This window comes from Mustela lutreola, chromosome 8, assembly GCF_030435805.1.
Source record: "Mustela lutreola isolate mMusLut2 chromosome 8, mMusLut2.pri, whole genome shotgun sequence".
Taxonomy (NCBI): Eukaryota; Metazoa; Chordata; class Mammalia; order Carnivora; family Mustelidae; genus Mustela; species Mustela lutreola.
Genome location: NC_081297.1, coordinates 97,656,974 through 97,780,246, shown reverse-complemented (window position 1 = coordinate 97,780,246; position 123,273 = coordinate 97,656,974). Strand labels below are relative to the sequence as shown.

Genomic DNA, 123,273 nt, shown 5'->3' with positions numbered 1-123,273 from the left:
AGTAGTATCTAACTAGTGTCCTTCCAGGGCCATAGGAGATAAGAAAATTAATTAATTAAAAGTCATGATTTAAGACGTGAGTTTAGACATGTGCTCAGACACAACAATCATGTTTAGAAAGACAATCTTTTTTTTTTTTAAAGATTTTATTTATTTATTTTGACAGATAGAGATCACAAGTAAGCAGAGAGGCAGGCAGAGAGAGAGAGAGAGAGAGAGAGAGAGGAGGAAGCAGGCTCCCTGCTGAGCAGAGAGCCCTATGCGGGGCTCGATCCCAGGCAGAGGCTTTAACCCACTGAGCCACCCAGGCACCCCTAGAAAGATAATCTTAAAGGTGATGAAATCAATAATGAGAAAGCTATGTTTCAAACTGGCTACTGAAACAAGAATATAAACAATTTTCTCTCTTTCTCAGATGTATCACAGCAATGTGCACACCCTCACACTCCTACACAAACAGAAAGCAGAAAGAGAAAAAGGAATGCTATCACAGGGGCACACACACCCACACAGTCCTACACAAAAAGAAAACAAAGAGAAAAAGGAAACTAAAGTTAAAAGATACTCAAAATATTATCAATATTCAAGATACTAGATTATCAGGAAAAAAAAATTCCTTCTCAAATTTCTCCTCATCAGAATTTTCAAATGATTTCATATTCTCTTTCAGTAAATATATTCAAATTCCACAGAGATGCAGCTGATGTCCTACAAGTTCCTTCAGGATTAACACCATATCTGTTCTAACTGGGATTCTGTAAAGGGAAAAGGAAATGAGAATGGAGAGGAAAGTAGAAGGCAAAGAATTGAAAAGAAAAAAAATAGAGACTATAAAAATAAAAGAGAATAATCCCACTTAATACAGGATTAATCTCTTCCAGACGGCCTTGAATATACAGCTCTGGTTACTTCTATCATCACGCAAAACAAAATTACGTGAGATAAAATGCCAATAACAAAATTGTTCCATTTTGGAATATAAAGAAGACTAAAAGTTTGGGCAGAAATGAACCTTTCCTTCTATGTCATCAGCAAAATATTCTAGGGATTCCACTATTATAGTTGAATGAAATTTAATTTTGTTTCTAAGGAGAAGCAATTAAGATATGAAATTTCATGCAAAATATAAAACATTTCTATCAACTCAAAGTGTTTTCTGATGAACTTTTGCAGTTCATCCCAGGAACCAGGCAGCCACTCATCTAATATCAATAGAGATGAGTTTTGCTGGGTTTATAATTTTATTTAAATGGAGTCATGCACCCTTGTGGATCTGGTATCTTTTGCACAGTAAAATGTTTTGGAGTTTCATCCAGATTGTGACATAGACCAGTAGTTCATTCCTTTTCATTGTTGAGTAGAATCTCTTTGTGTAACTATATAATAATTTGCTTATCCATTATGGCATTTGGTTGTTTCCACTTTTTGACTATCATAAAATCAGCATCAATATTTCTGTTAGTCTTTCTGTGGACATTTATTTTCTAATCTTTTGAGAAAATACATAGTAGGGGAATTTCTAGGTCAAATAGAAAATATGTTTGTATTTTTTGTGATAAGAAACTCAACATGTGATCTGGGAGATGATGACTGTCTATTATCTCAATTGTGGTAATGGTATCGTAGGTGTTTGCATATGTCGAAACACATCAAATTGTACACATTAAGTATGTGCAGTTTTTTTGTATATCAATTATAACTCAATAAAGCTGTTTTTTAAAAAAATAGATGTTTAATTTTATAAACATAATATATCTTCCAAGGAGGTTGTTCTTCCAAGTAGAACAGTTGCATTTCCTTCATATCAATAACAGCATCTGATAGGGTCAATCTTTTTTATTTTCACCATTCTAGTAGGTATGTGGAGGTATCTAAATGTAATTTTAATCTCTGAGAATCTGTTGAGCCTTTTCTCATATGCTGATGGCAATTAATATATCTTTTTCTCTAAAGATTCTATTTATTTGTTAGGGGAGAGCACATTAGCAGTGGGAACAGCAGGCAGAGGGAGAAGCAGGCTCCCTGCTGAGCAGAGAGCCCAATGTGGGGTTAGATCCCAGGATCCTGGGATCATGACCTGAGGTGAAGGCATATGCTTAACAGACTGAGCCACCCAGGCATCCCAATATATCCTTCTTGGTGAACTCTCTATTCAGATATTTTGCCAATTTTTATAGGATGATTGGTTTTCTTTTTAATGGGTTGTAAGATATGTATCTTATATTTGTTATATGTGGTTATGTTTATGTATATGTCTTATAACTCATTGAAAAGAAGGAAAATCATCCTATAAAATATATATAATGAGCTGTAAACTAATATATAAACAATATGGAAACAATTCCTTTGTCAGATATATGTATTATAAATATTTTCCACCATTTGTAGAGTGTCCTTTCCTAAAAGCTTTCTCAAAACTCTCAGAAATCTAGAATCCTCTAAATGTCGAGCTCTCTAGACTTTTGAAAGTGGCATATTCTCCATTGTTAAAGTCTAACATTTACCCCTGCTTAAAGATGATGCTGAATCCTCTGCCATCAAAGAAACTACACACCCTCCTTATGATTATCCCTTCCTTCCCCTCCTGATCATAAAGCCAGTAACTAAGATTAGCTATTAATCTTAATACTCAGGAGCAATTCTGATCTGACCAACATGTAATGCCAACCTACAGAGTATACAGTGTGATCAGATTCCAGGGGCATTAGATCAAGAGAGAAACACAGAGCTGGATAAGAGAGATTTTATCAACATTGGAGTATTCTCTTAAGGCATAAGAATTGATAACTTGGGAAAATGTTGTGAGCGGTGCTGATAAACTGTTAAAATAACTCCCAGAAGATTGAAGAATGTAATAGCCTATGCTAAGCAGAGTAAAATACCAGAATTGCTGTGGAAGATAAAGAGAAGATAAAAATAGAAAAGTACTCACAGCACTTGGCATTCTGTAGTGGGTATACTCTTATGGACAGGAGCATGATATGGTAGTGGGATGGTATGATGGTCACCCTATGAAGAAAGAAATAAAGTATGCAGTGACAGGAGAACATAAGCATCACTGAGAAGCTTACAGCAGATTTACTCTCTAGACCAAGGTTTACAAAAGGAGATGCCTTCACAGAATTGGATTTACAGATAGCATTGAAGCTGATAGGATCTTGGATTAGCAGAGGTTAAACCGCAGCACCACTCAACTCGAAACAGGTTAATAAATCCTGTAATGAGGGTTGAATTTGGAGTAGCATCTAGATTCCTGACCATTAGAAGGTTACAGAGATGTTAATGTCTCTGAGGTAAGACAGATAGATAGCTGAAAAGGATATTTTTACTTACGTGCTAGTCTTTAACCTCGTGCAACAGAGAAAAAGAGAACAACCACCAAAATCCTAGTTTATATAATTGCTGATTCCTGTGATGTAATCACTTTCACCATAGATGATTTCAAGTTACCAATGTGACATCACTAAATGCCAGAGTTGAAAAGAGATGAGCAATAGTGGATGATTATATAGTATTTCTATCATATGGATATAGTAGATATAAAAAAATTCACGTGTAGATAATGGTAAATTATAGTAAAAAATAACCACAAACTGAGTTATGCCAAGTATTTATTACCTTTGTTTTTAATATAATTTATTTAATTTTAGGTTTAGATAATGTAACTTTAAACAATAACTGTGTTCAATGATTGGCTCACAAAGTCCTGAAAATTTAATAGTCAAATCTTGCAAACATGCCACCGGGTTCTGCTCAACACCTACAATAAAAATAAACCAAAAATGGATGATCAGCAGACTATGGGAAACCACTCCCCCAAAGTTATAAATTATTACCTCATCCTACTTCTGCTTGAGCCTGTTTTTTGACCCAATTATTAAAGGAAAAGGCAAGTCTTCAGAAAGAAGATCACACGGCTAGCATAAGTCAAAATGATTCCCTCAATCCAATCCCAAAGAGACTTCCATTAGTTGTCTCAGGGTACTGTTTCAAAATACCACTGGCTGGGTGATTTAAATAAGAGAAATCAATTTTCTTACAGTTTTAGAGTCTGGAGGTCTAAGATCAAAGCACCAGAGAATTGATAATTTGATGAAATCACTCTTCCTTGCTTGCTGATGGCTATCTTTTCACTGTTTCCTCATATTATTTTTTTGTTGGCATGCATGGACTGACAGCACATTGCCGTCTCATCCTTTCGTATGAGGACACCAGTCGTATCAGATTCAGCCTCAACCCTTATGTCCTTGTTATCTCCTTAAAGATCCTAACTCTAAATATAGTACAATGGGGGTTAGAGCTTCAATATATGAATCTAGAGAGACAAAATTTAATTCATAATATGCCATCCTCTGGCCCTTCAAATAGCATATCCTTCTTGCATGTTAAATATATTCAACCCACCCCACCCAGTAGCCTAAGTCTTACCTAACCAGCATTAATTCCAAGTCCAAATTCTTATTTAATTATGTCTGATGAACCAGACAAGTATGATTCAAATATTATTCAAGCATGATTCACCTTGAGGCAAAATTCCTCTCTAGCTGTGAAACTGAATCAGACAAGTTATGTCCTTACAAGTTACAATGGTGAGATCAGCTCAGGTAGACATTCTTATTCCAAAAGGGAGAAATCAGAAAGAATAAAGGGATGGGTGACAGCCTCCAAGCCGGTCCAAAACTTAAGAAAATTTCACTACTCTTAGGGCTCAAGAGTAATCCCCTTTGGCAGAATGCTCTGCTCTGTGGGCCAACTGATGAATAATGTTACCACAGGACCCTAGGTTTCTCAGCTCTGAGTGGCAGCCTTGCCCTTGAGACCCTAAGTAAAGACTCTCTGAAACTGAGGAAGTTGTCCCACACTCTGAAATTGAGGAGAAAATAACTTCATCCCTCCCCATTCCCTACTTCCTCCTCTTGCCCTATGTTCTGGGCTTGTAGTGGGAGTGGCAGACCAGATGATCCCTAACAGTCTTTAGGGTTTTCTTTCCCTTTTCTTGAAGGATAACCCGGACAATCTGAAAACCTTTTATTTCATCCTGCCTCATCCATCTTTAGTTCAAATTTGCATCTTTTCTGGTTCATTCCTATCTCTACGGCTTCTGATGATATGGCTGATGAAAATTATGGGTAATTTCTCTATGGACTGATTGTCCAGTCACACATTTAGTGTTTTTTCCAGAAAACACATTCTCATTTTTCTTCTATATTTATAGACTGAGAACTACTCAAATCTTCAAGTTCTAGATCCTTTTTGCTTAATAATTTCTTCCTTAGTGACCAAACACTTCTCCTTCAAAGTACTTAATCATATTTTAGTTTTATATTTATGCGCTCACTGATTCTACTATTCTACTTTTACTCATTCTACACCAGTCACAGTGGCTTCATGGCCTCATGAACTTTGAGCTTCCTGCTCCTTCTGCCTAGAAATGTCTTTCCTCAAATACCCAAAAGATTTATTACATCATTTTTTTCAAGTTTTCTTACTGTCATCTTCTCAGTGAAGTTCATGATAGATCTATTTAAGTTGAAAACCACCCCCACCTGCTACTCACAAAACCTTAATTCCAAGAACATATACACATATATATGGTGTGAATATATATTTACTTATTTTGCTGATTGTGCATCTCCTACACTAAAATGGAAGTTCCATGAAACCATGAAATCAAAAGTTTGTATCTGTTTTATTTACTACTCTATCCTCAGTGCCTAACAATCTGTGTGTGTTTGCATGTATGTGTATTCAAAAAGTCTTATTGAGTGAATTAATATATGATGAACATATATAGCAAAATGATCATTAAGAAGTTAGTAAAAAATGAACAACAACAACAACAACAACAACAAAAATAGAGCAGCCTCTCAGGTCCCCTCCCTCTTTGGGGCTTTTACTATTGCTCAATAAACTTTACTATCACTCAATAAACTTTGGGAAAAAAAAATAAAGGAATCAATAGTTTACCCAAATAATGAAAGAAATATAGTCAATAAACGTATCCAAAGATGTCAAAGGAAATCCAAGAAATGTAAAGTGTATAATAAAACAGCTTATCAATAAGACTGAAAATGGGCCTCTAAAATTAAAGTGATAATTTGGCATGGATGTGAGTAAAACTTCAATTTCAGTGGGAGTATATTTATAACATTTCTTGAGAGAATAAAGGCTTTCTTCTATTGATTTATTTATAGGTGATGATATGAATTTTGTAAAAGGTGTAAATTTTTAATAATTTATTTTTTATTCTCTTTTCTTTGTCATCACATTGATTTCACATAACATTTAGTAGAAAGTTACTGTCTTTTGTCTTGCATGGGTCAGCTAGAGGACAGGGCAAAAGTAGACCAAATGCCATGATGAAATAAATTATACATTGACCAAAATGGAGGTTGCACTAAAATGAGGTCTCTCAAGATGGGCAGTTGTGAATTGACTAGGGAAATGTGCAAGGGGCTAAATTGACAGGATGTTATGATTAATTGAGTAGAAAACACTGGATACAGCTTAAATTTGGGGGTAAAAACTAAGGTATAAGTTGTAGACATGTTCAAGTTATCTCTCAACTGGATATCTCTGAGCTATCTCAACATTCAAATCCATCAACTCCTACTACAATCAGACTCATAGTTAGTGTCAAATAAATAAATAAAATCTTTAAAATAATAATTTTCAATGTTTAAGCATCATTAACTATATCCAGGTTTTTGGTAGCCAAGCTAGATAATCATTAACTCACCTCCTAGATGAAGAAGCAGACATTAGTTCTAATTCAATGTCAAAAAATTAATCTTTTTCAATTCACCTATTTTATCCCATTGCAATGGCATTCTTGGAACTCACCCTAATATATGGTCTATTGTTCTTACCAATACAGATTAGCTAATCATGTGATCCTATTTCTTAAACAAATAATTCTTTTATCCTCTCTATCCAGGCTATGTTGATATCTAATTCACTGGATATAGTTAATGATGCTTAAACATTGAAAATTCTTTTTTTTTTTAAGATTTTATTTATTTGACAGACAGAGATCACAAGTAGGCAGAGAGACAGGCAGAGAGAGGAAGGGAAGCAGGCTCCCTGCTGAGCAAAGAGCCCGATGTGGGTCTCAATCCCAGGACCCTGGGATCATGACCTGAGCCAAAGGCAGAGGCTTTAACCCACTGAGCCACACAGATTCCCCTAAACATTGAAAATTCTATAGTACAAGGTATGGATAGACTCTTACGGCTCAGAGAAATGGTTATGCTGAAATGATCTAATCTGTGGGAACTACTCAACCACATTTGAACCATATTTCCCCAGAGAGCCCAGAGGGCATGCTTTACAATAAAACCTTAAGAATGCAACATCAAAATCAATTGGTGATGGCTTATTTTGACGACTGTTCTCTGTAGAGATGTAGTGGAAGTTGCTACAGTGGAATCAGATTTCTGATATCGCTGGTAATTATCTGGTTTTAAAGGTCAAGTGAATTCAATTTCTGTGATAAGTCAAAGGAACTTACTGGTAATCAGAGTTTTGATTCACAGCAATCTGTGACAATGGGTACTTGATTTTGGACTTGATTCCTAGAAATGGGGTGGAGAAGACTAAGTAGTTGCTTGATATGCTGGTTCTACTATTCAAGGATAAATGGAATTAATGAATGCCTAGCCTGCCAAATACAGAGGCTGAATATAAGTCTCAGAAAAAACAACAAATCAGGGAGGGACAGCTGACTAGCCTGGTGGGAGATTAATTACATTGACTCTTTATCATACTGAATGAGGCAATACTATGTTTTATAAGGTAGACTCATACTCCAATACAATGAATTTGCCTTGGTACCCACAGCTTCTGCAGTGCCATCATCTAGAGATGCAAAGAATTATAGTACATTCACTGTACCATTGTTTTGTTAATGATCATCTCTTGAGAACCACCTCAGACCACTGTGGCTATACCTCTTTAAAGGATTTTGGACAATTATTTAAGCTAATTGTTAAGACAACCAATTCAAAGGAAGGCTGATATAACCTTTTCTCATGACTTTATTATGTGCTTCTCACCTTACAGCCTATCACTTACCAGTTGCCACTTGAAGAGTCATTTTCATGTGTATACACTTGTGCACAATGCACAAATGTGAAAGTAGTGCCATGTAGAGTAAGCTTTTTACCAATGTAAGGACTAGAGCAATGGATAAGTTTTTCTCCCTTGTTCTGCTCTTTGCTCCTGAGACAAAGTAATCTAAATGACTTTTCTAAAGATGATTCTGTGAGATAAAAAATCATCCTTGATATTGAGTAATGCTCAACTTACATTTACTCTTTCTTTTTTCCTATCTCATTTCTCTTTCACTCATTCCTGTTTCCCTGTGTTGCACTTCTGCAAAAAGCATTCAACGCCTTTCACCCAGGCTTTATTTTCTAAGAACCACACTTCCTAGAAAAACTGGTAACTGAGTGGCTTCAAGAAGTAGATTTTCTGAATGGGATTTTGTCAGTTAAGCTGAGGACAGTGGGCACTCCATCACTAGAAGCAGATAAAACAGTAATGACCCTTGGTACATGGATTAACAAAATATTAGAATACTTACTTGTGATCAATATCTCTGAGTGTAGGGAAGGTAAAGAATATATGATGGTGTGGTCCTTTGTTGGTATGGAGGTAATCATAGGCATTGTGGTAAGGGCTGGCTAATAAAAAAAAATTAGTTGGGATGCCTGGGTGGCTCAGTTGATTAAGCAGCTGCCTTCGGCTCAGGTCATGATCCCAGCGTCCTGGGATCGAGTCCCGCATTGGGCTCCTTGCTCGGCAGGGAGCCTGCTTCTCCCTCTGCCTCTGCCTGACATTCTGTCTGCCTGTGCTTGCTCTCCCCACCCCCCCGATAAATAAATAAAATCATTAAAAAAAAAAAAAAAACTTAGTAAAAAAATGAAAGTTTGCTCACTGGCTGAAAATTGAATGAATTACATGAAATTTGGAATGTTTCTAAGGCAGCTTGTGAAAATTTGCATATTCTGGATCTTCAGGGTAGACTGTGATAAGAATCTGTCCCAAAATCCAATTATAAAAGTCATGTGCATCTGAAAGTAAAAATCAACCTTTACTAAAAACAAATAAATATGTTCCAGAGACCTGACATAGGAATATTTGGTCAGATGAGTCTGCAAATCTTAGATTCCAAAATTCCTCTCTGCCCTCAGAACGATAATGGTTCTTTATCCTTTGCCAGAGAATAATAATCTTCCTACAACTAAAAACCATTTAATGATCTTACCTTCAGCAGGTACCTCACAGAACGAATCTTCCCCTTACTGTCTTTGTGTCCAGATGATGACTTCCACATGACAAAAGCATAATCTAAATAGAGAAGAATAGCATTTGTTTTGAGAGGTAATAGCTTACGTGGTAAAACAAAACAAAACTATGGGGCTTAGCAGTAACTGGAATATCATCGATGGAGTTATGTGGTATAAGGATAGATGGAACATAAGACTGACAAGAGATATGTAATTTATAATGATATGGGGGCCTTACTCATAACTTAAAATTTATGTTCTCATAGGGATAATTTTACCAAGCATACAAGAATTTAATAAACTTCCTATCTATTTCATTTCTAGGAAAACCATAATGAACTAGTCATCACCATGGGTCTGTGAGGGTCAGACTATTCTGGTTGCTGTTTTGACTCCACTGTCTGTTACAGTAACCACACCCACCTTGCCTTTTGTGATTGCTGCTACTTGGCCCTTGACACCCAGGGATCAGAGTATTCTCTTTGCATTTAAGTTTCTCAATTCAGAGACATCAGTTGTCTTGCCTACAGAAAAGGTCAATTACAGATCTCTTTACAATTGATGAGGATTGTTCACCAATTTCATTTTGTGAACTTTTTCACAGTGTTGCTGAAAGGTATTTCTTCTGGACCTTCCCAGAGAAGGTAGTAGATCTTAAAAGACAAAGCCAATGGCCAAAATTAACAAAACAGGAAACAACATGTGTTGGAGAGGATGTGGAGAAAGGGGAACCATCTTACACTGTTGGTGGGAATGCAAGTTGGTGCAGCCTCTTTGGAGAACAATGTGGAGATTCCTCAAGAAATTAAAAATAGAGCTTCCCTATGACCCTGCCATTGCACTCCTGGGTATTTACCCCAAAGATACAGATGTCGTGAAAAGAAGGGCCATCTGTACCCCAATGTTTATAGCAGCAATGGCCACGGTCACCAAACTATGGAAAGAACCAAGATGCCCTTCAATGGACTAATGGATAAGGAAGATGTGGTCCATATACACTATGGGGTATTATGCCTCCATCAGAAAGGATGAATACCCAACTTTTGTAGCAACATGGATGGTACTGGAAGAGATTATGCTGAGTGAAATAAGTCAAGCAGAGAGAGTCAATTATCATATGGTTTCACTTATTTGTGGAGCATAACAAATATGGAGGACAAGGAGTGTTAGAGAGGAGAAGGGAGTTGCGGTGAATTGGAAGGGGAGGTGAATCATGAGAGACTATGGACTCTGAAAAACAATCTGAGGGGTTTGAAGTGGCGAGGGGGGTGGGAGGTTGGGGTACCAGGTGGTGGGTATTATAGAGGGCATGGATTGCATGGGGCACTGGGTGTGGTGAAAATATAATGAATACTGTTTTTCTAAAAATAAATAAATTAATTTAATTTAAAAAAAAAGAAATAGAGACTCTGGAAAAAATGAGCAGCTAATAAAATATACATCTCCACTCAAAAAAAAAAAAAAAAAAAAAAGACAAAGCCAAGTTGACATTCCAGTCTCCCTAAGTCTTTGCATCCCTCTTTCTACATAATCCAAGGCAGGTTCATCATTTCCACTGAACACCAAGGCCCACCTTTTGGTCCATGTTTTAGTCAACCTACCAAATTGTTAAAGGGTCTTTTCTAACTACTCAAGCTGAAGCATTTAACGAATAACCTCTGCTTAATACCCCTTTGGCCTGATCTAATTTTGTGTTCCTTTTACCATTACCCTGTATCCTTATTTTCCCACACATGTTCCCAAGATTTCTGCTGTGTAAATTAGAAAACTCAAGTAATTCTTTTGGAGTGAAATGCATCTCCTCATGGGCTATCAGCTTTAGGACACTGCTGTGACTTGTGTCTAGTTAGAGGTCTAGAAACAAAAAAAGGTGATGGGGGTGGGTCTTCAGGATAATCATCATCATTGTTGTGCATGCTGGTTCCCCATAAAAGGATATTACCACTTCCTCAGGTAATGCAAGTTTAATCCCCTCAGACAGGGGTAGAAAGGCCTACATCTTTGTTAGTGGTAAGGCTCATACCCTGGTGAGTAAGGAAACTACTTCCTCTGTGCCATAGAGGCCACTTTAATGGGGGGTAGGGAAAACTCAACTGGCAAGGAAGACTCAACAGAATTTAGGGGCTCTATGTGCCTAGATTTGACAAGGTCTTCCCACATGTCCCCATTTCAGCTGATAGGATCTCATTTTTTCCCTGTCAATGCCCTTATTTTAGCAGTAGACACTGCAAGTCTGGAAGATCAGCTAATGCTGTAACTCAGCCAGTCACAGCAGTAGATTTTGCATTTGATTTTCAGCAATTTCAGCTCTGGGGCTCCAGAAGATGTGGGTCATTCATGTGGAATTTGAGCTGAGAACTTGAATCCCTGAGCTCATCTTTTTCTTTCACCACTTTGTCTAGCAACATTAGTAGCAACCAGGAAATCTCATTATATGTGTGACTTTTCTGAAAATGTTTATATCATAGCATCAATGTTTGTATCATATATACAAACACTGAATTCCTTCTTTCTTGTGTACAGTTGAGTAGGAGTATCCATGGGGATATTTTGCATATGTCTATTGACAGATTACTCCCTAGATTATCAGTACTCTGCTCTGTTTACCACTACAGGAAATAGAGTCATCAGTGTCTCATTCTAATCATATAAAAGAACGGATTCCAGAAACTCCATTGGCTCACGAAATTATGGAAGCTGAGAAGTCCCACAATCTGCAGTTGGCAACCTGAAGACTCAAGGGAGGTGAGGGTGTGGCTCCAGTCCAAGAACCAGGAGAGCTGTTGATAAAAGTTCTGGCCCAAGAGAAGGAGAAAACTGATATCACAGTGATGTGGGACACAGAGGCAGAAGAAAATTAAATTTCCTTACCCACTGATAAGTCCTGAAAACAGGCAAAGTGACATTCCTCTAGGGACTCAACTACCCCCACCTTAAGCTTTACTAAGGGCAAAGGGCAATCCTAGTTTGACCACCCTACCTCTAACCAGGATCCTGTAAGTCTACTTTAACAATTCCTTCAGAAACTTTATCTGTAAACCCTCCAAGATAGTGTCAACAATCATTCCCTTGCATATGGCCCACTGATATACATTTAAAGGGTCTCAAGAAAAGGTTTTATTACTGGTAATGAATAACCTTTTCCCCAAAAATAGCTAGCTCCTCAAGGTCCTGGAAACTTTGCTTCCAAAATTCTTTAGAGACTTATGCCATCCCTGACCCCCTCCCAACTTACAAGCATATAATGGACCACTTCTCACAACCCCAGGGCAGCAGCACGGGCCCTGTCCCTGTGCTTTAATAAACCACGATTTTCCACCAAAGACATCTTAAGAATTTCTTGTCCATCTGCTTGGAACTCTACATCATTAAACCTTATCCATATTCTAAGACTTCATCAACAGCTCGAAAACAAATGTGGAGAGAGTAAGTTCCAACATCCTCAGACTTTTTAAACTTTTTAATCCGTCAACAGATTTGATTAAGCTCATCTATTTTGGGGGTTCATTTCAATTCAAATGCTAATTTCTTACAGAAACACCCTCAAAGATACACCCAGAAATAAAATTTAACCAAATATCTGGGCATCCCATGGTCCAGTAGTTATTAAGCCTGGGACTATGCATCTTTTCTTAACACACCATATTTTCTCAAAGAAATAAGATCTACTTATTCTATAACTCACTAGCCAAACGTCCTCATATATATATATTTTTTAATTTTAAGCTAATTTTTCTGTTTTTGTGGGTGTGTTCATGGAGGATGAGCACAAAGGATCTGGGTAGACTTTGACTCCACCAAGTTACCACTAGAAAAGTCCAGGCCATAAATGATGCAGTCTTGAGATAGCTAACATCTGTTGTAACTCAGAGTGGCGTTAATGGAAACAAGAGAGGCTTGGGTCTGGATCTTGGTTCTGTTTTCTCAAGGGAGATTTGTATAACTTCTATAAGTGGCAACTTTTGATTTTGTTGCTAGTAATTAATAGCACTGTCAAAAATTACTGATTTGGAGAGATAAAGGAAAAAAGATACAGTAAGAAAAGACAGGTAATTGGGATTGATGGCAAACATTTCTAATTTAATAATATTTGGGAAAAATCATGGTTAAAAGTAATATAAAATAGGTGAAGTTTTCATTAGAGGAAAAAATTGGAAAAATTGCTAGTGAAGGTAAAACTATGTTATAGTTTAACAGCATTTTAAGAATATAGTAGTGTGGGTCAACCTGGGTGGTAGAGTTGGTTAAGCCTCTAACTCTTGGTTTCAGCTCCAGTTTGATCTCAGTGTTATGAGATCGAGCCCCACATCTGGTTCCATACTCAGTGCAGAGTTTGCTTAGGTTTCATTATCCCTCTCTCTCTGCCTCCCCCATGCCCGCCCCCCACCCCACACCCTGTGCTTCCTTGCTCTTGGTTTCTAAAATAAATAAATAAACCTTTTAAAAAATAATATTAAAATAAAAATATAGTAGTGAATAAATATTAAGTTTGTCTGCATTTTTCAGACCTTCATGAATTTAATGAAAAGTCTGGTGTCAAAAATCTGAAAACAATGGACATAATTACTTGCATGTTTAGTATTAAATGTCTTGAAATGGCTGTCCTTGGATCTGATCGGGGCAGCCAATCTTAGAAGGTGAATCACATGAATAGGATAGAGGATGGTCCTTATAAAGTGGAGGAGAGAGCAGGATCTTAACAAGAAAACACAGATGAAGACTAGTGCTTATAAGTCATGCTATGCAGTTTGTATTCATTAAAAGAACTGATAAAAGGCCATAAGAAGCTGAATAAGTTTACCAAAGATTTGTCTGGATGAAGAAAGGAAAATAGATAAGGGGTACCCCTGAAGACTCATATGGAGGTCATTGAAATATTAGAAGCTTGAGATGTGAGTACCTTGTTAATTGATAATTAATGGATAAGGCTACTGAGGTGGAGAGAAGTAAATGGATTGGACAGACATTTCAGGAGCAAAATCTATGGGACTTGGTGCTTACTTGAAGAAGGGGCAAAGGACAGGAACAAAACTGTTTTCACAATTGGTTGGATAGTGGAAATACAGTGCAGTAGGAAACACTGAATAGGAAGAAAATCATGCATTCAATTTTAGAATACTTTGTTTGAGCCATTGTGATACTATGAAATCAGTTGGGTGTATTGTTTGGAGCTCAAATGACATTTCAGTGACGAGCTTTAGAGGTAGTTGAAAAATAGATACTAATTTAGGTCATGGTTATGAATAAGAGTTTTACTGAGAAGAAAGTGAAATGAAGAGAGGAAATTATTTAGGATTATAGGAAATCTAACATTAAATAGGTAGTGAAAGGAAGATAAATCTGCTTTAAAAAAGCTATCAGAGAAGATAAAGAAATATCAGAGGAATGTGGTATTACAAAATTGAGGTGAAGACTTTCAAAAAGAAGGGAAATTTTTTCTCAAAAGTTTAATAATTCTGAGTATCTTATAAGCTACAGGCTGAAATATATGTACTGCAATTAACATCTGGGAAGTCAAGGATGATTTAAATGAGTAATTTTTCTTCAAAATGACCCTAGCAGATTAGTGCAGGCTAAGACTGGAGGAAGATGAAATTTGCTTTATTATAAGGCCCCTGAAACAAGGGTGACTACATGTCAAACTTGTACAGAGGAAAAACAGGAGAGTAAATCAGCAGATCAGATGATCTTAGGCAAGATTAGAGGAAGTCAAAATATAGGCTATTAATTTTGGCCACAACTCTATAAAAGATTTTAATTTAATGTGGGATTCATTGTTAAAACACATTAATTGAGCATACATCAAGTATATTTAAAACTATTCACTAAACTCTGTTTTTTAAGTGTATGGTGCAAGTATTTGTATATTTATCATTTGGTAATGATTCTTAAAGTGAAGATTACTGGACCATACTCCAAACCTGACTATGTATGTCAGAGTTCTCTAGAAAAACAGAACTAGTAAGATGATGATAAATAGGTAGATAGATGATAGATTCATTATAAGGAATTGGCTTATGCGATTATAGAGTCTAGCAAATCAAAAATCTGCAGGATGGACTGGCACTTTTGATACCCTGGAAAGCTGATATTTCAGTTTGAGTTTATTTTATTTTAATTTTATTTATTTGAGGGAAAGAGTGAGCGAGAGAGAGAAAGCACAAGTGGGGTGGAGAGAGAGAGAAGCAGAGTCCCTGCTGAGCAGGACCCTGGGATCATGAACTGACCTGAAGGAAGACGCTTAACAGACTGAGCCACCCAGGTGCCCCCAACAGTTTTTTAAGCCATCTGCTGTAGAACCAGGAAAAGCCAATATTGCAGATGAAGCAGGGAAAACACAATGGACTAATGGAGAATTTCTTGCTCAGAGGAGGCCAGTTTTTTTTTTTTAATTCAATTAATTAACATGTAATGTGTTATTCATTTCAGAGACAGAGTTCAGTGCTTCATCAGTTAGTTGCATACAACACCCAGTGCTCGTTATGTCATGTGCCTCGTTATGTCATGTGCCCTCCTTAATGTCCATCACCCAGTTACCCCATCCCCCATCCTCCTTCCTCTTCAGCAACCCTCAGTTTGTTTCCTAGAGTTAAGAGTCTCTTAGGAGGCCAGTCTTTGTTCTAGTCAGGGCTTCGACTGATTGCGTGAGTTCCACTAATATCATGGAGTGATTTGTTTTCCTCAAAGTCTACTGGTTTAAATATGAACTTCATCCAAAACCATCATCACAAAAATGGTCAAAATATTTGACCAAATATTTGGGCACCCTGTAACTCAGGCAAGTCAATACATAAAAGTAACTACCACACTTACAGAAGGAAAAAAATCTCTCTGCCAGGAATTTTTCTGAAAAAAAATTCTTGAAAAGTTACTATGTTCATAGTGACTCTTGCTCTCACCAATTTGAGACTTACTATTATTTTCTTGTTTTGCCTCATACAAGCATTTTTCTCTAGACTCTATTAGTCAGACATGCCCCCAAATAGCAAAATGGGTATTTAAATTTTTTTAGTTTAAAATTTTTATTCTTAGCTAGCTAGACACTGTTCTCTCATTTGTTTGGCATGTATTTGGCTTATTTCATTTTCTTCTTTTAATAGAATATAAAGGACATGAGCGTAGAAAGTATTTTTATCTTTTTCACTATTATGTTCTTAAATACACTGCAGGTAGCTGACTGGTACATGATAAATGCATAATAAATATCTGTTGAAGAAATAGAATAATATGGCCACCTTTACCTTGAGGATACAGAAGTTTAGCCAGAAATTAACATGGCTATATATTTGTATTTTACCAATGCATCCTGTGTGGTTTTAACTGCCCACATCTGAGTAAATTTTGAGTATTTTTGGACTTCCTTTCAGCTTTTGGTACATTATGCCTTGGAGAAATACCTAAGGCTAACACTATTCTCCATTTTCTTTATACTGTTTTCTGGGTAATATCACATAGATGGAAAATGAAGATGGCTATATGGTATTGGATTACAGGAATATTTTAAAATCCAGACAGAGGCCTAAAGGTAGGAATATTATCTTCCTTCATTCTGACTCCAGCTTGAAATTGCATTACTCTCTTAAGAAGATTATTATCTTTGAATATTTAAAAGAGTTAAAATTAACTACATTCTGGGACTTTAAAAAATTCATACATTGTCTAAGATAGGTTATTTAGACTCACAAAAACTTGAAAAATGCAGTATTTTTGCAGCCACGTGAAATGCTAATACAATGATGTGTAATCCCCTCAATATTATAGCATAAGAAAAAAAGTGTAACTTTCAAGTAAAAGGTCAAAAATAGTATTTTAAAAGAGATTATTCATCTTATAAAATACAAGATTTTTAGGAGCGATTATTTGGGAATGATATTGACATGAAGATACCTGCCACACAGGGAAGGTAAAAATATGCTAATGGTGGGAGTAGCAGTGGTTCTAGAGTATTCTACAGCATAAAAATCATTTTCATGTATACAGATTGTACTTTTTATTCTTCACAAAAGATCCATATGATTGGCAGAATAGTCTATTGGAAATGAGAGAAGGACAAACTAAAACTAATCTTCACTACTTAGAGCTGCTGCTATATTTGTGTTTATACACAAATATAGACACTGCTATATTTTATCTGTGTTTGTGTGTTTTCAGATCTGTCCCAGGTTCTGTAGAAATGTTTAATCAACAATAATATACTGATGTCTAAATTCACTCTGTCTGCAATAAATTTGTAAAGCAATCCTGTTGAAATAGCCATGATCTGAGCTGGGATGACATGGGCCAGGAATCTGAAATTGCTGATCACAGATTGCAGCTCTGCCATCTGGACTCTTGCTGAACCTCTTCATGTACTATTTGTTTCCAAATATCAAGAAGCAAACACACCTTTTTTAATTAGTAACTTAGACTGATGTAGTAAAAAGCTGACCATTGGAGTCGAAGTGGCTAAATTGTATTTTAAGCCCTGCAGATGAAATGGGTGGCCTTGAGGAAATCTTTTTTTCTTCTTAAATCTCATAATTTTTACTTATAATAAAGCCAACCTCACTTGTGGTTGTTTATGTAGATGTTAAACTAAATTATTAATGACTTTTTCTGTGATTTCTAAACCACCTTATAATAAAGTGAATAAAAATATATAAAGTCTGAGTATATGTACATAAAATATGAAGTAAACATCCATTTAAATTATGAGAGAAAGAAGGACAGGACTAGAAACATGAATTAGGCCTGCAACTAAGCAAAAGTATGTAATTCAGCATGTTCGTGCTTGTTATAAATTTGTTTCTAAGCTTCTCTGTTTTGATGAGTAAGGGAAACATTGCCAGTTTTTCAGCTGCGTCGAAGTTGCATCCATGCTTAAGACAAATATGAATTAATCTTGACACTGAATCCAAAAAGAAAATCTTCCCATTAGAAAGCAGATATAGATAATCCAATGGTGATCTTGCAGGAGTTATAACAGGTTTCACAGAGTGACTTCTTAATATTACTTCATTTAGGCCAATAGCAATTTCAGAATTGCCCAGGGCAATGCACTCCACGTACACAGCTCTCTGTTCACTTGACTTTATATATATATGCATATTTTGGTTTATATTAAAAATTACTGATTTTTAATTTATAGCTATAATATTATTTTGGAATGAGTTTAACATTTCCCTTTCTAGCAAATATGGAATCAGCAAACTGCAGATCTGTATGCCTAGGTTTGGTGTCTCTCATAAAACTGCAGAAATGTATTTTGAGGATTATCAGCTAAAGTGGAGTTCTTTTCACTTCTGCTTAAGCAGAAGGAATACCTATAGGCAAGGCAAAAAAAAAAAAAAAGCAAAACTTATTTTGGATTTATTCTGTAATACAGACAATTGGTTGGTAAATTTCAAAGGCTTTACTACATACAGGACATTCTATGAGTGTATACTATACATAAAATCAGATGCATTAAGACCATAAAATGAGGGACGCCTGGGTGGCTCAGTTGGTTAAGCAGCTGCCTTTGGCTCAGGTCATGATCCCAGTGTCCTGGGATCGAGTCCCACATCGTGTTCCTTGCTCAGCTGGGAGCCTGCTTCTCCCTCTGCCTCTGCCTGCCACTCTGCCTGTGCTCACTTTCTCTGACAAAAACAAAACAAAACAAAACAAAAAACAAAAAACAAAACAAAAAAACAAACAAAAAAAAACAAAAACAAAAATAAACTATAAAATGAAAGTAAAACATACACATGAAAACAGCACTTCTTATTATGACTTAGAAGATAAATTATTTGTGAAATGCATAACCAAGGTTTGATATTAAGAGCTTGTTTATTTATAAGCTAATAAAAACTAGGGAATAATTATCTGAATATCAGATTATTTGACTTTCTCTTTGGCCACCAGGATGACAAATTGGCTGGAATGGCTGGATTGTATCCAACTTATTAAAAAATGCTCAGATGTAGAAGCAAATACATACAATCGAAAGAGAAAAATAATATATTTATAGACCTGTTCAATGTCTTTGGATGCTTCCTGTTTCCTCCTCTGTGAGATCATTCCTGCCAACTCTGATCCAAGAAGAGTACTATGGCATAAATTCTATATAATTCTATATGAGCACCATTAATCAGAGATCTATGATACTTAGATTGACACTGATTCCTGTCCAAAAACTCAAGCCAGGAAAATACAATATATCATATATAAAAGTGAAATAACATGATGACTATTACCAGTTTAGTGATTGGTACATAATAGAACTTCGATAAATGTATTTTTCCTTCTTTAATTTCTAACAGTGGATCATTAAAATAAGTAACACATATAACATATATGCACTTGGCAATGAACAATTCAAAAATAATGTTAGGTAAAACAATTCCATTTATCTAGAATTATTGTATGTAGAATTATTCTATATATTATACATTTATATAATATGTTTATATTATATAATATATAGTATTGTATAAAGACAATATAACATATATATTTCTATTATATTTTATATATTAATGTAAATACATATAATATATAACACTCTACATTATTCATAAAGTATTTACACTATATATAATACATATATAATTTAATATCATTTTTAAGTCATCAAAAACATCACCAAATAATTAACAAAGCAAGGCAATGACAATCCAACCCAACATATTAAATAACAGTAGCATCTCTTTGATTTTGGACTGTAACTGCATTGCATTTTCAAATTTTCAATTAGTCAAATTTTAGTGTCATATGAACATGATTATCTTTGTAATAAAAATAAACAGGGGAAATGTTTACGAAGTGAATACTCAAGTGAGCTCTAAAAGTCACCAAAAAATTCTCAATATTTCAGATTTCTCCCTGTATCCACGATATCATTGTCTTATGCTAGTATTTGGCTGTATTGGGTTCCTTATTTTCATGATCACACTGATTTGCCTGAACTTTTGGGGTAAGTATGGAGTTTTTATTTACTTTTGCGCTTTTAGGACATAAATATTGATTTTTACTTCTTCTTTTTAAAAAAAGATTTGTTTATTTCGGAGAGAGATAGAGAAAGAGAGCCGACGCACAAGTGGAGAGAGGGGCAAAGGGCTAGGAAGAAAGAGAATCTCAAGCAGACTGCCCACTTAGTGGGAGCTTAAAGGGGACTTGATCTTGCCATTCTGAGATCACAACCTGAGCCAAAAGCAAGAGTTGGACTCCTAACCAACTGACCACCCAGGCTCCCTGATTTTTAATTCTTCTTAATATTAAGATCAACTCCACATTGTGGTCCCAAATTGATAAATTAAACTGATCAGCTGTATATGTTATATTTAAAATTATTTGAAATTTAAGAAAAATTAAGAAACAATCAAATATAAAATTAACATTTATTCAACATCTTTTCTTAGGAAGAGGCTCCACTGAAAATTTGACTTATTTTATGAAACATTGGTGATACAGTTTTAGAAAAAGAGTATGTGTTCATTGGTACTATTTTCAGAGATAATGATTTAAATGTAACAATGTAGTGGTTAAAAAATACAAAGGACCTGTTGAAAACCATTTTAAATGTACTTCTGCACCTTTCCCCCTCCCCCTGAAGTGATATTTATTGTACATAATCTATAGTTGTTCTTTTGGAAACAACTAGACCATTTCATGGATTTCTGTAATTTTCTGCTTTTCTCTTGAAAGAGTCATTCTTTAAAATGTAGGGCTAACATGGGTTCTGTTTTATATATAATACTGTCATGGAAACATAAACTCTGGTGGTCTTTGATGAGATCTAAAATAAATGAGTCCCAAGGCACTCTCTCTGAGGGAGACAAAGACCTAAAGGGTTTATTTTTGTATTGGGCAAGAAAAGTTTGTTTTTGTCTTTTTCCAATACACCAGGGGAAAATATCAGGTATTTCTAAGACTAAATAAATACTCTATTCAATGTAATTTTTCTGTACTTGGCACAGCATTTTGGCTGGGAAGTTGTCAACCAATCATATCCTTCGAATATGTTCAGCTTTTACTTGAAATCAAACTCTAATAATATGAAATTCTCCACCTATTTAACAATCAATATTAGGTGACTAATATTAGTTTTCATGAATCCATCTAAGTAAGCATTATTGTCTGTTAACCAGAGATTCTGGGAAGTTGAACATATCTAATAATTATTATGTATTTTTAAAGCCCTTAAATTTCAGGACAAATGGCTTCTTGTTAGTCATTAAATATGGTATGTACAAGTTACCATTGACCTCTTGTGACTCAGTTCTCTTTTCTGTAATACATAAGTGATAAAATAAATAATTGGTGCAATAATCATTGCTTTAGAGAAAGATGCTATTGAGAAGAAATCAATAAAATTTGACACATTGATGAAATATTAATAGAGACAATATTTTTTCCTAGTGATATTATTTTAACAAATTAGTAACAATTTCAATATTTGTGTTTCTATTAAGTTTGTGCTTACACTTTGACCAGTTTGAAAATATTTTCCATGGCTTCCAGTTCCAAACAAAATATTGACTATAAATGTTTACATTTGTTCTCTCCTAAGATTCTGGATTAGACCAGTAAAAGGTATCAAAATTAGAATAAGTTAATAAGAGCACAGAACATGGAAAGGCTAGAAAATTGGAAAGGAAATGAGAAGCAGAGGGGATAATGCTCTCAATCAATGAAGAGAATGGCACTGTAGAGAAAGTACAGCAACAGCACAATGCGAATGAAACTACTTCTCATGACAAAACCAGGAAGGAGTCTTTTGTCAGGGAGGAGAGTATAGATTATAAGGAAAAATCTAAAGAAAAGTAATTAGCTGGAAGACCTTCTAAGGAATGCTCTTTTAGATTGTTGTCTTGACAACCGCTTACTCCACTCACATAGTAGCATTTGCCACTATATCGTGCCAAAATAAAAAACAAAAACAAAAACAAATTCTTGTAAAACAATGACATACACAACTAGAACAAGCTAGGGCTCTTCACTTAGAGAGTGGTGGTTGGTGCAATAGGCATGTGCCCCCTTATTTTGGTTCTGGAGTGGGAGGGGGAAGTAATGTAGTGGTTTACTGTATAGCTTAGCTATTTCCTGTGGGTTTTTTTTTTTTTTCTGTCTAAAAATTCACAGTAGCTAATAACATATCCTAGAGTGAGGAGAAAATTATCAAGAAAAAAAATCAATAAATATAAGAAATCTGAGACAAGACCACAAAATATTGTCCATCCCGAAAGATAATGTCTAATAAATTCCCAGAAGAATAGAATAGGAGGAAAAAGTAGATTTGAAATAATAATAATAATTTTCAAGGAGGAAAAAACAAACCCCAAACCATGAGTTTCCAGCTTAAACGAGCCTACCAAATTTAGAATAGGATATGTAAATAGATATAGATAGAAGACAGATAGATGGATAGCTATAAATAGTAGATGATAGATAGATAGATGATAGATAGATAATGAGGTTGAGAGAGAAATCCTTATCATATTTCAGGACACCAAGGGTAAAGATATGATCTTAAAAGTTTACATAAAGAATTAGTTTTCTCCCCAAAGAGAAACAAATTGGCATCTTTTTTTTTTTTTTTTGGCATCAAATTTTTAAATGTACATACAAGGACACAACTGTAGTAATGCCTTTAAACTTATAAGCAAATCTGAACTTAAGTTTAAGACAAGAGTAATCAAGTAATAAAAAATTTCCAAGCAATAAAACAGGCTTGTATGTGAGTGTGTGTGCTGATTTTAGATAGAATGAAGCTAGCACAAGAATGTAATAAAAAGACATTTCAGGTTATCAGCTCTTCTACGTTCCTGGAAAGCAATGATTTCAGTCTATATGAAAAACAATCTATAAGTAATGCTGTAAGATGCTAAAGGAACTTGATATAGTAAAAAGGAGTTTGGGGTGGCAGGTCTCGACCAAGAAGAAATAACAATAATTTAAAAGTTCAGCTGGAAAAAGAAAATAGTATATAAAAAAGTTATACACATGAAGTTCAAGAATGCACACAGTAGTTAGATTGTGATCAGTGACTAAAAGAGTAAAAAGTAGATATGATAAAAGTGGCTAATTCTGGGGAAAGAGAAGAGTAGAAGCTGAGTATAAGAGAGAGACTTCAAATTTTTATTTGACTTTGTTTTGTGCTAGCATTTTTATCCTCGCATACCTAGATTGCTATACATTTTCAAATGTTTCTCATTATATTTTTTTCTTTACACTAGGTACAGATAAAAGAATGGATTTCTCCCAGAAAGTAAATATCAGCCGTCTAGCAGGTAAGGTTTGTTTTTGTTTGTAACATGCTGCCCTATGTTTGAATGAAGAGATTCCAAGTCATTAAACATGACTTTTCTAAACTTTCAAATAGGGATATAATACCCCAACTACAGAATATTTAATATAGATTAAATCAATGGTGGTGGGGGCGCCTGGGTGGCTCAGTGGGTTAAAGCCTCTGCCTTCGGCTCAGGTCGTGATCCTGGGGTCGTGGGACCGAGCCCCGCATCAGGCTCTCTGCTCATCAGGGAGCCTGCTTCCTTTCCTCTCTCTCTGCCTGCCTCTCTGCCTGCCTGTGATTTCTGTCAAAATAAATAAAATCTTTAAAAAAAAAATTGATGGTGGTGGTTAATTTTAATTTCAACTCAGCTAGGCCACACCCAGTACTCAGATATTTGAACAAATACTGGTCTAGATTTTGCTGTAAAATTAGGTTTTAGATGACATTTACATCAGTGGATTCTGAGTTGAGCAGACTACCTTCCATACTGTGGGTGGGCCTTGCCTGATCAACTGAAGGCCTTTAGAGAAAAATATACTAAGGTTCCCAAAGGAAGAGGGAATTGGGCCTTATACTGTATATAAGACTGCTCTTATACCCAAACTGCAATATCACCTCTTCCCTGGGTCTCCAGCTTACCAGCCTGAAATGCACATTAGATAATAAAATAAAGTAAGTAGAGACTTATGTAAGTCTCTACATAAGTAGAGACTTATGTAATAAATCTCCATGTACCTTTCAAATCTCATCAGAATTTGTCAGTATATAATCAGTATTAATTATATCTCCCCCACATTACTCTCCCAAACCAGATTACATTAGCAATGATCAGATATCATGCCATTTAACATCTAAATATATCTGCATGTAATTCTTACAGTTAAGGGCTCCTTTTGCTTAACACAAACACAACACCATTATATATCCTGTACTGGTTTTCTCTGAATGTGTAACAAATTACCACACACTTAGCAGTTTAAGATAATTATTTATTACCTCAAGTTTTCCATGGGTTGGGAGTTTGGGCACAGCTGAACTCGGTCTTCTATTCAGGGTATCATAGGCTATAATTTAGATGTTGACAAGATCACACATGTTTCTGAACCTGACATTCCTCTTGCAAGCTCATGTGGTGGTTGGTACAATTCAGCTACTTATAGTTGTAGGACTGAAGTCATTGATTCTTGCCGCCTGTTATCCAGGGCAACTCTAGTCTTACATAGGACCCCTGCATTTCCTTGCCATGTGTCACTCTTGTATATCCTCTCAAGACATGAAAGCCCAATTCTTAAAAGAAAATGGGAACTTTCTTTCTCTTTAAAAATGGCCTAGGCCCATTCTTAACATCTTGTATCTCATTAAATCAGGCCCACCAGGGGAATCTCTTCATTTATTCAAAATTGACTGACTTCACACCCTTCCCTAGTCTTCAAAATCTTATCTTGCCATCATGTATAATTTAATCATGGGAGTGATAGTCCATCATATTCGCAGGTCTGACTCACACCAAAAGAAAGGGGATTTCACACACTTTCCGGATTTTTCTGCTCAGATGTCCATGGTGTCATTTAACATGTTCTTCTATCTTATAAAGTAGTTTTAAGGGGCGCCTGGGTGGCTCAGTTGGTTAAAGCCTCTGCTTTCGGCTTTGGTCATGATCCCAGTGTCCTGGGATCGAGTCCCACATCGGGCTCTCTGCTCAGCAGGGAGCTTGCTTCCCCCTCTCTCTCTCTGCCTCTCTGCCTACTTGTGATCTCTGTCAAATAAATAAATAAAATCTTAAAAAAAAAATAAAGTAGTTTTAAAAACTAAATATGTTAGGTGCTTAGAAAATCACCCACTGTAGTGGGTGTGTGTTTGTTGTTGTTATTATATAAAGTATCTGAGACAGGAATGGGTACAAAGTGTTGCTTAATATATGTGTGTGTGTTTTAAGATTTTATTTATTTATTTGTCACAGAGAGAGAGAGAGAGAGGGAAAGAGAACACAAGCAGGGGGAGCAGCAGGCAGAGGGAGAGCCAGGCTTTTTGCTTGGCAAGGAGCCCAATATGGGACTTGATTCTAGGACCTTGGGATCATGACCTGAGCCAAATGCAAATCCTTAACTGACTGAGCCATCCAGGCATCCCCCTTGATAAATGTTTTATTCCATTTTCATCCCCCAGGATATTTCTTCTTATTTTTAAAAATGGCACTTGAACCTGAGTTCATAGTAGTAAATCCTTTGGGCAATTAGTATCCACATTTTGCATCTTTTTTTTTTTTTTTGGTATTACACTAATCATTTAGGGAATTTTTAGTGTGTTTTGCAACTTTACAACTATACTTCATTGACCACTCTATCAATAGCCACAGAAGGAGTCCGAATGACTCCTTCTCAAAAATAATACACAGCTCCTTTCAAATCATAAATTGAGAGGTATTATTTGAGGTTATCTTATACTTTTTAACACACAACTATGTACTGGTAGAACTGAGATTAGGCTTATCCTGAGTCTACAAGTATTTTGCAAAATTACCGTTATTCAGGATTGGCAATGTTTGCCCAGCACAGAATGTATTAATGAGTTAAGAATATATATGAAGTTTTATATATTGAAAATTATTCCTTGATAGTCTTCTTCAGGTCATATGTACTGATGTTACTTTTATTTTCCATCTTACCTGGACATATTAATTCAATTTCCTAAAATAGATTTTTACAAATATTTAGGCTCATAAATAACAGACTAAAATATTAGCAATAAAAATATGGCATGCTTTAACTTATGGATATTTAATTCAATCATTCAACAATTAAAAACCATAATCAAAGTGCTATATGATTGGAAACTCAAAGATGAATATGACAGTCTCCTAACAACCTTCCAGTCTGGTAAAAGATAAGGAGATGTTCACATATGACCAGGACATGGGCAATATACACTTGTTGCTAAAGGACACTGAACTGTTATGAGTCTAGAGGCAACAGAAATTATGACCAGTTAAAGACTTTGTTTTTGAGATGGAAGTACAATTGAGCAGTAAAATTTAAGTTTAATTTAGATGAAGAAGAAGAAGGAAGGGAAGGCTATTCAAGTCTAAGACCATGTGAACGAAAAGCATAGGAGGATCAAAGTATCCAACACAATAATGTAAGTAATGCTAATGGTAAGTAATCTCACAGAAATGAAATAGAGGTTGTAAGGACAACCCCAAGAAAAGGAATTAGGCCAGGCAGTAGAGAGATTTAAGCAGTAGGTTCTTACTTGTGTTAATTATAAATGATCAAAAATATTAAATATCTGTTTCCTTTAATTATGGGACTCAGAATTCACATGTTTTTTTCTCCCCAACTCCTCACCCAAAATCCTACCTCCATGCCAGAAATATACATATTAATGAGTTAATATCATTCCTGTTCTGCCAGTGGAGCAGCCTTTTCATCACATATGGTATTATTCACACTTTATTGATTGTAAAATCTAATTTTTTTTCCTACATTTTCCTTCAGGAAATAATTATTTGTGCCCAAAAGACTGGCTACTGAACCAAGAGAAATGCTACAAGTTTTCAATTTCTTCTAAAACTTGGAATGAGAGTCAACACGATTGTGCAAATCTACAGGCACATTTACCAGTGATCCAAACTCTGAATGAGCTGGTGAGGAATCAAATACAGGATCTAAGTACCAAGGAAGAATTGCTGGGTGCAATTCTAAGAAGTGTGGGTGGCTTAAGTATTGTTTTTGAACATTCATTAATCATAATGTAATTACCATTTTTTTTAAAACCTATTCATTATGAAAGAAATGGTTGTTTACCATTCTATCAATGCCTGTCATACTGTCTTATTCTATAGAGGGCATGGAATTTTTAAAAAATAAATTAATAAATGAATATACCAATTCCTTGATAGGAGTTCATACAGGAGACTTTAAAACCTGGAAATCCTGGTTGGATTGGACTACATAGTACATCCCCAGGAAAACAATGGATGTGGATAAACAAACAACTTTTTGTGGAACAAAATGAGTAAGTAGTTATTTGAGGGGGAAGAATGGCAGCTGTGATGTTGTTTTACTGAAAGAAAGATATTTTTAATAAGCTTCCATGCTTTCTAGTCTTGTTATCTTTCTTCCTCCTTTCTTTTCTTTCTATCTGCTCCTCCTTTTCCTTCCCTATTTCTCTTTTTCAGAATTTTCTCTTTCTTTGTTTTCCTTCCTTATTCACTAATGATGAGAAGGAGGGCGAGAAAGTGCTCATATCTGGAGATTTTAATGGACGAGAAATGGTAACATCTTTATAATTTTTAAGTACACTCAGATCTCATTAAAATAATTTTCAGCAACTATATTCTATATAGGAAATGCAAAGATAAAATTCCCCTATAAATAAAAGCATCTGGAATGTGTAAAAACATCTCTTGAGCTAAACTCAGAAAGCACGAGTTTGAAATTTTGCCCTTAGAATATTCTCCTAAACTTGGGGCCCTGGGTCGCTCAGTCAGTTAAGCAGCCAACTCTTGATTCACCTCAGGTCATGATCTTGAAGTTGTGAGATTGAGCCCGTGTTGGGCTTGGTGCTCAGTGGGAAGTCTGCTTGGGATTCCCTTCCACCCACTCCCTCTACCCCTCCTACCTCTCTCTTTCTCTGAAATTTATAAATATTTTTAAAAAGAATATTCTCCTAAATTTGTTGATATCAATTTCTTTATCTATGTGATAAATAATAATGAAGCTTTCCTCACAATGTTCTTGTGTAAACAACATAAGGTAATACATGTAAGAGTGTTTTAAAATTCTTAGGGGTCACATACATTTACAGGTTCTCCTCTGTGTCCGTGTTTTCTTTAAACATCACTGGAGCACCTGACCTGTGGCAGGTTTAAAGCAAAGGCCATGGAATGATAGTCCATCTCAGTCTCGATATTTATCTGCTTCTAGATACTTCCATTCTCCAGATTTTATCATCTTTCATGCACATAAAACTAAAGTGTGAAGTGGTATTCATTCTTTGGCCCTACTTTGATAGCAATCTTGGGCAAAAATTAGTAAGGAACACCTAGGCTCCCCCCAACCTTTGGATATCCAACATATTGTTAAGGTAGATTATCTCTTTGAAAAAGCTTTCATTTGATTATTTTAGGAAAAAATGATATTGCAGCTGGTTGTAATAGTGTTTGGTTTTTATATTTAAATAGTAGTCAGCCTTCAGCTCAGGTCATGATCCCAGGGTCGTGGGATCAAGCCATGCATTGGGCTCCCTGCCTGCTTGGTGGGGATCCTGCTTCTCCCTCTCCTTCTACTGCTCCCCCTGCTGTGCTCTCTTGCTCTGTCAAATAAATAAATAAAATACTAAAAAAAAAAAAAAAATAGTAGTCAGCAACTGGAAAGAATAGTTAAAGGATAGCTCTCTCCAAAAATATTCTCTTCACATATTTCCCTCATCATATTATTGAAGTTAATGAAGAATTTAAGTCATCTATATAGTTTTTTACTTTAACTTAAAAAAAAAATTGTCTCCCTGGGTTATTGCTTTGCAACTCTCATTAGTATATCTATTACTATGCAGTATTTACCAAAAACTTATATTTTAGAGGTGCCTGGGTGGTTTAGGAGATTGAGTATCTGACTCTTGGTTTCAGTTTAGGTCATAATCTCAGGGTCATGAGATGGATGTGTCCCCACCCTCCATCAGGCTCTGCGCTGGGTATGGAGTCTGCTTAAGATTGCCCCCCTCTCTCTCTGCTCTCCTCTCTCTCCCTCTCTAAAAAAATTTAAACAGAGAGAAAACTTTAATTTTAATATCTAATCAACTTTTATAGAAAATTATTTTGCTGTGTGAAGAATGAATAGATGGGAAAAATAAAAACTGATACTGAAGTTCAGTCAGAAGTATGTGACCAAAGATAAGGGAGAGGCAGTAGCAGCCTGGGCCAATAGTGAATGGATATAAGGACCAGTCTAGTATTCTAGGTAGAATACTAGAACTTGCTGATACATGCAATTCAAGGGTTGAGAGGGAAGGAAGAGACAGGGATGCTTCTAGTCTTCAGGCTGGAGCTTCTGTGGCAATCAATGTTCCTCAGATAAGAGAGACATTATGGGGGGAGGGTACGGAGGGCAAGCAAATCAAGTGTGCCCAAATGCAGTCATTTACAACAAAAGAAGAGTCTGTTCTGGAACCTATGCAACATTTTGGTTGCTGAACAATTACCTGCACAAGTTTGGCTGGAAACTTTAAGAAACATAAAATAAATGCTCTAATGTCTATACTTTATCTCCTAGTTTTCTCATGATTGGACCAACGGATCACGAGAGCTGTGCTGTCGTAACAGGAAAGCAGGTATATTCTGAAGACTGTAACTCCAAATTTAATGGCATTTGCCAAAGAGATGCTGTCTGAACAACGAAAACAAATCTGTGCATTTAAATAAAGATTTGGATTAAATTTATGTGGTTGTTAAAATTTTAACACAAAATATTTTAACCATGAAATATTGCCTTTATTTTTAAGTGGAATGTAAATTTATTTCTTTTCTTTATTATTAAAAACCAAAAATCGACCAAGTAAATCTGAAGATCTAGTTGGCTTTATTCAATGACTGATGAACTGGTAGCACCCCCATCTAGCAAGTAAAAAGGAGCTTCAGTGAGCTACAGGGAAAAAAAAAAAGGTTTTTAAAGGCAGACAGGCTAAAACAAGGAAGTCATAAACAACAACAAAGCAAACAAAACAAGACAAAGTAGCAACAAAAGATTATTTGGGGCTATCAGGTGGATTACCTCACTAGTGTTGACCAGAAAATTCTCAACCAGTTAAAATTATATTCCTGAGGAGTTTAAAACTGCAATTAGATTAGGTATTAAATTTTGGTTTGGTGATACAGGCTCACTCTTCTGGGCCTGTTGGCTCTTTTTTAACAATACAAATATAATGCTTTCAAATATTCCGTATAGAAATAATCTTTCAAAATGAGGAAATAAAACTAATTTTTAAACACCCCCCCATTTTTCCATTATTTTAATATCTAAAAAATAATTTTCAATATCTAAAAAATAATTAAATTTAATCTTCTTGTCCTGTTTCTTGGGTTCTAACTCCTGAGCATCTAGTGAAGTAAGAGACTACACACATAGATATAACATTTTTTTTTTCTTCATGGTGGGCTTTTCCGCCAAAGTAACTGTCTTCAATTTTTATCAGAAAGAAATCAAACTTTCAGCTGGTACTAAGTACTCAGATGTTGTCAGCATGAGATGTCTATTTGAGGTAATATAGAATCTTCTTTTTAATGTGATTCCATAATTCATTTCCCTTTAATCAAATTTATATATCATTTATATTTAAAATTATATTACAAATGATTTCACCCCTTAGTTTATAACTGAAATTCTATACAATGTGAAGTTTCTTAATTTCCTTTCATGTATTCAAAGAAAAAGAAAAAGGGAGTGTATTACTCTAAATTACTAAACAAATTACAAAATTAGTTTGTAGCCATGGACCAACACTAAAAATAAAACCTGTATTATGAATCAAATAAAACTTGAACTGAACCAGAATTTAATACATACAACTGTAATATACAGTGGCATCCTAAAATACATTATTTTCATGTTTTCTTGATAACATCATGCACAGATATAATGGCCCATACGTGATTACATGCCAACATTTGCTAAGTTATTTTTGTTCCCATATAATACCAGGGTGAACATCAACTAGTCAGCTTGCAAGAGTCTCTTTTTATTTATCAGAAAGTTTCAACTGTATCTAATTAAGGAAGTAAGCCTCAGTTAAAAATATGCAAGGACATGTCCCCATGTGTTTGTAATATAGATACTCTTTTCCTCCCAGCTTCTCCACCCTACTTTTTCTCATCCACCTACACTCACATTCTCTCCTACATTCATAGATTATGAGTAATTTATAGTTACCTAGTTACTAATAATAATTCGTAGTTACCTAGGCAAGAATTTAAACTCAACTAATCTAATATAGGTGATTTTGGTGTTTTTTGAATGCCCTGCAGAATTTGAATTTTATAACCGCACCCAGATATATGTGATAAGCCTATCCTATTTTCTTGTCCTTACTTGGGAAATAGATTTTTTTTTCCCCAATAATCTATTGTTTGATCGCCTTTGATATTATTACTATAGTTTATATTCAACTGTCTAAGCTTTGTAATATTTTAAATTGAAGTATAATTGACATGTATCCCATTTATTTCAGGTGTATATCATAGTTATGTCATATTTTTGTTTTATTTTTTTCTTTGATTCACAGTTATTAGGGTATAAATTCCTGATGGTTTATAATTTACTATGGTCAACTTGGAGGAGTTAAATAATGACCTTACGTATATAGTGGACACAAACTGTTACATTTATTTTGAAATACAAATGTGCTTTAAATACATGAAATTAATTATTATTTGACCATAGAGTTGAGGGTCCATATCTGGGCTCTCTACTCTGTTCCACTGGTCTATGTGTCTGTTTTTATGTGAGTACCGTGATGTCTTGGTGATCACAGCTTTGTAGTAAAGCTTGAAATCAGATAACATGATGCCCCCAGTTTTGTTTTTCTTTTTCAAAATTCCTTAGCAATTCGGGATCTCTTCTGATTCCATATGAATTTTAGGATTATTTGCTCCAGCTCTTTGAAAAATACTGGTTTTTGAGGAGTTCATTATAGATCCTGGATATCAACCTTTTCTCTGTACTATCATTTGCAAATATCTTCTCCCATTCCGTGGGTTGCCTCTTTGTTTTCTTGACTGTTTCCTTTGCTGTGCAGAAGCTTTTGAATTTGATGAAGTCCCAAAAGTTCATTTTCGCTTTTGTTCCCTTTGCCTTTGGAGACATATCTTGAAAGAAGTTGCTGTGGCTGATATCGAAGAGATTACTGCCTATGTTCTCCTCTAGGATTCTGATGGATTCCCGTCTCACATTGAGGTCTTTTATCCATTTTGAGTTTATCTTTGTGTACGGTGTAAAAGAATGGTCGAGTTTCATTCTTCTACATATAGCTGCCCAGTTTTCCCAGCACCATTTATTGAAGAGACTGTCTTTTTTCCAAACTCAACACACACAAAACAGACAATCATATCAAAAAATGGGCAGAAGATATGGACAGACACTTCTCCAATGAAGACATACAAATGGTTATCCGACACATGAAAAAAAATGTTCATCATCACTAGCCATCAGGGAGATTCAAATTAAAACTACATTGAGATATCACCTTACACCAGTTAGAATGGCCAAATTTAGCAAGACAGGAAACAACATGTGTTGGAGGGGATGTGGAGAAAGGGGAACCCTCTTACACTGTTGGTGGGAATGCAAGTTGGTGCAGCCTCTTTGGAGAACAATGTGGAGATTCCTCAAGAAATTAAAAATAGAACTTCCCTATGACCCTGCCATTGCACTCCTGGGTATTTACCCCAAAGATACAGATGTCGTGAAAAGAAGGGCCATCTGTACCCCAATGTTTATAGCAGCAATGGCCACGGTCACCGAACTGTGGAAAGAACCAAGATGCCCTTCAACGGATGATTGGATAAGGAAGATGTGGTCCATATACACTATGGAGTAGTATGCCTCCATCAGAAAGGATGAATGCCCAACTTTTGTAGCAACATGGACAGTACTGGAAGAGATTATGCTGAGTGAAATATGTCAAGCAGAGAGAGTCAATTATCATATGGTTTCACTTATTTTTGGAGTATAACAAATAGCATTGAGGAAATGGGGAGATAGAGAGGAGAAGGAAGTTGGGGTAAATTGGAAGGGGAGGTGCACCATGAGAGACTCTGAAAAACAATCTGAGGGTTTTGAAAGAGCAGGGGATGGGAGGTCGGGGTACCAGGTGGTGGGTATTATAGAGGGCACGGATAGCATGGAGCACTGGGTGTGGTGCAAAAATAATGAATACTGAAAATAAAAAATAAATTAAATAAAAGAGAAAAATACTGGTGTAATTTTGACCAGAATGGCAATAAAAGTATAGATTTTTTTTTTTAAAGTTCAAGATATCTTCTCATTTTGTTAATGTTTTTCTTCACTGTGCAAAAGATCTCTAAGTTTGAGTAATCTCATTTGTTTATTTTAGCTTTTGTTGCTTTGTCTGAGGACACTGGTCCAAAAAAAAAAAAAAAATTCTGATTTCAAATGGCTTACCATCTCTGTTTTCTTCTAAGAGTTTTATGGTTTCAGGTCTTATAGTAAAGCCTTTCAGTCAATTTGAATTTATTTTTGTTTATGGTGTAAGATAGTGGTCAGTTTCATTCCTTGGCATTTAGTGTCCAGTTTTTTCAACATTATTTATTGAAATGACTGTCTTTTCCCCATTTTATATTTGTACCTCCTTTGTCAGAGGTTAATTGACATATAAGTGTGGGTTTCATTTCTGGGGTGTCTATTCTATTTCATTGATCCATGAATCTGTTTTTGTGCCAGTACCATACTATTTTGATTACTACAGCTCGGTAGCATAGTTTGAAATCAGGGAGTGGGATGCCTCCAGCTTTTTTTTTTTGTTTTTTTTCTTCTTCCTCAAGATTGCTTTGGAGTCTTTTGTGATCCCATACAGATTTTAAGATTCTTGGTTCTAATTCTGTGAAATATGCCATTGGTATTTTGATGAAGATTGCATTGAATCTGTAGATTGCTTTGAGTGAGCTTTATAATTTAATATATAATTCTGATCATTTATCAGTGATTTTTACTGATAGAGTTAGGATCCTTATGGGTGGGTTTTTCCTTGTTTTTATGTCATTGAAGTGAATGTCTTTTCATAGGTTATTCTCTTGTAGCATTTCTTTTCACCAAAGTTATTATTGTTAGTATTTTGTAATATTTACACATTTGGAACACATATATTTCTCTAACTCTTAAGCTAAGTAAATGTTGGCTGGTCTATCAACATAGATCTCTTTAAATTTGCTTAAAATCATTATTGCAGTTGCAGGTCATCTAATTATTTGTGATTACTTTATTTGCTTCTCTTTAGTAGAAGTTTCCTGATTTGTGCTTATAATGGGCAGTTGTGTGTCTTGTTTTGATGAGGTTCTTTCATTCAACAGTTTTTAATTCCTTTGTTTAAAATCTGCAAAATTCAGTATTCAACAGCATAACTAGTGAGAACTATTACCTACCTAGGCCTTTTCTTTATCTCGGAAGTGTGATAGTCATTTTCCAGTTTTTTTGCTCAATTAAAATTGAGGTTTGCTGCAAATCCACTTAATATCAATAAATCCCCTAGAACTATGGACTCCATCAGCATTCAGAAAAGCAAAGGATCCATTCCCACTAATTTCAAACCTGAAAAGAACCATTAAAATTAGTTTGAGAACCACTTACAGCTGTACTCAAGAATAAAATTGAGATTCAAGTACTCTGAAACATTTTACACAAAACATTGAGCTCCATGGTCACTCATCACCATATGCTACACAAAAAAACATCTGGTACATCAAAGAAATGGAAGACTAAATGTAGGTATTTAATTATAATTCTTAGTATAAACTGTAACATTATTTAGAACAATAAATAGAAAGTCAGCTATAGGTATAGATGGACATGGATAAACCATGAATATGGATATAAGTCAATGTCTATATTTATTTATCTATCTATATCTATTTTCATCCATCTATCAGGAGAGACTGTGTTTGCTAAATTGAAAGATCTCTGGAGTTTCTTTAAAGCAGTTTTCTGGCATATTTTCAGCCAATGCTCCTTTCTGGAAGTAAGAAATAAGATTTATATTCATTTGATGCATTTGAAAAATGTACTGAGATAGAAATCGAAGAGACTAATCGCTATATTAATTTTATGGATTTGCTGTTATGGAGTTTTTCCTTTTTTCATAGTAAGTGTAATTTATCTTATCTCACATATTTTAATATTTTTTAATTGGTTCCCACTGTTTATCTAGCAGTTGATGAAATATTAAGGCAGGAGTATGTGGATAGAAAAGAAAAGTCACACAGGTTTATTTTCAGTTATAATAGTATGCAAGTGAGAAAACAACATTACTCAGTAACAGTTAAATAAATAAATAATATGGTTTACAATGGACTTACGGAAAGTTAAAGACAACAATGTGGTCACTTTTTAAAACAGAGATCTTGTGGCATGGATTGCATGGAGCACTGGGTGTTATAGGCATACAATGAATTATGGAACACTAACTACATCAAAAACTAATGATACACTTATTTGTGGAGCATAACAAATAGCATGGAGGACATGGGGAGTTAGAGAGGAGAAGGGAGTTGGGGTAAATTGAAAGGGGAGGTAAATCATGAGAGACTATGGACCCTGAAAAACAATCTGAGGGGTTTGAAGTGGCGGGGATGTGGGAGGTTGGGGTACCAGGTGGTGGGAATTATAGAAGGCACGGATTGCATGGAGCACTGGGTGTGGTGAAAAAATACTGAATACTGTTATGCTGAAAATAAATTAATTAAGTAAAAAAACCCTAATGATATAATGTATGGTGCCTAGCATAACACAATAAAAAAAGAAGAGATCCTGTATAAATAAACTCATTTAATAAAGGTGCGAGTAGGGGCAACTGGGTAGCTCAGTTGCTTAAACATCTGCTTTCATCTCAGGTCATGATCCCAGGGTCCTGGGATCAAGCCCTACATTTCGCTCTCTGCTCCATGGGGAGCCTGCTTCTCCCTCTCCCTCTGCTACTTCCCTTGCTTTTACTTTTTCTCTGTCAAATAAACGAATAAATAAGATACTTGCACTTTCTCTAAAAAAAGAAAATGCAAGTAATACATGTGGTTTGGCTTGAAATTTGAAAAAAAAAATTGAATTTGAATTAGCGAAAGAAGTGTTTATTAGCAAGACTTTGGCAATAAAAATAAAATGAGATAGAGAGGAGAAGGGAGTTGGGGGAAATTGGAAGGGGAGGTGAACCATGCGAGACTATGGACTCTGAAAAAATGATCTGAGGGTTTTGAAGGGGCGGGGGGTGGGAGGTCGGGGTACCAGGTGGTGGGTACTATAGAGGGCACGGATTGCATGGAGCACTTGGTGTGGTGCAAAAAATAATGAATACTGTAAATAAATAAAAAATAAATTTAAAAAAATGAAATAAGAAACAAAAATAAAACAGAAGAAAAATTTCACTGTGTATCACTTAAAGTAGAAGGAAGATAGGTTGCTCTAAGGTATGTTTCGATGTGAAAGGGCACATGTCTCAGGGTGAAGACTAAGAAAGGTAATTGCACATAGATAATAGAAAAATTTCTTTATAATAATGCACTTAAAATTATTTAAAATGTTTGCATATCAGAATAAAACCTTTCCTACTAAAATTGAAACTCACCAAGGGTTGAATATGGTACCATTTGTCCATTTCCAAGATTCTCCTTGTTTTCTGTTCAATCCAATCCAGTGCATAAAAGTTCCTGCGTGTCTCCTCAAAAACTCCTTTCACAAAAATCAGGGTATTATCCATTACATAATATTTTAGATCACATTGCTGAACACACTTCTCATCCCAACCTTCCTATCCTTATGGTTTACATCCTAATCTGCATGACCTAATGCTTCTTCAGCAACAAGTAGGGATATTAGGTTAGTTTATCAGAAAGATTTTCACTTTGCTCTTTCACTTCTTAAAAATCTGTAAGCAATAGAGTGACTTTCATCAAGTCATTGCAATTTTCTGAACTGCACTGTCTCAAATTATCTTTAGGGGTAATTTCTATCTCTCAAATGAGAAATTGATGAGGAAAACGTATTTGAATTAATTTCCTCCAAACTGGGCCAACAGTATGTTTTAGTCACAGAGTGAATGACGGAGACTATAAACTGATAAGATGTTTGTGTGTGTTTGGATGACAAAATCAGGAGCTGAGCATTTTCTCTAGGAACTGATACAGAACGTTTGTAAGAGTGACAGAGAACTAATGTTTCCATTTTGTTTTATGAACAGGTCCTCTCTCAAAAGTCACAGAGGAGGTATTTCAGGGGGAAAGTGTTTAATAGAAAGTATAACGACTGCTAAAAATAGGAAAATTCAGTCATAAACTACATTTGATCCTTGAACAATTCTGCCATGCAGTTGAAAACCTAAGCATAACTCTTGATTCCCCCCAAATTCAACTACTAATAGCTTACTATTGACACAAAGCATTATTGCTAAGATAAGCAATTAACCCATATTTTGTATGCTATATATATTATATACTGCTTTCTTACAATAAAGTAGTAAACTAGAAAAAACAAAATGTTGTTCAGAAAATCACAAGGAAGAGAAAATACACTTACAGTGCTGTACTGTTTGCTGAAAATAATCTGCATTTAAGTGGACCTGCACAGTTCAAGCCTGTATTGTTCAAGGATCACCTAACTGTCCTTTGAGGAGATACCAAAATAAGAATGTTATTGCTTCTTTAGGTTTTCTCATATAATCAGAAAACAAACTAACTTCTGGATGATTATGATTTATTGCAATAAAAATATATTGAATGATAGATTTCATTTCTCTTCTCTTGGCTCCTTGCTATATAGAGTTTAGTCAGCTCTCTTTATAAAGAAACATATTCTCTCATCCAGTGTTCCTAGAGCCCAAGTCCCTCTTCTTCGTGTTTTTTCACTTCTGTCCGTGGTCTTATGTTCTTCAAACTGCTATTTCCCTCAGATCCTCAGCCTAAATTCTAAGAGCCATATCTATTTTTTGGTTTTAATTTTTCCAGGCCATTCTTGGCAGAATAAAAATTTAAAGGTATTAAAAACTACCCATTTAATAATTTAAGAACATCAAATAAAGTCAGTTAGCTATATAAACAGCATGCATTATTATTAATGACATAACATCACCAGCTAATTTGACTAAGTTCAAATCCCAGTTCAACAAGTTCTGGCTGTGAGACAATGGCTATGTTACATTATATCTCTGTGCCTAACTGTCTTCAGCTATAAAATACAGGTATTTTCATATGTACTTCATAGGCACTGGTTAGTTTACATGAGTTTTATAGTTACACTTAGAACACTGTCTGACATATATTTTCATATTCACTTTTACCATTTTTATTCTCTTTGTACAAACTTAAGCTCTGAAATGGTTAAGAACTTTCCCCTTTTCTTACCATATCCTCTTGTGTATCAATATGAGCAAGTTCTGATCCCTGTGAAAGGCAAAATTGTTCACTGGCTGTCCAATTTTTGGTATCACTGGAAAAATAGAAACACTTTTTTCTTACTCCAATCCATTCACCTGAACACTCCACAGTTTTGGGACATTTGAAAAATACTGGAAATATTGAAAAAAGAAAGAAATTATCAGATTAAAAAGTAAGTTAAAGAGTATTTCTTTCATTCTGATGAATCAGGTTTATTTTTACTCCTGTGGTTTGCAGTCTGTAAAATTAACTTCACTCATAGGATGATGGACAAATTCAGTTCAGCTGTCTGTAAGGAAAACCACTTAATGGTTGGGCAGTCCATAGTTTATCCAATTTCCCTGGCTTCTACTTTGAAGAATGGAACTACTGGCCTCTCATAGTCTATACTGACATCCTCCCAAAAACAATGTATAAAATTTAACAACTGACAAAAGTCCTAGAGACATAAATACAAATTAGGCCTCACAGACTAGGGTAAGAAAGCTCACCTTTACCTTGAGAAATAAAATGCTTATAGACAAGAAAGGTCATCCAAGATAGGGAAGTAAAACTCACTGTACATGACAACAAATCATTGGAATATGAGTTAGTAAAACATTTGTTCTACTTCACCAATATTCAGTGCCAAAGAAGCTGGAATCATGAGGAACTGATTTCTGCATAGAGTGTTTTGAAAATTTTCTTTTTCAAGGTTTTATTAGGTGTTGAGTAATCAGAATAAGATAAAGTCCTTACCCTTCAAGTGTTTGAACAAGGTAATGTAACTAGCAAAGAACCAAGTAAATGTTCAACTGTCAGGTCAACTCCAAAGCCTTTTCTCCTCATTTGCCATGATGTATAATACATAACGTTTTATTTATTTATTTAAATATAAATATATATATATATATATATATATATATATATATATACTTAAATATATATAAATATTTGAAAGCAGATCCAGGCTACCATACCTAGGTAATGAAATATATTGTGTTTCAATTTTTTAAATTAATTAATGAATGAATCTAAAGGTTTCTTATAGAAACACTTCTTTATAAATATTTAAACTCTGGGGCACCTGCTGGCTCAGTTCAAAAGTGCTTGGGACTCTTGATCTCTGAGTCATGAGTTCCCACCCCACGTGGGGTATAGAGGTCACTAAAATAATAATAATACTAATAATATAATTATTTAACTACTAGATATTTAAATATCAATAACATTGAGCTCCAAGGACGCTATAATGACAGAAAAAGCTATATGCAAGAACAGTACTGGTACTCTGTGAATGACAAAGAAAATAAAAATCAAGAGTGCTAAATGTTATTTTAATGTAAGTGCCAACTTAAGTGTTATATTAAGTGAAACATGCATATGGAAAATAAAATTCTGAGACTATTACATGGATCAGGAATTTTAAAACCCATCTTTGAATTATTTTCACAAAATGAGCCATTAATGTCCAGAAGAAAATTAGTATCTTCATTTTTACATATCTACTCCAATAGACAAAATCACCACAAATCACTTGTGCCTTTATTTCATTTTTTTTTCTTTTAACATAATACATATATCATGGAACAACTATTAGTAATATAACTTAATCTTAATCCAAGAGAAATAAGAGCAAAGAGATACTGCAGCTATATAGGCTTTATTGCAAGGTGGTTAAAATACGAGGAATTAGAGCCAGCCAAACAAGAAGAGTCTCAATTCTGGCTCTGGAATTTGTTATTTGTGAGAGGCAACTTACTCACTCTGGCTTCTATTTCTTTGCCTGTAAATGGATTTCATAATTATAGTTGTTCTTGTTTTTGTGAGAATTAAATATAATAAATATAGTATAATTAGCATTGGTTCTTCAACTGTTGCAAAGTATGCTCCATTAAAAAACATAACTAATGCTGTTGTTATCTGGTGGTCACTTTAGAATTTATTATTACTATACTTCGCTTCTCGGCCTTTTGGCTAAGATCAAGTGTAGAATTTATTATTACTATACTTAAAGATTAAGAACGTCTATAAATTTGGGAACATAACTGTAATGTGAGATTTAGGATATTTAGTTTTTGTTTTTTGTTAAGCGATCTCTACACCCAATGTGAGGTTCAAACTCATGACTCAGAGATCAAGTTGCTTGCTTTACTGACTAAGCCACCAGTGCTAGTTTTTAATTTTCTTTTTAAATTGAAGCATAAATATATTAATTTCAGGTATGCAACATAGTGATTTGTCAATTTTATATATTACAAAATGCTCACCGTGATAAATATAGTTACCATATGTCACCTTACAAAGTTATTATATTCTTGACTATATTCCTGATGCTGAATTTTTAATCTCTGTAACTTATCTATTTTATAACTAGAAATTTGTACCTCTTAATGCCTTTCACCTATTTTGCTCATTCCCTCAACCCCCTCCCTCTGGAAACCATCAGTTTGTTCTCTGTATTTTTGAGTCTGAGTCTGTTTTTTGTTTATTTTATTTTACTTGCTAGATTCTACATATAATTGAAGTAATATGGCATATTTCTTTGTCTTGCTTCACCTCACACAATACCCTTAGCTCTATCCATGTTGTCACAATGGCAAGATTTCATTCTTTTAATGTCTGAATAATATTCCATTATGTTTATATATCATGTCTTCTTTATGTATTCATTTACAAATGATATATCCAATAAGGAGTTAATATCCAAAATATACAAATAACTCATAACCCCAAATAATCCAATTAAAAAATAAAGAGAGGACCTGAATAGATATTTTTCCAAAGAAGACATGCAGATGGCTAACAGACAATAAAAGAATGCTCAACATCGCTAATCATTAGGGAAACTCAAATCAAAACCATAATGAAATATCACCTCATCCCAGTCAGAATGGCTGGTATCAAGAGAAGACCCAAGAGCATTTTTGAGAGGGGCGCCTGGGTGGCTTAGTCAGTAAAGCCTCTGCCTTCAGCTCAGGTCATGATCCTGGGGTCCTCATCCTCTCTCTCTGCCACGCCCTCTACTTGTGTTCTCTCTCTCTCTCTCTCTCTCTCTCTCTCTCTCTCCCTCTGTCAAACAAATAAAATCTTTTAAAAAAGAGTATTTTTGAGAGAGACAAGGAGTATGGTAAAACCTGCCAAACTAGTAGGAACCTGAGAATTTGTCTCTATAAGAGCTTTTTGTTACTTCAGAATTGAGAGATCTAGGATTAGTTTTGAAGGATTGACCCTAATGGGCACAAAGAATCATAGAAAGTTTATGAGCTCAGCCACTCACCTGCTATCACAAGAATGACCACTATGAGAAGTATGATGCACATACAAAGGTATAACATCCAGCATTTTTCCAACTTGCAAACTGAAAAATAAATAAATATCTACTGTAAAATTTGCAGAGAAACCCTGCCTGAATATTTTCATTTATTCTCCTTCATAATAATCAATTTTAAATATCTCATTAAAAGCATCTATATTAGGTGCCTGGATGGCTCAGTGGGTTAAGCCTCTGCCTTTGGCTCAGGTCAGGATCTCAGGGTCCTGGGATCAAGGCCTGCATCGGGCTCTCTGCTCATGGAGGAGCCTGCTTCCCCCTCTCTCTCTGCTTGCCTCTCTGCCTACTTGTGATCTCTCTCTTTGTAAAATAAATAAAATCTTAAAAAAAAAAGAGTTTTAAAAAAAGCATCTATATCATAAAGTAATAAGGGATACAATGGCCTTATAAAATGCAAAGATGGAAAGTACCAATGACCACTGTAGCTGTTCAGAGGAGGAATGGTGGAAAAGATCACTTAGACTGGTTGAAAGGAGGGAGGAAAGGCAAGGTTATCTCAAAGGTAGAAATAGTGTGAATGGTGTATTGTAGTCAAGAAAGTATAACATTCAACAAAAGGGTTATGATCAGACAAATGGCTACGAAAGATACACAAATCAACAAAATCAAAGATGGGGAGAAAGTAAAGTCATAAGGTCATTTGACAGAAGAAACATGTAAGATAAATCATTTTCTTTATTCTTAAGCAATAGCGGGAAATTTAATGCATTTAAACAAGAAATGCCAAGATAAAAGCAGTAATTTGTGGTAAGCAGAATGAATTAGAGAGGGGATTTGGCACTCATGGAAATGTTATGAGGTGAAGAAAAAGAAAAACAGTAATAATTTTAGGGCTGCCTGGGTGGCTCAGTGGCTTAAGCCTCTGCTTTTGGCTCAGCTCATGATCTTAAGGTCCTGGGATCAAGCCTGGTGTCGGGCTCTCTGCTCAGCAGGGAGCCTGCCTCCTTCCCTCCCCTCTGCACCCCCTTCCCCGCTTGCCTCTCCACTTGTGATCTCTGTCTGTCAAATAAATAATAAAATCTTTAAAAAATAATAATTTTAGCAGTGATTAAGATCTTTTTGTTTGACAAATTATTGGCAGATGTAGAAGGAATGTTTTCCATCCACACATTTAAATGTCAGAAGAAAGGACTTGGGGAGGCAGAAAGATGGCAGAGTAGGAAGACCCAAGTGTCCTCTCATCCCATGAACACAATCAAAGAACTATCAAATTATCTTAAATACCCTATAAGTCTACCTGAAGACTGACAGAACAAACTTGTAGAGAGCAAAATGAAGTCTCTCATGTTAAGCAGATGATGACCTATGACAACCTGTGACACAAGTACTTAAAGGTACAGCATCTATGAGGGGCGCCTGGGTGGCTCAGTGGGTTAAAGCCTCTGCCTTCGGCTCAGGCCATGATCCCAGGGTCCTGGGATCGAGCCCTGCATCGGGCTCTCTACTCAGCAAGGAGTCTGCTTCCACCCTCTCTCTGCCTGCCTCTCTGCCTACTTGTGATCTCTGTCAAATAAATAAATAAAATCTTAAGAAAAAAAAAAAAAGGTGCAACATCTATGAGATATCACTGGGACCAGCATCAATAGACAGTCCAGAATTGATAAGAAACAGGTCTGTGGAGGCCTAAGACCAATTAAATCCGCTTAAAAAGGAGAGAATTTTTGCAGCACACTGTCAGACTCAGCAGACATGACTTCTCCATGTGACCACTTAAAAAGGCAACTTCAGCTGCTGAAGGCTCCACCTGACTGATCTCAACGAAGTGAGATTCTTCCCTGCTTGAACATAAAAAGCAGTAAGTGCCAAGAGTTGACTCAAACCAGATAAGTCTCATCTCAACTGTGCACCCATAGACGGACATTGTGTTTAGTTTATTAACTTCCTATACCCTTTCATTATATTGTTTTTTGTCTGGTTTATCCTATGTTCTGCTCTGTGTGCTGTGTAAGGAGCCAAGTTTAATCACACAGTGAAATGTCATTGAATTTTAAATCCTGAACCTGCTTTATAATTGTGATTAGCTTTGCTTTATGATTGAATAAAGTCGACATTGTGGAAAGACACAACTCATGTGTGCACCTGCATGCCGTGCTCATGACAAAACTCCGTAACTAAAAGGACAGAGGATGTCACATCGAAGAAGGTCAGATATGTGTTTTAGAGGAGAAATAGATCATGGGTGCCATGAAGGGGAGAGAGATGTGGTTGTAGAGAAGGACAAGAGAGAGAGGAGCACACAGGGGATTGCATAAGAACATTTCCCCAAAGACACTGGCTTGCAAAATCAGAGAGGCTGAATTTTACGAATTCTTGCAATGAGCGGAGCTTAAAGCCTGGAGTTTTAAAGGTCCGCTGGCTTGGCTGGAATACAGCACAGGGTACTGTGCTGCTCCTGAAGAGGAGGCAGGCAAACAATCTGGGGGCAGACAGCATGGAAACTATGATCTCAAGAATTCCAGGGGCACACAAAGGGAAGATTATTCACACTTCTTGGAACTCATCCCTGAGAGGCAACATTCATGAGAATGCATCTCCTGGAACAAAGGAGCTGGCTGTTGCCAGTTACCTACCCACACCTTAGTATAAACTCAGTGGTGTGTAAACAATGAATCTTGGAACACGAAAAAATAAAATTAAAAACAACAACAACAACAACAAACAAACAAAAAAAAACCCCCAAAACCCAGCACAGAGCCACCTATAAGAAGCAATGCAGTACCAACACTGGTTGCCTAACTTCCTTACACCAAGCTCCACACCCCTGCATTCTGATGGAACTGCCCTTTTCAGTCACACTTGCCTCAGTCCCAGTGCAGTGGGCCCTCGTCCAGAAGACCAGTGCAAAGCCCTGAGTACCCAATATTTCCCAACAAGAGAGTTCTGCAGGGCTTTAGTTCCGGTGGAGTTGACAGCAGGTTTCATTTTACAAGCAAGCCAGAGCACATCTAGTTAAAACTCGCTGCATTTTGTATTTTTGTTTGATTCTACTTTCTGAGAAATTCATTTAGAGAGGGTCTATGAGTAGCAATTACGTTAAATTTTTACATCTGAAAAATTTCCCCCAACATCTGATAAACTGAATTAAAAGCCTGAATTTAAGCATTTTCTCCTTTATCAATGTGAAGAATTTGTTCTATTCTCTTTATGCAGCTGCTGTTGCTGATGAGCGACCTGCCATTCGGAGAAGGATTTTCACTATCTCGAAGTTCATTTGGCTTGTGTGGTTTTGTGAGGCCTTTCAAGATTTTCTCTTTATTCTTGATGTTTTGAAATTTAGTATAAGTCATCAAATTATGAAAAATTTTTTTAACCTTTCTGCTCAGCATTGTGTATGCTTTTTCAAATTCTAGGCTCATATTTTTCTTCACTTATGATATTTTTTCTTCGGCTACTGCTAGTACATCCATCCCCTTACACTTCACTCTATCCAGGACTCCCTTATACACCACACCTCTAAACTTTTTAAAAACCTAATTTTTTTTATTTTTCAATGATATCAAAGAGACTTATTCAGTGGCATGAGGATACAAATTCTGATATGAAAAATCATTCTATTAATTCATCCTTGAACAAGTTCTTTAGTGTACAAAAAAATAACAGTCCACAGATATCTGCTTCCACCCTTAAAAAAAAAAAAAAATACCTAGAGAGAGTGCCTGGGTGGCTCAGTGGATTAAAGCCTCTGCCTTCAGCTCAGGTCATGATCCCACGGTCCTGGGATCGAGCCCCGCATCGGGCTCTCTGCTCAAGCAGGGAGCCTGCTTCCTCCTCTCTCTCTGCCTGCCTCTCTGCCTACTTGTGGTCTCTGTCTGTCAAATAAATAAAAAAAAAAAAAAAAAAAAAAAAAAAAAAAAAAAAAAAAAAAAAACTAGGGAAAATACAAAAGTGAGGGAAAGACACACAGACTTGAGAAATTACAGGAAGCACTGCTAGAACCCCTTGTGGAGATCCAAGGCTACTCTATGTGCGTGTGCGTGTATGTGTGTGCATGAATGGTGAGTGAGTGGTAAGGCTCCAGGCTTGCAGTTGGGAGATGCAGCAGTGTAAGCAGACAAAATACAAAATGCATTTGAGGAAACTGTTTGCTTTTTGCTTTTGCTTTCTTCCATCTGGCCTTTGGACAATTATTGCATGTTCTACAACCCAAAAGCCACCTAGGCCTCCTGAGTGTATGTGATGAGTACTCAAAATCCATGATGGAGAGAAAAACTGAATTTATTTTATTGTAGTAAAAAAAAAACCAATAAAATATTTTATAAAAAATTAAATAAAAATAAAATAAATTTAGCACTTGAACCACTCCTAAGTGAATAACCATGGCATTACATATATTTACTAAAGAAATAGTCTTCTAATTAAAATTTCTCAAAATTGAAATTGTCTTGTAAAACAGAGATATTATCATTAAAAATATTCTAGTATAGAAATTTCTGCTAGACTCAATCTTTGCACTTCTTCAAAAGCCCCTTTCAGCCTCTTTATCTTCAAGTCACTTCCAGATTTTCTCTATGTCTATTTCCTATAATATCAAGATGATGCTGGGGAAACAACAAAAGACACTGGACACCTAATGATTCTGAAAGTCAAGTTGACCCAAGCACAAACATTTAGAAACATCTTCATTCACTTCAGCAGGATATTAGCTATTTCTATCCATCCTTGGTCTGTGCTGGTTGAGACAGAGAAAGCAATCTTGGTTACAGGATTGGGTAAAACTGTGGTAAATAAGTTCTCTTTGCTGTAAAAGTACATTTAAAAATTTATTGGGGTGTAATGCACACACCATAAAATTCACCCCGAATATCTTCATACATACAAGCTTATACTCTAACAGAAACAAAATTCCATACCTTCTCCTAAATTTTGCATTGTTTTACAGAAGTGCTTTCTCTGCCTCATAAACTTTAATAGTTTTCCTCCTTATGAGGTCAGCATTATTAGGCTTTCCTGTATTTGGTTTGTTTTTTTCTCCCTCACCCAAAAGAACTTACTTGTCCTGGGTTTCCAGTTATCATGCCTGCCATCATGCTGCTCTGGGGTGACCATGGCAACTGTGGTGATTGATCCAAATCAAAGAAAATAACTAGAAGGACTTACAGACGTGGATCACAAAAAGCCGAGCAAGCTTTCTGTATAACAGGAGCAAAACAACTGACAACACATTCATTTAATCCAAGGAGAAGCGGTGAGTAATCAGTCTTATCAGTTCAGATCGAGATAAAAGTGAACACATCATTAAAAATGGAAAATCATCCAAAAGCATGTTTGCATAAGAGTATCATAAAATTGGCAGAATATTTTTGTCCACAAATAATAAAAATGTCCTGTGTGCCATATTGTGTGGAACTCACAGAAAAAAAATGTTCATCTTATTAAAACACTCCTTACTATTTCTTGGAATCATCTCACTTATCATTTTTATAAAAAGTCAAATCATTAATAGTAATTACACACACACACACACACACATTATTCGTTCTGTATAGGTTCAAGTGCAGTTATTACATGATTTTGAGAAAGCTATTTAGCTCTGTTGCTCAGTTCTGTAAAATTAAGAGTAAATTATACTTACCTATAGGTATGTTGCAATGGTCAAACGAGATACTACATGGAAAATACTTAGAATAATGATGCCTGGCATTTTTGTCAAGTGTATCTATTTCAATCATCTATCTATCATCCATCTATCGTCTATTTATCTATCTACACACATATTATGGTACATCATCACTTTAAAATCTACTCATGAATTTTACAGCATACATATGAACAAAAATAGAGCTATATATTCCTTGAAGATTTCATGTATGAAGCTGTATTATGTTTTTAAAAATTTATATCTATAAGTCATTCATTGGTTATATCAATGATTTACTTTAATGATGAGTCAACATTTCTCTCTGGATTTGCCACACAAATTTATGCAGTTATGACAACTTAATTCTATGTATACCTCAACTTTCTGTGCAGAGCTAGCCCTCTTTCATTTCTGTAAAATTGAGAAATTTATATACAGATACTAGCAACCATTCCCTAAGTTTTATTTAATCATGCTAGGATGGTTGGTCCATGCTTTATGGACTTTGGGAAAGAGCCACTTTTGGAATCAGAAAGAACTGATTCTAATCTTGGGTCTAGAATTTCCTTTTTTTTTTTTTTTTTGGACTTCTGGAAAGTTACATTGAACTCACCTCATTGGATATTCTTTATTGGTGTTGTAGAAACACCTATATTCCCCATTCTGTTTGGAAGTCTGTTAAATGAGATGACAAAGTATACTGGACACAGAAAGGGCATAGAATGTATTCAGTGAACTTGAAGAACTTTTCTTCCCTTACATGCTCTTTTACAATCTTACATACACATATATTAAAGCACTTCACATTTTGCATTGCAATTACTTTTTTTGCCCCAAGCCCAACAGGAGCAATCAAGTAGTTTAGCAAAGCCTAAAATAATCTTCCATTTGCTCATTATTTAAGAAAAATTGAGATGAAATATTCTCAAAAGAGAATTATTGTGTTTGTAAATATAAAAAAATATAGATGAAACATTAAGTACTAAAATGTGCACAGATTTTTAATGAGAACTAGATGTTGACCCTCACCCTTGGTCCCTTGGATTCCTATTCAAATGTGATCTGGGATCTAAATCCCACAGCTTTAGTGAAAGACAGGAGAAATCCCCATCATTTCTTCAAGTTACCAGGGCTTCTTTCCTCACATTCTGCTCCTTCTCTCAATACTTATGTTCTGCTCACCATGACTTACATCCCAAAGCCTGATTCTTTCAGTGGTTTCAGCAACAACAAATCCATGTAATGTAATTTTTCACCTTAGTAGCTTGAATAAAGATCTAGGAAACTGTGAAAGATTGTATAAATGTATTTTCAGGGTATTTGGTCTTTGACGGTGATAAAAGTAAAAGATCCTAATTAATCTCTGAGTACTTGTCCCATGGCCTTCCTTCCAAATTCTCAATGAGCTACATACCACTGAAGGCTGAGTGGAACACGCAGTACTCACCTCATGCTCCATCTCTCATCTCTTGCAGGCAGATTAAATTGAATTTCGGACAGAGCAATCTTTCACTCCTTCCTTTTTACCATCCAGTCTGTTCTACTGAGGCATGCTGTTCAATCAGTTGTGAACAAGACCACTGTTATACCCTCAGGCTTAGACACACCAATTTACGTGGCAAAGTGACATCATGTAAAAATTCAGTTTAGTTTCTTGACTTCTTAGATAAGTTAATTAAATGAAGATAGAAGTCATTTAAAATTTTATCAAGCAACTTAAAGAGTATGTTTGATGGGAAGGAAAATGTATCCGTATGAATTTATAACACATAAAAAGATAGTCTTTCTTTAATTATTTTATTTACTTTATTATGAAGGACCCTGTGTCTAAGGACAAAAGGATTCTCTGCTGCATATATATTTTATTGCATCATTGCAACTGGCACTGCTTATGCCATTCTTAAACATGAAGGCACATGTTCCACTTCCTTCAATATTAAACCTGGAACAAAATAAGGAGGTTAATTATTTACTGAGCTGCATGAAAAATAACTACGTACAGACAAAAATATGTAACTCTGGTGACCATGTTTCAAAGTTTGCAACTAAAAAGGGGTAGAGGGAGTGAAATGAACTGTTTCTCTCCTCTTCAGCCTCCAAACTTCACTTTGGGATGGTGGTGTGGAAAGAAACTAACACCAAGGAACTTCACTGCAGTAACAACAAAAAATCCTGGAACTTGATGCCGTTTTACAGTGGAGTAGACATTGAAAATCACTTTGGGATGGATTAGATCCTTTCTTTTATACAAAAGAACAAAAATAAGTAAATATAGTGAACCATTTAAAGATCATATACAGGGCGCCTGGGTGGCTCAGTGGGTTAAGCCGCTGCCTTCAGCTCAGGTCATGATATCAGGGTCCTGGGATCGAGTCCCGTGTCAGGCGCTCTGCTCAGCAGGGAGCCTGCTTCCCTTCCTCTCTCTCTGCCTGTTTCTCTGCCTACTTGTGATCTCTCTCTGTCAAGTAAATAAATAAAATCTTAAAAAAATAAAATAAAATAAAGATCATATGCAGGTAGAGTGTAACTAAAATTTCATTGATTCCCACACCCCCTGTACACATTTACAAAACTGGTCAAAAGGCTGAAGTAGATGTTCCCTCGACCGTATTTTGAAACTATTAGCATAGTAATACTGAAATAGGTATTCACCTGATGAACTGTGAAACATGTAAATAATCACAAATAAAATATCTAGGAAGGGTTTTCTAAATTCTTACTTAAGGTCACATAATACATATACAATTGAAAGTTCAAAATGAGAAAAAGGGAATGTTGAGTTTTGGTGGATTTCTGGTTATATGGCAATTAAAATGTTTTAGCACCTCATTTTGGGGGAACTTTGTAGCACTGGTGTGCACTTTCCCAGCTTTTAGGATATCTTCAGAATTTATCCTATTTCCAAAATACATGTTCATTTCCATGCCTTCCCTAACGCTAACTGCGATGGGCTTACTTATGTCCCCCCAAAATTCAGATGTTTAAGATCTAACCTATAGTAGCTGAGAATATAACCATATTAAGAGATGAACTGTTTGAAGAGATGATTAAGTTAAAAAGAGATCTTTAGAGCCCTAATCCAATGATTAGGTGTCCTCATGAGAAAATATTTGAATAAGATAAGCATTTGCACAGAGGGAAGAACATGTGAAGACACAGAGGGAGAGGATGACCATTTACAAGCCAAAGAGAGGCCTCAGAGGAAATCAACCCTGCTGACATCTTGATCCGGGATTTCTAGTCTCTAGAACTGTTGTTCACACTGTCTAGTCTGTGATATTAGCAGCCTTAGCAAACTAATACACCATCTTTAACCAACTTCTAGTTTTTACTTCTTCTTCATTTTTTATTTTTAAGTAGGACTATATATAATATATAATATTATGTTAAACTGCCAATATTTTCTCTAAAGAAAATATCATTATATTAGGTTTGCTGGTCAGAAATTTTATGTCATAATTTTCTTACATTTTTCAAAGTTGGCTATATTATTATCCTCAAATCATTGTGTATTTTCACACAAAATTGGATACAAATACAATAATAGAAGTTTACTTTTAGAAAATCCTGCAATTTCTTTGTTGGGTCACCCCTCATATAATATCTAGCACAGAATTAGATGCTAAATAAATTGTAGCTGGGGGTCCCTTTACAGGGAACCTAATATTCTTTCTTTTCTTTTCTCCTCTCTGAAGTTGGAAAAAAATCAAATGTTTCAAAAACGAAAACAGAGTTGAGAGGTATAATCAGTTCTTCAAGCTAGGAAACATTGAGAAGTTCAAAAAGTTCGAAAATTTTAAATAAAGATCATCTAGAGCATGCATTTTCTCTTTCTCACTCATTCCCTTCCATTTCAGTCCACCAATGTGTGTGGTATGTAGACTTGAGTACATTCTCTCAGACTCCCTAGCAATGACAGTCCAAAGCAACAACAAACAAACAGATAGAGACAAACCCCAACTGGAAAGAAGCAAGGATCAAGCTAGTTAGATTTTTATATAGTCTTAGATAAAAAGAACACTTGTAGTACACATGTGGTATATACAGTCTAATTTACCATATAGAAGTAGATGTTGATATTTGATGCCAAACCCTCACTAAGGACTATATATTTGTTTGAAGATTCTCTTTGGCATCTATATACATTGATGGTCTTTTGGGGGAGATAATGTGGAGGAAACTATAAGGGTAGTTGATTATAGGCTTAGATTCCTTACCATGCTTAGCATATTTTATAATAAATGTTATTAAAGCTTACCAATTGTCGAATGCATCTCCATTTGCCCACACCCAGGGTGCGCTTGCATTTGGCTTCTTTAGTCCAATCCAATATGAAGACGGTTCCAGATAGGGCATCAAAGATTCCTTTAATGAAACACGGGGTGCTGTTTCATTAAACTACCTCCAGTGCTATGGTCCTTCCTTGGGCCCATTATATCTTGCAAGGGTTATTGCAATAACCTTGTAACATGGCACTCTACTTTTATATTTGCCACCCACTAGCTCATCACAGCAAAGATAATGATTTTTTTTTTTTAAACTTAAGTCAAATCATGTCTCACTTTAGTTCATAGTTCTGCAGTATTTCCCTATTTGACTTGGAGGAAAACCAAAGTATTTACTATAGCCTCCAAGTCCCTAATCACCCATATCTTTCACTCACTCCCTCATTCTAGGCACATAGGCTGATTTTTTTTTTTTCTGTTCCTTGAATATTCCAGGCATATACCTACCATGAGGTCCATGTTCCAGATGTTTCTTCTTCTTGGGAAGCTGATTCCCCAGATATTTCTCTAATTCTTTTCCACCTGATAGTTTTGCTCAGTGTCATCTCAATAAGACTATCTTATATGCAACTTATTCATATTTATTTCATATCATACACACATATGTTATATACATAAATCATATATATGTTCATCAAAATTTACTAACTTCTCATATGCCATACAATTTACACATTCGTTTTGATTATTTTTCATTCCCTGTCTCTTCCTCTGGGATGTAAGCTCCAGAAAGGCAAAGATCTTCGTTTTGTTGTCTGATATATCATACCCTAGAAGGATACCTGTCATATAATAGCTACTCAATAAATTAGATGTGATGTATATTGCAAAGGAGAAATCTAACCACTTCATTCTTGGAGTTGAATATGGCCAGAGATCCACGATAGGCTATGCAGTTTGCTTGGCCATCTATCCAAGTTTTTTCATGTTCAGATTGAAAGAAGCAATTATTATTGACTTGGTTCCAGCCTTGTGGACATATAGTTTCATCCTCTGAGCATGTATTGTCTTTAAATATCCTTGGATTTTTAACTGAAATTAACACAGTGGTAGAAAAAAAAAATAAAGAAAGTGTAAGAGAAAGGAAGAGTCTTATCTTCAGTATAAAATATATATTTCAGATTGAGAAAATGTATTTTACTTCCATATTCAATTCAAATGATTGAACTTCAAATGTCAACTCAGAAAAAAAAATTAAGAACACAGCATGAAAGAAATCAACACTGAAAAATGCAGGTGTATGCATATTTAATATAGCAACAGTAGACCAATAAACAAAACAATCTTCTCTAGCCAGTTTCCTCCCATTTTTTTATATTATTGGCATTTTCTCTATTTACCCATTTCCTTTCCTATAATTTACTAAGGTACCTGGGACATGTCTCACTGTAAATAAACCAACTATCTGTATCCATAACCTCAGAGGGTTGGCTTCCTATTGCTGGCTTAATTGAGACTAGATTTTCTTTCAAGAACAGATTTTCCTCAGAAGTTGAAGTTGTTCATTTGTTTTTAAACACAAAATAATTCAAGGAAAAAAAGCTTTGGAATTTACTACCTTTCTGCTATCCACTTTTTACTTTCCAGCTTACTGAAACTAGACAGATGAAGTTACTTATTAAGGTGTAGCCCTGAGAAAAACAAGGCTCACCAAAAGGACATCTCTTCACAGTTGAAATAAATGACTAGTTCATAGTCAAGCCTATGAATGAGAAAATCTTCAAATGATACAAGACACCAGTAGTATAGTTAGTAAAGTTTATACAGTAACAGTTTGTACAAGTTAGTACAAAATCAAATATTTGGTTCAGAACTTGGGTTACCAGAAAACTAACTTTTATCATTCATTCATTAATTCATTTGACAACTACCACTTGAGCTTCTATCATGGGCCAGACATTTCTGTAGGTCTAGAAATACAACAGTGTACATAAGATACAAAAAAAATCTTTGCTTTTATGGGACTTGCTTGTCTACTAAATTTTATAGTTTGTCATTAAGGGAAATTAGGATTATTGGTAGAAAGTTTTACAATTTTAATGCAGTAGCCAGGATAGAATCAACCAGAGGGTGATTTTACCAAAACTTGAGGGTGGTGAACTAGTGAGGAATATGCATATATCTGGGAAGATCTCCCTTAACAAAGAGAAGAAACAGTACAAAAGACCAAGATGAAGGCCTGGCTTGTTCACAAAATAGTGAGGATGCCTGCATGACTGAAGAAGACTGAGTGAAGGGACAAATGGTAGGAAATGAGATCACAGAAGTAATTGATGACTGGATGACCAGATCCAATAGAGCCTTGTAGACCATTGGCAAAATTTTGGCATTACTCCAAATGAATGAATAACCATAGCAGCATTTGTTTTTGAAAAAATTTTTAAATGTATTCTAGAAGTGTACTGACCATCAAGGTAGCCACTAGCTACACATTGCTATCGATATTTGAAATATGGCTTAGTCAACTCCAAATATCCTATAAGATACACAGTGAATATCAAAAACTTAGTACAAAAGTTTTAAAAATATCATTAATAATAAATTGATAGATGGTGAAATGATAATATATTGACTATACTGACATTAACCTAAAATTTTCAGGAGGCAATAACTAAGCAAAAGCATTTTTTTAATCAAAGAATTGCAGTTCAGTGTTTATAGATTTGAGTGGCAATCCAAATAGCATCCCTCTAGGGAGCAAAAGTCTGGAGTTTTTAAAGAAAAATAAAGGGAAGGTTTGTATATATTATGTATTACAAAGAATTTTGATCGGTGCTGATAGCAGAAAACTAATCTTGGGTAAGCATAATTGGTGGCTAAGGCTTTCATTAGTGTAGCAAATTCCAAGAGGTCTTGCAGAACCCTTGGAATATTTGGGGTTTGGCCTGGTTCAAAAGTTTTGGAGGATACGCGTAAGGCTTACCTCCTTAATGGCCTCCTGGATACATTTTAAAACACTTTGACGTAAATGACTCCATTTTATTTTCTCTTTCACACTGGGTTAAACAAAAAATACTATGAGAACTATTTTTTTTCCTTTTTTTTTTTTTTTTTTTTTTTTTTTTTTTTTTAGGTTTTCAGTGTACCATCTAAAATATAAATGATATTTGTGGCTCATTTTTTTCACTGGACAATCTGCCCTAAGAGGTAAAGGGTAGAAGAAGGAAGAACATTTAGAAAAGAGGATGTTGGCTAGGTAGAGGGTGGTAACAGTAGAAGTGGTGAAAAGTACACAGATTCTATTTATATTTTGAAAGACCAGGAAGAATTTGCTGATTATGTGGAAAATAGGGGTATGAGGCAGGAAAAAGTGTCAAATATGACTATAAGGTTGGTTTAAAAATTGGAAGGACAAAGTTGCTGTTTCCTGAAATAAGATAGACCACAGATAACAAGGGTTTATGAGAGAAAGCCAGAATAAGATTTCATCTTGGACAATGTTATGCTTGAGAAGTTTATTAGACAGTCCAGATTGGAGACATGTATTTGGAGTTCACTGTAAGTGTGACAAAGATATAAGTAAGGTTCAGATTGCCAAGGGTGCAAGGGTAGGTAAAGAAGGGACCTGCCCAGGGACTGAGCCCCAGGGCACCTGAAAGTTAGTACATCACGGAGAAAAGAAAGAATAAGCAAAGGAAACCTGGGAGAACCAACAAGTTAGGTAGAAAGCAAACCATGGGAGAATGGTATCTTGGAAGCCAAACGAAGAAATTATTTCCAGAAAGAGATTGCTGAATACCGCAAAGAGGTCAAGTAAGATGAAAACTGAGAAATGACTAAATTTAGCAACACAGAAGTTGCCAATGAACTTGAAAGACAAATTCTGTAGAAGAAAAAGGAAGTGGCGCCTGATCAGAGTAGATTGACAGAAAATAGGAAGATTGAAATTAGAAAAACTGAGCAAAAAAAATTTTTTTTCAAGGAGGTTGCTGTAACAGAAGAAAAAAGAAAGAAATTGATAGTGAAGAAAGAGTGAGGACTAATCAAAAAATTTTTTAAGGTAAGAGAGATATTACCATAATGTACTGCTGATGGGGATGTTTCAGCTGACTATGGAAAAACTATAATGTAGGAGAGAGAGAAAAATATTATTATAGTCACATAATTGATCAGGTAAGAGGCTATAGAAACTAGAGTAGAACATGAAAACTCTGTCTGCAGTACCAAAATTCTAGACAGTGTATTACAGGTAAAGATAGAGTTAAGCAAGTAGGGGTGGTCACGAGAGTATTTGGGAGTTTTTTAGTAATTGTTATAGTTTATGAGATAAAGTCGAAAGCAAATATAGACTTGAGATTGAAGCATTCTGAAGAAAAGAGGAAAACTATAACGTAATCATCTATGGGAGTAAGAGAGTTAATGCACTAAGGAACGGTAATACAATTGCTAGTCCCCACCCTACTTCTTTTTAATTCTATCACATTTACACCTGACATAATTCTCTGACATTCTCGTTCTTTCTTTCATCTAAGGCACTCTCTCATAAATGCCTACTTGAACTTAAGGTTCAGCACAAACACCTTTCCCTTCACAAAGTTTTGCTTGACTACCAAAAGCAGACTTATAATCCTCTTCCTCTTCATATTGAACATACTTCTATTTAGCAATTATTTTATTGTTACTATTTGCTTATGTGCCTGTTTCTTATCAAAGACTAATTCCTTTCAGGCCAAAATATCCCTCCCACCGCCCCCCCCCTTTTTTTTCATTTTGGTAGCTTCATGATCTAATAGTATGCCCAAAGTTCAATAGGTATTAAAAGAATAATCTTTCTATGGGGCACCTGGCCGGCTCAGTTGGTAAAGCATGTGACTCTCAATCTCAAGGTTGTGAGTCTGAGCCCCAGATTGGGTGTAGAAATTATTTTAATAAATAAGCTTTAAAAAAAGGATTACTCTTTCTAGAAGGCAAATCAAGTGACAAGTTTTAAAAAGCAATTAGGTGCTCTGGTTGGGAGAGTGCTTTCTGATTCTAATTATTCAATGTTAGGGAGGAACAGGCTAGTCATTGGTACGGGACTGAAGTAATGATAATACAATTAACATATTTTTAGCAGAAATTGTTTACTCACATTTTCTAGGAAATCCTAACATTGCCCAAAGAAGAAAAGCGATGCCTCCACATAGCATACTTGACATGACTAGCATTTTCTTCGTTACTACACCTAGGAAAGATGCATGTCATTGTTTACATTCTAGAGAAAAAACCAAACAGCAAGCAAACAGAAAACTCAAGTAAGATTTACCTATTTCTCTATCTTCTATAGGTGCTACTCTTCACAACACAGCGATTAGTATTGGGAACATGAGAAAGGGTACTCAGAGCTAACTTCTCAGCAGCCAGAGTTCAAAAGTGCTTTGGCTCCACTTTTTAGTGCCATTTCTGACAACTGTTTTACTTACTCAGTTTTCTTGCCTTGGGTCCAGAATAGAAAACCAAACTTCATCCTGGGACTTTTTTATTGCTGCCTCTTCCGAGGGGGAAAAATCTGGTGGAGAGGAGTGGATCCACCATTTCTTTGTAGTCTTGGTTTTACTGAGGAATACCGCTTTTATTTAGGGCAGATTATGGACAATTAAAAACAAAAGTGCTGAGTACACAAATTGGGATCAAGGAAGGATGCTATGATAATCACGGGAGGCTCAGTTTCTGTACCCAAGGACAATCTCTGTGGCCCCCCATTACCTGGTCTCTTGACCTTCTGCTCGACAACCTCCATCCCATCCCTATTCTCAATCCCTTCGCTCTCCATCTCCAAAGCTCATAGACAAGGCTCTTCTGTTATGAGGCTGGAACCGTAATGGCTTCCAGGCAACACCAACGGCTACCCTTGTTCCAGCGGGGTGGGCTCCGCAGCCTAGGATTGGCTGGACCACAGAAAGGACTCCGAGAATTCAGTCTCTGATTGGTTCCTTACCTCCCACTTGCCAACTCCTCAAAGGGGAGCACGAAGAGGCCCATACTCCTCATTGTGGACACCTTGCTGTGTAACTTGAAACATGGAGCTAGTATAAAGAGTAGTATAAAGAAAGAAGAAAGTATAAAGAAAGCATAAAAGCTTTCCTAAATTTTCATACTTCTAAGTTTGAATGGGCTTCCAACATTTTATTTATTTATTTACATATTTATTTTGTATTTGGAATGTCATGAAATACCTCAGAATCCCTTTTATGTAAAGATTATTCGTGGATATAACTTCTCTGGGACATCTCCATCCTTTTCATCACAACCCTATCCCTTATTTTTGTTGATGGTTTCCTTCAAAATTCCTTTGGCTGCATATCTAGAGTTCCTCCAAAAGTGGAAATATCAATATATTCATGATCAGCTATTTCTTTCTACTTGTCTATTTTCTCTCTGTCCTTTAAAGATTTTGTTTATTCACTTGAGAGAGAGAGACACAATGACAGAGATAGCATGAGCAGGGGGAGAGGCCGAGAGAGGAGTAGAAGTAAGGGCAGAAGCAGACTCCCTGCTGAGGTAGGAGCCCAATGTGGGGCTCCATCACAGGTCCCTGAGATCATGACCTAAGCAGAAGGCAGATACTTAACCATCTGAGCCATCCAGGGGCTCCTCTATTTGCCCATTTTCTATTTGACTTTGACTTTCAGCATTACCACTTTTTGTTTCTTTGCTGCATTAATCATTATTGAACAGTTCCCTCTTTTGATTACTTATTTTTGTAAAATATCATGCAAATTTATCATTGTGAGGTGAAGAAGTAACGTAACTTTATGCTTAATTGTCTATGTGCTAACTAAAGACAGATGCACATGAATCAATGATTGACAGACTTACAAGTAGATGACATGACTGGTCATTGATCATAATACATATCTGTTTTATACATAGTGACTTGTAGACTGAAAATCTAGCAGAGAAGTTTGTACTTTATATAATTAAATAATACTGTAAATATAAATATGCATAAGTATACTGTAAAACTAAAATTTGAGACATGTAGCTGGAGCATGATGTCATTTAATTAATTGAATCAGGCAAATGAAATTTGTGCCATCAGACCATAAGAAATAATGCACAATCACCCCAACAAATACATACATTCTCTTGCAAAAGTACATATGAAATTAAAAATACACACATATACATAAACATACATCATGTACACATATGTTATGGGCTGTCTGTGTCCTTACAAAATTCATATGTTGAAATGCCCAATGTGATGGTATGAGAAGATGAGATTTTTTTTTAAGATTTTATTTATTTATTTGACAGACAGAGATCACAAGTAGGCAGAGAGGCAGGCAGAGAGAGAGGGAGAAGCAGGTTCCCTACCAAGCAGAGAGCCCCATGCAGGGTTTGATCCCAGGACCCTGAGATCATGACCTGAGCCGAAGGCAGAGCTTTAACCCTCTGAGCCCCTCAGGTGCCCCGAGAAGATGAGATCTTTGAGAGGTAATTGGGTTTAGGTGATATAATGGAGGTAGAGTTCCCATGATGGAGTGTGTGTGTGTGTGTGTGTGTATTTCTTACCCATGCTCAATCTGATGATTAAGGTACATTGAGGATTCACTGCTGCAATGTAGACATTATGCTAAGGATTGGTGGGAATGTAAAATGGTGCAGCTACTGTGGAAAACACAATGTGGCTCTTCAAAAAATTGAACATTGTTGTATGATCATAATTCTATTTCTGGGTGTATACTCTCATAGAACCCAATTCAGGATTTTGAAGAGATACTTATAAACCTCATGTTCATAACAACACTATTCACAATAGCCAAGAGGTGAAAGCTTCCCAAGGATCCATCCATTGATGGATGAATGAAGAAAATGTGACCTATACCTACAATCAAATATTTCTCAGTTTTAAAAAGGCAGAAAATTCTGAAGATATAGATAGATCTTGATGACATAATGCTAAGTGAAATAAGCCAGTCACAACAAAACAAAACAAAACAAAACAAAACCAAAAACACTGCATGACTCCACTTACATGAGGGTCCTGACTAGTCAAATTCATAGAGACAAAAGTAGAATGATATTTGCCAGGTGATATTTGCCAGACACTGGGGGTAAGAGGAGTTGTGGTTTAAAGAACATTAAGTTTCAGTTTTGCAACTTGAGAAGAGTTCCAGAAACTAGTTGCACAACAATGTGAATGTACTTAACACTACTAAACTGTACACTTCCAAAATAGTTATGACAAGAAATTTTATATTATGTATATTTAGCCACATTTTTTAAAGAATAGTATCCATGATAACTCTAGGCAATGAAGCCCTAGTAAGAATCTATAAAGAATCTATAGAACCCACACAAATGAGGAGTAAAAGAAGTGTCTTCCAACTCAAGAGAAATATTTCTGATGGGAAGTAAGAAGCAGTTAAATAAGATGATTTCTAAAAACAACAACAACAAAAAGACCAAACCACAAAGTCACTCATTAAGGAAGCTAACAGCAGCACACAGCTGTGCTTCTTTTTCTTCAGTTTTCTTTCCCCCATATGAAGTCAGAAAGAAAAGCACATCCCATTTTCTGTAGCTACCAGATCTGGAATGGTCCAGGATGGAGGAGGGCGGTGGTTTCAAATTGAGTTTTAAGTTTTAATTGAAGAGTTTGAAGTTTTGAGATTATGCTGGACATAATAATTTCTGAAATAAGACTATTTCTATTACTGAAAAGAACCACAAAATCTATGAGACTGATCCCCAAGCTATCCAGGTGTGGAAAATTGAAAGTCTCAGAAAGTTTAATGGAATGAAATAAGAAAGTTAAGTTCTGGGTGCCTGGGTGGCTCAGTGGGTTAAGCCTCTGCCTTCAGCTCAGGTCATGATCTCAGGGTCCTGGGATCAAGCCCTGCATCGGGCTCTCTGCTCAGCAGGGAATCTGCTTCCCCCTCTCTCTCTGTCTGCCTCTCTGCCTGCTTGTGATCTCTCTGTCAAATAAATAAAATCTTTAAAAAAAAAAAAAGAAATAGTCAATGGATATAGTGAAAATACAATCCTTTTTGCGAGATCCTTTTTGCTGTTTTGTTAAATGGAAAAGAATTCAGATTGGACTGGGTTGACGAGACCCTAGCAGAAGTAGCTAATTTGCGTATTATACATGAGAGCTCATGTAATGAATTTTGCTGCTTGTTGGCTAAACTAAGTTGGTGTGTAGTGTTCAGTGATTCATTAGTTACATGTAACACCCAGCGCTCATCACCACACGTGTTGTTCTTAATACCCATCATCTGGTTACCCCATCCCCTCACCCCCTCCCTTCTGTAACCTTCAATTTGTTTCCCAGAGTCCAGAGTCTCTCACAGTTGGTCTCCCTCTCCAGTTTCATCCCATTCAGTTTTCACTCCCTTTGTCGCGGCCGGCGCGACAAACCGACCAGGGTCGAGAGCGTAAGAGGATGGTGAAAAGAAATTAAGAGACAAAGAGATGGGGACAGGAGGAGCACCAAGGAGGATGTCCAATAGTGCCGAGTTTATTCAAGGTTGTGCGGCATTATATAGCTAACAGAAACAATCATAAGAAAAGTATCTATTTTTAGCTGATTACTAAAGAGTTTGCAACATGCACAGAAAATCCTTCAAGCTTTCCCATTATTTCCCAAACACCAATAGCAGACCTTCTAGTGCCAGACGTACTGACTTCAAGGCCACTCAAGACATAGTTGTGTAAGCACAGCACAGTCTTACAGTGGTGTGGTCTATAGCCCGTGCAATGACAGCAAGGACCAGTGAAGAATTTCTGACCTCAGCCAAATTGTCTCTATCTGACTAGCAAACATGTGGGAAGTCACGTAGGCGAGTGCGCAACACAGAGCACAGACCCTTTCTCAGGGCTACTGGACTTTATCGACCTAAGCCTTTTGTTCGGCTATTCAGCCTTTAAAGGAGGCACAAGTCAGGACCCGGTTTGGTTCTCAGCTCAAGCCTTACTGTGGCCTCCCATATCCCTTCCCCTGTGGTCCTCCACGCTATTTCTTTTTTTTTTTTTTTTTTTTTTAAAGATTTTATTTATTTATTTGACAGTAGATGGAGAGGCAGGCAGAGAGAGAGAGAGAGGGAAGCAGGCTCCTTGCTGAGCAGAGAGCCTGATGCGGGACTCGATCCCAGGACCCTGAGATCATGACCTGAGCCGAAGGCAGCGGCTTAAACCACTGAGCCACCCAGGCGCCCCCTCCACGCTATTTCTTATGTTCCACATATGAGTGAAACCGTATGGTAATTATCTTTCTCTGCTTGACTTGTTTCACTCAACATAAGCCCCTCCCGTTTCAGTCATGTTGATGCCAATGGTGAGTATTCATCCTTTCTGATGGCTGAGAAATATTCTAGTGTAAATATGGACCACATCTTCTTTATCCATTCATGTGTTGAAAGTCATCTTGGCTCCTTCTACAGTTTGGCTATTGTGAACATTGCTGCTATGAACATTGGGGTGCATGTGCCCCTTCTTTTCACTACATCTGTATCTTTGAGCATATATATTCCTTTGAGCCTATCCACATTACATAAATTGTCCCTTTATTTTATCCTTTTCAAACTCCTCTTTTAATGTATATACTTGTTTTTTCTCTTGATTCTGACTGTGGGTCTCTTTTTTGAACTTGAGTATGCCACTGTCACTGCAGTCTTTCAACTCTTCAATTATGTGACTGAATATATAAGATTTACTAATAAGAATTAGGAAGGAACTTACTCAAAAACAATGATTCCCAAGCACCCATCTTCACTTTGTACCCTTGATCAGTAAATGCATGTATCCTGGCCTCCTGAGAATGCTGAGTGGACTTTATAAGATCCTGGCTTGCATGACCTTTATGGTAGACTTTAGCTGGGAGCTGGCTCAAAAAGATTGAGGCAGTCTAAAGAGAGACAGCAAGACTTATTTCAGCTTTCCTGGACTACAAAGCAATTTCTAGGGCCTTTGGTATACCTACCTCGGCCATCAGTATGCATACTTCCTGGTGTGGTTTCTGGGCCCCAGGTCCCTTACTATATTTCTTGCTGCTAAAGAAACTAGATGTTCCCTAATTCCTCTTAGGTTAACTTACCCCTAACTAACAGAGTTACAGAGTGGGCCTTATCCTCTGCCTCTCTCTAGGAGTGCTTTGCGGACATACAATCTCCCAGCAAAGGCAAATCCTCTCTGTCAGGACCTTTGCCATGACACATACAGAACATCTATGCCAGACCGCTATTGTGGAAAAGTCAACGTGTGGGGATGGTGTCCGTCTCGTCTTTCTCTGCTTGAAGGTGATTCTCCAACAAATTCTATGTTATATCTGCACATGTGTTGCTAGGGATCTGTGTCCCCTTGCCTGGCACTAACCAAAACAATTTTTAAAACTTCCCCTCATTGTGAGTTATAGAGAAATGAGAAAAAAGGAAGAGAAGTAAGAGGAAGAAAGACTTTCAGTCTTGCAGCTATGTCTGTACTTATCTGAGGCCTCTGATAGGCTGCAGCTCCTCTGTATACAGACAAGATTGGGACACTGAAAAGAGAAGTTAAAGCTTACACATTTAAGCTTTGGTTTGTAAACAGATACGTAAAATTACAATTCCTGTTTAAAGTCAGCTCTATTAGTTCACCTTCATCTTATTTTTTTTTAATAGTTTGTTGGGCTTTCTTTTCATAGCCATCAATGTCTGAAGAAATTACTTACGCGGATCTAAAATTTCAGGACTCCAGTGAAAAGGAAAATATCTATGAGTTTGACGGAGTTGGGATAAAAGGTAAGATTTTGAACTTTGGATATGTTGCAGGTTGAGCCTCCCATTTTTACCAAAAAAAAAAAAAAAAAAAAAAAAAAAAAAAAAAAAAAAAATTAAAGGTGTTGGTGGTGCATTAACACTTTACCTTTTACAATGTTTCTGTTTTAATATCATAGACAAGATAATTAGGTTGGGATGATAGTTTGATTTTACTGGATTATGTAACATTTTCCCCCATAAAACAAGGAGTACATGTTGTCCAGGAAAATCATGATTTTGTAAGTTCTTTTTTTATAAGAAAATTCTAACCACTCCCAGCTAATGTATCTAATAGTAAAACAGGATATCTTTCCTGCTATGTGAAAAATACTATCCTTCCTGCCTTATGAGGTAGAAATGGACATCTTCATTTTGCAGGAGAGCAACAGTGACTTCAGTGAGTAAATGCTGTGCTTGAGTGTTATATACATGAGTGTGGATTGCTCTCTATTGACCTGCCAGCATTATGGAGGAGAGGGTTTGGAGTCCATTGGATGTGTACAGGACATTTAAATAGATCATTTGACCTTCTGAAGTCTCTGAGCTCTCACCTAGAAAGTGGAGATAAGAAGGCCCATTTTATTATGAGATTACAGCCATAATTCAGTGTATGCCACCCGTGCCATTTTGGAAAAGACCAACATATTTAATGATTATTTTGTGAGGCTTAAATTAAAAATAGATGAAGATGAGAAATATACCAATAATTTTTTTTTAATTGGTCAGGATTTCAGTGATCATTTTTTGTTTATACATTTAGTCTAGTAGGTATGTCTTTAATATTTAAAATTGATCATATTTTCAGTTCTGTGTATCCACAAATAAAAATAAAAGGATATCAAAAAGAATGACAGTAATAAATAAGTTTGAGAATATTTTTCAGAAACAGATATTAGAAGGAATTAAAGTTCTTTTAAGCTGTTCAATTTGACCAATTTGACCATTACTATCAAACAAATCAAATTTTATTCAGAGAAGGTTTCTAAGCAGAGAGAAAGATACTAACCTCTATAGGCACATATGAGTAAGTGGAAGAATATGAACTTAAAACTAAATAGCAGGAATTTTATTTTCATATTAAACTATCACTAGAGATAAAGAGTGAGATAATATTCAGTCCTATAAATGGAAATTTTGTGAATGAAAATTTTACTATATTCTTAGACATATTATTTATTCGTAAACAAATTCATAAAATCACGTTATATCACTTCTCTTTAGCTTACTGTTAGGTCTATTCACTGTTTGAATGATTAGAAAATAATAGCTTAGAGAATATGGTTGAATGGCGATACAGCTCTTTTTAATAAATCTTTAACTAATTTAGTTTCCTTAGGTATGAGATATATTTTGAACGAAATTTACTCATCTTAAATATGGTATTTAAGAAGTGATTTACAGACCTGTACCCCTGGGGATAAAAATATATGTTTATAAAAAATAAAAAATTAAAAAAAAAAAAAAGAAGTGACTGCTTTGGTTGAACTGTCGAGGAGAACTTAATAGTCTGATACTTTATTTGAAAATGATTCTTGCAGTCATATGATGGCATTAATGTTTCTCATTATTTAGAAAAGGAAAAAAATAATGTTTATCGGAGGTTGCAAAATACTTAGATACATACACACACCATAATTCCCATACGTTGAGCCTACATATAGGAAAGAAAGAATAGGAGAGAGAGAGAAAGGGAGAGGGAGAGAGTGAGAGAGCAGGAGGGAGGAAGGAAGGAAGGAGAAAAGTAAAGAAAGAAAGAAATGAAGTGTGTGTGTGGATGTAAAACAGAGACAGAGAGACAAAGAGAACTTTAAAAAATGTCATTTAGTATTCTACCGAGTCAAGCATATATTACTTCCAGATTTCTCTTTTTCTTTTCTTGTATTTTCTTTCTTTCTTTCTTCTTTCTTTCTTTCTTTCAGTTAAGTTAGATGAAAAGACACCTAGGGGACTAAAGGAAGAAAAGAGGTAAAGAAATATTGGAAGCTATAACATTCAAAACCACACTGTACCTGAAAGTTTTGTATTTTTTAAAAATTTTTCCTCTAAAACTGTTTCCTTTCCCCAATCATCTTCATCTCATTAAATATAAAAATATATACATATTTAATACAATCACCAGGAGTTTGCTATATGCCAGCACTGTTCTAATTGTATTACCAATATTAATTCACTTACTCTCTTATATTTTATGGCTTTCTTTTTTTAACCAATGCAAAAAGTAAGACACAGAGAAGTCAAGTGACTTGTCCAAAGTCTCACGTGAGAAGCAGATCCAGCATTCAAGCCCAGGTATACTAGCCCTAGGCATGGCATGCCTCCTCCTCCTCCTCCTCCTTCTTCTTCTTCTTTTCAATCACTATGCTATACTGCCTACAAGTGTATATATTTAAATCCTCCACATTTATCAAGTAAAAGATCTCTCATAAATATTTCATAAATTTGTACTATAGATTCTAACTTCTTTGTATTCTCTAGTCCTAGTAAAGTGAACTGCTTTCTCTCTTGCATGGCATATTACAATAGTTTTCTTGCTATTCTTCCTACTTCCAACCTGGTGGCCCTACAATTAATGCATTGTCCATATGCAGTAATAGTGATCTTTCCAAAACAAACCAAAAAAAACAAAAAACAAAACAGCTCAATTATTTTCCTGTCTTCATTAAACCCAGTGGTTTCTCAAAGAACTCCAATCCCCTCACTCTGGCTTAATAAAGCCTGTCAAATAATCTGTCTCCTGCCTTCTTTTTGACCTCCTCAAACATCATTTCTCACCTTGGCCACAGTTCTTAGCCACTGAATTTTTTTTTCTGTTTTTCAAACAGATAAAGATCTTTCCCAAATGAAGTCTTTTGAACTAGACAATCTTGCTGCTTATAATGTTCTTCCCACTAGTTTTGCAGGCTCATTTGTATTGGCTATAAGATCAGAACTACCTGTTCTCTATAATATAACTGTTTTGAATCTGTGCACACCATAGCACAATTTAAGATCTCTATCTATCTACTCATAGATAGATACTATTTATCTCTTTCTATCATCTATCCATTTTTTCTCTCACAATTAAAATGTATTTTCTATGAGAGCAGGAACTTGTATATCTTGCTCACTTGCGTATTGTATTGTGAGCCCCCAAAATAATGCTTAGGATATAGAAGGTACTAAACAGATAACTTTTGTCTAATTGAATACATAAATAAATGAGAACATAATTATTAGGAAGATAGAACTTGAAGTTATACCTCTAACCTTAGATAAGATCTTGACTATATAGTTCTTTCACTATTAGCCATTGTTCAAAGTCTAAAAAGTTGTTTTACATTTTACTTTCAATTCTCTACACATTTCACAATATTACATCACCAGCTAAGAGATGTAGGACACAGATTAGAAGTATAATTGGTTATCACATTTTTCCTGAATTATGTTCTTTTAAATAGCTAGTATCCATATATACAGATGATGATAATTTAAATCAGGTACTGATTTAATAATGATTAATTTATAATATAAAGTTTATAATTCTTTTTTTTTAAATAGGGAAATGATCTGTTTTGGAGATTTAGTGTTTAGCAAAAAAAAAAAAAAAAAAAAAAAAAAAGTCTAACAGAAATTTGTTGCTAAAAATATGAAGAAATCCTGATGAGGAAATGATACTGATCTGGCCTATGTTTCTGGTTGCTGGGATGACACATGAAAACATTAAAAAAGACACCCTATCATTTATATTCCACAACCAAACTCTCAGGATTTGTGGGGAAGGACATAAGTAATGAAATTATTTTCTTTGGCACTCACAATTGTCCACTGAAGGAAGGGATACTTTGATTGACCTCTTTATTAGCTGTCAGCTACTCATTTCCCCAATTTGTACAGAAAAGATATGTCATATCCAGATTGATAGGTTTTTCTCAATTCTTTTCAAAGCCCATTTTTGCCTCTTTGTGTCTTGACTCAGCCTACCAGTTAACAACCTCTCCTGTGAGAACCAGTTTGCATGTAAAACAGCTAACAAAGTGTTTTTTACTTATTCTTTAAAAAGACATTTTTTAAATGCCCTTGAGTTTCTAGCAAAACACATTCCTTTACCAGAGACACGTTAGGAAAGAAATAAAGGCTGAATGAATGAATGAATGAATGAAATTAAGATGTATACCACTTCCAGGCCTGCCTGCTTATTTTGCTTTCCACAGCACCACCTGTTCCTTCCCATGGATGGCGTCGGAGAACCTTGGCTCTGACTTTTCTATGTCTTCTGCTGCTGGTTGGACTAGGAGTCTTAGGAAGCATATGTATGTATTACCCATGTTTGGCCTGAAAGGGAAAGCACCTAGAATTACATGAATTTTACAAGAAAGTTTATTTTTGAATTGAAGCCTTGGAATGATTATTGGTTATATAACCCAAAAGTTATTGATAACTGGATACTTAAACATGATAATTTGTTTTCCTCCCTTCTGTGAAGGGATTGCTTCCCAAGACCTTTAATGTTTGAAATACTAGTTCAGCAGAAAAGAGATAAGGGTTGGGTTGAGGAATTAAAATTTTTTATTTTTTTTTTATTTGGAGTTTACACAACTTTGAAGATAGAAACAGGAAAATTGAATAAAATGCAAAATTTCAAAGAAGAACTTCAGAAAAATGTTTCTCTACAACTGATACATAACAAGAATAGTTCCAAAATGATCAGGGACCTGTCGATCACACTGCAGGAAATAGCCACCAAATTATGTCATGAGCTGTATAAAAGAGAACCAGGTAATCTTATATTCCTCTTCAAGCTATTTATTAGACAATGAACAAAACCTAGGAGTTACTTGAGAATCATTCATCAATAACTGGCAGCCTTCCCCCAGGATGCCATTATTTGGAGAAAGGAATTAAATGTAGTTGACAGAGGACTCACTGATATTTCTGTGCAGTGAGAAGTTTCTCTAATCTGACATCTACTACTGTTATTTTGGGCACTGAGGTTAATAGAAGTTAGGGAGGAGAGGAGAGGGCACCTCTTTATACCCTTGTTAAAGGATAAGAAGAGAAGATGGGTCTCATCTTTACAGGTGATCTTAACATTTCAGTCAATGTTTGAGGAGAGTCCATAGAAAAGAAATAGTTAAGCCTTGCCTATGGAATGAGGAATAATTGGCTTTTGAATTATCTCTAACAGTTTCTATAGCTATTATAACTAAAATATATTCTTTGTGCTCTTGAGAACTCTCCCAAATATTCAACATCAGGCAGCCAGAAACACTGTAGTTGGAGAAGGCAAGGTTGATGTAGGTTTGGGGGGTAGATTCTTACCAAACAATGTTTTTGTGATTAGCCTTTATTGCCATGTAGTAGTACAAAAAATTAAAAAAAAATAGAGAAAAATAAGTTAATTCATCATTATTCAGGACTCCTGAGGTAAGTAAACACACTGCAATACACCAGATGTTTAATTCAGAATGTGTTGTTCAGATTATGTTTTGGACATACTGTGGTGGTAGCTAGGGACCAAGAATACAGGATGCATTTTCTTCACCTTTCATGTAAGAAGAAGAAAGAGAAGTAAATTTGGTTAACTTATTATAGAGGACATTGGGAATAATAAGAATAATGAGGATTATCAACACAAACCAAATGAAACTATGTTTTTCTTCCAGAGCACAAATGTAAACCTTGTCCAAAGGCATGGATGTGGCATGAGGACAGCTGTTACATACTAAGTGACCATGATGAAACATGGCAAGAGAGTGTCATGTCCTGTTCTGCTCAAAATGCCAGTCTGCTGACAATTAAGAGCAAAAGTGTGTTGGTAAGATCCCATGGATCTTCTGCCTTCCCTTCTGAAGAAGGAAGTCACTTTTCCCATCATAGAATAGAGAGGAATGAGGCATGTTAGGGAAGATTTGTACTAATCCAGACACGGGCTTGTTTAAGTTAGGGTATGAGGTGACTGAGGCTTAGTACATTTACCATACCGTGTAGATTAGCCAAGGTGTCATCTAAAATGTTAGCTTAGGGGCGCCTGGGTGGCTCAGTGGGTTAAAGTCTCTGCCTTTGGCTCAGGTCATGATCCCAGGGTCCTGGGATCGAGCCCTACATCGGGGTCTCTGCTCTGCAGGGAGCCTGCTTCCCTTCCTCTCTTTCTGCCTGCCTCTCTGCCTACTTGTGATCTCTGCCTGTCAAATAAATAAATAGAATCTTTAAAATAAAATAAAATAAAATAGAATGTTAGCTTAGGTACTTAACGTCAGTGGAATCTCAATGGCTGGGCAGGTATATAGACATGGGGTAACCAGAATCTTAAGGTCTGTGAGCATTTCCAGACGGGAACTTTAGGATCAACTCTCAGAACACAATTTCTGAGAATTTATCTAAAAGCGGGAGATCTGGAAATCATTCCTGAAGGTTACCAATTCTGTAAAATCCAGATAGGAGAAGATTCTTTGTTTCTACCATTTTGTCTTTTTTTAACTAACAGCAAAAACCAACATATACTAGAATAAAAACATAGGTTGGATAAAATATGTATAAAAAGGTAGAATTCAGATGGGATGTCAAAGGCAAGCATCAAGCAGACATATTATACTGACTCCCTGGGTCCCAGGAAAATGAGTTCTCTGGAAGATTTATTTATGTTTATATGTATTTATTTATTTTCTTTTTTATAATATTTAAGTAGTATCTCTATATTTTACTTATTCCTCTGCATTTCTGGTCTCTCAAATAGTATCCCCATATTATTTAAGGAAAAAATACATTTTCACAAAAGTGTCAGCTTCTCTACTGTAAGAATCTGGTTCCTCCTTTATAGCTGCAGGGAAAATCAAACCATAGTTTCTTCCTCCTCGCATCATTGTCAACTGATCCATTCTTAGTTATTTACTCAAAAAAATGTCTGGATTATGAAAGAAAAATAACTTATGTTGCCTATAAAGTTTTGGACTGGATCTCTATTCTATAACCACTTCTCCTTTGACTTTGCTACATTTTTCTCCTACTTTTTCGGTTTCTATTAACTTGTGTATGTAGTGATTAACCACCTTTTTTGCTCCTAGACTGACTACTGCTGGAAACTTGAATCTTGAAGTTTGTGACCTTCGCTGCCCCTAAGTTAAAGAAATGCATGGTTTGATAGACAGCTTTACTTGTGAAACAGTATCTGATAAATAACTGTTGGAGGAAATCTTACAATAAGGAACACTTCATTTTGATTTTTTTCTAATGGCATCACAAATGGTGTAATGTCAGAAATGTTACCTTAAAACAGTAATATGTAAGAAATTATGTTGTGAAATAATGTACAGAAATGGGAGATAGTTATTATTTTGTGGGTAGACAATTTTTTTAAACATCTCTATTTCTTGTAGGAATTTATAAAATCCAAGAAATTACGTGGATACTGGCTGGGATTATCTAGTGAAGAATATCAAGGTTACCAAAAACTGGATGAGACAATTATCTCCTCCAACTGGTAAGTCTTTATTCTTACTGAATTTTTCTGGTTGGTTTGAGTAAAGGTGTTTTCCCTGGGAGCAGTACTGATTACAATTAAAACTAGCTTCAATTGAAATTGTGTCCTTAAATAACTCTTTTCTATCCGGCTTCTTTAATGTTTAATAATGCAAAAAACTACCACTAAATCTAAACCCTGGGATTCCTGCACACTCTCCACTGTGGGCGAGAAGCAAATACAAGTTTTGATTGTTTTGTTTTGTTTGCATTTTCCTTCAGACAGAAATAGTAAATGTAAGAATATGGGTTTAAAGGCAGCTTTGTATTTTCAGTAAACAATGATAGGACAGAACAGGGGATAATATGTATACAAATGGAGGACAAAAGGAGGTATATTTTAAAGATCTCATCTGGAGTGAAGGGACTAGAAGTAAGGGTGGTGTGGGCACATCACAGAGAGTACAGATGGAATCTTATTTTGAAAAAGTAGAATTTCTACATGTTTATTTGTAATTATGGCTAATGGGAAGGTAATCTATAGTGGAATAGAAAACACAGTATATATTTCAAATTATTAAAAATAATACAAAAATAAAAATATATAATAATATATGTATATATAATGCATTATAATGTGTATAATATATTATTATATATGTATTTCTTTTTGTTTTTTATTCTTAATGTTATTCTGGGATTTGTTTCTCAAAAGGTGTTGTGATCAATGACATCTGTATGATGCCACTTCAAATTGGAAATCTCACTTTTCAAAATTTAATTGATAAAGTTATTTATTTATTAATGATCATTATTTATGGACCCAAATATTTAATACTACATTTTTCCCAAAAGATAGTATTCTCAATTTATAAGTTTGTCTTTGATGACTAGTCCCTGCTTAGTAATCTTGTTTTAGGGGCTAGTAATTATTCAGAATGTCAGAATAAAATCTTTGAAAAATGGTTAGAAGGAAATGTTACGTGGAGATCATGTTGAACTAAAAGTGTCATATATTAGATTAATTCAAAGCTTGGGTGATTACAAAAAATATTTGAGGAGATGGTGTCAAAGATTTGCTACAGGAGTCAGACTGGAGAATAATAGAACTGCAATATTCCGAATCATATTAACTATTGGGGAAGGGAAGTTACACATCTGGGAGTAAAGGAGAGCAATTAGTCCAGATGTAAAAAAGTGGGAAAGGTAGACTGAAGTAAGGCAGTGTTTACTACTGCATATTTGTTGATAAATATAAGTAACTTGGACACTCTTGATAGTCCCAATAATAATTAAAATTTATTTTAGACAATGCAGACCCAGAAGCAATGATATATTGGAAAAGCAATGTTTTCCTGTGGATGTGTTTGAAATGTTTGACTTGCTAATTGTAATTCTTTACTTTCTCTTTCAGGCTTACACAAAGGAGAAATGATGTAAATGATCGGATGTTTTGTGGGTATATAGATACAAGTTATATTTCCTATATAGACTGTACTTACAGTAAGATGTTTATATGCGAGAAGCTGGCTAATCCAGTGGAGGTTAAGAGCACACTACTGAGTGAAATACCAGATGGAAAATATAGTTAGTGCAGGTATTTCTCTACTATCCTGTGATTCAGGCAACTTTGGGGAGCATACATCTTGCGGGTCACACAAAAGCAATAAAGATGCTGTGAGAATAAATCTCTGTCTCCTAACTCTGTACATTTCTTTCTTTCTTTCTTCTCGTTTGCTGAGTGAAAGGAACCCAAAATCATACCTTGTTATCTGGATATAGTCCCGATACTGCTGACTATAAATACAGTGTGTTGGGTGAACGTATAGAAAAGTGAAGCTAACTTTTCCTGCTTTTCCAGGATAAACAAGGAGAATACCAATCTTACAGAACACCAGGGAAAATGAGATCTAGGAATATATAGAAAGGATGATGACATGACCAACTGGAATTTATCCTAGCCATACAAATTGATTTACATTTTAGAAAAAAAATAAGAGATAGAGAAAAATCTATTATTTTAATAGATGTAGAAAAGCAGTTGATAAAATTTAACAGCTAATCTCTAAGAAAACTGGAAACACAAAGTGTCCCTCATCTGATAAACATTGATATTAAAAGAAGAAAAAAAAACAAACCAAATGAAAAACAACCAACAACAAACTCTAAACCTAATAAATTACCTTTGATAAAAAAAAAAGATAATATTTCTTCTTTTGAACTCTGGAACAAGATCAGAATGGCCTTTATCAGTAATTTTTAGTCAGTAACCTCTACTGTCTATTAGAGGTTCTAGAGGTTAAAATAAGGCAAGAAAAATAAATTTAAAAATATAAAAACTAAGAAAGGAAGATATAAGACATTTTTTTAAAGATTTTATTTATTTATTTGACAGAGATCACAAGCAGGCAGAGAGGCAGGCAGAGAGGAGGAAGCAGGCTCCCCGCTGAGCAGAGAGCCCGATGCGGGACTCGATCCCAGGACTCTGAGATCTTGACCTGAGCTGAAGGCAGCGGCTTAACCCACTGAGCCACCCAGGCGCCCCGATATAAGACATTTTTATCTGTAGCTAATGTAATTGTGTGTGTGTGTATACATATATATACTATTTATATAAATGATAAAACATAAATTATTAAAATATATATTTTATCAAGGTTATTGGATAAAGTCTTAAAATATCTCAATGTTTAAACATCAATTATATTTCTGAAGGTTAGCAGTAAACAATGAAAATTAAAAAAAAAAAAACAATACCATGTATAAGAGGATCCAAAAATAAAATAGTAATAAATGTAATAAAATTAGAAAAACTTTCTGCCCAGTCCTGCTTCCTTCAACACTCTTGCACAGGTGGTGATACCAAGAGTGCTCCCTAATAAACCTCCAACACAATAATCTTGATTTCAGAATCTGATTGCTGGGAAACCATGCCTTCAAAGGTTGCTGACAAAATAAAAGAAAACCTTAGTAACTGGAGAAATAACCATGTACTTGAACTGGAACTCTCTATTCTTGGAATATAAAGTCTCCCAAATATACCTACAGAGTGAACACAATCCCTGAATATAACAGATAATTTTTTTAAATGATATGCTAATTCTAAAATTAACATAGAAACGCATAGGATTTAGAATAGCCACAACAACATTGGAAAGAAGGATCTTTGGAGAAATTAAGGTTCTAAATATCAAGATTTACTTTAAAGCCATAATAATAAAAACAGTTTAATATCATACCAGAATATACATCCACAAGACCAGATATAGCCCCCCCTAAAAAAAGATATGCATACAATTACCTTATATATTAAAAAAGTTGTGTGTCTTTAGAGGTAGAAAGTGGTGGTCTTTTCAATAAATGGAGCTGAAGCAATTGGATATCTGCATGGAAATAAGTGAAACTTCATATCGACCCTGTACCATACATAAACATTTTTAAAAAATGGATCATAGAACTAAATATGAGAGTTCAAAATATAAAATTTCTAGTTAGAGGCTCCTGGATGACACAGTCATTTAAGCATCCAACTTGGGATTTCAGCTCAGATCATAATCTTAGGGTGGTGGGATCCAGCCCCCGGTTAAGCCCCATGAGGAGCCCCATGTTAGGGATCCATGTAGTTCCTCTGGGGCACTGTGCTCAGCAGGGAGTCTGCTTGGGATTCTCTCTCTTCCTCTACCTCTCCCCCGACTTGTTCTCTCTTTCAAATAAATAAATCTATATTTGAGAAAGAGAGAAAGGGGGAAAAGCAGACTCCCCACTGAGCAGGAGCCCAACCTTGAGTTGGACAGGCACACCTCAAATAAATAAGTCTTTAAACAAATGTAAAACGTTTCTAGTTAAAACCTAACAGAATACAGTTATGGCTTTATGGCAGAAAAAGATTTCGTAAACAAGATGAAATAAACACTAACAATAAAAAACATAGGAAAATCAGACTTCATTCAAAATAAGAATAATGTTAAGAAAGCAAAGATATGGGGTGCCTGGGTGGTTTAGTGGGTTAAAGCCTCTGCTTTCAGCTCGGGACATGATCCCAGGGTCCTGGGATCGAGCCCCGCATCGGGTTTTCTGCTCCACAGGGAGCCTGCCTCCCCCTCTCCCACCTCTCTGCCTACTTGTGATCTCTGTCTGTCAAATAGATAAATAAAATCTTTAAAAAAAAAAAAAAAGAAGAAGAAGAAAGCAAAGATACAAGTTGTAGCCTTTGAAGGGCTCAGTTTGAATTTGAATTAGTATAACACACACATATCCAAATTTATACAGGACTAGTAGTCAGGATAGAATTAACTCCTACAAATCAATAATAAAAAGCTCTAATTAAAAAATGGGCAGAAAGACTTGAAGGGGCAGTTCATGAAAGAAAATATTCAAATGACCATAAAAGCATATAAAAGGTCATGAACATCATTATTCACCAGAAAAAAAAATTATTGAAAATAAAAATACAGTGAGGTGCCAGTATGCCTCCAAAACGGGTGAAATTAAAGGCTGGCAATACTAAATGTCAGCGGAAATGTGGAATATGCTGGATTTTTCTGTGGTCAAACTAGCGCCAAAAATCCTGTCTGGGAAATCCATTTCGCACAAATCCCTTTCCCTGTGTTTGTCAGAACTGAGCCATGAGGGGAACTCATGGAATAACTGAAAGATAAAACCAAAACAGAGAGTGTTACTCTCAGAAGGATGCTGAGGTCAAATAGTACAGGTGGATGCTGAAGTGCCAGGTAGACTCCACGTCATCTCCTCCTTCTTCACATCCAGTTACTTCATCTTTCTGACTTCTTACTCTGCCAACCCACATCACCTCCAGCTCTACCCCAGAGTCATGACTGCAGTCCCACAAAGCAGCAGCTTCCACAGAAACGTGATTCCCAAGACAGTGGGCTTTGTGGAGAAACCACTTTCCACAGAGACAGTCACTTCCTCACAGACGGCAATTCCCCTCTAGGTAGCAGCTTCCACAAAGGGGTGGATTCCACAGACTTCTCCTTACAGCTCCCTTTTTATAGTTCTGTTGTGGAATCCAGATGACCATGACCGCTTGGAATTTTACCCCTTCCAGATTGTGGTCGAGTGAAAAACAACAAACCAAAGATTTTAGGTCCTAATCCCTAGAGCCCTCACCTGTAAGGAAAAAGGTGAGGAAGGAAAAAGGATTGATGCAGTTGTGATTCAGTTAAGGATCTGGCGTGGCGATTATCCTGGTTTATCTAAATTTAATCACACCATTTGAGAGCTTCAATCATTTGATATTTTACTGTCCCCAACTCTCTGCTCCTTCCTCTTAAGCTCTTTTTATTTTTTTTTTTATTTTTTTTTTTATTAAAGATTTTATTTATTTATTTGACAGAGAGAAATCACAAGTACACTGAGAGGCAGGCAGAGAGAGAGAGAAGGAAGCAGGCTCCCTGCTGAGCAGAGAGCCCGACGCGGGACTCGATCCCAGGACCCTGAGATCATGACCTGAGCCGAAGGCAGCGGCTTTACCCACTGAGCCACCCAGGCGCCCCTCTTTTTATTTTTTTATTTAAAGATTTTATTCATTCATTTGACAGAGATCACAAGTAGGCAGAGAGGCAGACAGAGAGCAAGAGGAGGAAGCAGGCTCTCTGCTCAGCAGAGAGCCTGATGTGGGGGTCGATCCCAGGACCCTGAGATCATGACCTGAGCCAAAAGCAGAGGCTTAACCCACTGAACCACCCAGGTGCCCCAAATTCTTCTAAGTTTTTAAAGCTTTTTTGTTTTCCTTCCTTGTATCCATCTGAATGATTTTCATTGGTTTATCAAAGTCAATAGAAACTAATTCTATGTATCTTTTGCATCTTTTGATTTTGTCTTTATACTTTTGAGTTTCAGAATTTCTATTTGATCCTTTGTAGAGATTCCATTTCTTTAGTAATGTTCCCCATGTTGAAACCAATATTGTTGCACATGTTAATAAGAAAAGAAATTTAAAGTCTATACCTAATAACACCAATATCTATTTCTCCTCTGAGTCTCATTCTGTTGTCTTTTTTTCTTCTACCATTTGGACTTGAAGGCTGAATACTTTTCACTCAATAGTTGTCCTACACAATAAAAATCTGTAGAAGCTATGGGTGATGCTATCTTTCTTCAAAAAATGGATTTAATCCTGTTTTGGCAGAGATTTTCCATGGGGGAGGATCACTGCCCTCATCAGGAATTGAGATGTTTAAGGTTGTATTTCAGTCATTGCAAAGAGTAACATCTCTTCGATTTTTACTTCAAAAGGGCCTCTTCTAAGGTGTCAACTGTATGGGTCTCAGCTTTAGGACTCTGCTTTTATTGTTACTGCCACACTATGAGACTAATAATCTCTAGGCATTTTCTTAAAAAAAAAAAAAGATTTATTTATTTGTTTATTTATTTATTCTTTAGAAAGAATAAATAGAGGGGGAGGCACAAAGGAAGTGGGAGAGAGAATCTCAGGCAGACTCCCTGTCAAGTGCAGAGCCCAATGTGGTTCACGATCCCATGACCCTGAGATCATGACCTGAGTTGAAATCAAGAACTGGTCACTCAACCCACTGAGCCACTCAGCTTTATGTGTTTTCTAAGGCTTTTTGCTATTGTTTTCACTTGGCTTCTTGATCCTATGCCCTATACATGATGGCTTTGAAGAGAAACACTTGGAGAAGAAAAGTGGCTCAGAATATCAGACTCACTACTCTGTAATTCCTTTTATTCTGTTACATTGTCTCCTTCAGTCCTCATCATCTTATTTTTTGCTGGACTCCAGTTTTTAAAGCTTTTTTGTTTTCCTTCCTTGTATCCATCTGAATGATTTTCATTGGTTTATCAAAGTCAATAGAAACTAATTCTATGTATCTTTTGCAAAAGATACATAGAATTAGTTTGTCTCTACGCCCATTGAGACTATCTAAAACTTTGAGCTGTTTTTTTCTGCTTGGGATTTAGCCCAGAGAAAAATGGAATCAGTTATATGGAAATATGAACATCAGAGTTACTGTAAAGTGTTCTCTTTAGATGCACTATCTTGATACCCATAAAGTCTGGCTGAATTAGTTGACATTCAATGTCTGCAATCAGCTACTTTGGTATTCGGTATTTGGTATTGATGCTTATTATATCACATTTTAAGTAAATTTCAGAATTGACCACTTTATAATTTTAGTATTCTAATCCAAGAATGTGGTATATCTTTCCTTTACTTTAAGACTCTTAAGTAACTCTCAATAAACTAATTGAATATCCTGCAAGAATTTCTGGCAATAGTAGCTTTACTGAGTTATAATTAATATAGAATAGATTGCACATATTTAAAGTTAACAATATATTAATATTTAACATATGTATAAACTCATGAAAGCATTATCACATTCAAAATAGTGAACAGATCCATATCCTCAAAAGTTTGCTTTTGATGGTGTGTATTCTCTCCTCCTCAATTTTCTTTGCCACCATATCTCTTTGTAACCACTGACATCCTTTCTGTCACTATAGATCAGTTTGCATTTTCCAAAATTTTGAGTAATGGAATTATAGAGTATGTGTGCTTTTTAGTGACTTCATCAGAATAAGTTCTTTGTGATTTTTTTAAGTTGCTGTTTATATCACCAGTTCACTCCCTTTACTGCTGAGCTGAGTACTGTCCCATTGTTTGGATATGTTTATCCATTCACTTGCTGATGGTCCTTTAGGTTACTCCTGATTGTAACAATTAACACTACTATAGGCATTTGTACATAAGTCTTTCTATGGGCATGTTTTTCTTTATCTTTGGTGAATATCTAGGAGTATAGAGACTGATCAGATGGTAGGTATAGGCATAACAATTCAAGAAGTTACCAAACACTTTTTTGAAGTCATTGTATAATTTGACATCCTCATTATCAGTGTATAAGAGTTCCATTTGCACATCAATAATTATTAGGGAAATAGAAATCAAAACCACAATGAGATATCTCCTCATGCCTGTTAGAATGGCTATCATCAAAAAGATGAGAGGTAACAAATGCTGACAAGGATGTGGAGAAAAGGAAACACTTGTGCACTGTTCATAGGATTGAAAATTACTACAGCTACTGTTGAAAACAGTTTGGAGTTTCCTTAAAAAATTAAAAATAGAACTACCATATAATCCAGCAATTCCACTTCTAAGTATGTATTAGAAGGAAATGAAAACACTGTGTCAAAAAATTTTATGTACCCCCATGTTCATTGAAGCATTATTTGCAATAGCCCAAATATAGAAACAACCCCAGCTTCCACTGACAGTGGGATAAAGAAGTTTGATTCATGTTTGTGTGTGTGTGTGTGTGTGTGTGTGTATGTGTACAACGGAATGTTATTCAACCATAAAAAAATTAAGAATTCCTGTCAACTATGACAGTATGGATGGATCTTGAAAGCATTAGACTAAGTGAAATAAGTCAGACAGTGAAAGACAAGATAAATAATTTATGGTCTCACTTATATGTGGAACCTTAAAATAGATATATATACACAAAGATATCAGATTAGTGGTTACCAGAGACAGAGGGTTGGGGAAGAAGATATTGGGTGAAGTGGCCAAAAGGCACAAGCTTTCAGCTATTAGATAAATAAATACTAGGGATCTAATGTACAGCATAATTACTGAAGTTAAAATGGCTATATGGTATATTTGAAAGTTTTTACAAGAGTAAATAATAAGAGTTCTCATCACAAAGAAAAAACCATTTTTTCTTTCTATTTTTTGTATCTATATGAAGTGATGGATGTTAATTAAACTTACTGTGGCAATCATAATATATGTAAGTCAAATTATTATACTGTAGACCTAAACTTACATTGCTATATGTCAGTTATATCTCAAAAAAAAAAAAAAAAAACCTGGAAAAAAAAAAGAATTTCATTTATACATCACATTTTCTTTTTTAAAAATTTATTTATTTATTTAGAAAAGAGGGAATGAGAGGGGGAAGATCAGAGGGAGAAGCAGACTCTGTGCTGAGTAGGGAGCCTGAAGCAGGACTCAATCCCAAGACCCTAGGATCGTGATCTGAGCAGAAGGTAGTCACTTAACCAACTGAGCCACCCAGACACACTATTCATCCCATTTTTATCAAGACTTGATACAGTTTGTTTTAAAACCGTTCTAATAGGACGGTCCTGATTCAAGACAGTGACATAGGAACACTCTGATATCACCTTCTCCACAGAACACACAAAAATACACCCATTAATAGAACAATTCCTCTTGAAGAACTGAAGGCTGACTAAACAACTACTGAACAACCACAGATAGACAGAATGGCAATGGAACAGCAAGAGAGATGGAGACACTGTAACAGAGGGAAACTCCACGCCTGAGGCTGCAAACACTTATAGGGAGGGACAGCCTGGGAACAGATCCCTCTGTCTTTGGGTATGGAAAAAAAAAAAAAAAAAAAAAAAAAAAAAAAATCTCTGTTTAAAAGAACATATAAATAGAAAACACTAGAAGTCTGCCAGGTTGTGGAGTAACTGAGGGGATACTCTCCCAGTATGAGGGACTGGAGAATATACTGTTTATGTTCCCACCCCACCTTAAAAGCCTAGATCAGAGCAGGATCTGGACACCATAACGGGCAGGTCTGGTTGCATCAGTGAGCTCATGGCCCACATGCCCCAGGTGAGTTGATTCCACAAGCCCTAGTTGTGCTGCAGTACAAAAAAAGAACCTGGGGTTTAAAAGGGCTAAGGAGCTATGGGAAAGCTCTCTTCTTATCATCTATCTTAAAAGCCTAGACTGGAGCAGGGTCTGAATATCAGAAGGGATGGGTTGGAATGCCATAATTAGTGGCTCTTAACGCCATAACTGCTGGGTCAGGCTGGCACAGAAATGTATGATCTCAGCCAGCCTAGCGTCCCCAAGACCATACTAGTCCTAGGTGCACTGGGACACAGAAAAACCATGCTTAGAAGGGACCAGGAACTCAAGGAACTTTTTCTCCCCTTTCTCCTTAAAGCACAGACTGGAGCAGGGTCTGTCTCAGAGCGTTTGTGGTCTCAGAGGATACAATTTCCACAAGCCCACACCAGCTATCCTGTGGTACTAGGGCATGGAAGACAAAGCGTGATATTAGTGTGGGTGTGAGTGTGTATTTTAATTTTAATTTTTTTTAATTTTTGAAAAACGTGAATGACAATTTTTTTCCAGTGTTTGTCTTATCTTTGTCTTTTATGTCCTCACACATTCTTTTTTCAAAGACAGAAGCCCTTAATTTTCATCAGCTCAAATTTTTCATTTATTTTTTATTTCATGGAACATACTTTTGGTGTTGTAAATAGGAAATCTTTGCCTAAGCCAAAATCATAAAGATGTTCTCCTTTTATTCTTCATGAAGTTTTATAGTTTTAAGTTTTATATTTAGGTCTATGTTCCACATTTTTGTTGTTCATTATTTTCTGTGGTACGAAATATGGATAAAAAAATTTTTTTTAATTTATTTTTTATTTATTTTCAGCATAACAGTATTCATTATTTTTACACCACACCCAGTACTCCATGCAATCCGTGCCCTCTATAATACCCACCACCTGGTAACCCGACCTCCCACCCCCCGGCCACTTCAAACCCCTCAGATTGTTTTTCAGAGTCCATAGTCTCTCATGGTTCACCTCCCCTTCCAATTTCCCCCAACTCCCTTCTCTTTTTTCATAATAATATCCAACTTTTGAAATGAGAATGCTTTCTTCACTGAACTGCCTTTGTATCTTGGTAAAAATAATCAACTGATCAAAAATATATGGGTCTATTATGGGCTTCAATATTTTTCACTGACCTGTTTAATCTAGAGCAACAATAATATCACACTGTCTTACATATGGTTGCTTTATAAGAAGTCTTAGGTAGAGTAAGTTTTCCAAGTTGTCTTTCTTTTTCAGTGTGTTTTTCAATACATTTCACTGTGTTTTGACTTGTCATTTGTTCTGTAGATGCCCATCAGGTCAAGACTACTGTATACAGTAGTAGTGATTTTTTTGTCAAATCATGTGGCTCATTTCAAAGGAAGCATAGCAACCTGTTAAATTTAATTGCCTCTGTCACAGATTATTTTGTTAAAATAGTTCTCAAATGTCAAATATTAGAATGAGAGCAGGATGCAGGGGTTAGGTTGAATCAGAAAGTACACAGTAGCGTCACTTAAGGATATGTTTCCAATAAAATGTCCATGTTTAAAAGTTATTCATTATGTAATAACATTTGTATTTTTACAAACCTACATTAATTATTTAAATGTAATTTGACTATGTACAGCTTCCTGTATACAGAAATAAGACATATATAAAAAATCTATGTCCATACTTCACTGCAGAAAGTAAAATATACTAATCAATGGGTTTTAAATTGAGAGAAGCGTCAATAGTAAAGAAATCAGTTGGGACAGGGCCTGAATGAAGGCAAATTATGAAATTGGAGAGAGAACCTTAATTAATAGCCATGAATACATACTACATGAACAACCACAAATAAGAAGTTATTATTATTTTCATTTTTTCAGAATAATATATGTACACATTTAAATGAAATAGTTCAGAAAAGCTTATTAGTCAATAAAAACATCTCTCCTCAAATGATTGTCTTGCTCCTTAGAGGCAATTTTTTTTCAATTCTTTGTTTTTATTTCTTATGATGATCATCTTTATATCATTAAATAGTTTGTGCAACTCCATATGGATTTATCAACTTCAGAAATTATCTGTTGCCTTTCTGTTTTGATAGATGATTTAAAGCCATTGTCTCTCTTTCTTTCCCTCACCTCCTAATGTAAACCTTTACTTCTAATCTAGAAAATACTAGATCTAGATCTCTAATCTAGATCTCTAATCTAGAGATACACAGAGTGTATCTCTAATTTCTCCAGCACATAGGAGGTGTAGATTGGTATTATCACCCTTCCTTCTATTTCTCCTGCCCTCCACTCTTCTCTTCTCATTTTGCTCTTTCTTAACCCCTTTCATTTGATCTTTTACTGTTATACTGCTAATACTGAAGTGTGCTTATGTTCCATAGTCATAAATATTGCATGATTTTATCATTGGTTGATTTTAAATTTTAAATTTTAAACCATTGGTTTAATTTTTAAAATGCATTTATTTACCCTATTATGATTGGATGATGATGAATTCCATTGTAATAATTAGAAATCTCTCTCTACATCTCCAACATGCCACTCAAATCTCAGTATTCTCAGCATAAGGTTCAAATGGAATTTTCTAATTTTGCCTTATTAATTGTTCAAGTCATCCCAAACTTGCATTTGCTCCACATTTGGACATAGTTATCCTACCAAGTTATTTGTTTTTGTCTTTGGTTTTCTAATTCTTTCTTCTTTCCTTGAATTATGTATAAGATATCCTCCAGATTTTATATTCTTTGCCATATTGTACTTTCTGTGGTGTGTCCTTTCCTCTCAGAGTCATCATTTCCTGTGTCTCCAGTCCTTATAATCCATTCTGGACTAAAATTATACAAGGGCTGTTACAATGTTCATCCTGGACATTTTGTCACTGCTCTCCTGAGTATTGTTAGCCAGGTCCTACATCTGTCAGTTTTTGGCTTTCTGTCTTCATTTGCTGAATTGTTATTATTTTTTCAGCTGGTGCTGTGTGATTTGGTCAGTGTGGGTATAAGCATTGATGAAAGGCTTTGATTCATGGTTTCAGAATAAAGTCTTACTGGTAGTGAAACAAATCCAAGAAGTTTATGTGAATCAAGTTACTGGGATTAGCCTGGTGGGTCCAGAGATAGAGAAATGAATTAATTTCTTTTCAAATAAGATGAGGACACAGTATTTAACATATTTCTTTCCTTGGTTAGATTTAGATTTGACAAGGGATCAAGTTTGGCCCAGAAGTTGAAAAGAAAGAACATATTACAAGGAAACTAGAAAAAAAGGGGAAATTCAAAAATCCTGAAAACCCTGAAATTGAAGGAGCAAATAATTCACTTCAAAAAATTATTCTGACTCATGATTTCAATAACTAAAACAGATGTAAATATTAAGGCATTAAATTAGCATATTTTTGTACAACGATTTTTTTAAATTTATTTTTTATTTATTTTCAGCATAACAGTATTCATTATTTTTGCACCACACCCAGTGCTCCATGCAATCCGTGCCCTCTATAATACCCACCACCTGGTACCCCAACCTCCCACCGACCCTACCACTTCAAACCCCTCAGATTGTTTTTCAGAGTCCATAGTCTTTCATGGTTCACCTTCCCTTCCAATTTCCCCCAACTCAACGATATTTTTGCTGTTACTATTCTCTGTGCCAAATGACACCTTCACAGAGGCCTTCCAGGATTAATCTGTTTAACATACAAGCCTCCTCTCCTTCCTCTGCCACCCTATTTTTCCCTGCCTTTTTTTTTTTAAGATTTTTATTTATTTATTTGACAGGCAGACATTACAAGTAGGCAGAGAGGCAGGCAGAGAGAGAGAGGGGGAAGCAGGCTCACTTCCAAGCAGAGAGCCCAATGTGGGACTCGATCCCAGAATCCTGGGATCATAACCCAAGCCGAAGGCAGAGGCTTAACCCACTGAGCCACCCAGGCACCCCTGCTTTTCCCTGCTTTATTTCTATGCATAGGACCATTGCATTGTATGCATTACATTGTATTATTTATCCATGAATAAATAACATAAAACGTTAACATATATGTACAAACAAATATATGAATTGTAGAATGTAAACTACATAAAGGAAGAAAATGTGCCTGTCATATCCTTTGGAATAATGTATACTATATAGTTAATCCTTGATTAATTTGTTGAATAAAGAAATGAATACATAAATAAGTTAATGTTCCTGAACTTCTAAGCAAAAATATTCATTTTATTTTTCGAATAGGCAGAATCCACCTATGAAATGAATTGTACTGCACTTATATTTATGGGGACAAGGTATATTATGATCAGACTGGGGTGGGGTGAAAATAAGAACATGTGAGAAGAAATCTGAGCCTTGAAGATTTAGGAGATACATTACTACTTAAGGTTTCAGAAGGAAGATTAGAAGAGTGAATGATTCTGGCCCCCAGCCCCGACCAGGGGGTTCCTTACTAATAAGAGCACGTTTATGAGGATAGAAGAAATATCTGTTACTCCAGAGCAATTAAAATCAGTGAAAATTCTGAGCTTCATGGTGGAAGTCTTTAGTCTTTCTCATCTCTTCAAAGGTTTACGTATCAGAACGTGGTTTTCCTAAAAAAAATATGTATATTGTCTTTCTCAATACCACATTAAATATTCTTGATTTTTATCTTTGTAGTATTGTGATTTAACCCCATTTTTTTCTAGACTCTGTGCCTACTGCACAATGTCTCAGTTGTTCTTAAATGTCAATAAAGGTGTTCTTATTAATAAAGTATTTAACAGGTGCTTTTCACTGAGCAATACTATGATTATTTCTGCATGAGTTAGTAACTTATGCATTTAAAGATACTGACTAAATATGTGGTACGCATTTGCAACTATGCTAGATATTCAAGATGCAGAGTATGTTCTCTATGGACTAATCTTTGCTGGACTATGACCAAGGCACTTGAGCTCCCTGAACTTTATAACTCCTCAGTCTGTAGAACAGGTTAATGCACACATACACCCTACGTTCCTCCCAAATTCAAGTTCTTAGAATTCAGATCCTATCCTGACATATACACTCTAAATAAAGAACTTCCACTTCTAAAATATATCTCCCTTTTTTTCAGGGGCTGTTCTGTGTGGAAGGTAGGGGTGAGAAGGGGAAAAAATCTCTATTTAATGTAGCTCAAATGTAGCTTTTCCTGCTCTTTCTCTGAGTATCACTCTTTGATTTTGTAATGCTCTATTAGTATATTTCCTTTTTTAAAAAAATTATTTATCTATCTTAGAGAGAAAGAGAGTTGGGAGAGGGCCAGAGGGAGAGAATCCCAAGCAGACATCCCACCCCCAACACACAACAGCTGAGCAGGAAGCCTGACACTGGGCTTGATCTCATGAAACTGTCTGTGCCACCCAGGTGCCCCAGTATTCTTCTTTTAACTTCTAAAGACTTTTTTCAATCCACAAAAATAGGAAGGAAAAAGAAAGGGAACAATATTTTGGTGAGAACTAACTCAGTTGTGGTTTTCTGGGAGTTAGTAGTGAGTTAAGTGTTTTCGATTACAACACTGTTGTCACAGGCACATGCTGATTAACAACTTTATATACGCAGAAATGGTGATATTTTCATTTGTATTTTTTTCCACAGGGCCTTCTTAAGTCGGGAGGTCACTGCCATTTTCCACAAATTAAAAAAATAAAAATAAAAAAAAATGTTTATATTTAAAATCCACATTTTTCTCTCAGGACCATTTCTTCAACTTGGTGTTTACTGGAGGAAGTTAAGAAAAGAAAGATAAGAGATGTGTGCAGAGGTGAGAATAAAGCAATTCTGAAATTCTCAGTGGCTCAGTTCTGTTTTCTGACACTATATTTTTGCTTGGTTTTTACAAAGGTAGATCATTGAACTTAGTTACCACATGCATAGATCATGCCACAGGAGCAGCTTCTGTGAAGTTCAGTGAGACATGCACCACCGCCAGTGACCAACAGTGCTGTATTTGTTCAGTATGCCTGAAGAAGTGACTTATGCTACTCTCAAATTTCCAAATGCTTCCCAGGTGAAGACATCCCAGGAGAGCTACAGTCTCAAGAGAGCAGGTAAGAGCCTCCATGTAGGATCAGACATACCAGAAAAGAGAGCTATTTAACTACACTGGTGAGTTCTCCTTGCCTTCAACTCAAGGCTGATGATTTTGATGACAGAGTGCCAGTCCATAGGGAAGTTGCTATGCCAGAGCTTAGTTTTATCTGTCTTATTTAGCTTGTAAGATCATAGTTGGTGAAAAACAAAAACAAAACAAAACAAAACAAACATGGTGGTCTAAGCCGCTGGAAATCCAGATCTCTGGTGTCACGAAAATAACATCTCTTATGATTTTAGACAATTTTCAGATGATCTGACATACAAGCTATTATGGGAAGGAAAAACAGTAATAGTATGAACATAACTACCTAGGATTTTTATTTAACTGCTGAAAGATATAATATAGACATATGCTATGAGATTTAAAGGACCCTGGGATCCTAGTCAGTCATGGTGTGCTAAACATTTGCTTCTTTCTATGAAGGAGTAAGACTGAAGGTGTCTTATCTCTATATTATATCCTTCCAAGCCATATAATTCCAGTCTGTTTTTTCCAGGAATGCAATTCCTAGAAACTTAGAAGTAACAGTGAAACAGTAAGATGATGTTTTGGGGAAACATCAAAATTGTATTTATTGAAATGTTTGTATTGCTACAGGATACATGGTTTCTTGTGCCATCCCTGGGATTATGTTTTGTTATTTATATTTTATTATTTATATTATTTTTATTCCTTTGTATTTGTTTTCAGTCTTTTTGATCTTACTATAAAATTATATCATCTATCTATATATATATATGTATGTATGTGTATGTATGAAGTACATATAATACACATGGAATGTACATTCCATATATATATGTGTGTATATGTGTACATATATATAGTACACATACATATAGACACACACACATATATATGTGTACATCTATATATGTAGGCAGAGAGGCAGGCAGAGAGAGAGGGGGAAGCAGGTTCCCCATTGCACAGAGATCCTGATGTGGGGCTCGACCCCAGGACCCTGAGATCATTACCTGAGCTGAAGGCAGAGGTTTACCCCACTGAGCCACCCAGGCATCTCAACATATGGAATTTTTACTTTATAAATTTACCCCAAAGTATTTTATATTCAAATGAGGAAGAAAAATCACTTCTAGTAACATGTCTCTGGTTATGTAATTTGAGGCATCAGGTTAGTGGATAATGTTTTAGGGACCAGTTCCCCTAAATAGGGTCCTCTTCTCTGTGTCTACAATATTGACAAAGGCATTGTATGTACTGGGGAGAAGTATTACATACTTGCCGTCCATGGGCAACTGACTTAGAGTGCTTATAAACTGGGAGATCCAATTTACATTCTGTTGTATATTCTCCAATACATGTTTCCATATAAAACGATTTAATCTTTTTTTACACAGCAGGGTAGGTTGTTTGAATTTTATTTTAGTAAAAGATCACACAGTGTTTGTCAATTAATTAATTAATTAATTATGAGAGAGGGAGGGAGAGAGAGAAAGCATGTGAGCATGGAGGTGGAAGGGAAAGGGAGAGAGAGAATGTCAATTAATTAATTAATTAATTATGAGAGAGGGAGGGAGAGAGAGAAAGCATGTGAGCATGGAGGTGGAAGGGAAAGGGAGAGAGAGAATCTTAAGTAGGCTCTGTGCCCAGCAAAGAGCCCCACAGGGGGACTGATCTCACCATCCTGAGATCATGACCTGAGTTGAAATCAAGAGTCCAACACTTATCCAACTGACCCACCCAGGTGCCCCAGGGTTTGTCTATTTAAAATATCTACCATCAGAATCAGCATCAGACCAGGAACACTGGTATTATCTAGATAGAGAGTAAAGAATAGAGAAAACTGACTTTTTTAAAAAAACACTTTTTTTTTTTTTTAAGACAATCATGAAGTTCCTGAAATGGAAATGGATGGTGAAACTGAGAATAGAGCAGGGGGAGTTGAGAGCATACCTGAGATGGCAGAGAGCAGAGCTGTGGCAGGTAAGCCCTACGCGAATAAATGTGGCCACTGGAGAAAGTTAAGAAGATCATTTGGGAGACACCGGGACAATTCGAGTTATCTAATAACAATTAGAGTTATTTTTAGAGATAAAGATGGAAAACTTTTGAGAAGGGAAATAAGGAGGATAAACAAAAGGTGATGAAAAGTCATATCCTTTACTTATGGGAAAACATCTTTTTATTTTCTTCCTCCATCCCCAGTGTTTCTGTCTTTTTCTAGATTTTTCCTATTTTACAATATTATTTCCTTCCACTTTCCTTTTCTTTATTAAATATTTATCTCTTTTGGAAAGAGAGAGAGAGAGAGAGAGAAATGTGGGACAGAGGGAGAAGGAGAGAGAAATATCAGCAGATGCCATGCTGAAAATGGAGCCCAGTACGGGCCTTGATCTCAGGCCCCTCTGATTACTACCTGAGGCAAAATGAAGAGTAGGTTGCTTAATTGTCTGTATCATGTTGGGGCTCTGTATTTCCTCCCATTTTTCATCATTTCATCACTCTGTTCAATTTCATGGATCGTTTTCTTTTCTTTTCTTTTTTTTTAATATTCTTTTATTTATTTGTCAGAGAGAGAGATTATGAGCAGGGAGAAAGGGTAGAGGGAGAAACAGACTCCCCAGTAAACAGGGACCTTTCCTCTTCACAACCCTGCAACGTGGGACTCGATTCCAGGACGCTGGGATTATGACCTGAGCCAAAGGCAGATGCTTAACCAACTAAGCCACCCAGTTACCCTCATGGATGATTTTTTAAAATTATATTTTAATTTACGTAGTACAAACATGTTCCTCATATCATTTCATTTTCAATGAACTCTTTTTTTTTTTTTCCCTCAAGTCTTCTAATATAACATTCCAGTTTCAGACATAGATACAAAATTGTATCTTACTTTTTTTTTTTTTTAAAGATTTTATTTATTTATTTATTTGCCAGAAAGAGAGAGAGAGAAAACACACAAGCAGGCATAGAGGCAGGCAGAGGCAGAGAGAGAGGCAGGCTCCCTGCTGAGCAAGGAACCAGATGTGGCACTCGATTCCAGGATCCTTGGATCATGACCTGAGTCAAAGGCAGCGGTTTAAGCCACTGAGCCACCTACACAACCCTGTATCTTACTTTTTTTTTTTTTAAGATTTTATTTATTTATCTGACAGACAGAGATCACAAGTAGGCAGAGAGGCAGGCAGAGAGAAGAGGAAGCAGGCTCCCTGCTGAGCAGAGAGCCCGATGTGGGACTCGATCCCAAGACCCTGAGATCATGACCTGAGCCGAAGGCAGAGGCTTAACCCTCTGAGCCACGCAGGCGCCCCACTGTATCTTACTTTTGAAAAATTTCATTTCAAGTCAACTTTATTGAAGTATAACTTAAATACAAAAGAATACACCCTAAACCTTAAGTGTATAGTTTATTGTACTTAATAAATATAAACCTCTGTAACCAAAATCAAGATACACAATATTTTTGTCACCCCAAAAAGTATTTTGTGTCTTTTAATCAAAAAGACAGTACCTGCTTTCTCTAACCACCTCTCTCTTTCAACCTTCACTCCCTGTTTTTACATCATGTTTTATCCTTTGGAAAGAATAAGGCTATGATGTAGCAAATATTATCATGTTTCCTGTGTGTCTGTTGTTACAAATGTATTTGGGGATATTGGATGCATTCATTTTCTATAATAAAATTTCTTAATCAGTGTTCCCAAAAAGTAAAAACAAAATACAAAAAAATTTCCCCTCTAAGTTATCTCCACCACCAATTTTAGACCGAGGTAACCACTGATCTACTTTCTGTCACCCTACATTATTATGTCTGCTCTCAGATCTTATATAAATGGATTCAAATGGCATGCAGTCTTCTATGACTGGCTTCTTTCATTAAGCATAATGTTATTAAGATGAAAAAATGTTCATCATCTCTAGCCATCAGGGAGATTCAAATTAAAACCACATTGAGATATCACATTACGCCAGTTAGAATGGCCAAAATTAGCAAGACAGGAAACAACATGTGTTGGAGGGGATGTGGAGAAAGGGGAACCCTCTTCCACTGTTGGTGGGAATGCAAGTTGGTGCAGCCTCTTTGGAGAACAGTGTGGAGATTCCTCAAGAAATTAAAAAGAGAACTTCCTATGACCCTGCCATTGCACTACTGGGTATTTACCCCAAAGATACAGATGTAGTGAAAAGAAGGGCCATCTCTACCCCAATGTTTATAGCAGCAATGGCCACAGTCGCCAAACTGTGGAAAGAACCAAGATGCCCTTCAACAGACCAATGGATAAGGAAGATGTGGTCCATATATACTATGGAGTATTATGCTTCCATCAGAAAGGATGAATACCCAACTTTTGTAGCAACATGGATGGGACTGGAAGAGATTTTGCTGAGTGAAATAAGTCAAGCAGAGAGAGTCAATTATCATATGGTTTCACTTATTTGTGGAGCATAACAAATAGCATGGAGGACATGGGGAGTTAGAGAGGAGAAGGGAGTTGGTGGAAATTGGAAGGGGAGGTGAACCATGAGAGACTATGGACTCTGATAAACAATCTGAGGGGTTTGAAGTGGCGGGGGGTGGGGCATGGGAGGTTGGGGGAACCAGGTGGTGGATATTAGAGAGGGCATGGATTACATGGAGCACTGGGTGTGGTGCAAAAATAATGAATACTGTTATGCTGAAAATAAATAAAAAATAAATTAAAACAACAACAACAACAACAAAAGATTAATTCATATTGTATGTTTTCAATAGCTAATTCCTTTTCATTGCAGAGTAGTATTCCATAGTATGAATACACAAAATGTTTATCCATTCACTTGTAGATGGACATTTCAGTGGCTTCCTGATTGGGACTAGTGTAAATAAATCTGCTATGGTGTACATGTCTTTGTGTAGACATATTTTTTAAAAATCTTATTGGGTCGGGGTGCCTGGATGGCTCAGTCGGTTGAATGTCCAACTCCTTATCTGAGCTCAGGTCTTGGTCTCAGGCTTGTGTGGAACCTACTTTAAAATAAAAAAATCTTTTTTTGTTTGTTTTAAAGATTTTATTTATTTATTTGACAGAAAGAGAGATTGCAAGGAGGTAGAGGCAGGCAGAGAGAGAGGGGGGAAGCAGGTTCCCTGCTAGGCAGAAAGCCCAATTTAGGGCTTGATTGTAGGACCCTGAGATCATGACCTGAGCCAAAGGCAGAGGCTTAACCCACTGAGCTACCCAGGCACCCCTAAAATAAAAAAAATCTTATCAGGTAAATACATAGGAGTAGAATTCTGGGTTAGATGGGTATGTTTACTTTATAAGAAACTGAAAATTATTTTCCATTTTTACATTTCCAGTAGAAATGTAAAAGATCTTAGTTTATTTACAGAACTTTTTAAGTGTTCTCACTGCTTTCATTTTGTCTTTTTTTTTTTTTCTCAGTCTTTCATGTTGGCAGCTTTCTTCGAATATCTGGTGATATTTGGTTGCCTGTAATCATTTAAGAGTGAGATGCCAAAGGTACCTGGGTGGCTTAGTCGGTTAAACATCTGTCTTCCGCTCAGGTCATGATCTCAGGGACCAAGGATCAAGCCCCATATTGGGGTCCCTGTTCATCAGGGAGCCTGTCTTTCCCTCTTCCACCTCCCCTACTTGTACTCTCTCTCTCTGTCAAATAAATAAATACAATATATATATATATATATATTTTTTGAAAAGAATATGATGCCAAATTACTTGAGAGGGGTCTCATTTTTATATGAGAGTGTATGTGTAGGCTTCATGTACTTGGGTGATTCTCTGAGAAACCCAATTGTCAATATTTGTATGTGTTTGTTTGTTTGAATTTCCCCTCTGGTTGCTCTGGAGAGGATTCCTCCAATACTCTGTCCCAGACAGTTTTCTCTCAGAATGACTATGAGAGGGTATTAAGGGAAACCTCAGTTTCCACTTGTTGTAGGAAAAAAGAAAAAAAAAAATTTCTTCTCTACCGTGAGTTTTTTCCCTACAATTTCTCCTTTACTATTCACACAGAACAGTTCATTTTTGATACTTCTGTCATCAAATGCATGGACATTTTTCCCACATCAAGCAATTCTCTGTGACAGCAGCTGCCATGTCCTACAATTCAGCTCAGTTTTATTACTATCTACCTGGAGATAATGTCAAGTTCTATAGGGTAAAATCTCAGTCTCAAAAAACTGCTCCCACCCTACTTATTTTCTTAAAAGATTTTATTTTATTTTTTTGACAGACAGAGATCACAAGCAGGCAGAGAGGCAGGCATAGAGGGTGGGTGGGGGGGGAAGCAGGCTCCCCACTGAGCAGAGAACCTGCGCTGGGGGCTCAATCCCAGGACCCTGGGATTATGAACCTGAGCCAAAAGCAGAGGACTCAACCCACTGAGCCACCCAGGCACCCCACCCCCTACTTAAAATGACAATTGCAAGAAGTATGTCACCAGATTACCCACAACTTCATTCAGATTTGGCTATAAAACAGAGTTTCCCATAATCCCCTCTTGAGGTACACTTAATTTGCCCCAGCAGGTCATAAAACTCAGAGAACCATTTAACATTTACGACTTTATTAAAGAATATGATAAAGGATAGAGATAAGCAGCTAGATAAAGGATACATAAGGTGAGATTTGGGAGGGTCCTAAGCAGGGGTGGGTCACCCTCCTGATATTATGTTCACCAGCCTGGAAGCTCTCTGTACCTCATACTTTTGGGATTTTTATGGAAGTTTCCTTACATAGGCATGGTTGATGGAGTTAATGACTCCATTTTCAGACTTTTTCCCTGCTCAAGAGAAGTAGGGGTTGGGGGACTGAAAATTCCAAGCTTCCTGTCATGGCTTGGTCTTTCCCATGACCACCTCTCCTCCAGGAGCCCATCCACATGCCCACTCAGACTCACTTCATTAGAACAAAAGATGCTCCTGGGGCCCTGGGTGGCTCAGTTGCTGCAGTGTCTGACTCTTGGTTTCAGCTCAGGTCATGATTTCAGGGTCCTAGAATGAAGCCCCTTCCCAGGATCTTCCCTCAGTGGGGAGTCTGCTTAAAGATTCTCTCTCTCTACCCCTCCCACCACTCGTGTGTGCATTCTCTTTCTCTCTCTCATAAATAAATAAATCTTAAAAAAATAATAATAAGAGCAAAGATTCTCCTTATCACTTAGGATTGTATAAGGGTTTAGGATCCTTGTGTGAGGAGCAGGGTCAAGGATAAAATATTAGAAGAAGAGATGCTCCTAGTGTTCTTACCACTTAAGAAAATATCAAGGTTTTAGAAGCTCTGTGACAGGAAGCAGAGAAGATAGATATTCATATAGATACAGATACAGTATAGATATATATCCTATTATCTCACAGAGGGTAACTCATTGTAACTCATTGTAGAGGGGGAGAAAATATGGGGTTAGGAGTCCATCTGAATCATATGTAAACTTTCAGATACTTTCTCAGTTTTCAGGCTTCCCTACACCTCCACTTGAGATGATAAAGTAGGAGGTTATCACCAACTTACAGAACTTCTGAGTTGTTTTTTTTTTTGTTTTTTTTTTTTTTACTTATTTGAGAGAATATTTTTGGTGGTTAACTGAGCATAATAAAAAACAAATGAAATGAGTGAAACATTAAAAAAAAGATTTTATTTATTTATTCAAGAGACAGAGTGAGCAAGTGCAAGAGAGAGAGTGTGCAAGTAGAAGAAGAGGGAGAGGGAGAAAAGACTCCATCCACACTGAGCAAAAGCCCGATGCAGGACTTGATCCCAGGACCCTGAGATCATGACCTTAGCTGAAGGTAAATGCTTAACTAACTGAGCCACCCAAATGCAACTTTTGGGATTCTTAAATGAGAATTTTGACTTTGGTTCACTTTTCCAAGGTCCACGAGGTTACTAGCAACTTTTGTTCTCTACCTTCCAAATGCCATTATGTAGTTTTGTTTCTCATTATTTTGAATCTTGAATCTATGCATTTTTTATTCTCTATTTTATCAGAAATTTTAGGGAGAAAAAAGGTAATGGAATGAGCTCTATCTCTAAGATTAATTCCAGGCTGATTTTTAATCAACATTTCAGTCAGCCCAAATGCAATTTTATTCTGCCTTCCTTCCCATTTCCTACCAGTAAGTGCCTCTCCTAAAAGAAACTAGAAGAAATAGGAAAGACATAGGGAGTATGTCTATACCAAAACTCTTATGGGGTTCCAATGAAGGGAAGAGGTGATGCACTTGTTTGCCTCCATGTTACTTAAGAACATGGAAATTCACAGGGAAAAAAAGAATAAGAAGAGCTTAGGAGAAGATTTAAGCCTCTTTCATCCTTGGAAAGGTCCTAGCCTCTTGAGATTATTGAACTCCATAGCAGAAATATTATACCAACCTTCTTGTGTGGTCTTACAAGGACTTGCTTGCTTATCTTTCTGGTCTTAGACCATTCATTTGCAAACTGAACAAACAGGCAAAAAAGGTCTTCCGTAATTCTAAATCAAAGAAAGTACTAGACTTTATATCCAAGAAGACACTGGACCAAGTTTGTCCCTTTTTATGGAACATAGAATTAATTAACAGTTTGTCACCTGGCATGCCATTGACATATGATGGAAGAAACAACTATGCTTTCCATTAAACATAGGTGTGATGCTTCTCATAGTATTCCAAATCTTGATCTCAAACACCAGAGTAAATAAAACTAAGGGAAAACAAAAATAGCTGTTGATTTTAGGGGATCCGGAGGCCAAAGGAGAAAAAAACCAAAAGTCCCAAATAGGTAACTGTCAGTAATATTGAATGCCTGAAAGGGACAGATAACCAAATTAAACAACCAGCATAATAAGATTTTTTTAAGACATTAAATTATGGAATCAAAAAATTTTTAATTGAAACATGACTTTGACAGCAATAACTTCAGCAGATGAGTTAAAAAAAAGAGCAAACATCATTAAGACCCAACAGGATATTCTGGAAGATCAGACAGAAGAAATTATTCAAAGTTATAAAGGTAATAAAAATCATAATAGGCTTGGATAACATATCCAAGTAATCTAATATGTAAAAAATATTTCATAAAGAGGAAAAGGGACAGATATAAAAAGGGATATAAATTATGAATAATGATATATCCTCTAGAACTGGATATATACGGAGGGGAAAAAACTGCTATTCTCCCATCTTTAATTCAGAAAAGATATAAATCATCCATCCCAACAAAATAAAAATTTACCATGTACTCTTTCTAAGAAAAATACTCAAGAAAATTTCCAGACATACAAGGAATTAATCAGACCTCAGTGTAAGGGAAAATTTAGAGGTGAGTCAAAAAGTAATAGCTGATGATGGAATAAATATAATGGTAATTGTGATAATGAAAGTGCTAAATCATTTTTGCTATAAAATAGATACACTGCAAGAGAAAGTCATTAATAGTCTAGGACAAATTTTACTAAACTGTCACAGTAAAACCCAGCATTAAGAGAGAGGAGGAAAGGGAATAAAAGTACTATAAAAGTCTAGGTTGGAGAGTCTAAATTTAGCTATTCCAAAATTACAGATATTAAGAATATAATGCAAAGGAAAACATTTCCTTTTGGAAACAGCTAAAACTTTCATCCCAGGGGCGCCTGGGTGGCTCAGTGGGTTAAAGCCTCTGCTTTCAGCTCAGGTCATGATCCCAGGGTTCTGGGATCAAGCCCTGCATTGGGCTCTCTGCTCAGCAGGGAGCCTACTTCCTCCTCTCTCTGTCTCTGCTTATCTCTGCCTACTTGTCTGTCAAATAAGTAAATAAAATCTTAAAAAAAAAATATTCATCCCAATTTTTCATAGTCAAAGGAGAATGTAATAACCCATCTTAATATAAAAATAATAAAATCACAAAAGAATTTAAGAGAATTGATAAATTTAAAAGCTTAAATCAATAAATAGGAAGGTTTTGAAGAGAAAAGTTAATCTGAGACTGGTTTTATTTTTTAAAAAATCTAATAGTCAAATTAAGGAAAAATGGAAAAAGCAAAAGTATCAGATATCAAGTTAGGGCCACCTGGTTGGCTCAGTTGGTTAAGTGTCTGACTCTTGGTTTCAGCTCAGATTGTGATCTCAGGGTCCTAGGTTCAAGTCCCATGTTGGGCTCCCCACTCAGTGGGGAGTCTGCTTGTGATTCTTTCTCTCTCTGTCTCCCTCTGTCTCCCTTTCCCCATGTTCTCTCTCTGCTCTAAAATAATAAATAAATCTTTTTAAAAAAGGAATATGCTTAAATAAGTAACTAAAATGGGAGAGAATAGGGGAAGCTGGGTAGCTCAGTGGGTTAAGGCCTCTGTCTTTGGCTCAGGTCATGATCCCAGGACCCTGGAATCTAGCCCCACATCAGGCCCTTTGCTCAGCAGGGAGCCTGATCCCACCCCCAACACCTCCCCCCCCCCCACCGCCTGCAACTCTCCTTACTTGTGATGTCTGTCAAATAAATAAATAAAATCTTTATAAAAAAAAAAAAATGGAGCACACCCCAGAAATCCCGTATCCACTTCCACTCATTTAATAAACAAACAAACAAACAAATAAATAAATAAAATGGGAGAGAATAAATATGTGTAAAGCTCCAACCTCTGTAACTTCATGGCAATAAATTTGATAGTCTAAAGGAAGTAGATGATTTCCTAATAATATATCCAAGAGAAAACCTGAAAGGGCAATCATCAGAATGGATTGTAAATCATATTAAATAATAGATCTCAATATTAGCCTAGAAAACTTAGGAAAGAACATCTATCAGGTGGCCAACACTGATTTCCTGGAGATGGGAAGAATGAGGAAACAGCAAGATGGGGAAGGTGGGAGAGAAAAAACAATGCTAAAAAATGAACAAGAGAGTGTCAATGAAAGTATCCAAAATATGTCCTATGATCACATTTACTTAGAATTATTTGCTTTCAGTGTTAATTGTGAATGTAAAGATGTAGTTAATGAGGACTTTGCTTGATTTTGCAAGCAATTATTTTCATTAAAAAAATTCCAATAGTCCTATACATAAGGGGCAGGTGTGTTGGACAAGGTTATGGAAAAAGGAAACAACATAAAACGTATTGCTTCATGTCATTTTTCTAAATTGGTGCTTCTTCACAGGGCATAGCACTCAGTCAAAAGTGTGGTGCACTGTTGCTTTCATTTCGTTGACTGTGAACCTGGTGGTGCTGGCTGGACTGGGGACACTGGGCCTGAGGTGTAAGTTTCCACTTTTCTCTGAGCCTGTGGATTGCAAATAAATCCAAGTCCCAAGACATATCCATACAATGTTTCCAGATTAATAGAGGAGAAAATGTGTCATTACTGTAGGACCATATCATATTCATCATTGTCTCGAGGATATTTTAATGACAAATTCCTTCAGTGACAACTAAGGCTAAGGATTGTAAAGTAAACCCATTTTTCTAGAAATTATGAAATCAATACAACAAAAATACAATTAATTATAGCCTGAGAGTTTTCATGATGATTTCATATGTTTAAAGCAAATTCTCCATTCTTCACGTATTTTCTTCTTGTCTAATTCATTCTAATTGCAAACATACTTCAAAATGGTATTATCATACTTGATGTTTTTCTCTAATTCCTCCATTAATAGCCAGTTATTTTGTCCTAGGAATCACACCAATTTCAGGTGAGTATGAGCTGGTTTCATGGTGCTGTCTTTTGAAAGATAATTTCTCCCAGATGATTATTTTTTTCCTAAAACTTCTATAACTGTTCTTGACAATAGCACAATAATTGGTGGGCAGGGTTTTTTCCTCTAATATAATGCAGGCTTCATAAGAGCACAGATTATGGCTTATTCATCCTTGGTATTCTTTGAATGAATGTATTAAATGAATAAATGAGTGAATTCAGGAACAAATAGGTGAATAAAAAGAAACGAGTAGGCTTTTGAATATCAAAGCTGAAGTATCTTTATAAGAAAAGGAAAACTCTCAATCTACCCTTATTAGCAATTTGTTCCACAAATAAGAAAAAAGAAAATTGCAAGTGCTTAAAAATATATTTTCTCAATAAAGATCTAATGCATATAAATTGCCAAAACCTCAAAATACAGAGAAAGAGAAGAAACTAAAAGCAATTGCTATCTGTCAACGGGAGTTAAAGGCTATTAAAATATAAAAACAGCGTTAATATCTCTGGAGTCATAGAGTAGATATCATTTATATCAATATTTTATTTAATAATTTAAATACTCTTATTATATTACTTATCATTTTTGAGTACTAATGTTTTCCCAAGCTCTTCACATATAAATTATGGTTATATCTGTCCAAGAAACTCAAATTGCAACACATAGGGTCATGATCTCATTCAGTCTTTACCCAAATCATGTCCTATAATCATGTTTACACTCAATTTCCAGGTCAGAGAACCCAAAATACTTCTGCAATTCTGTATGGTCTGTAAGTGATCAGGGGGAGTATTTGATTATTTGCTTATACATCTATCATTTCATTTTATACTTTATGGTTTTGATTTTATTTTTTAATTAATTATTTTTATTAACCTTTAATGTATTATTTGTCCCAGGGGTACAGGTCCATGAATCATCAGGCTTACACATTTCCTCCCCAATGTCCCTAACCCACCACACTTTCCCTACCTCTGCAACCCCCAGCAACCCTCAGTTTGTTTTATGAGATTAAGAGCTTTTTATGGTTCGTCTCCCTCTTAATCCCATCTTGTCTCATTTTTACCTTCCCTACCCTCCAAGCCCCTACCCTGCCTCTCAAATTCCTCATATCAGAGAGATCATATGATAATTGTCTTTCTCTGATTGACTTATTTCACTCAGCATGATACTTTCTAGTTCCATCTGCATTATTGCAAATGGCAAGATTTCATTTCTTTTGATGGCTGCATAGTATTCCATTTATACTTTATGGTTTTAATGGCCCTTTGCCTTATGTCTTTATGTTTCTCTGCTTTGCTACATTGGTTGTGTCTTCTATTCTACTGCATTTCCCAGGCCCTATAATGATTTTTTTCTTTAAATATCAATTACTTATTTGATAATTAAAAGACTTTTAAGAACTCCATATTTTGGGAGCATCTTTTCTCAATCCTGGATGCTAGTGGGTAATTCTCTTCCCCCTTCTCTTCCCTCCTACAACAGTGAGTACAAAGGCATTCTGAGGAAATAGAAGGAATATTAAAATTGTTAACTTTTCTTGAGCACCCATCCATTGTGATTTTATCTAATTTAATCCTCATAAAACTTAAACTAAAAATTAAATATTCGATTAAGTTGCAGGGTTCTCAGGTAAACTAACATCAACCAATTTTTAAAAAACCCAAAATATGTTTTAACAATCCACAAAATAAAGCAGTTATGAAGTTTTCTGAGTCTCCTGATGTTCTTAGAGACATGATCCCCATGTTCTGAGTTTTTTTTTTTTTTTAAAATCCCAAGGTTGCCATTTACCAATTGCCCATCCTTAAATTATGGTTATATCTGTCCAAGAAACTAAAAAATTACAACACATAGGCTCACCAGTATGTTATAGTACCTCCTAACTTCACATGTGTGAATTTTCTATAAACTAACTACTGAACTGCATCATCTTTTATTTTGAGATACCTGCTTCACATGGATTTTTTTTTTTAATTTTTAAACATTTTTGGGTATTTTCTTCAACAAGAAACTAGTTCTCTATTGTGTAACATACCTTTTTATCTCAAATAAATTTCAATCTTTAAAGTACATACAGTTAGTATTTTATACATATGTAAGTATCATTTTTTAGCAATTTTTTTTAATTTTTTATTTTTTATAAACATATATTTTTATCCCCAGGGGTACAGGTCTGTGAATCACCAGGTTTACACACTTCACAGCACTCACCAAAGCACATACCCTCCCCAATGTCCATAATCCCACCCCCTTCTCCTAACCCCCCTCCCCCCAGCAACCCTCAGTTTGTTTTGTGAGATTAAGAGTCACTTATGGTGCATCAAAAGAAATGAAATCTTGCCATTTGCGACAACATGGATGGAACTAGAGCGTATCATGCTTAGCGAAATAAGTCAAGCAGAGAAAGACAACTATCATATGATCTCCCTGATATGAGGAAGTGGTGATGCAACATGGGGGCTTAAGTGGGTAGGAGAAGAATCAATGAAACAAGATGGGATTGGGAGGGAGACAAACCATAAGTGACTCTTAATCTCACAAAACAAACTGAGGGTTGCTGGGGGGAGGGGGGTTGGGAGAAGGGGGTGGGATTATGGACATTGGGGAGGGTATGTGCTTTGGTGAGTGCTGTGAAGTGTGTAAACCTGGTGATTCACAGACCTGTACCCCTGGGGATAAAAATATATGTTTATAAAAAATAAAAAATTATATAAAAAAAAATAAGTAGAGAATAATAAGAAAGAAAAGCAACAAATTGAAAAAAAATAAAATAAAAATAAAAAAAATAAAAATAAATAAAAAAAAAAAAAGAGTCACTTATGGTTTGTGTCCCTCCCAATTCCATCTTGTTTCATTGGTGATGCAACGTGTAAGTATCATTTTAATATGAGTATTCCATTAAATTATTAAGTAATAATTGTGATATTAATATAATTTATTGGAAAACTTTGACTATGTTAAAGTCATTAATCTCCTAATATGAATTATAGATTATTGGAAACTCATCTTCAACAACAGAACAACAAATGATATTGAACAAAGCAATATACAACAGTTGGAAGAAAATTTAACGCTATGCATGAATATGTATAATAATGTCTCAAATGAGCTTATCATTTTTGAAAATATGACACAAAACATATTAAAAAAGCTGACAAACTTTACCTCAGAATACTGTGAAGAGTTAATGAAGAAGGAAAAAGGTGAGTGAAATGGTCGCTTATTTCATCTAGTCTCATCCCTGACCAGATTCTCCATTTTTTCCTAGACATTTTACTGGGTTTGACATCTTAAAATATATATGAAATAAAGAAAACATGGAAATACAAATTCTTGTATTAAAAAAGCACTTTTGTCACATAGTATAGACACATAGTCACATAGTATAGTAATTAGAGGGGTATTTTAAAATATCACTCTCCTCTTTCCTAAATTCATTTTTGAGGATGAAAGGGGAGTTTTTCCCTTTCCTTTCTATCTCTTTCTTCTTCTTCTTTTTAAAATATTTTTCTTAAAAATTCTCTTTCATGCAAGGGTGCTCTTATATTTACTATGATCCTTACTAAAAGAATAGTTGTTGTGGGTTGGCTACATTGTTATTCAAAGAGATAGTTTTTTTCGTTAGATTTCTTTGAAAGTGACAAATCTGTCTGGATAGTTTAAGGGTGGAAGACCAAGATGGAGCGTATGAACATGCAACTTTCGTTTGTAAATGAGACTGGATATAAATGATAATCACAAGAATCACAGTGGAAACCTAGGCTTTGCGAGACAGTTCATCCAATTTCTTCAGAGAGGAACCATGTCCTTTCCCCTCCCGAAAATCCTATAGCTTCTCAATCACTTTTCTTCCCTCTTTTCTTCACTTTTTCCTTTCTTATCTTACATAAGAAAGAAAGAGGGGGGGAGAGAGATAAAAGGAAGAAAGAAGGAAAGAAAAGCAGAAAGAAAGAAAGTCACTTCACACTATGTGTCAACACTTGGGAGACCTTCAAGAATATTAAGTCTTATGCATAACAATAATAACTATCCCTTGCCTTAAGTTATTCATGGCATGATAGAAGAAGCAAACAAGTAAACAGAAAATTACAATTCAGTGTAATGAGTGCTCATAAACATAAATATGTAATGTAAGAAACAATAGTTGAAAGAAAGAGTTGAGATTGGGTGGGGGTATAACATTCAATGCTGGGACTGGAAGTATATTGTAATAAAATTGGTGAGGGGTAGCATGGGGTGCTCAGAAATTTCAAGGTATTCAAAATGAATGGTTGACAGGAACCTAAACAAACTAATAGATAAGATTGGAGTGTCACTAGTGTTCCCATAGATAATGGGGAGGGTTTGAATTTTTCCCTACAAAAAAAAATTAGACCACTTAAAGCAGAGTCTGATAGACTCTGGGTGGTGCTAAGGTTTCTGTAAAAAAAAATATATATATATATATACACACACACACACACACACACACACACACACACACACAGAGACTAGAGATGGACTACAGTCTTGCTGTAGCAATCCAAACATTGTAGTTTTCTTTGAGTGCTTTTAGTAAGCCCTTTGTCACTTTTCTTCCTCTCTATGATTTTCCTTCTTTCTTCAGATTATTCTAAATCCAAATCCCATACCATTTCAGATCTCATTCTCTTCCTTCTCTCATATTATAAGCAGTCATCTCACTCAATATGTAACTTTGGTTAATCATTTCAATAGGCAATGCAAATGGTTGTAAATTCTGATACATATGCTAATTCATAGTATATCTGTTCATACATATTATGCTTATGTATATATCAGAATCATATCTTTATAACCTTTCCTCATGTGTTTTTCAGATGTTCAATTTCACTCATGTTTGGAATCATGGATGTGGTACGGAAATGGAAGCCAAGGTCATGCCCAGATGAATATGGACAGTAAGAAAAATTGCAATAATACCCAGGTCTGTGGGATGATCTACAGAAAGTTTTTGGTATTGTTAAGATATAGGTCAGGAGAATCTGGATAACAACCTCAGTCCTTGGCTATTCCTAATAAATGGCCTCCAAGCCCTTTACCTTTTGAGCAGTTATTGGAGAATTCTGCTATCACAGGTTCAAATGCCAAGTATATACAATTATTACACTGATCTGTCCATGAGACCTGTCAAAAAACGTAAGCTATAGAACTTTATTTCCTCAGGATTTCTTATTCCCTGTGTGTTCTGGTTCTTGTAGAATCAGAAAGGAGAGAGCAACGATTTATTCCAGGTGTGAGGAATATTTTAATTGGCCATTGATACAAATTTAATCATGGGATTCTCTTCTACCTTAGAGTTGTCCTGTGATGAAAAATTATACTCTCAGTCATAATGTACGTGGCACAATCCTGCATATGACCTCTTATCATCACACATCATTACCTTAATTAATGTTATTAGTTAAAATACAAAGAAACAAATCAGGTAAACTTACTGCAATGCTCATGATTATTTTGTTGTTGTTTTTCTTAATATTTGAGTGTAGAAAAAAAAAACAAATTTCCAAAAGTAGAATGCTAAAACCCTTATAATCCAGCACAGTATGTTTGTTTAATGTATATATAGCATGCTCCAACCAACCAGATTTTATCATCAACATTTCTTGAATGTGGTTCATGCCTCTGTGATTTTTTTCCCTTTATAGTTTTATTAGCTGAGTTATTCTGTCCCTTTCGAACTCAACTAATCCAATTCACTTCTCAAGTTTCAGCCTCATTGCTTCTTTAAAATTTTGCTTCTAAACAAGCTCAATTAATGTCTTTCTCTTTCATATTCCCCACAGCATTACATTTTTAGTTAACAGCTATGAGTGCATCTGTTCTGTTAGAGTTTTAACTCCCTGAAGGTAGAAAACATGTCTTGCCCGTTATTGTATATCCACTTATGATACTGGAAACACCTTAAGTTTGGCTGAAGTACCAGTATTTCTCAATATCTTGATTTTTTTAAAATTGTTTTTTCTTTTCTGTAGGCAAAGAGCATACTTAGAATGTCATAGAAGATATTTTTTGTTATTTTAGTGTATTATTTTGCTACATTTTTAAGAGAAGAGACATCTGAATCAAGAGAAACAATTAATAGTTAAGAAATTAAGAAAAAATAAAGTTGTTTCATGCCACAACCTAATTAAAAATGAGGTATGAAGGAAAAAGCAGACTATGAGAATTTTAAGATTTTGTCTTGAAATTTTTCACAAGGAAAAATGATCAGTCATATATATGGTATTTTTGTGTTTGAGACTGATATTGAGTGTAAATTTTAACAGGTCAAATTTATGGTGCTTGTGAGAATGACATGGACATGAAATGTTTTTGGGGTTGGAGCTGAATGGGAGATGACTGTATTGAAGATTTTAAAAATTTGCCCTCCCATACTTTTATTAAACAGTCATTATCAAATATTTACTAATGATTACTATGTACTTCTACTATGTACAAGGTGAATTTAAGCCTGGTAAGTTTTGATCAATAAAAATAAAACCTATAGATTAGGTGATAATATCTAAAATAAATTAGTAGATTAAGAAAAGAAGAAGCCAAAGGATAGAATCCTAAATATCCACACTATAAATGGGGCAGGAAATTAGGAGAACTATCACAAGTGTTTAAGAATACGTGATTAAAGAAGGAAGGGGAACGAAGAAGGTGTAATACCAGGGAACTGATGGAGAGAAGTGTTTCAAGAATAATGTAATTTGAGGTGCCTGGTCAGCTCAGTCGTTAAGTGTCTGCCTTCAGCTCAGATCATGATCCCAGGGTTCTGGGACTGAGCCCCACATCTGGCTCCCTCCTTGGTAGGAAGCCTGCTCCTCCCTCTCCTACTCCCCCTACTTGTGTTCCCTCTCTTGCTGTCTCTCTCTCTCTCTGTTAAATAAATAAATAAATAAAATATTAAAAAAAAAAAGAATGATGTAATTAACAGTGAAAACACTTCCAAGAGGCTAAACAGTACATACAAGTAATGACAAATACTATTCATTACATGCCTACTATAAGTCACAAACTGAAAAAGATGCTTTATTTAGGCACAAAACAATCTGTAGTATCAGTTCCATTATATCTAAATTTCAGGTTAGGAAACTGAAGTTCATAGAGGATAAGTAAATTTCTTAAGGTCACATGAATAAGTAGCAGACCAAAGACTCAAAGCCTAGTTTGCCTACTTCAAAGCCCCAGATAGGTTTAAAAGTAAAGAGTCAGTTGACAACTAAAAAATGACCCTGTCACGAGTATTACAAATGAAGTAATATGGGGTACATGCTGATAACATTATTATTTAAAAAAATATTTCTTAAGTTTTTACTTAAGTCTACAGCATGGAGTATATACTGAGGATATAACAAAAATCTATACCCTTATAAATCTTAAAGAAGCTTATAATCTAAGGTGAATCAAGACAATAAATCAGTAATTAGCAAGTTATTAAACTGCAATGATTCTGTTACATATACCCCCCCCAAAAAAAAAAAAAAATGAAAAGACAGTGCTCAAAGGAGATAGTGAAATGGCTTGAAATCCAAAGGACAAAGAAATTATAAAATCAATTTTAAACTCCAGATTTTCTTTTAAGCATCTTGAATGTTAATGGAAGATAAGCTATCTTTGATATCTTAAGAAAAAATTTACAGAACCAGGAAGGGTTTTCAAGACATTATTACTCACTTCAGGGCAGTGCCCAAAGAAGAGGGAAAGATTTAAAGAGTAGGTTAGAAATAGGTAAATTGGAAAAGAGTGGAGGGCCTCATTGGAAAGGTTAGTCCCAAATGAATGGGAGTCCACTCACAGTCAATGCAGAACCTCTGTCAGTACAGCCATGGCGGTGTCTGGAGGAATGGGGATTTAGCTCATCTGATGGCTTCTCTTTTTGCCTATCATCTGCTCAGTGTTAGAGTGGGATGGTGTTAAGAGAAAGTTTGAGAAGAATAAAGATTTTAAAATTTTTGAGGGAAAGGGGACAAGGAAGCAAGAAATGAAAGGATTATTGAATGGAATTTTGATGATACTAATCTGATTCTGTGGCACTTGAATTAGCTCTCAGTGGAACAAAGGAGCAATAACTGATTTTGTTGTTGTTGATGTTTATAGGTGTTCTTTCAATGTTTTCCATTACCTATCCCCTGGGTGGATCTGGATTCTCCTTTCAAGAAGACAAATTGGGAAGAAGGAAGGGTTTTAAAATTTTGCATTGTGACCTGTGAGTTAACTTGCCACTTGCTTATTGTCAATACTAAAGGAAACCTAGTTTGTTAATTTTGAAGATGTCTCTCTGACAGCCACCCTCCATATGTGGTCAAAATGTGTCAAGATAGATAAAAAAAAAAAATTCTGGGAGCCTTTTCCTGAAGCTCAGGCAATATTTTTTTCAGCAAAAAATCTGTTCTATATAGAAGGAGTTCATAGAATTAAGAACATGGAAGATAGAAATTCAGAAACTGTTATGCTTCCCTGTCCTTCTTTACACACTCCTATGCTTTCCTAAGCCCCTAAGGAATGGACAGAAGTTACAAAGACAAAGTCAAATCAAGGTCAAGGATAATATCTTGTGGAATATAAAATAGAATGGGAATCAGGGTAACCATATGATTTATTGACCAAACCTGAACATTTTGAGAATAAAAGGAATCAATATCAATAATTGCACTACAACACCAAGCATGAATCTAAAGTGCCCTGGGCATACCCAGATTTTTCAATGGCTTCTTGGGTGAAATTGTCAATGAAAGACCCAGAGGTAGCTTTGGGCCATAGACAATTGAATACTTTTTATTTATTTATTTATTTATTTATTTATTAAAAGATTTTATTTATTCATTCAACAGACAGAGATCACAAGTAGGCAGAGAGGCAAGCAGAGACAGAGAGCAGGAAGCAGGCTCCCCGCTGAGCAGAGAGCCTGACACGGGGCTCGATCCCAGGATCCTGGAATCATGATCCTGGAATCAAGGCAGGGGTTTTAACCCACTGAGCCACCCAGGTGCCCCTAGACAGTTGAATTCTATTAAATTCTTGCAGTAGTGTAAGAAATCACCATAGTTATTATCACTTTGGTCTTATTTAACTAAAATAACCTGACAAGAAAATATAAACTTTGGCAATAATAGATTAGATTCATGAGGTAACGTTATGTTTCAAACTAAAACACATAATTTTTTTTTTTTCCTGGTCACAGATTTGACACTTGCTGAAAACAGCAAAGTAAAAAACACGACAATGGGACACACACCAAATACAACTCAACTCCTGGAAACAAGCAGGGTTACAGAAAGTAACCAGAGGTCCAGAGATGGGGACAGGGTCATTCATGATGGGCATTAAGGAGGGCGTATGATGTGATGAACACTGGGTATTTTACACAAGTGATGAATCATTGAATATTATATCAAAAACTAATAATGTACTATATGTTGGCTAATTGAATTTAAATAAAAAAACAGTGAAATATATGACATTCAAAAGAAATGACATGATTGGAAAATTTAATACCTTTAGTAGTTATATTTGTGAAAATAAAGTAGCTATATCAAATTTTCAATTGTAGCTAAATGCAAACATTCCTAGTTTATGTATTAGTGTGCAAGATAAAGGTGACCATGTAAGCTGAAACTTTGGAAAATCGATCTCAGAATCCAAGAGAAAATTTTTTGATTGTTTTGTGACTTTAAAAACTTTTTTTGTCAAAACATTAAAAATGTCTTACTATTGGTTATAAATGTGTAGAGAAGTGGAAAAAAGTAAAATAATACTACTTAATATGTTGTAATTCCAAATATTAGAAACATTGAATATTAAATTGGTTTCTCCCATTTATCAAGAGAAGCAAGAGGAATGGTATAATCCTTTTTGTGATACAGCTTACTCTACAGATTGAACATTTTATCCATTCCTTGGCAATTTGCTATATTCCTTTCTTTCTTTTTTTTAAAAATTAAAAAAAATTAATAAATGTATAATGTATTATTAGCCCCAGGTGTACAGGTGTATAAGTCACCAGATTTACACACTTCACAGCATTCACCATAGCACATATGTCATTTTCCTTTCTAGGTTAGGATCAGCTTTTAACATTTTAGCTTTTGTGATGTCAAGACATGAAAGATTTCCAACAGTTCCTTTAATGTGAAGTTTCCTGTAGGCAGCTTCACCTCCTCCAGCATATCTCCCTTCCTCATTTTTGCCAAGAAATTATCTTCAGCAAGCTCTTCCATTCTTCAGGAATTTCAAAGTCCTCCGAGACTCTGAAATGATGGCAGTATCAATATTCTCACAGTCATCTATTTCTTCTTTCTTATTATTACCCATTAAATAATGGGTAAATATTTTTTTTGTTGTTATTGAAGTATCATTGACAGTTGTTTTGTCTTTAACTCTGTTTTTTATTTAAATCACATTCTGCAAAGTCATTCACATGGTGTGGAAAAAGATCTTGTCTCTTATAAGGATATTCTGTTACCTTCTGACAAGATGTTTGAATATTTTCAGCTGCATGCTTTTTATACTATTTCTTCTAAAACTCGGCTAAAGAAATTGCATGAGCTCCAGTTACAGTCAATAGTCTGCAAGGGTTTAAAAGCTTAAACAACTCCTTAGATTAATGAAGCTGTATTGCTGATAGAAAGCAAATTTTCATTTTTTCCCAAGATCTTATATAAATCAGGTTGATCTAGAGTATTATGTAACAGTAGAAGTGCTTTGGAAAAATGATCTTCCTAAAATATCTCTACAACTGAGAAGCAAAGACGGAAAACAACTGTATGCTTTTCTATCAATATATAAATGAAATAAGAGATTCTCGGTGACCAATCATGGACAGACCTTGAAGGAATTGACAAGAGTGGTCATTTATCATAATGATCATCTATTACTTATGTAGCAGGGTGTTGTACTTTATGCAATTACTCACCATATATTGTAATAAATGAAAACTGAACTGTGTTGTTGGGGAATGAGTGTTAATTGAATGAACTGTGACCACTGATATCTGTATATGGGAACCATGTAAAGCAAGAACTATCTGTGTTTCCAATACAATCTGTTACTGCATGATTTGAATACCTCCATTGACTCCTGTATATTATAGCAATTTTTAAATTCAATTAACGTCTACCTTAATCTCACTATAATATTTGTATGGAATACCGGATATAGAAGTAATGACTTTGTATTTTCCCACAAGCTGCTCAGTATACACCTATAAGATATTAATTAAAAAAATAATTTCTTATTTACTTTTAACTCAGATATTATGCAACTCAGTTAAAAATGATTCAGTGTTTGTTTAAAAACTGATTTCTCTTCAGTCTTCCTTTTATTAGTATTCATTCTTTGTGCTACTGCAAACTTCATATAAATTTCAGAAATTCATGTTCCTAGAAACTTAGGCAAACAATTCATGACACTGGGGACTTCTAACATTTACTACATAATCATACTTCATATCCCTGTCTTTTTGTACAAGCACCTATTCATTTCCTAAGTGTGTCTTTCTGAATAATTATATCTGCTATCTTCATGGATAAGGAAAAAAATTGATAAACTTAAATAACTACTTCTGATTTAAGAAAAAGCAAGAAAAGGTAGTGGAAGAAGAGGAAAAGGAAAAAATTCTAAGTGAATTAGAATGGTAGACTATTTCCTTAATATGCTAATGATCATATATTTAAAATTGTCACCAGTATGAAACAAAATAGTGATTCTTATGTATTTTGTAATAATCAAAATGAGTTTATCACCATATTACCTAACATTGCCCTGGAAGTCTAGTAAGTGAAAAAGAGAAAAATTAAGAGTAGTCACAACTGATTATAAATGATCAAATATTAATTGTGGATTCATAGAAAATGTGTTATTAAAAAAATAGCTGAATGTTATGACATAAAATTATTGAATTGGCCACTCTCATGACAAATGTCCAAGACATATTCTTTATTACATATAAATAAAAAGTTGTCAGAATAGCAAATTGTTCTAATAAGAGAAAAGGCATTGACCAACATAACAACAAATATATAACACTCATGAAAAAATTAATAGTGAATATGAAATGATAAAGATTTAAAACTGTGGTAAAAGAAACAAGATGACTTGAACAAAAAGATGTAATATAACTTATTCTTGGACAGAAATTTCAAATTTCTAAATGTATTACTCCTCTCAGATTCATCAACAAATGAAGTGCAATCAAAATATATATTCTGGAAAACATCCATAAAATTAATATTACTTTTTCAGTTTTTTGCTGGAGAACATGATTAAGAATCCACTATGATGGGAAACATTTCATTCTTAAAAATTTTTTTTTTCTCTTCTTCCTCTTACTGGTAGTTCTGAACGTTGGATTTTATTTTCCCCTCATGGGGTCAAAAGCTACCTAAGTATATGATTGCAAGAGGAAATATAGTGGACAGAAATCAGGTATTGGCAGTTTTTCCATTTTCATTTGTGTGTGAATTTTTAATATAAATGTGGGAACATAAAGAGTTAATGCAAGTCAAAATGTTTCAGTGAATACGTTTCAGGAGTTCAACTTTATAACAATTATAAATAAACCTGTTAAATTTTTCTGGACAATGCCAGCATTGGGATTTTTTTTTAAAAAACAAGTAATTTTTTATGAGCAGCAACTAAATGGTGTTTGAGACGTTTTTTTCATGCAGTAGATTCCAACCATTCAGTATACTTTTCTAACTGACTTGTCCTACATGCAAGTACATGTTTTTAATAGTGTCTGTCTCCGGTGCTGTTCCTGTAAGTTTGCTATTAAAATACATTAAACTATTTAAAAAAAAATCCAAGAAAATTGAATTCTTTTCGGATGTAATTTCAAACTGATTCTGGCTAGGAAGCAGACTAGTTTCATCAACATCACATGTATATCGTACAGTTTTCTAGAGTAAACACGTGCTATTTCTGGTATTTAAAAATAAGTTCAAATAATAAATAAAAGTCGACATCTAAAATGTGTTCTGTTCTGTAATCATGTCATCCTCTTTCTCCAGACCATTACATATTTCCATCAATGAGAAATCTATGAAGGTTTTCTCAAAATATTAAGGTTGATACTTAAGGAATTCATGATCTAGCCCTAATCCTATTTCTTATTACTCTTATGGTGAAAATATCCTCAATCATTCACTAAAATTGAGTTTTCCATATGAAAAAATTCAGTCACACATTTAATAAGAAAAAATGTATGTAACAAATATTTTGAGTGTTGCAAATATTCCACTGGTGAGATTGTGGTGTAACAGGAAACTCATGCATAGCTAGAGGAACTGAAAGATGATGAAATCGCTAGTGAGAATTTAGTACAATGACATATGAATTTACTCTTTGAGCCTGAAATTCTACTTTTAGGAAACTATACTCAAGTAGAATGACAAACAGAAAAAAAAAATAAATAAATAAAGAGAGAGAGAGAGAAAAAGAGACAGAAAGAGAGAGAAAGAGACTATATGCATAAGGCTGTTCCTAAGAGTGTTGTTGGACTACTGGGTATTTACCCCAAAGATACATATGTAGTAAAAAGAAGGGCCATCTGTACCCCAATGTTTATAGCAGCAATGACCACAGTCGCCAAACTGTGGAAAGAACCAAGATGCCCTTCAGTGGACGAATGGATAAGGAAGATGTGGTCCATATACACCATGGAGTATTATGCCTCCATCAGAAAGGATAAATACCCAACTTTTGTAGCAACATGGACGGGACTGGAAGAGATTATGCTGAGTGAAATAAGTCAAGCAGAGAGAGTCAATTATCATATGGTTTCACTTATTTGTGGAGTATAACAAATAGCATGGAGGACATGGGGAGATGGAGAGGAGAAGGGAGTTGAGGGAAATCGGAAGGGGAGTTGAACCGTGAGAGACTAAGGACTGAAAAACAAGACTAAGGGTCTTGAAGGGGTAGGGGGTGGGAGGTTTGTGGAACAAGGTGGTGGGTATTTAGGAGGGCACGTATTGCATGGAGCACTGGGTGTGATGCAAAAACAATGAATACTGTTATGCTGAAAAGAAATTTTTTTTAAAAAGAGAGCATTGTTGGTTCTTCGCAATAAGAAAAGTAGCAATTGTCATATGGTTTCACTTACTTGTGGAGCATAAGGAATAATGCAGAGGACATTGAGAGATGGAGAGGAGAAGTGAGTCGGGGGAAATCAGAGGGGAAAACAAACCATGAGAGACTGAGGACTCTGGGAAACAGAGGGTTTTGAAAGGGAGGGGTATGGGGTGGGGTGAGCCTGGTGGTGGGTATTAAGGAGGGCACATATTGCATGGAGCACTGGGTATGGTGCATAAACAATGAATCTTGGAACACTGAAAAAAATTACAATAAATAAAAAACATATATATGTATATATGTGTATATATATATATATATATATATATATATATATATATAAAAGTAGCAGTAACTCTACATTATAAATTCATACAATGAAGTAATATGCCACTTAAAAGCAATGAGGAAAAGCCCTTTGCTTACATGGTTATAGGTTACCATCAAGAGATATCATTAAATGAAAGCAGCAAGAAGGAGAACGATGTTTATAGTGTGCAACCTTTTGCTTAGGAAGATGTGGGGAGGACTACAACTTAAATACAGACATACATATACACATACATATGGGTACTTTCTTAGATTTTCTTAAAAGAAATAATTATAGGATAAACCAAAACTAATAAAAATGAAGGAAAGGATAACAGAATATCATGAAAGCTAGATTTGCATTATAGTTTTGATTTTAGACCTATAAATGTTTTATATGTCAAAATTAAAAAGACAATTCCTAAAAAAAGGACCAAATTGAAGTAAATAATCTTAAACATATACCAGTTTTGCAGTGTAAGCACCCAGACAAGAATTTAAGTTTTATTAAAATAGAGTATTTGACTGTAATGCCCTGGTGAGATAAATCATAAGGAAAAAATGAGAAAATTGTGAATTTACTGAATATTTACCAATGAAAGGTAAGATGAGAAAAGCCCAGATATATTTTGATGTATCTGGCAAATTGGCATGTTTGGATTTTCTCGGTATTTTAGGGGAATCGGAACTTGAAAGTTAAATTATAGAAAGATGTTTTCACACATTTCATTTTTTTTCTCATGAAAATTTGATTCTGCTGCATTTGCAAATGTAATCCTTCAGAATCATAAAAGACTAAGATAATATTACCACATGTGTTTCCTTCTAGTCCTGCTAGGATAATTTCTTAATAGGAATTATGTTCATAGAAATGATTCTACTACAAGACTTGGGATAGAATAAAACACTTTATTATCTTCAGAACTACTGAAGTGTCCTTCAGAATAGCAATAGCCATAAAAAAATACAACATATTCATTGCAATTGTGCTCACCAATTATAATGTGGTGGGGTTTTCCCCATACCACCAAGTGATTGGACACCAGGTGGATGTCCTACAACCCAACTCAATTCTGACACCTTGTGCGCGAGATACTGTCAGATCCCACAAGTTAAGGGCTCAGTCCCATAAGGTTGTCTCCACTCCAGATGTTAATCACAGGCCTGAGTTGTTACCTAAGCTTCTCATTGACATACTGTAAATCAAAGGTTACCTTGATGCCCTTCTTGGTTTCCATTAACTGGTTAGAGTGGTTCACAGAACTCAGGAAATCAGTTTACTTACATGATACCGATTTATGACAAAGGATGTTAAAGGATACAGGTCAACAGCCAGATGAAGAGATATATACGGCAAGGTCCGGAATAAATCAGCTTCTATTCCTGTGGCATTAGGTGTTTAGGGCCAGGCATAGTGCCAGGTGGAAGCTTTCCGATTTACCAACCCAGAAGTTCTGGAACTCCTTCCTTTTGAGTTTTCACAGAGACTTCACTGCTTATACGTGCTTAATTAAATCATTGACCATAGGTAGATTCCACCTCCAGCCTGTCACCCGTCCCGGAAATCATGGGGTGGGACTGAAAGTTCTAACCCGAATTTCATCAGTTGGTTACCCTGGCAACCTCCGCCCACCCCCAACCCCAGCCTGGGGGATTTCCAAAACTCCCTTCAATAACATAAATTCTGTCTTGCAAGTCCTGGTTGAAAGAAACTTTTTAGGAATAACAAACACCTATTTCACCTTTCGGCTCTGAGGTCACTTGATTTCAGGAAATGGGAACAAGAGACCACAAGTTTTAACAAAAAGATGTTCCCATTGCATTTATCACTTAAGAAATTCCAAGGAATTTAGGAGCTGTAAACCAGAAACTACAGATGGAAGACCAAAATATATATTTATTTATAAACCACAGTATCACATTTGAAAATAATATTCATGAAAAATATATTTAAAAAAAACAAAGTTTAGGGGCACCTGGGTGGCTCAGTCAGTTAAGTGTCTGCCTTTGCTGGGGTCACATGATCTTAGGGTCCTGGGATCAAGTCCCGAGTCTGACTCCCTGCTCCACCAGGGGCCTGCTTCTCCCTCTGCAGCTGCTCTCCCTGCTTGTGCTCTTCTCTCTCTCTCTCTCTCTCTGATAAATAAATAAATAAAATCTTAAAAAACAAAAAGCAAAACTGGGGGCAAAAATAGCCAAACAACATATATTAAAAATAAATTAATTAAAAACTAAAAAACTGAAAATTTCTAAGGATACTTTCAGTTTCTAGTAATAACTGGCTCTCTAGTCATAAAAATCTGAAATATATTAAAAGCTAACTAAAAGTTGTAAAGTTCTTTAAAGTAACAGTAAGGGAACTTCAGCCCTACTTAAGATCACCATTGGTCATAAAATTGCCAATGAAGTAAGCAATTTTCAGTCCTAGAGCATTTCACACTTAGATAACAACAGATAACTCATGCCCCTTTGAAACTCTCATTTGTAACCTCACTCATGGTAGGCATATTGCTTTACTCACTACTTTTTTCTCTTTGAACTTCTTCTCTCCCTCTCTCTCCAGTCTTTCCTTGAAGTTCTATTTAGAAGTTTTCTTTTTACAAATGCTATTTTCTTAATATGCCTAGTATATAAACATTTATTTAAATGTGGATAAAGCTCACATCATTATCTCAAGCAGTCCTCTCTCCTAACATCCAAAGCAAGCTTTTTATTTACCCAATTAAATGATTTATCTGATTAATCCAAAGGAACACCAAACCAAATAAAGACAAGTATATTATACCAACTCCTATTTTTTCAGTGTAAAAATATGAGAAGTCCTACCTCACTTTTACCTCCTATCGTAGCAAGCCAAATACTATCTAATTTAGGAACTTTATTCTATCTTTGTGCATCTTATCACATTCTCCACTTTAGCCTATTCTAAGTCCTAATCATCTCTCGCCATTAATAATGCAGCTTTTCATGTCTCCTCCATCCTAACTCCCATTTATTAGATTTATCCTTTTTTAAAAAATCAGAAAATTTAAAATCCCTAATTGAAGTATTTCATTAGACATAGCTTAATTTTTAGCAATTTTTATAAGAAGTGCACGTTCTGCATATCTGGCATATAAAGCTTTCAAGCATATGGGAAAGAAACAAAGCCCCAGTGTTTTCATGTATCACACTGCTTCATAAAGTAAGTTCCTATCATGCTTACTTTCCTAAAGCCTACCAAATAGATATTTCACCTCCAAGCCTTTGCCTGTGCTGTTCCTTGCAACTTTAATAATATATATTTGCCTGATTAATTCTTTTTTTAAAAAGACTTTATTTATTTATTTGACAGACAGAGATCAGAAGTAGGCAGAGAGAGAGGAGGAAGCAGGCTCTCCGCGGAGCGGACAGCCCGATGCGGGGCTCAATCCCAGGATCCTGGGATCATGACCTGAGCCGAAGGCAGAGGCTTTAACCCACTGAGCCACCCAGGCGCCCCTGCCTGATTAATTCTTAGTCATCCTTCCAAATCTAGTGAAGGTGATTTAATATTAGTGGAACAAGTCAAAATCATGTGTCCAATCAAAATAAACAAGTCACATCATTAATTAATGCTTGAGAAAAGATACAGAATGATGATCTCTTGCAACAGCAACAGAAAGAAAAAAAAAAACTTTACTTCATTTTTAATTTTAAATAAAGACGACTTTTAAAATATTTTAATTTTACATATCTACCTTCCAACCATCCCAATTCAGGCAAGCTCTTTGTTGATTACAAACAAATATATAGATACAATTTTGTTGTTATTACTTTAATTCTTAAGAATGGGAAAAATAGAACATGCATTTAAGTTCAGTCCAGAAAACCTTTGCTGTATGTTTGCCTTAGTCAGATCTAGTAGAGTCCTTTAGAAATACTTGTTTCTCTTGTTTCTCAAAGAGTGGTTTTGAAGACAGAAGACAGACACTGACTCAAGGTATTATGAAATTTGAAATTAGCACAGAGGATGTCTTTGATGACTCAATCTTTTTCTCACAACAAATACCTTCATTTTGTCTTAGGAAATTCCCTTACAGTATTCATACAATTTAGAATAAGCAGAGAGAAGAATGAATATTTGAGGCTAAAGGGGAATATGAAAATAAATTTTTGCAAATGAAATTATATTGCTTTCAAGTAAATTAAGTGAACAAATAAATTTTCTTTGGAGTATTAAAAATGCAAGATTTTAATATAAAAGATGGAAAACAACAGGTTTTTTTTTTTTACAGATTAGAATTATTATTAAGTTTTCTATTTAACATATTCTCAGTAGGTCAAATATTTTACCAAAGATATATTTCAAAGAAAACTTTCCCACAGCTGTTCTTTAAAAGCTAAAATCTTCACCTCTTCCTTTACAACTATTGCAATTCATACATTTTACTCTATATTTCTTAAATAGCATCTTCTGCTGTACACTCGTTAGTCCTATGTTAAGAGTCATGGGCTTCACATAGATATAAAATCTAAGGAAAGAAAGGTACCTTTTTCTTCTTTATTATCACTCTTTACTGGTTTTCTTTCATTTCAATTATTTTGTATTCTCCTCTTTTGGCCTTTCAAATAGTGTGCCTCCGAGTTTTAACATATTCTTTGCATGCTTTATTACATATTTTCTCTGGAAATCCTTATGTTTGTACATGACTTTAAATACAAAATTCAGACAACACTCAAATCTTTATTTTTTAGCCAAAAATAAATAGGCAAGAGTAACAGACCCAGAAGAGGAATACATTGCTTCCAAAATACAAAGAAGCCCACTAGGCCTTCTGCCTCTTTTTTGATTGTAGGAAAGGCCATACGCAATAATTAATCTTGGCTCAAAAGAGATATTTTAATATATCCTACACCAATGGACCCCTAAAGATTTCACTGGAGAAGGCCCCCGAATTTTTGTCAAATTTTTTCTGAAATTTGTCAAACTCTCTGACACACAAATGTCTTACCAACAAATCAAGAGTAATTGCTACTTCTTGCTCATTAGGTCCAGTCCGCATAATGTCATCAATGTAATAGACCATATAGAAAGAAAAGGTAATCAATACAACTGCAAACTAAATTTTAACATGGGCCTTGAGAATTGATATGCCCCTGAGGTAGAAGAATGAAAATGTATTACTGGCTTTGCCAGTTGAAAGTGGATTGCTTGTGATTGGTCTTATTGATAGGAATGGAGAAAAAACATTTGCCAGATCAATAGCTGCATACCAGGTACCAGGAGATGTACTGAGCTTGCTGAAGCAATGAAAACAACAGCTGATACAGCACCTTCAATTGGAATACTCATCACCAGATGGTTACAATAACCTACAATCATTCTCTAGGATCCATCCATCTTCTTCACAGGCAAACAATAGGAAGAATGAGATGGGGATGACCCAACAAACTTGGCCTGACCAAAATTCATGTTCCTTTCACCTAATGGTGAAATCCCACATCCTTATATTCATTCCCACACATGCTCCCCAGATTTCTGTCTGTATAAATCAGAAAACTCAAGTAGTTCTTTTGAAGTAGAGCTCACCTCTTCATGGGTCACATTTTGTACATCTACCTTTTGGGGCCTTCTCCGACTTGAGTCTTACTATAAGTTTAGAAGGAAAGGGGAACAAAAGGGAGGTCCTGAGGATATACAGAATTGCCTTGCCTGAGCAAGACAGGGAGTCTGTGCAGTTTCCTCAGCATTGCAGTGTTAATTTCCTCAGAAGGGGATAGAAGGGCTACTTCCACTGGGGTCAAAGGCTTCTTCTTTTGGGAATGGGGAGATCCCTTCCAGTGTCAAAAAAGACTCATCAGAATTTGGAGTCTCAATATCCCCAGCTTCATCAGGATCTTCCCACATGTCCCTACTCCAACTTTTGGGACCGCATTCCTTCCCAGTCAATTGCTCCCACTTTAATAGTAGGTATTCTGAGACTGGGAGTTCAATTTCTGTAGTAATTCAAATGATCATAGGTTTGATTATCAGCCATCCCAACCCTATAGCTAGGGAATATTAGGGTGTCTTTCATGACATACATAAAGTTTTTTTTTTTTTTTTTAATTTTAAAAGACTTTATTTATTCATTTGTCAGGCAGAGACCACAAGTAGGCAGAGAAAGAGAGGGGAAAGCAGGCTCCTCACCAAGCAGAGAGCCCGAAGTGGGGCTTGATCCCAGGACCCCAGGACCATGACCTAAGCCAAAGGTAAAGGATTAACCCACTGAGCCCAATACATAAAGTTTTTAGATCATTTATTCAGCACTTGAACTGGGAGTTCAAATCCTTGAGCTCAACCTTTTCTTTCCCAACTTTGTCCAGTAGAAACAACCAGCCAGTGTCATTGTTATCTGTTAGTTTCCCGATAATGTTTGAAAGTAATCACCCAGCTTCTTGTTTTTTTTTTTTTTCTTTCAAGATTTTATTTAAATTTTAGTTAGTTAACATATAGTGTAGTATAGTTTCCAGGGTAGAATGTAGTGATTCATCACTTGCATATAACACCCAATGCTCATTACTTCACGCGCCTCCTTAATGCCCCTATCAGTTATCCCATCTGTCCACTCTCTCCAGCAATCCTGGGTTTGTTCTCTATTGTTAAAAGTCTCTTATGGTTCTTGCTTTTTTAAGTGGTTGATTATGAGTATACAGGGGTGAAGTTTTGCATAGCTATTGCCATATCACATCATGGATCATCAATGTTCTCCTTACTACTACTTGGTTGAGCCTGACACCTGGGTTTATGACAGTGGCTGGAGCCTGGATCTATAGAAGTAGGTCAGAATTCTGCATCCATGGAAGGCTGCATTGGAATGGAGCCAGCCTGACACCAGTGTTCATGACAAAGCTAGACGCTCTCCCCTCCCTTTCCTCCATGGAAGAGCTCCCAAGTAAAGGGGGTCTCTCTGGGTATACACTTCCTGGGCATGGAGAGAGCTGATATGTACAAAGTGAGAATGTCCTTCTTACTCCCATCAGTGCACCATTTCTTATTTCCATGTTTCCCCCAGTTGCTGTAATCTCTCACCTGGATTCTTTAATTTTTGTGAAGGTGTTTTTTATATGTGAATAGTGCTCAAATTAGTGTTTCTGTGAAGGGACAAAAAACCTCCTATTCTGCCATCCTGCTGATGTCTCTTCTTCAATTAAATCCTTTTCTTAGAGGGGCAGAGAGAGAAAATCTTCAAGCAGACCAGCATGCTGAGCACAGAGCCCAACACAAGGCTTGATCCCATAACCCATGAGATCATCACCTGAGTCAAAACCAAGAGCTGGATGTTCAACCTACTGAGCCCCCCAGATTCCCTCTCAATTAAATTCTTAATCAAAGATTTTTTTTCTAAAATATTTTAAGTTCATGAGTCTTGTGGTTTAGGTACCTGTCATAGATTAGCCAGTACTGACATGAAGCTGAAACTAAAAATTGCTTGCTGTTTCTCTTTCTTTTGTTCCTTATCTCAAATAAGGATGTTTCATTTATGCATCAAATCTGCTAGGTGCCAAATGGGTTTAAAAAGAAATATTCATGGGCTCTGAGAACATCTTTTTTTTCTTTTTTTTGAAATACAAGTATATAATGAAATTAGTGATTGACTCACAAGCTGCTGTAGTGATATTTTATAAATGTACTGGAATTCTCTGGTGAATGACACAGTTTTTCAGTATCCTGTTTCCTTTCTTAGTAGAAGGCCCGCTTTTCAGCTATTAAAGATTGATCCTATGTTATAAATGCTAGCCTTCTTTTTTTTTTTTTTAAGATTTATTTATTCATTTGAAAGAGAGAAAGAAAGCACTCACAAGTGGGGAAGGGTCAGAACTGAACATGGAGTTCTCTGAGAGGCTCAGTCCCAAACCCTGAGATCATGAACTGAGCTAAAATCAAGAGGTGGATCCTTAGCCAAATGAGCCAGCCAGGCACCGCAAGAGCGTATGTTTTTAAGTGAGGCTTCTTAGATTTTATTTCCAATGTTGACACATATTATCAGTATAGGCAAATTAGTTAATTTCTCTCAGCCTCATTTCCATCCTTATGAAGTTGGGATACCAATAACTTCGGATTTGTAGAGTTATTGTGAGAAAAAATAAATCAATATGTGTAAAGGTTCTGAAATATTTGATTGGAACAAAGTGAGTGAAAAAATAATAAGAGTCATATTCTTTGTTGACTACACACACAACTTTAAAGTGATTTGAGTTAACCAAAGAAGGAAAGAATAGGGGCAATTATGGGTGTTTGATACCATTTTTTCTCCATCCCTCTAAAGATGAACTAATATATGTTGTTAATTCAAGTCCCAAAACTCCACATGTTTTTAGGTGGAGAGGTTTTATGTTTGTTTGTTTTTTGTTTTATTTGGGCTTTTTTTGTCTGTTTCTTATATTTTGATATGATATGGTAATAGTACTTCCAGAAGTTTTCATTTACAGGTAAGTTCCTACTGTGGATTCTATTTACAAATGACAATATAAATTATTTAACTAAAAATATTTGAAAGTGTATGTTGACCAAAACTCAACATAAGACAGTCTAAGACTACTTTCCATGGCAGTGATTTTAGCACATTTCACAAATTAAATTGTGTGCTGAGGGAAAAACACCACTGACACTGTTAACAACATTTAGCCCTTAGCTCAATACTAAGCCCAGAGTCTACTTGAATAAGTCATTACTAAAATCAGTTGAATAAAATAAAATAAGTACTAAATAAAATAATATAATAAATATATTATAAATACAATAAAATAATATAAATACTAAAATGAGTTGAATAAAATAAAATAAAATGAATAAAATAAAATAAAATAAAATGAGTTGAATCAAAATATCATAATCCAAATCTCTCTTTGCGATTAAGTGAATTTCCCCATTTCTGTAACTTTAAGGAGAAGTCTGAAAGAGGCAGATAATTTTGAAGGGGGGGTGTGTGTGTGTTAATTCTAAGGGGAATAGAAATTGTCTGTTTTTATAGCTAATATGTGGCGAAGTCAAAATGCTATTCTGCTAAACAGGCAGTGTCTTAACCTTGCTTGAATGATTTGCAAGCATGTACAACGCACGTATGCCTGCTCTCGGGCCCACATGATGATATAACCCAGAACATTCTGCAGTAGCTGTACTTTTCTGTTGCATCACAATATCTGGGGATGCGGTCTCCACAACACTGAAGTTTCTCTAAATCTGTCAAGTTCTACTAAACTATGTGAAAGGCTGACAGTGCCTGCAGAAGTAAGAACAATGGGTAGTGGAAGAGAGGATATGGAAACCAAGGCGATTTTGATGCAATAGGTGATTTGGGTCTAACTCCTAAGAAGATCTTGATTAGAGGAGAGAATGGGGAAATGAATCCTTGAACAAGGGAGACTATGAACAAATTGAGAGTGATAGGAAAGTGCAAGATGACGCAGGCAACAAGGAGTGATGGGGGGGCGTGTAGTTTGTGCAGAGACATGGGGCAGGGAAGAGCAAGTGGGGATGAGGACAGGAGCTCCTGGGGTTCAGGGAAGATAAGCAAAGGGTAAGACATGAGATTGTTCTAAGGTTTGATGCAGGGCCAGTAGACAGCCTCAGTAAATCATTCCAACACCCTTACTCTTGTCCATGTTGACCTCTCAGTCCACAATGTCCTACTTCACGTTCTTTCCAGCGGTGGAGAGGGGGAAATGGAATCGAGGGATAATCTTCAGGTGGTCCTCGTGGCCATTCCTTATCCTTCTGTTCATTTCTTGTCCCCTCTGCAATGTCCTCCACCTTATGGTGAGAAAGGGACAGGCGGGCTTGGTAGGAAAATAGAGGTAGGGGGCTCTGTCAGGCTCACAGAAATCCCCAAAACATGGAAGTGTAAGAACCAAAAATAAGGGAACACTCCAGACCACCCTGCCCTAGTTGTCCCAGGATGAAGGACGGAGGACAAGGACAAAGTCTTATTTATGACAGTCTCCTGTGGTCAACAGAAAATAACCAGACTCTAAAAAGAAAGAAGCCATTAAAGATGCATCACTAGTCCTGCATACACAAAAGTGCGTCAGTAGAGAAGTCAAAAAGATTTAAGTTCTCTGGTAGCTTTCTATAAAAGGCCAGGTGGTGGGTATTATGGAGGGCATGTATTGCATGGAACACTGGGTGTGGTGTATAAACAATGAATTCTGTTACACTGAAAAGGAAAAAAAAAAAAAAAAAAGGCCATCCCTAAAAGCCCTCAGTGGCAACCGTGTCAGGACCCCTCTCACTCCTGAGAGCTTTTTCTCTATCCTTGCTTAATAAGCCTCTGTTGCTTTGCTCTCCTTTGTCTGCAAGATTCAGTCTTTGACTCAGGGAGACAAGAACCTAGCTCTCCAGCTTCAACAGGTTTGTGACCGCCTTCTCTGCTGATCTTGGCTGGTGCTGCTCATTGTGTAGATGGCTCCAGATTAACCTATACAGTTAAAACTTCTCTAAGGGACGCCTGGGTGGCTTAGTTGATTAAGAGTCTGCCTCGGGCTTAGGTCATGATCTTGGGGTCCTGGGAT

General features: G+C 35.7%; 5 protein-coding genes across 16 annotated transcripts; 3 read left to right on the top strand and 2 right to left on the bottom strand.

Moving 5' to 3' along the window:
- The first annotated feature begins 16,677 nt into the window (after positions 1–16,677).
- KLRF2 (killer cell lectin like receptor F2) lies at positions 16,678–29,977 on the top strand. 2 transcript variants are annotated; one of them, XM_059186159.1, is made up of 6 exons: positions 16,678–16,815; positions 20,125–20,223; positions 23,486–23,539; positions 27,036–27,184; positions 27,440–27,555; positions 29,811–29,977. In XM_059186159.1, the coding sequence occupies exons 1-6, from the start codon at positions 16,746–16,748 to the stop codon at positions 29,926–29,928; spliced, it is 606 nt and encodes a 201-aa protein (XP_059042142.1). In that variant the 5' UTR covers positions 16,678–16,745; the 3' UTR covers positions 29,929–29,977. The 2 variants fall into 2 exon arrangements, with proteins under 2 accessions (XP_059042142.1, XP_059042143.1); XM_059186160.1 differs by lacking the exon at positions 20,125–20,223 and having other exon boundaries at positions 16,684–16,815.
- A 116-nt stretch (positions 29,978–30,093) lies between these two features.
- On the bottom strand, positions 30,094–47,675 carry CLEC2A (C-type lectin domain family 2 member A). 2 transcript variants are annotated; one of them, XR_009356789.1, is made up of 6 exons: positions 46,988–47,675; positions 41,943–42,023; positions 38,651–38,814; positions 36,880–36,983; positions 34,691–34,856; positions 30,094–30,179 (listed from the first exon to the last, which is right to left on the bottom strand). XR_009356789.1 is itself a non-coding variant. In XM_059186163.1 (5 exons), the coding sequence occupies exons 1-5, from the start codon at positions 47,040–47,042 to the stop codon at positions 34,748–34,750; spliced, it is 513 nt and encodes a 170-aa protein (XP_059042146.1). In that variant the 5' UTR covers positions 47,043–47,675; the 3' UTR covers positions 31,834–34,747. The 2 variants fall into 2 exon arrangements, 1 of the variants encoding a protein (XP_059042146.1); XM_059186163.1 differs by lacking the exon at positions 30,094–30,179 and having other exon boundaries at positions 31,834–34,856.
- A 1,692-nt stretch (positions 47,676–49,367) lies between these two features.
- Positions 49,368–59,888, bottom strand: LOC131839070 (C-type lectin domain family 2 member F-like). Of its 3 annotated transcripts, none has more exons than XM_059186162.1 (5): positions 59,821–59,888; positions 56,932–57,024; positions 52,705–52,892; positions 51,833–51,939; positions 49,368–49,516 (listed from the first exon to the last, which is right to left on the bottom strand). In XM_059186162.1, the coding sequence occupies exons 2-5, from the start codon at positions 57,005–57,007 to the stop codon at positions 49,402–49,404; spliced, it is 486 nt and encodes a 161-aa protein (XP_059042145.1). In that variant the 5' UTR covers positions 57,008–57,024; positions 59,821–59,888; the 3' UTR covers positions 49,368–49,401. The 3 variants fall into 3 exon arrangements, 2 of the variants coding, with proteins under 2 accessions (XP_059042145.1, XP_059042144.1); XM_059186161.1 differs by lacking the exon at positions 59,821–59,888 and adding an exon at positions 57,546–57,672; XR_009356788.1 differs by lacking the exon at positions 52,705–52,892.
- Positions 55,845–72,702, top strand: CLEC12A (C-type lectin domain family 12 member A). 4 transcript variants are annotated; one of them, XM_059186152.1, is made up of 8 exons: positions 55,845–55,860; positions 63,466–63,562; positions 65,804–65,869; positions 67,771–67,869; positions 68,147–68,335; positions 69,223–69,374; positions 70,933–71,036; positions 72,429–72,702. In XM_059186152.1, the coding sequence occupies exons 2-8, from the start codon at positions 63,472–63,474 to the stop codon at positions 72,604–72,606; spliced, it is 879 nt and encodes a 292-aa protein (XP_059042135.1). In that variant the 5' UTR covers positions 55,845–55,860; positions 63,466–63,471; the 3' UTR covers positions 72,607–72,702. The 4 variants fall into 4 exon arrangements, with proteins under 4 accessions (XP_059042135.1, XP_059042134.1, XP_059042138.1 ...); XM_059186151.1 differs by lacking the exon at positions 55,845–55,860 and adding an exon at positions 63,246–63,359; XM_059186155.1 differs by lacking the exons at positions 55,845–55,860; positions 65,804–65,869 and adding an exon at positions 63,248–63,359.
- A 10,405-nt stretch (positions 72,703–83,107) lies between these two features.
- LOC131839064 (C-type lectin domain family 12 member B-like) lies at positions 83,108–111,180 on the top strand. Of its 5 annotated transcripts, none has more exons than XM_059186148.1 (8): positions 83,114–86,434; positions 86,681–86,720; positions 88,610–88,711; positions 97,830–97,928; positions 101,364–101,576; positions 103,212–103,318; positions 106,480–106,588; positions 107,564–111,180. In XM_059186148.1, the coding sequence occupies exons 1-8, from the start codon at positions 86,423–86,425 to the stop codon at positions 107,707–107,709; spliced, it is 828 nt and encodes a 275-aa protein (XP_059042131.1). In that variant the 5' UTR covers positions 83,114–86,422; the 3' UTR covers positions 107,710–111,180. The 5 variants fall into 5 exon arrangements, with proteins under 5 accessions (XP_059042132.1, XP_059042131.1, XP_059042130.1 ...); XM_059186147.1 differs by having other exon boundaries at positions 83,115–86,434; positions 86,515–86,720; XM_059186149.1 differs by having other exon boundaries at positions 83,108–86,720; positions 103,212–103,292.
- The last annotated feature ends 12,093 nt before the right edge of the window (positions 111,181–123,273 follow it).

Coding starts and splice junctions, on each gene's coding strand:
- CLEC12A (XM_059186152.1), top strand. CDS start 63,472: ATGTCTGAAGAAATTACTTACGCGGATCTAAAATTTCAGGACTCCAGT. Junction 68,336..69,222: donor GCTGTATAAAAGAGAACCAG/GTAATCTTATAT, acceptor TTTTTCTTCCAG/AGCACAAATGTAAACCTTGT. Junction 69,375..70,932: donor TTAAGAGCAAAAGTGTGTTG/GTAAGATCCCAT, acceptor TATTTCTTGTAG/GAATTTATAAAATCCAAGAA.
- KLRF2 (XM_059186159.1), top strand. CDS start 16,746: ATGGAAAATGAAGATGGCTATATGGTATTGGATTACAGGAATATTTTA. Junction 20,224..23,485: donor GATTTGCCTGAACTTTTGGG/GTAAGTATGGAG, acceptor TCTTTACACTAG/GTACAGATAAAAGAATGGAT. Junction 27,185..27,439: donor TCCAAACTCTGAATGAGCTG/GTGAGGAATCAA, acceptor ATTCCTTGATAG/GAGTTCATACAGGAGACTTT.
- CLEC2A (XM_059186163.1), bottom strand. CDS start 47,042: ATGGTCACCCCAGAGCAGCATGATGGCAGGCATGATAACTGGAAACCC. Junction 42,024..46,987: donor TAACTGGAAACCCAGGACAA/GTAAGTTCTTTT, acceptor TTTATTTTTCAG/TTTGCAAGTTGGAAAAATGC. Junction 38,815..41,942: donor GGTCATTCTTGTGATAGCAG/GTGAGTGGCTGA, acceptor CAATATTTCCAG/TATTTTTCAAATGTCCCAAA.
- LOC131839070 (XM_059186161.1), bottom strand. CDS start 57,612: ATGGAGAGCGAAGGGATTGAGAATAGGGATGGGATGGAGGTTGTCGAG. Junction 57,025..57,545: donor GCAGAAGGTCAAGAGACCAG/GTAATGGGGGGC, acceptor CATCTTTCCTAG/GTGTAGTAACGAAGAAAATG. Junction 49,517..51,832: donor GGAGATGCATTCGACAATTG/GTAAGCTTTAAT, acceptor ATTTTGTTCCAG/GTTTAATATTGAAGGAAGTG.
- LOC131839064 (XM_059186147.1), top strand. CDS start 86,630: ATGCCTGAAGAAGTGACTTATGCTACTCTCAAATTTCCAAATGCTTCC. Junction 88,712..97,829: donor AGAGAGCAGAGCTGTGGCAG/GTAAGCCCTACG, acceptor GCTTCTTCACAG/GGCATAGCACTCAGTCAAAA. Junction 101,577..103,211: donor GTTAATGAAGAAGGAAAAAG/GTGAGTGAAATG, acceptor TGTGTTTTTCAG/ATGTTCAATTTCACTCATGT.